The 128,434-nt window shown below is 38.0% G+C and overlaps 2 protein-coding genes across 2 annotated transcripts; both read right to left on the bottom strand.

The window, feature by feature from the left end:
• Positions 1 to 18,314: 18,314 nt before the first annotated feature.
• Positions 18,315 to 35,420, bottom strand: LOC139726288 (uncharacterized). The gene is made up of 4 exons (XM_071637356.1): positions 35,402 to 35,420; positions 31,068 to 31,279; positions 29,042 to 29,117; positions 18,315 to 20,002 (listed from the first exon to the last, which is right to left on the bottom strand). Exons 1-4 carry the CDS (start codon positions 35,418 to 35,420, stop codon positions 18,516 to 18,518), a joined length of 1,794 nt encoding a protein of 597 aa, XP_071493457.1. The 3' UTR covers positions 18,315 to 18,515.
• A 23,209-nt stretch (positions 35,421 to 58,629) lies between these two features.
• LOC139726269 (uncharacterized) lies at positions 58,630 to 118,297 on the bottom strand. Its single transcript, XM_071637336.1, has 3 exons — positions 118,158 to 118,297; positions 65,580 to 65,927; positions 58,630 to 58,766 (listed from the first exon to the last, which is right to left on the bottom strand). The coding sequence occupies exons 1-3, from the start codon at positions 118,212 to 118,214 to the stop codon at positions 58,635 to 58,637; spliced, it is 537 nt and encodes a 178-aa protein (XP_071493437.1). The 5' UTR covers positions 118,215 to 118,297; the 3' UTR covers positions 58,630 to 58,634.
• Positions 118,298 to 128,434: the final 10,137 nt, after the last annotated feature.

Genomic DNA, 128,434 nt, shown 5'->3' on the forward strand with positions numbered 1-128,434 from the left:
TTGCTGCTGCTGCTGTTATTGTTATTACTATTATCATTATTATTTTTTTTTTATTATTTTTATAATAATAATAATAATAATAATAATAATAATAATAATAATAATAATAATAATAATAATAATTATTATTATTATTATTATTATTATTATTATTATTATTATTATTATTATTATTATTATTATTATTATTATTATTATTATTATTATTATTATTATTATTATTATTATTACCATCATCATCAGTACTATCATTATCAAACCAGCAACACGAATATAAGAAATGCATACAACATACAACAAAAAGTATAAATAACGAAGACAATAAGGATTAAAAGCACATTCATATTCGGCTAACTCCCATGATAAGATTTGTACTTTTAGCTTTTTATAGGATTGTTGTTCTTTTTATCAAACCTTTTGCAATTAGTTATGTTTTGTTTTATTCTTTTAAGGTGGAGAGCCAAAAAAAAGATCTGAAAAAAAAAAATGTGTGTGTCATCCATCCAGAGGCAGGACTTGAATAGAATTGTTGTCTGCTTCTGACAATCATTAGGTTTCTGCCTCAGACTTGACAGAAAAGAAACCCAGCAGCTTGCACTGAAATTGTTTAGTTTTGTTTCGTTTACTTCATTATCAACAAAGAGTGACAATGTACAAACGTAGCACAAGAAAAGAACAAATACGATAAAAACAAAAATTGTCGAAATTGTTCTGCAATAAACCTTGCATGACTATAATATAGAAAACACCCTTTTGTTTCAATTACTTCTGACCAAATGGCACAAACAACTCCAATTGTTTCGCTATAATCATAGCCACAATTTCTGCATTTGATATTTTTTTTAATTTTCCACATTTGTGTTTTTCTATGGCCGCCTATCAAACATGTGTAACATGGAAGAATTGTACTTTTGTGCTATTCCCAGTAGAGACAGTGCTGGAGACGCAAACATCCTTTTGACGAGGAGACGGAGAAATTTAATAGGATGTGGCCAAGTGTCAACTGCAGATTGGAGAATGCAGACCTTCCTGTCATACACTGACAGAAAAATATAACGTTTCCCAAGAAACGCTCGTGTCAACAACTTCTCCACACACACACAAAAAAAGAGAGAAATACGTCACTTTGTGGCAACTTGTGTGGGAGATCACTTCATATTTTCCCCCCAAAGGAAGTGTTTTTCTTTGATTCATGTGTATTGCTAATCCCACGTAAGGCATGAAATATGCGATCGGACTTGACAATAAAAGAACGGTAAAAGGTCACTCGAAGTGCACTGGCATGCGATTGGCTGTTTGGCTCACTAAACTGACCAGAAATGAAACATTTGTTTACATCCAAATACTAACAAAAAAATGCCCTCCTTCTTCTTTGCTTTTGTTTTTGTTTTCCTATTTTCCACGTAGAGTTTCTCCAGAGACATACAAACCCTTTAATTCCATGATCATATTTCTGTATGCACATAGAAAATTAATTAATTGAGAAAAGTAATCAATTGAGAAAATTAATGTCTTTTTGGAGAAATATATAGATTTTTTGATGAAAATGCACTTTTGATGAATCAATGTCACATTAAAACTAAAGTGCTTGAGAAAGGAAAAATGGAAAAAGGAAATAAAAGAGAGCTTAATCAGAAAGGTTACCAAACGAATACATAATCACAACCCTACCTCATCCACTTGACGTTTTTCCATTCAGATGTTTTCACATATTTTTTCACATACAAAAAAGAAATAAAAAGTCATAATTACTCAAAGTGAACATCAATCTCACAAATTTGACAAAGTCATTCCCCCCAAAATGTTTGTTTAGTTTGCCTACTTCCTGAGTACAATTTTCTGGTTGCCTAGTGCTTTGGATGAAAGCCAATGAAAAGCCACTTCTAAGCATAACCGATTTCTCAGCCGCTACAGAGAATTATGTGTTAACTGAACATCATTCAGCACTGCAATCTGGAGAAAATCAAACTCTAAGGATATTTTTCATATTGCATGGTTTCTTAATCAATGCCTCATCAGGGGAATTTATTTTTCTTGTTAATGGAATGACAAGCTGGCTTTTATCTGGATTTGCGGATATCAGCTGTTTCGTAGCAAAATCTGTCATATAGTCTGTTTACCACTAAACATTTCATTCATGTCTCGACAATAGATGATAAGGAATTTGTGGGAACTGCAGATATGTGCAAAATATCAACATAATGCAAAAAAAAAAATCTTTGTGGGAGTGCAAAGCTGGTTTTCAGAAGTGTCCTTGATCCTGGAGCAGCTATTTCACTTAAAAATAGATACTGCTGTGTCAGTGCGTGACAAATCTAGTACACACACATATTGCCTTTTTCGTCCAGAAAACAAAATGGTTCTCACTCGTACAATGGAGTCATACAATATGCAGTTAACATTTTAATGACTAAAGCCTCCATGATGAGTCTAATGAATCAAATGCTGAAAGAAACAACAAAGGTTCCCATCCTTCAGCTGCAGTCAACTTTGTTTTTGTTTCTTCTGCTGAGAAGTTGAACAAGATCTGCCTTTCACTCTGGATCTCGGCCAGAGACTGGATAAGAAAGATGTTTTATACTAATCCCAGATATGTCAAAAAGAGCCGCTTATCAGCTTGTTATGATGGGTGTGGTATGCACGAAGGGGATGAGACAAGCCGATACAAATGCCCGATTTACCCTTCCCTCTCCCCCACCCCACCTCCTCGTCAGGTGATGCTCGGCCTAACAGCTTGCCCGTGGGATTGGACCCTGTACTTAACGCTGTTCCACATAGTCTGCGGAATGAGAGCACCAATCTGGGATTAAGCCTGGGCAGTGGCTGGCTTCCAAAACCAGATTAAGGAGCTGGTTTTACCCTAATTTAGACATCTGACCTTTTAGCGCGGGAGAACCCTAGAGTCTGCATGCTCTATCTTTCTAATGCGCCGTCATCGCTACATGGGATATTGTCATTACACTGCTAGTCGCAGGTAATAGTTCTAGAGTGCTTGCACTGATGACAACAGGGATGATGAAGCTTAAGATGATAACAGTGATGTTGCTGCATCTGATGATGATGATGATGATAATGAAACAGGTGTTGATGATAAAGAGCTTGGTGTTGCTGATGCTCTTGGCATATCATGTAGTGATGTAGAGGGGTAAATTTGAAAGTCATGGCATCAACAAAAGTATCAATAAGGATGACTGAGTAGGAGGGATGTTATGATGACGATGATGATGATGATGATGATGATGGTAATGGTATATAAATGGTGTATAAAACAAAACAATAATGATTTTGTTTGAGATGACAGTGATAATGAAGGTGGGTGTAAGTAAGATATGATGACAATAATTAAAATGACAGGACAACGATGATGATAATGAAACAACAAACATGATGACCGCATCAATGATATGACATCTAACCACTGGGTTGCTTTAATAGTTTTTCATGCACCCTCTTCCTATAATTGACACCACAAGATGAGTATGCATTCACACTGTGAGAGAGAAAGAATTGATTCTCTATATACCATACTTACTGGCATATAGACTGCAAGATATTTTACACAAGCAAAAAAAAAAAGTATGTAGATTATCTGGGTGCAACCCATGCATGGCAATCTAGCCCTAAGTGTGACCAATTCAAAGTTACTTTTAAGTATGTCCATTTTCATTGTGTCCATTGATTTTCCTACTCAGATGTAAGATAAGACATTATGGTAAGCATTCTCCTTTAAGCCTTTGCTCACAGAAACCTAGTAGGTAAATAGAGAAGTCTATGGCAATTTTAGAATTAGATAGTAATGGGTAAGGTCTATGTCATGAATGGACTTTTTTACCGTTATATTCCTTCATGATGCCTTACCACTATCAGACAACATACAGGAGATTCAAATTAAAATTGACAATATTCTTTATGAAGGGTGTCTCATACAATATACTTGTCACATTTTATGATCTATTCGCTGTGAGATTATCGGTTATATCCTGTGTTCCAGAAAGCAGCCCTGCGTGGGTTAGATTTTCCAAGAAAAGAGAGCCACTAAATGGATATTTTCACCAGAGTTCTGAATACTGTTTTTCTCTCATCAAATTCATGTGATACTAAAGTTACTCTGTTAATTATCTTCAGACAAGCTTTGAAAGGCCTAGTCACTGACTGCCCAAATATTTTCTTTTTAAATCTGTCTCTGCTATTCTCCTTTGGATTTCCCCCACATTCTCTCAAAATATTCATCTCTCTCCCTCTGCAATTATTTCTTTTTTAGTACATCCCCCAGTTTTCTGCAAAAGTTTTATGACATTCTAAGAAAATTTGGTTCTCGAGCAGGGAGATTTGTGAGGTGATGACAGTATTACGTCATTTCATTTTCACATGCTGTTCTGATAGGAAAAACTATGTGAAACTTACGAATGCTGTGTAACTCTTTCATTTTTGGTACCTTCATCAAAAAAATTTCACACCTCTGATTGCCTGAGTTGCACCTTTAAAGGTACTCCCGTTGTGACACTGGTCTGAAAGGTGCAAAGGTACACCTGTAAAGGTGTTCCCGGAGTAACATTGGTATAGGTGCAAAGTTGAACCAATTTTTTTCTGTATAGCACAGAGTAAAAACAAAATGAGCCTTTTTGTCATTCTTCATATGTTAGATTATTGCGTGTACAGTTGCTGAATTTTCAAAAGCATATAAATTCACTGGATGTATAACAGATTCTCAAATTGGCAACACATACTTTGGGGATTAAAGCTCTTACTTCTCTCACACGTTGGCAAATATGTGTATCGACTTTCAATTAACAAATTTCATCTCATCTTTCTCCAGTTTGAAATACACAATAAAAATCAGAGTTGCCAATTTTACGAGGACAAAGATGACAATATCAGCAGCCCATTCCTCTAAGACCTCACCGGCTAAGATTAAGCTTTGATGTCCTCTAAATGAAGGCAAATATATGCAAACAGGAACACAACCTCCTTCAGCATCTGATTTCCCCACCTCCTCAGGGGGGAAGTAAGTCATTGTCACAAGTGATTTCCTCTCGCCTCTATTTTACTGGACGATGGACACTATGGGGGTGATGTGATCACCCACTTCTGAAGGGCATTGGATCATCAGGAAAGAAGAGTCTCTGATTTTAAGCTTTACTTTGACCTGACTTTTACGAGAACTTTAAAATAGACTGTGCAGTATGAGACACACTGACACTGCCAGAGATAGTCTCAAAGTAAATGTGACTTAGATGACGTTGTACATATTTAATATTTTCCTTTCATGAATACATATCTACAGGAGATCAGTACTTAGAAATGAAGATATCACCATCTAAATAAGAAAAGATAACCTGCAAATGACTGATAACCACCCTATCTTATAAATGTCAAAGGGGTGACAAACAGCTTTTAGAACCAAATCGTATCAGCTCTTAATCTAAACAAGATATTTCGAACTTCCATCAGATATCATCCTGTGGAATCTCATTCCAGTCATTTGTGCAACTTCTTTTTTTTATTATAGAAATGAAGTACAACAAATATGAAAGTGATGATAACTGAATCAATAAAAAAAGAATTACTATAAGATTTGCTGGATACAATCAGGCTTTAGATATCGCAGTCATACGAAATATTTTGCAGTCGTGGTTTAGAAAATTAATACAGGAAAAGAAGTCCAGAATAACAACAGTTATACCTGAAGACAATGATAAATACAGCAAGTAAACAAATGAACAAATAGCTGACTACAGTTGCATTCAAATGACCAAGCTGTTGGCTCACACTGATTAACAAACCCTTAACCAAGTATTTGCTCTTGTTTTTATCTGAAGTACCAAACAGTGGAAGGTTTGGAATCCTTAAATGGTGATAAAAACCCAGAGGAACAAAAACAATTCAGACACTCCTTGAGCTAAAATAGGCCATTTAAAGAGTTGCGAGTGTATAAGGATTGGGGCGTGATGAGCTGAAGAACAAACAACTAAAAACTCTGAGACAGAAGAGATGGTTCTTGATTCGATTTTTGAGTCACAGTCTCACAGGAGACGTTACGTGCCTCTGTGTTTCCTAATAAAAGCAAGTGACTTCGAGTCATCTTACAAAATCCTCTGGCAACTCTTTCACCCCTCTCATCCTTATTTAGACTTGCACCATCCCTTCTAGATCCCTATTCTCACACTTTAACTCTTTTCTTGGACCATATTCCACTCTATTCATTATCTCTTTTCTTATAACACTTTTTATACAAAAGTCAGTACAAACGACAAAGTGAATTTGGGAAATAAACAGGTATTCAAAGAGTGGAACAAGTTTTCTGTGGTCTTTGATCTTGTCTGTCATAATATAGGCTCGACATTAGCTGTGTTGGGGGGAGGGGGCACTAAAGATAAATTTCCAGCCACCAAGTGTCCAAAAAGGATAACTTTAATTGGCCTGATTGGGCAATGAAGATTTAAAACAGATTGTTATGTTATTATTGTTGTTGTTGTTTTTTTATTTCAGGCTAGTTGGTACCAATGACAGGGCAAGGTGGAAAATGCATGAAAACTTACTGGTTTAATGCTTGACTCAAAGCTGCTGGTTGCCACAAGTCCACGGCTGTTGTTGCTATTGGTGTTGCTGCTATTGTTGTTGTAGCTTGGAGAGTTGTTGGGTCTTGCACCTACAAGAAAAAAATATGTAACTTCTTACAGGGGAATTCCAGGGCAATTAAAAATCATTCTGAAAAGAAGGAGGAAAATTTTCTTAGTACAACAATGAAAATTTGATCAAAATTTGATTAAAAATGTGTTAGTTATGACATTTTGAAGTTTCACTAATTTTCAGGAAACAGTTCTTGAACAGTCAATATGAATATACATGCAAACATGGAAGTAATGATGCCATCCCTTCACAACTTGCTTTACAGTTTGTACATAAAATTGTGAAATTTCCAGTTTTGCATTTAAAGGTACAGTTTACCCTTGGGAGCAGTGATTTAGAAAATGTTACATTTGATACATATGTGTAGATCAGTTGTATCACAAAACATCCTACCATATAAGATTTTTGCAATAAAGCCTAAAATATAAGAAGATATCAGTATTTTCCTCAATAAACCATAACTGTCGACAGTTTAGTCTAGAAACACTTTTATAATAATTGTTGTTAACATTTTGTATATTTAACAATACTTAACATCATTTAGTATACTGTTCAAATTTTTACATTGGTTGTTTCTCTCCTTAAATCACATTTAGAACTATTTTGAAGCGCTAAAGCTGGGTTTTTGTTTCATCTGCAAGTGGTAAATTATGCCTTTAACCCCAATTACACTCCAGTCTCAAATCCCTAGCTACCTAACTGATCACTATTCTGAATTGATGCAAACAGGAATAACATCCTGTTTGCACTTTAATAACAAAAACACTGAATTTTTGTCATCTTTTTATACAGGGTCAATGGAAAGTCATGAAAAGGTAATGACATCATCAATTCACTCATTGCATATTCATATGATATGAATATGTATCAACTGTGCAAGAACTGTTCCACAAAAATTAGCGAAACTCCACACTTCTATAACTTCCCTAATTTTTATCCTCTTTTGATCAAATTTGCACTGTTGTCCTAGTAAGATTTTACCTTTACTTATAAATCTAACTTATGACTGGACTGGAATTCCTCTTTAACTGACTCTCTCAAGTTATGGTGGGTCACCTTTTCGACACACTCTGGCATGTAGGAACTTTGTCATTTGTCATTCCCATTATCATTTATGGGGGGGGGGAATAGTGTGGTTACATAACTTCACAGAGCACTTTTACAATGCAGGATGTTAACGAGTTCATGCAGAATATACAATCTTGTATTATCTTTGATTATTCTTGCCAAGAACATTTTCCCATGGACAGATTACAATTGGTGCCGGATGGGAAAGTGGAAGGGAAGTTTGTGGCATGATCACGAAACTGTTTACGTGAAAATTATTTCTGGCCAACCTTCAGATAGGATATGATAGTGAAAAGATTGGATTGCAAAAAGGGCTTTGACTGGCTAACACTCTGACAGAAAAGTTCCATACTCGTAATAAAAACTTCTCATGTTAAGTGTATTTTCATAATCTAGAAGCCACTGACATTATCACGTCTATACTTAAAATGTTTGTGTGTGTGTGTGTGTGTGTGTGCGTGTGTGGGTGCGTGTTGGTGAATGTTGTTGCTGTTGTTGTTGTTTTAAAACTTGGGAGAACAAATGTACAAAATGTTAAGTAGACTATCTCAACATCTTTGTTTTCTGGAGTGTTTTCAGGCAAGGACATTTCAAGTATTCGTGACTCATTATCACATCTTTCTGTGTTTTTCCCCCCACAGAAAATATGGTTGGCTTACAGTTCAGTAGCTTATAAGATAGCTGGCTTAGTATATTGGCAGAGGGTATAGATTCATCACTGAATAGCATCAAGCCATCATTAACTGCATCATTACCACTGGTAACACTTCTGCATAGGATAGTAATGATATCTTAAAACTGTGGTATTGAGAGACTTAATGAGAGTAAGCACTGGGTCTGAAATATAGGCTATATATTTTTTTCACATTGATGCAAGTGTTACATCATCTATCACTTTCATCCTGTGCTTTAACACACAGAGCTAAAAAAGCCTTCTTCTTCATGATTGTTTTCGTATATCTCTTTTCTCTCTATGAAAAATTTAAGCACTCTTTCCCAGTACCATAATTTGTGCATGTATTCTCTTACCTTTTTTTTTCAGTCCAATGAATAATAATCAATGATTACATTAATACAAGCACAACATGCAATCAAGTGCTATTTTAGTTACAATGCAACCTACGAAAGCATGCATGATTCCTCCAAACTCATTCACAAAAGGGCATGCATATTTTTTTTTCCATCCACATAAGAGTATTTTTATCTACTCCAAATCTAATTCTGGAAGGTAGGGAGAACCACTGGTCCCATCCATTCAAGCTTTGGAGTGTTGGCTTGGCAATTCAGGTTTGCATTCACTGAAGGGACAGGTAATGACGTCCCTATGATCAAAAAAGAAACCCACAGTCCTCAAGATATCATCTTCTTCGGTGTGTAAATATGCTTGGCAATTAAGTCAAGGGCTACTGCATACCATTAACCTACAGAAGGCACACACTTGAGAGGATTCTTTTTTTCAAAGTTGCAATTTGAGTCAATATAATTTCTTTAAACTTCAATCCATCAAGCCAATATGCCACAGGGATTGTGTACATTACATGTAGGCTCTGTGGGTTTAGAAAATTTCACTCACTGCTTTGCATTGCATAGGCCCTATTGGTATTTCACTCTTCTTGTACGTATAGTATATCAAAATACTCTCCATAAATACCACAGTAGATATGGATATATTCAGTTTAAATTTTGTGTCATGGCTGCTGTCGTACACAGGATATGTTCTCATATATATGAGAGTTCATTTGTACTTCAGAAATTATTCACTTGCACTGGCAACTATATTATGACCATGACAACATATCATCACATGGCAACAATGCTATACATCTGCAAAATCTTCTTATTTGTGTGACTATCTCTACACTGTATGTCCAGCTATCGCCATTTTTTTGTTCAGTTCAGCTATCACTCGCTCTTTCTTCCCCCCCACCCCCCCCCCCCCCCCCCCCCGACACTTGTGTTGTAGTTAGTAATGTTTGTTTGTGAGAATGCACCTGTGTCTATTCTACCACCTGTCTCTCTCTCTGTCATAATATCCATCTCTTTCTATTTGATATCTTTCTCTCTTGATATAAGTCACACTGTAACAGTTTTTTGTTTGTACAGCTTATCATTCTTACCACAAAATGTCAGTACCCTTTGCTGGTCTCCTTCGCCTTCTTTCTCGATCTATCTTTTTTTTTCTCTCTCTCTTTCTTTATTTCTTCATACCTGTATTTCTTAACATATCGATTAATCTCTTGCTAAAATATTCATTTGTCTCACCTTGTTAATCAGTCTGAATATCTATTTACCTTTTTAGCTCACTCTCTCACACTCTCTGTCTCTGTCTCTCTCTCTGAGTCCACTGTCTCTTTATGTTTCTCTTTCTTAATATACCAATGATTTCTTACCCTTTTTTAGCTATCTCTGCATGCTGTGTCTCCATCTTCCTAATGAAAGTTATTTGGTGTGGGTTTTTTTTTTTCTCGTAACACTGATGTTGTTTTTTCTCCATGATATCTTTTAATTTCTTCACATCGACTCTCCTCTCTTAAAGGGATGGTACAGTATTGGTGGGGATGAAAATTGGGCTTTAACTTTTTGCGAGATACCAAGAAAACACTTATGAAATAGTACAGAGCACACCATTTTAAGAGGAATTCAAAGTTTATTTGATGAAAATCAGATTTGGAATAGCTGAAACATCCAAAAGTAAAGTAAAACAAAATGATCATAATAAAATGTGGGTCTCACACTTTATTAGGATCACTCTGTTTTGGATATCTCAGCCATTTCCAAATCAATTTTCATCAAATAAACGTTGAAATCCTCATGGAATTACATGTTCTTTCATATTTCATAAGAGGTTTCTCACTATCTTGTTATAGGTACATGTGCATTGTACTATCATCTCTGGGCACTTTAATGTTCCGTGTAGGAATATGTAAATAAAGAGTTCGACAAGATGACCGACATCGACCAAACACCTTGTTTGAGAGTCTGGGTATTTTTGGTGGTCATGATGGTTCGTTAGGCCAAGTTAACCTCTGTAACAATCTGACCAAAAAATGATGAAAACCTGAAGTTAAGTCTCAACCAAAACTATATAATCTCTCTGCCATTTCCTCTATCTCTCTACATGCTTCTATCTATCTATATGGTTGGTTTTCCTCCATATTTCTCTTTCTCAATATGTTTTTTTTTTTGTCATATCTATTCCTCTCTCACAAAACTGCCCTACTTACTTTTACCAGATTATTTTCTTTTTTCATTTGAATTTTCAATCTCTGTTCCAACTTACTCTGGCTTAATCTCCACCCTCCTGACACAGGAATGTCTGTTTTCTGAACTTTTTGACCCAGTTTTTGCCTCCAAGAACCCTGCAAATATCAACGGGTCAAGAGACCAATTTCACAATGCCATTCGGCGACACAAAATTAATTTCTTAGGATCATGTGGCAGCTGTTTGTTCACACACCAACTTATCCAGGGGTGTCCATTTCACATATCAATTCAATTTACAGAGATGTGGGGTCAAAGCATTTGTGACTTTTCAAACAATATCCCACAGTGAATGAATTTAGTTTTCTCTCACAGCATGACTGCCACATACACTGATTTGGTTTCCTGTCCCCAATTTCTTTTTTTCTCTTGCCTTTCCATCTCTCCCGAACATAGTGAGCAAGGGAAATTATTGCAGAGACTTCTTCACTCAAGCTTGTTCACTCTCCCATTGGTGTTTTCAATGAAGGTAACTCGCAGAATCTTCCCTACACATGTCAATGGACTACTCTACATTCACCGATCACTTCAAATATGACACATGGCAATAACTACGTGCCCAAAGTAACTCCTTTCCTTCTCTCGCTGCCATGGTGAGCAAAAGAAATTATTGCAGTGACTTCTTCACTCAAGCTTGTTCACTCTCCCATTGGTGTCTTTAATGAGGGTAACTCGCAGAATCTTCCCTACACATGTCAGTGGATTGCACTTCTACTCTACATTCACCGATCACTTCAAATATGACACATGGCAATAACTAGTCTACGTGCCCAAAGTAACTCCTTTATTCCACATTATCGGATATCGTTTGACATTGACTGGGTTACATGCTATAATGCGCATGTGTTTTTATTGACATCTCAAAGGACTGACTCACTAACTAGTAATTGCAAACATCTGTGACATGGGAAAGGCATGATCTTCCCAAACCACTTTATTTTATTCCCGTTGGATACTATGAAAGCTCAAATGTGTAATGACAAGGCGACTCCTCTTTTGCCTATGTAGGCCTACCTCCTTAACCCTCTGAGGATGGGCTGATTCTGCTACAACACGCATTTTCCATAGATACTTGCTGGATATACTCAGGACTCATCCTCAACGGGTTAAGGATAAGAAGGTACATGTAATTTGTTTAAATTCACCAGGGCATGATTGAAAGCAAAGATGACAACTTCTACAGCTCACTATAGCAATTAAATTTTGACAGTCATCAACCTGTCACTATGCACTAAATAAGGCACTTTTTGGTGAGTTTTGATAAGTTGCTTTCATAGCAAACATCCAAAGGAGAAAGCAAATCACCCAAAGAGGCCTCAGATGGGAACCCATGTGCCTCAATCATGGCCTCCTCCGTGCCTATGACCAAACTGATCTCAAAGTACTTGGTACCATCTGACAATACCACAGACATTTCTTACCATACACTCACAAGGGCTGTCTCCTCCCATTTCTTGCAGAAAAAAACAAAAACAAACTCCAGACAAATAAGTGACTAATATGCTTAAAGGGCCACATTAGATCTTAAAGTGTACACAACATTTTCAAGTGAAAAATCCACATTGGAGGAGATGCTCCTATCACGTTGCAACTCAACAAGAGTTGTGGCATTTTTTGATGCAGTGAAAACTAAAATGTAGTGTTAAAAAAAAATTGGAGCTATATAGGAAGACATTTTCATCAAGGCATGAAACTTTAAAAAGGTAAAATTAAATGCAACTCTAACACATTGTCCATATATAATCCAATTATATTATATTTATGCAATGCAGGTTCTAGTTCACTTTTTTTTTTCTAAATCATGAACATTCTAAAATTATTTTACAATTTTAAAGTATTAGAGTTTTAATCATCTTATTATATTAGAATTGAAAAAAAAAACTTCTAAAAACATAATAGCTATAAAGCAAGCTCATGATAAACAATAGTACTGCGGCTGCAAAACTTTCATCAATTATTTCCCATGAAAGAGGCAGGCAATAGCCCACATGCTTACAGCTGAAAGGTGGTTGTTTCTGCCTGCTGCTATATGGTAACTGAAGCAGTTTTTGAGATTGGAGTGTTGTAACACTTTTTCTGAAACTGGCCATATAAATTCCGTCTCTTTAATCTCGCCACAAGCCAGCAAGATTGTATCAGAGTATTCAAACAACGGCTTTGGATATCTCTGGGGATGTTCAGATATACATTGGTAAGTATGTACGAGTTGACGACAAAATTCAAACGATAAAAATGCCTGAAACTAGTACGTCTGACTGAATGTAAGCTTGAGATATGATATCCTGCAATAAAACAGGATTACCTGAGGTAGCTACTGAAGATATATGACAGTTGTATCAACATGATAGACAAGGAGACACGGGACAGGACAACTTTATATCAATGATATAAGAAGGAAAATCATATGCAGAAGCTTATAAAAGTGATTCCTATTTCATTTCTTTTAATTCCATCCAAGGAAATATCAGCCGATTCCCTTCAAGTTTCTAAAACCCCCCACAGACATTGTACATGACACACACGGTTTTCTTTAGGCACCGTGTTACAGCAATTCAGAAGATGTCCATGTCAATATCCACATTCTCATTCATGTAATATACAGTTTTCCATTAAATATGACATGAATTCGCTCTCTAAATGTGACGAGGTGAGATATCTCGATGAAGAATGACACGTTTGATTACAACTTACGAGATTACAAACAACCAGAGTTGACATATCAATATACCTGTGTTTAAAACATACACGACAGTGATATGATACGAGTACACACAACAAGCAGTGATGAATAATGCATAGTAACAAATGTTTACGTAGGGAAACAATTATGACAGAGGCTGGAGCATTTACATATTAAGGATAAATTAATCAAAATACCATTGTGTACATTTGTTTCAATATCACACATAAAAATTTGACTCACAACATTTTTACTGTTAATGTACCTCTTGCATCTCTTCAAGATGCCTAGTTGGTATACTTTAGGATTTATAAATTTAAAAAATTTAGAATGTCAGTCACTCTGATACATAGCAAGGATAAACAAAATAGTAACCATGTGAAAAGTAGGGCCTATATATTTGATTTTGATCTTTCCTGGTATATAGCTATATGAAGTAGAAAGTATATTTCCCTATTTCCAAAACCATGTCTGTAGAAGAAACAAAGGCTTAAAGGCTTGCTATGCATCTTAACTTTTGAGCTTTCTCAAATTACTCACGCTCAATTCCAGAGAGTATTCCTCCTGACATAAATTCAAAGGAAATATTCATTTCCTGAGTGATATACATTCAGGGGTGTGAAAAACCTGTGCGACAATCAGTCAAGCAACCAAGGGGACCTTGGAACTCTTACAGACATTTGCAGGTGAGCCAGTATACATTCAATTTTTTTTTTCATTTGTGTCATTGATTCATTCTTCCTTTAAGAAGGTCCCCTGGAACACACCGAACTGCTGCGAATTCAATTTTGAAAAGCATCATATATATATATATATATATATATATATATAAATATATATGGGCTTTAGTCTATCACACATAATGATTAAGCATGTTACTCTTATCTCAATGACAGCTATTAAATGTTGATGCAGTGACAAAAACATTTTGTATGTAAATCAGCAAATATTCATATGGATAAATAGATGTAGATACATGTAATATGGATAAGAACATATGCATACATTACGTACATGCACACATAACAGATACATTTGCTGTCGTGTTTATGAAATGCATGCTACAAGTCTACAGAGTCAAATGACAAAACAAAACAAAGTACATATTTTCATATTGAGAAAAGTCTCAATATCCAATGTATTTGGAAATTAGGCTTATGTCAAGTTGTTTACTTATAATCAAAAGCATCATCACATGACAACAACCTACTGAATCCCAGCATACCTCAAGCGTGTATTGCAACCTGATTTAAAACACAGAGATAACAATGCCATGAAGTCTACTGTCTGATGCAGATTGAAACCTACCAGCCAACCATCAAAGTTATACATGGTGTATGTGCATACGATCATCCCTCACAGTGTCCATTAGGCCTACTTGCCCTTGAATGGTCAAAGTAAAAATACATTTCCAATTTCTCAACAGACATTCATTCAGGACAAAATTTGTTCATGTAAATCTAAGTAGATTGTTATTCCCCCTTGGATCGTTGGCACTGTTTGTTTTACTTCTTGTTGTTGGTTTTGTTTTGTTTTTTTGTTTATTTGTTTTGGATTTCATATAGCTCAGCTATCTTGGGACCAACAGCTTTACGTCTCCTCTCACTCTGACCGACAGCACAACCACTACTGTCAGTAGGCTTGAACCATGGACCTCACAATTGAGAGTCTGTGGTCTCAAACCACTGAGCCACTAAGGCTTTAATAGTTAGCCCTTGGCCTAAATGTATGACCTGACAAGTTCCAGAATATTAAACCATGCTACCTCCCAAGCTAACCAACAGTGTCTAGCTTCCACGACCAATTAATTCATTAAATGCCATCCAAACGGGCAAGTCTATCAAATAACGACACTCACATTCACACCTTTGAACCCAGGTGATCGTCAAAGGCGAGAGCTATTTGCAAAGAGATCAAGCGGTAATTAACTCCTGCTTGAATGACTTCCTACCCTTGGAAGTCACAAGGCCAATTAGAGTGGTTGGAGCCACGCCTATAGTGGCGCGCATGAGGATTTGCCACAATGTCTTCCAAACCGGTAGTAGAGTCTCATATCAAATGGCGCGCTCAACATTGGACTAAGTATACTTTCTAACTGTCTTTTTATCAAAACAATAGACAACTGCTTGTTATGTATTTTATGCACAAATCTTCACATTCAAGACATAAGATATCTCTAATATCATGAATTGAGAATGAGATGGATTTTTATGTTCCAAAAATATCTACAGATCTACAGCCCTAATTAACAATTCATTGTGGACCCCTATGGAAACCAACTTTGCTGATCAGGGTTTTCCACCCCATAATGTGGAAATAAATTCAATTCAATTCAGTTCAATTCAAAAGTTTTCACACACTGTGCTGAAAAAAGATGACATATTTTTGTTTATATTTGGTGTCTGTCTCACTATAGCGCATATCATGGGTTTGACGTGAATGGTTCAGGCTGCTATTAGAGCCATTAGCTGTTTCATGACAGACATCCGAGCCATGTGCTTAACGTGTCAAAGTAAACTAGTTCCATCTATTCCTCTCACAAATAAAAAAACAGAACATTTTTTTTTTTTTTGGGGGGGGGGAGTGGGGGGGAGTTGCCATCCAAATAGCACAATTCTGGATAAATGCCAATAGATTATTATAGAATGAATGATGACTGTGTAACTTTGATGACCAACAAAGTTCACATTATGTGCTGCTCATGAGGATTGAGATAGAAATAGAGCGACAAACACATAAGAGGGTCAAACAGCAAGTTTTTGTCTTTTGGTATAACTAACTGAAAGAGACGAATTATTGCGTGGATGTGCCGTTTTATTGCTACTGATGCTCCTTATGATGGCCAAGAAGTTAAAGAACGAAAGGTGGTTTTGCATCCATATATCAGTTCATAATTCACTACACATTCACTGTTCTTAAAACATAAAAGAAACAAAGTGGAAGAAGTTGATGACTTCAACTCTGTATAAAACTTTTAACCTTCTTCACTCTGGCTATACTTAATGAATCAGGAGTCGGGACCTATGTTGTGCAGCACCAAAATCAAGATAATTTAGGAATATGATTTTGACTTACAGATAATTTGATTGGATTAGTTAAATGACTTTCCTCATGTATCATTTCTTAGAATAAGACTATTCGTATCTTGCCATAGTAGAGTCCCTTTAGAAATACCATTACTCTGAAAGCAAGTTAGCAGAGCACTGTACACAAATAACGACAGAATATATGAAAACACATTGTGCTGATGAAAGCAGAGATATACAAGTTCTCATCTGAGTTTGCTGCGCCATGCTTGAGTAGTATGACAGGGTATTCTAGCTACAATGATACAGTCACCATCCTATTGAATTTGAAAGCATACTGTTCTATTCACTGGACTTGAGATTTCTATTAGGACTAACACTTCACAATGCTGAAAATCATTTGGTATTAACACTCGCCAACCCAGCCTCATAATTGACAAAAACAATGGAGAGGTTTTCTTCCCATAACTAACTACAGGGGATTGTCACTTTTAAATGATTGCAAAATGCATGAAAGGCTCTGAAGTCTTTTAATGCACCATCCAAATGACATAGCACCATTATTTGCGCCTATATGTGCTGTTTTCAGCATCAATGGCCAGAGTTTGAGTAATACATTAAGAGCATAAATATAACAAAAGTTTTATACTGGACAATGGCAATGTTATAAGTTGTGCCATGTCATAAATTCCATGCTTACTTCTACTTTCACGTAGTAAATGTGATTGCAATGTATATGTGGATGTAACATTTACATAAATTTAAAAATAATGCTTAGTAAATGAATAATGACATACATGAAATACAAAGTGAAAACATAAATTGTGAAGGACATACATCACATACAATGAGAGACCTATATGTTCATAATTCATTCATTCCTCAATATTCTGTTCCCTAAACTGAAAGGTCCTTATCAGTAACTTTAACTGCAGACATCTTGTACAGGCATGCTAGGAGTAGGAGCATCTTTCATGCCTCACATTCCGTAAATGATTGCTGAACAATAAAAAGATGACCTCATATTTTCATTATTGGAAATGAATATTATGTTTAGTATCTCTGACACCTGTCATGCTCATATCTATTCAATATTTGACAGGCAAGGTTTTTTTTTTTTTTTTCTTAGCCGTGACTTTGATCGGTCTTGTGAAAAAACAACAACAACAATCTTTTGAAATAAAAAAATCCTGAAAATAATGGGCCATTGGTAAAAGCATTCCTATGATGTTTCATTCTTAACTATCATTTATCACACATGTTACATACTACCCCTATTATCATTACGAAAAGTATAAAAAAAATAGCAAGCACACTTGAAAAAATGGTATGTGCGCAAGCTATTGACCACATAATCACCTAAAATCATGATAAATATCCATTACTCAGCAAGTTATGCAATTCATTCCACGCACGACCACATTTGAACAACAATTTTAGCTAATCATCAGACAAAATGCAAGGAAACTAGATCATGCATAAAGGATGCAGTCTTCAAATTCCAACAAGGCAATCCTTATTTCTTTCTTTAAAATGATCTCCTGCACAGGACTAATTTCTTAACTTATAACATCATTTGTGTCTTAGAGCTGAAGACATTCCTTTTATGGTACTACCAAGGTATCAAAATCAAAGATGTCATGCTGAAAAGGTCACAATGGACTTGAAATCAACTCGTACAGGCTTGTGTTGATATACCTTCCATTCATTGAGGTGTTCAATCAGAAATTGCATTCAGTTTGCTATCAGATGCCATGCTTAAAAAAAAGATGGTCCTCTAATCTAGTATACCTAGTCATGGAACATTCAACATCAAATGAGTGATCATTTGATATGCAGGCATATTCAGTTCACTTGCCTTTAAGCCCAGGTTGGTGTCCTAGCTTGTTCATGAATAATCGACGATTATCTTCTTTCAGTGAGATCGCAATGTCATTCTCCTTCACCTCTGCGCTGTATGTCATTTTACCACCAGGCTTCTTAAGTCCTTTGGGAAATGTCGATGCTTTGTTTCCATTGCTGTGGTAGGTAGACAGGCCCTGTTTTGGGCCCGATGAGGCACTGTCACCAAACTTTGTCATTATCTTGGCAATACCTTGTGATGGCCCTGATCCTACTTTTCCAGGCTTTGTCTGTTTGATCGGAGCTGGGATGGCAAGGTGAGAGGGCCGCTCAGGTTTCACTGATGGGTCGGCAGCCGGTGTTGAAGAAGGGGCAGTTGTAGCAACAGCCAGAGGATTAACTCCCATTGCCTGCAGGAGTTGCATGTTGATCATTTCTTCCAGCATATTATCCGAGCCACGAAGTCCTCCCCCAGCTCCACTTATACCCTTTGTACCAGCCCCTTTTAGCTTCTCAAGCATCCCAAGGTTCGGGGCTGTGATTTGGACCGGTTTCCCATCTGCGCCTGTCTTGACTCCCTCCTTCTTGATCCTCTCAAGTTCGAGGTAGCTGCGAATAATCCTCGCCCGCCTAGATCCCTCAGGTCTCTTGACAACCTCCAGGACAGGGTTTGCTGGAGCAGCAGCAGGAGGAATCTTTGGCGTGGTAGCATCTGCTGCTCCGATCCGACCTGCCAAGTCTGGTCGAATGCTCCTCAGCCCACCGCCCTTCTGTTTCTTCTTGATGTTACTGGGCAGCATGTTTGTGGCCGTCTCAGTCTTCTCCTCTTTCTGCTGATTGTCTGCACACGTTTCACCTTTTGGCTGAGTTGCACTCCTTGCTTTTGGCTTTAAAGGCACTGCTGGCAGGGATTTCTTGGCAACTGGGGGTGGAAGCTTTTCATCATTTCCTAGGACATTTTTCTCACCATTCTCTAACAATGGAGTCTGCGTTGCATCAGAGTTACCTGTTGACAATTTGTCGGCATTTGAGATCTCATTTTCCGGAAGACTGCAACCACAACCTGCACTATCAGCCGGTGCACTTTGATCACTTACGTCAACACTACCAGCAAGTTCTTTGGCACTGCTGTCACTTAAGTCCGGTAAATCTACCATGATATCTGTTTCAAAACTTCCCACATTATTGCTTCCTTCCTTGGCAACAACGCCATTCTCTAGTAGCTGTGTGTTTTCACAATCAAGCCCATCATTGGCCGGCAGAGGTGGGCTCAATCCGCTATCAACTTCCCCATCAACAGCTTGCTTCTCATTATCAGCAAGCATATAATCCTCCCCCACAGCAGGAGAGGAGTTTTTGGCCGGATTTACGACCCCATCATCAGAGCCCCCACCGACATTGACCTCTGACCCCATCTGGTGTTCCTTGCCATTTTCCAAGATTTGGCCATCCTGTTCCACATCTGGACCGGTTGCCTTTGCATCGTCATTCAAACCTGTTGAGAAATTTGTTGCAGTTTTATTGTCATTGTCTGCCTTACAGACAACAGTCTCTTTTTCATCAGCTTTCTGAAAGCTGGAATTCAGAGAATTGTTGGGGGATGAACCGGAAGACACAGATTTGATCACATTGCTTGCTCTCCCAAGGTGGGTCTCAACTGAAGAGAGTTTCCTCTTCAGTTCAGACCTTTTGACATTCACCTGATGAGTTCTCTCTTCAAATGTTTTCAAAGCCTCAAAGATTGTTAGCACACTATCTGAAACCACTGATTCAGTATTATCATTCATATTCTTCCTATTCTTCTCCACTGCTTGCTGCTTCTTGATTGACCTTCTCAGTTTCCTCACAAATGAACGTTCTCTAGAGTTAAACAAAGGAGTCCGAGAGGTTTCTGCAAAGGGGGCATTGAAACTATTTATCTTATCTGCAATAGATCTGGGCTTTTGCTCATTATCTGAATCTACATCCTTGCTAGCAGTTGTAATATTAGTACTATGATTCCCTGCATTTTGAGTTTTTGTTTCCTCTGACTTAGTCTCACCATTGTGAATGTCCAAAGGAGTGGTCTCCTCACTGACATTGTTCGTTGAATAAGCATCACTGGCACCAATATTAAAGGGATTAGGTGGTGGCACATATGGAATGGATTCTTCTGCCACAAGTGGCAGTGGAACAACATCTCCATCAACCTGAAGACTATCACAGCCACCAGAAGGTAAACCGCTTTGACCCAAGTTACCAAATGAATGCGCAGAGGCATCCCTCGAGCTCCCATTCTCACACACTTGATCAGCTTGAGGCTGTGGACCTATCTGACCCACACTATGCAAAGGGTGACTCTTGCCATCCTTGCTGTCACAATCACTATCGCAATCATCATCCCAACTATCTTCACTGCTCTTTTGGTCTCCACTTACACTTGGCATCCTCATAATCTGTTCTTGCTCTTCAAGACTTGGAAGAGGCACAGCATTGCTTGGTGTACTCATGTTTCTTTCGCTGTCATTTGTATCTATTCCTTGATTTAAACCAGATGACATCATTTGAAACTCCTCAATATTATAGTAGTCTACATCAGTAGTCTGTGGGGCATGCCGTAACTTTGTAGCAATATCCTCAAGGTTTGCGACATCTGTTGCATCAGCAACAGATCTTGGCATCTCAAGCTCATCAACATCCTTGTCATCGTCACTGTCCAATGTTCCATTGATATCTGGAAGGCACACATTCTCAAGACTTTGTCCCAGGGCGAATGTCTGCCCCTGTGGGTTGCCTCCAGTAAATTCCCCATCCTCACTGGAATCTTCTTCATCTTCTTCTTCACCATCATCATCATCATCCTCCTCATAGTCACCATCATTATTGTCATAGGTTGATGTTTCACCAAGTTCCTCTTGTAACCTTGAAATTTGTTCCAGTAGCCCCATACTAGTTCTCTGGATGTTACTCATCCCATCAGCACCAGCTTGCTCATTTGGGCAAATCCTCCAGTAGTCATCCTCGCTATCTTGATCATCAACTTCATCATCGTCATCATCACAAAAATCTGCAGAATCCATATCATTTTCATCGATTTCAGAGGTATCTTTGATTGATGCCCCTCTGATGGTGAAATCATCGTGATCATTGCTTCCTGAAATCTCAGATAAATTCGGGTAGAACTCTGAAGGGGCACCCATGGGGCTAACAATGTCATACGTTTCAGAGAATGGAGTTGAAGATGTATCCAATCGATCTGAACTGCTTGGATAGTCTACAAGGTACATACCTTCAACAGACTTTTGATCAGGACTGTTGTCAGCGCCATGAAGATTGGTGCAAAGACCATCTCCCATTTCCTCCTCCATAAAGAAAAGCTCTGGCTCAATGTCATCCTTACTATCTTCAGAATTTACAAGAGTGTCTTTCTCCAGTGTAACAGTCTCACCTGGATCTTCATCTGAGCTGCTGTCATCATTATCTTCATCATCACTGTCATCGTCCCCATCCAAACCATCTGCTGAAAAGTCGGGCAGATTGGGAATGATGTCCTGAATGACCTCTTTGGTGCGCATCAATTCCTCCTTGAGCTTTTCGGTGCTGGGTTTGAGCTCATGAGAGAAGTCATGAGCGTGCTGCTCCAAGTGATCAAGTCTCTTCAGAGCACAGTCCACCTTTTGCTCGATCTTGTCCAGTGTCGTGAGCTTCTGCCATATCTTGTGCAGCATTTGAGAGTCTGAGGATAGATTGACCGCAGCAAGCGCAGCCACTTCGGCCATCACTGGGTCCTTCTGCTGCTCAAAGAAGTTGCTGAACGTTGGCTCGGTGCAGAAGCTGGAGTCACTTTGAGTGCACGTCTTTGCGCGCAGCTTGCGCCTGGACAGCCCGAAAACTTTCTTCACGTCCTTATTCTTTGCCATGACTGAGAATTCGTACACACTATCTACGCACAAGTGTCGCAATTCCTTTCATCCATACCAGTCTCAATCTCGAATCAAGATTGCAGTGTAAGTGATGTACTCATCAGCTGACAATTTCCAATGAGAGATATTTCCTATGCTTTGGTTGAATAAGTTATTTTCTTCTAGACACTCACTATTGTTGAACTGATTCTTGAGCTAAGGGAGCTAGAGGCAAGCCAATCAATCTTAATGATGATGCATCAGTGGGTGCCAAAGAAATTCACTCTACGTACACTGATTAACAAGATATCTGCAAAACTTCATCCCAGTTATTCAGGGTCTAGAATTGTTCATTTGTCAATGCTGGCAGGTCTCTGAAATATCACATTCAATTTCCCTAATTCACACGGTGAAAAATTAGATTTCCTCTCTCAAAACCTGAATTACAACTCAACGCCTGCATCAGCCACTCGACTTCAGGTCCAGTCAATTATTGTAAATTCACCAACTAGTGTCCGAGTGCCATTGTTAACTCCACGCAGTAGATCTAGTGGGCCAATTGGTAGATGGCTGTGCAGGAGCAAACTGTCTCAACAGATAACCTCCTTGGGGAATGACTGGCTAGAGGAGTGGCTGGTTGAGTAGGGCCCCTTTAACGTGTTGTCTGCGGGTGGATCGTTGGGTCTCGTGAGATGTGCATTTCCTGTTTGATCAGTGCGGCAGCGGGTGATGGCAATTCATGTGTCCATCCTTGTGATCAGCTGGAACCGGTGAGGACAATCAGGGGTGGGGTGCAAAGTGAGGTTACAGTGGTTACCCCCTCCCCCTAGCAGACCAACTGGTCTTTGACAGGAACACCTGCCCTGTATGTTACTCCATTCGGTTCTCCAGCAATCTTCTTTGTGCAGCATATTTCCAACTCTCTCCAATACGCAGTTACTATCCACACGTACACAATTCACAAAATCAATTTCAGATCTCTCTTCGAAAACAAAAGATAGAAAGGACAGTTACAACATCGTTGTCATCGATGAAATGTCTCCCAGCTTAAATTAATTGAACATTGTAACACAGTGATATCTATGTCGGGTACACCCAGACTCATCAGGTCAGTTAGATGAAACACTGAGCAGTGTTGTCCCATAGATATATCTGCTGCTTTCTTCTTAGAGGTTTGAAAACAAAGTCAGAGAATGCGCCAGTCCAAATCTGTGAAAGTAAATCAGAATTGGTCGCTCATGGATTTACACTGTTTAGTCATACTCTCTACCAGCAACAGCAGCAGCACCATAATATAAATCCTCAAGCATGGACTTCGCACATGATAGTGTTGTCTTGTGCATGTGCTGGGCACTTCTCAAGCTGACATCACGTTACATGTTTATTTATCTGCAATACAACAGGTGGTTAACCATGAACCACACATGTGACTGCAATACTACTAAGTGCGGATCCATCCATCACTGCTATAAATGTGCCGCACCACAATCCCAGGATCCAGTCCACAGGTTTTGCAAGGTTGCGTCGTAACGGGTACAGGCTAAAATCATACTATCGGGTGCAAGCCTGCTGGCAATTGGCCACTGACCTCTATTTATATACCAGAGGAAGGGGACATATAAATGGAGGGGGAGAAAATACCTAAGGCCTCAAAGAGAGTGGGGTACAAAACTAATGCATCACACAGGGTTATTACATAATCATTTCCTTTCAAAGTTATAATCACTTCTTCAAGTCATGAACATCATAACTATTTTTTATATAGTCATAAACACTATAATCATAATTTTCCTGTTGTATAAATCTAGAAAATTACAACTGTAATTTTCCACGAAAACCTTGGAAACTTTAACTGTGATTTTCCTGTAGTAAAATCTTGCACACTATAACTATAATTACTATTTTCTGTCTCCTTGGAATATTCTTGTCTCCTCTCAGGTACGTACCAGATAAGTTAAATTTCATTTAATCCTGACGTGCATTCAACTACGGTTGAACATCTTTTAAAGTTTGTGATGCATTTTTTTTTTCAAGTTGCAGCAACAGCTGATATCTGTAGTGATCATTATACTAGTAACATACAAAAAAATTAATGATAACGATATCAATGCAACAAAGGTGAACAATAATCTATTGCTATTGCCTAGTAGTTCCGTGGTGACAAACAAGAAGGGAACAACATAATCCAAGTCATATTCTTAGCATGAAGGCAGTTTCCTCCGTCAATGCACGAGCCCTTGGTCATCCCCCATAAACAGTGCAAAGCCTGCGGTAAGTCAGGAGCCCATGTTATGTTCAAGGAAAAAAAATCCACAGCTGAGTCATTTCACTGTCACTTTCACCACTGACTAGAATCCCCTCGAAAAGTGATAAAGCGAACACAAGCAAGAACTCTCACATGATCCCACAAAAGTGACTGCCAGCCATGAATATTGCAGAGGAAAACAAAAAGCGATAGAACCAAGACACACTAAGCCTCAATATGCTCAGTGAGATGCTATCCATCAAAACGCAATCATCTCACTCCCAAGTCACTTCCAAGCTCCAATAGTCGTGGATAAAAACAATCAAAATCCATAGAATTGCCCCTTTTTTAATGCCGGCGCAGATCATGGGGAGCTATTTTCGGCGACAAATGAGCTCACTCTCGATCTACGAGAGCAACCGCGATCCTCTTGCGGTGCAGAAAAATCATAAGACTGGGGGTATATCACCATGAGACATTTCCCCCCAAACTCCGGTAGCAGACTTGTTGAAACGGGTGTGTTTCCTTTACCCTCTCTCAATCCCTGAACGACTGACGTGTGATGTGCTCGCTACACGTATGGGCCAGACTTTGTTACCCACCACCACCGGGCAGGGGGTAAGCACAGGGAAGGGGTGGGGCAGGGAAGGGGTGGGGCAAGCCAAGCAGGTGATCGTGACCTTTATAGGCAGACAAGTGTCCCCACCCCCTCCCTAGAATCATGGAAAAACTAGTCATGTTTTCCCCTCTATTTCACCCACTTTCAAGTGCGAACTCTTGACCACCATGTACGACAGAAGGGTGAAAATCAAGAAGAAGCCACTAAACTGCTAAGAGTTAAGTCACTGATCATTAAGTCACTGATCACAAATACTTAAAATGTGTATAGTGTCAAATTATCAAGCTTATTGATGGGCATATGAAATACAGACAGTGCTGTGAAGAAAAAACACACACACACAAAAAAAAAATGAGCAAGACTACCTTGGATCCAGGCACTAAATTGGAACATACTTCCTTCACATTGTGAGAGGACAATTTCTGTCCATTACAAAAGTATGGGAAATGATTGGATTTCCATCTTGTGGTCTAGGGATGCTGCTGAAGTATATTACTCTGAGACTAAACCTTATGAAATCTGTATATCTCTCACCAAAGAGTTTGACCAATCAAGAGAAGCATGTCTTGCATAAGTCTTGTCATTTTCTTTCTTAAAGCAAGTCTACAGTGAAGTGTGAGATCTATCATATTGAAATATTGTGTGCATGTCTTCTGCAAAATATATTTTACTACCAGCAACATGTTCAGGGTACAAAGAGTTTGTTATATCAAAAAGCCATGGTTAGACTGAGCAGACAAGTACATGAAAAAAAAAACTATACACAAGACAGAGAGAAGGAGAGAGCAAGCAATGTGGATATATGTGATTACAAGGACATTACATTATTTCTTTAAATCAGGCTAGAGAATATTATCTTTGGCATAAATAACATGATATGATACAAGACAGAACATGCAAATGCACAAGGTTAGGAAAATAAATATCCCAGTGTAATGCACACATGAAGAAAACAAACAAACAAATGCTATAAAAGCAACAAATAACTCAAGACTTTTTAAATGGTGGACATTTTATGATCTTTACAATGCCTAAGCTGTTTTTTTTTCCGTTTTTCGTATTTGAACATTACACACATAATATTATACAAATACTTATGATGAATCTAGATGAGCATACAATATATACTTTAAAGAATTAAGACAAAGTCAATTTGGAGCAAACGAAATTTGGCAGACAGTCACGATCTTTGCTTTGCCAGTTAATGATTGGCTCATTTGCTAAGCACTGATCATTCAATTTATTTAATTGATTATGACAAACTCAGTGAGAATGACCCATGAGGGTAATTTGGGCATCATTACCAAGTTGTCCAAGGCCATTCAAACAGTTACTAATAACTTGACCATCAACCACCAATGGTGAAGATGGGTGAATGAGTGAGCAATGCCTTCGGAATAAAACTTCAAATAGCATTTAGACTTCATTTCATGTGATTTTTTCTAAATTTCTATACAGGAACATCTCCGCAAACATAAAATGGAAATGAAAAAACAGTATTTGACTCCGAAGCTGTCACTAATGAATGAAGCTATTATTATCTCGGCCGGAGCTATATTTAACCGCTCAGTGATTAATCGGCAAGCTACGTCTGTTCTCTGCGGCGGAGATCGTATGATTGTCAGGGCCAGTAATCATCCCTTAATGAGTCCATCCATTGCGGGCTGGGCGGGGCATCTTGGAGAATGTGCTCAGAACTAACAGGAAGTTCTTGATCAAACTCCATCTTCCTGATACAGCCATACAAGCAAACAGGCACATTTCCTCTCATAAAGTCTTTCTTGTCCTTGGCTTCAAATAATGAAGCAATCATATATTCCGAGGGCCAATCTAAACATTGTCAAATGGTTCACTGGATTGATATCAATCAATGACATTTTGGAGGGGGCGGGACGGGGGTCACATCTTTGCTGAAAAGGAGGAGTAGGGTAAAATCATTTCAATTTGTTGCATTACTTTTGACAACCAGTCTGCCATTCTCCCAGCATTCATTATAAGCAATCAGCAGTAATAGGCACAAATTAAGCCAGAAATGAATGGACACCTTGTCGCCTGCCTATTCAAGTATGACCTCACTCGAATCATCCCTTTGAACTACTAAATGAACAAGCATCAATCAATCGAGTTGCTGTGACAGACAAGATGTCAAATGACATAATCTTGACAGCTTCAGGTGATTACAATAAATCATGTAGGACTTGCTGCAATGAATCAGATCATTGAACATGTGTGGAGACCAAATGGCCACAATACTGATAATCGTAATATCATATAAATACATTAAAAGACCTGCCTTTCTGCCATAGCAAGTTGCTTTGATCTGGATGAAAATTCCCCTAATCAAATTTAGATCACTGCTAAAAGAGCATTAGATAGATTATTAATGAACTTCTCTTCATTCAAAACTTTCTAAACAAAATATATTCATTTTTCTCCTATGAATTCTATATATTTGTAAATTTTGATACCAAGAACAAAACTTGATTCTCCCCCCCCCCCCCCGAAAAAAATTGAGATCAAGCTGTAGGTGATCAAAAAGGCATTTGGTGGAAATGACCAATTAAAGCCATAGCTTGGCCAACCTAGGGCTCTGCCTGTCCATTGGCAGACAGCTGACTTGGAATTTCTAGCAGATGCGAGAAACCAATCCTGAGAAAATTCGAGCTCAGACAGTAGGATTAGCAGTGGCACGGAAACCATCTTCCTGAATTTGTTCAAGGGATTCCATATCCATACGGCAATTTAGCGATGAGCAATTGTCCCAATCCGGTGCTCAGAGAGAAAGGCTTCATTTGCTTTCCATTTTAAGTAAAGAGACACATTTAAAGAACATGATAAAAACATACTTGAAGAAAACTTGAAACCTAATGAAATATGACAAAATACTTAAAGAAAATATTCCTATGAAGTAAAAAAACAAGAAAATGTTTCCCAAACTTTTAATACCACACACGACTGTGTTCTTTCATTTTTTGGCCCTATAGTCTTTGACCTACTGGGCGGGCGTCATCATAGGTAATTCAGGTAATTTTATTTAAAACTGCAGTGTAGACTTGCAGATGTTATAAGGAGTAGTTCTGTGAGATCTACTGTAGAACGAGAAATTTTCGCGTGCATTTTAATTTCGCGAATTTCGCGAGCGCCAAAATTCGCAAAATTAAAATGCACGCGAAAGTTTTTGTCTACACTACATGCATTGAACACCGGTGGCAATTCGCGAAAATTTCATGCCGCGAAAAGGGCTGTCGGCTCCAATTCGCGAAAATTTCATGCCGCGAATATATCATGTTTTACAGTATATCACTGATTCATGATGTGACTCTTTAACTGTGACAGAAGTGAGGCCAGGCTGATCAATTTGATGCAAAATGTATCCATATCCTGGTGTTTTTTTTTTATTTAAATCCTCCTTTTGTATTTGTTGTCAATTTCCCATTTGCTGGTCATATTTCTGCTGCTACACATGATGCATTGACTGTGTATTTACACTTCTTTTACTTCAGAGACATTTTTCTCTGCATGCTCACATACTGGTCCTTTGGTCTTTTCTCTCTCTCTCTTCTTTCAGCAGAGACAGACTTTAAGAGAAGCACAGGACTCAGTGACAGTGCTGAAGCGTGCGATAGGATGTCACAGGAAACAAAGATTTGCTTTCTACGCTGTGCATTTAAGATTTACGTGAAGTTTTAGTGACTGTCTGCCCCAAGTTTGCTCCAAAATGACCAAAAGTCAGCCTAGATGACATTGTAATATGCAAGAGAGAGAGGCACAAATGTTTGCTTGTCTTACCATTTTTCTTCTGCCGCAGCTCTCTGATTTCTCCTCGGAGAGCTCGCCTTTCTTCAAAGGTCTCTGCGATGCTGAGCTGTGGAGGAAAAATTTGAGAGAGGAAGGGGAGAGATAGGGAGTGATAGAAGAAAAGCACAAACAAGATGGAGAGAAGAATGAGTGGGAGAGGGATAGAAGGATGGAGCAAAAAGAACATAGTGAAAGAGATAGAGACAGTTAGAATGGGAGAAGAAGGAAACAAGAGAGAAAGATAGAGAAAAAAACCAAGGAAAAGATAGAGAGAAAAAGCAAGAAAATGATAGAGAGAAGAACATGCAGAAGAGAAGAAAGGGGAAGGGGGATAGAAGGATGGAGTAAAAGGAACAGAGTAAAAGAGATAGAGATGGTGAAAATGGGTAAAGGAAAACAGAAAGAGAGACAGATGGAGAAAAAACATGGAAAGGAAGGAGGGAAGAATGAGCACAAGAGAAGAAAATGGAACGGAAATAGAAGGAGAGGGCAAAAGGGACAGAATGAAAAAAAAAAGATAGTGGAAGTTGGAATGGGAGAAAGAAGACAGTCAGGGAGGGAGAGATGGAAAGAGCAAAGAAAAGATGGAAAGAAGAACGAGTGGAAGATAGGAAAAGGGAGAGGGGATACAAGGAGGAAGCAAAATGGACAGAGTAAAAAAGATAGAGACAGTTGGAATGGGAGGAAAAGGACAGTCAGAAAGAGAGAGAGAGGGAGAGATTGACAGATATGGGGTAAGAGATGGGTTGAGATTGAGTGTCGGATGGTAAGCAAATTAAGGTAATTGCCAAAATTGTCTCCATTTCCTCTCTCACAGCTATGTCTTCCTGATGCAACAATTAACCAATTTATATTTTATTCATAGGAATTCACCTTTGTACCATAAGCCACCTTAAGGTTGGCCTAGTTCTTTAGAAATATATTATGCATCCATGGCATAACATTTATAAAATACAATGCCATATAATTATAAAGAGTTGTATTGGAGGCATTTATGTCAATTCAATCATTCATGTAATATGATTCTAATGTTTGTAGAAAAAAAAAATCACAGAAATGAACAAAGAAAAAAATACTTTGGACTAATCAGCTGAACTGATTCCTTCAAACATATCCTAAATTTCTCATCACATTTACAATATACATCAGTCCTTTCAAAAAGCAACAACTATGACCAAATTGAAACTATGGGCACTCTCCTGTAGTACAGGTGAAATATATATTTGGAAAACCTCAAAAAAAAACACCAACAACAACAATCTGACCCCTTTCCACAAGCAACCATCCCTAATGAAAGATATTAAGAGCATGTGATTTACAAAATGAAACTTGAATGATTAAGTTACTTGGCGGAGCTACTTTAAAAATTGGAGTAATTCACACATATATGAATATCTTTTCACTCTTTCTAAATTAATAAAATCATTCCAACACAATTGCTGGGGAGAGTTGCTTATATCATGTTTAACATATCGCGGGGATTCAATATCAATGTCGCTGGCAGCAGTCATTATCACTTCACAGTTGCATGGGTAAAAACTAAAAGGAAGTGCAATATATTCAAATCTTTCAAATATTGACAGGGATTAGCCTTTGAAAGGCCACTACGGCCTATTGTGATTCCCCCACATTTTATATATTTATCACATCTTGCATGATGAAGTTGTGCTCATTGAAAAGTTGGTATTTTTTTATTTACCCTGAGGAAATAAATGAATTGAATTGAATTGGTCATTACCTGAATTCTTTGAAACCACAGGTACAAAAGTATTTCAGGACACTGAGGAGGAATTAAGGTAAAAGTTGCATTTCTTTAAATTCATTAACTTCTGGAAAAGGATTGCACTAGCAAGATCAAAGACTCTAACCCCTCCCCCTTGAAAAGATGAATTCACTGTCAACTTTTTTTAAGATGTGACACACAATATTCTGGAGGTATGCTTCCACTATCAAAATTTTGCCGAAAGGCTTCAGTCATCGCATCGCAACTTCACTACTCCCAGCTGTGAACTCTGACCTGTTTCTGTAGGGCGGCAATCTTGTCGTCCAGGTCGGAGGCAATCACTTTGACTTGCTCCTGGTGGGCCTGGGGGTCATCCAAGTTTGACCTCTGACCTCCAGCTGCCCTGGACAGGACCAGGTTGGTGTGATTTTCCTGCTGTATGCTAACAGAGGGAGGCTCCGCCTTCTCACGGGAGGGTTGACCTTGCATGGCCGCGTCCAGCTCATCTGAGAGAACAACAACAAGTGTGAAGATGGGAGCGTAATAATCACTTATTATTCATTACTACAAATTGCCCAAATCAGAATCATGATTACGCTTTGAAATATTTCATTGTCATCTTACTTTGCTGTTCTACTTTTCAAGTGTCCTCTTTCATGTCTGGCAACCAAGTAAGCATTGTGATGAATTAGATTTGATCATGTTTCAAGAAGGAAAGCACTAAGCCATTCAACAACAACAACAACACAGGGGATTACAGCCACCTGTTACGACTTCCACACACTACATGATGAAATAATGTTCATGCACCTTGAGTATCTTGGCTGTTCTTGTAGGTGAAAGTCACATGATGTGACATACTGACATTTTGGCAGAATATCAAGCTTCTCTCGTTCCCCCTTTTACTCGGTGAGCGAGAATATCTCATCCTGCATGTAGTTGAAGGCAATCTACTGCCCTCTACCGTTAATCGTACGTCCCTCCCTCGATCCCTATCGCTCTCTCACTCGGATTGACACATTGACGGTGAATCACGGAGATTAGCCGGGCGCTTTTGGTTCCGAAGAGTCACCTCGCTAATGAGCCAAACGATTGACAAGTCATCCACAAGACACAGGGAATCACTGTCGTTTTGTTGTTTCAAGATTTGCTGGGGGGGGGGGGGGGGGGGGCTGTTTGTTTTCCACAATGGGTCTGGATTAAAAAAGCAATCCATGTTTTTGCTATGTTCTGATCTGAGCATTAGATTACCTCAAGCAGTAAAGATGTCACAGAAGCATGATGGTCAATTCTAATTTGTCAAGTACTATTGCTAATGAAATTTATCTATTGTTGCTGCTTTTATTTTTCTTATTGCATCATCACTACAATCTACATTTGTATGACAGTGATAGTGCTGTTGCTATTATAATGACATTAAATCATAACCATCATCACCAACAGCATCAACAATAATTACCTCTGAGATGCAAAACTAGCAAAACTGCCATGAAAAATGAATGAGATTTCAGCTAATAACTGATGGAAAATGAGTGCAAGGGATTTACCATCTAGGATGAGACTGGAACTTATTGGACATGTTTCAAATAAGAGAGGTACCATATGCAGAATTTCACAGACCTTAGTAATTTCACACATAATGTGCTCCTGTAGTTCAGATTCAAGTGCACAGAATGATATATTGTGTACATCAAGCAGTCTCCCCTGCTCAATTGGGCCACAATTATTTTGACTGAATGATAAGATCATGAAATGATCATATTATCTGTCGTTTTATTTCATCTATCACATAATTTTCAAGATAGCTAACTTGCTAGTGCATCTATAGACGGTACTTAACTACGAGCTTATCATCAAAGTTTAAAACTTTGAGCTAAACTTCCAGTTCAGAAATGTCTTGCGAACACAACTATTATGTAGGTGTGTATGTCCAGTAACCTGTCATTCAACATCTCTCCGACTGAATTTCATTTCTGTTCCCTTCAAGCTGTAGAAATCAACCTCAGGTCCAGTGTTTTCAGTTGCTAACCTGACCTAGTTTCTAGGGGGATATTTGGCACAGGCTGAAACTCCCCATCTCATCCTGGCTCACACGGAGGAAGGAAAAAACATGTCCTAGGACCCAAACTGGGACTGATAAGCAGCATTTTTTGCTTGACAGCAATATCAAAGAGAGAATTCTGTCACCTATTTATTGTTTTATATATATATATATATATATATATATATATTTTTTTTTTTTTTTTTTTGTATCTGAATCAGGAGATTTAGTTTCAACAGTAAATGTATGTGTAGGTTTGGATTACTTGACACTATAGTGAAAGCTCAGTGAATCAGTGAGTAAAATACAAAATGGTGACCCTTCTTGAAAAACAAAATAAAACAATATTTAGTAGCTTTCATCTGTATATTTGAATCAGATATCTAACAAAAAATAAAAATAAAAAGAAATGGCAAAATGATGAAATAAAAGGGAAACAAAAGGTAGGGGATAGAGTAAAAGAGGGAAACTGAGTCCATGAATTGGGGTATTCATATAAAGATTGACAAGTTGTGACATTGGGTGATAAAGTGCTGATACATTACAGCCAAAGAGATGTGCAGAAGATGAACCATCTCATTGTCCATGTTATGGTAGCTTACACTCTTATGCTTTCCTCTACTGCTATGATGACATGATTTTTGTTCCAGTGCGAATAGAAAGCCCAAACTTCATCATCTGTGATATTTATGTATCTCCTTGTGAGAATGGGCAATGGGAAACCTTACATAAAGACAACAACAAATGTTATAAAAAGATGATCAAAAAGAGTGACAAAAGATGACAGGAAACACAAAAGAAATGCTACATCTTTTTGTTGTAAAATGTGCTTCCTAATGTAAGCTGGTGTTTTTGTTTGTTTGTTTTATCGTTATTGTTGGGTTTTTTTTGGGGGGGGTTCTGTCGTATTTTGCCCTTTTTTTTTGAGGGGTGGTGCTTTTTTTTTTTGGGGGGGGGTTATATATTGAGACATAACCGTCATTTAATGGGCAGTCACTTTCTAGCAGTAATATCTTTCTCCATTTGAATTGATGATAATTTCACTGCACTGGGCTTCACTGAAAATCTATGTATTTCCTGTTTCACTGACCATTGCTGAGATTTCTATGGTTGTCCTTTCCTATTCAGGTATCTAGGTTTTGTTTTCTTTTTCCTTTTTCTCCTGGACCATTATGACCCCTCTTTTGCACTTTCCTGTACTTTCACTAAAACATCAAAAGAAAACAAGCCAAAAAAGAGAGAAGAATATTAAAGAGTTCCATCATAACAGCCATACACAAACATGATCTTTTTATCAGCAGCTTCCCCAAAGCCTTTCCGTACTAATCAAAACAGTAGGATATTTTCTCTCTTCAAACTAGAGACTCGCTTGAGAGCTCGCAGGTAGCAGCGGGACTATTTGCTGTGCGATAACGAACCCTCGTCTCGATAGTTTGGTACTTCAGGCGTGATCACATTTCAGAAATGAACCCTTTTGGATATATATGCCCTTTAACCCGTTGTCTACGGGAACTGGGTGTCCCCTGTCTTGAAGCAATGGAAATTTGAGTAATCTCGGAAGCAATGGGTTAATATCATCAGTCATGTGAAATCTACCGCTGCCATTGTGATCAGGAATTCTAACAGTCTTTTCAGACTAGGGGATAACAACACAGACATAGGCTTCTTCTCCCCTACCTCAAACTCCAATGAAACCTCTACATTTATGTACATAAACCAGCACTGAATTCACACTAGTGTGCAAAATTATCAAGGGCAGATGAAATAGCACATAAATGTATACACATTATTGATACAAGGAATCATAATGAGTAGATTTACATATATTGAGATACTGTTCTATACTCACATATAACTCACTTTTTCTATTTTTCAACATGACACTGCTGAGCATGTTATATTGCAAATGATTCCCCAAGAGTTTATGATCTTCAACCACCAATTAACTCGCAATGAACCATAATCTCCAAATAGAATGAGCCATTACTACATGCTTTCTATCACGTACACAAGTACTTTACTGAAGTGCCCATTTGTTCCAAAGAATGACATGGCACTTACCATAATGGGGGTAAGCCAGGACATTAAAGGGGAAGTGTCTATCAAATATTGATTATCTTATGAATCCTGAATTTAGTCAAAGCAGAAAGATTACTGGAATATTCAATGAATGTAGATTGTATTAGGAAAATCAGGGGGGTGTTTCATCAACATTTGTCGGCGCTGACAACTTGAATCACCATAGTAACAGTCAGTGACCAGAGCATCTCAGCCAATCAAAACCAAGGATTTTGCTGAAATTGGTCAGTGCCGACAGTTGCCGGCGCTGACAAGCGTTGATGAAACACCCCCTGAAGTCCTATCTGTTAGCAAGGTATGAATTCCAAATGCTATGTGTGATTTTACTTGCCACCTTCTCTAGAGGTAAATATGTGAACAGAATTTCAGAATAATTAACTTTGAACACTTCTCTCCGCTGTTGAGATTATAGCTCTTTTTTCAACTTCTTCCTTTTTCTCCATTATTTCTTGTTTGCAATCTCAAATATTCTACAATTTCTTCCTGTAAGCTCTTAAAGTCTTCTTACAGTCACTGTAGTTAGCCATGTTCCTACTTTTACTACCGTACATCTCAAAGATCATGTAGCAACACTTTAGTAAATAGTTTCTATAGGCTTACATACAAATATGTAAGTTTTATCTTATCTCAAATTGGAAACTTGCAAAATGTTGGTTAGATTGTCCATCCTGCTGATTCTAAAACCAATATTTCATCAAAGAGTGATATCTCATGCACTAAATCATTAACAAGCTGAGTGGTGGTCCTTTATCGAGATTATCAGAAAGGTCACACTCATACTTGGCTGTGACCATATATCACCCATCTTGTACTGAAGCAAAGACTTACCCCCTATTCAGACCCATGCCATTTTATACCAAAACTCGATAATGAAACGATGCATAAAGAATCATCGTATAGCCTACAGACCGTTCAGACGCTAATTTCGACCGTTCTGGGAAACGTCGTGTAGATGTGCAGTTTCCCACTGCGCATGCTTTTATACTCATAGTCATGAGTGACAGCTGTGGGGTCACCTTTCATGCACGCTCCCATTAAGTCCCACCCAGTTATACCGTTCTATGGTCGTCATACATTCAGACGCACATGGAATGCTGATTCGTTATCGAGTTTTAGTTCGAAACGATGCTCTGACCGTCATTTCGTTATACGTCGTTTCGTAAGTCAGCATTCAGACGTATAAATTCATCGCATAGCCAAACCGTTTTTGTATAGCTATACCATTTTAGTATAAATTTTTTGCGTCTGAATGCCCTGTTGAATTTTAGTTGATATTATCTGATACCACAAAAGCCACAAAGTGGTGGTGGTGGGGGGGGGGGGGTGGAGTGTATACCTGCAATCAATCTCAAAGTTATTAGAGCAAGAAGAAAACAACCATATGCCAGAAATAACCTTAAATGTGATGTGAAGCTGATGCGTACCACCATCTCATGAAAGATCCTAATTGATTGTAAGATTGATCTCAATTATGATACACTGCTCAACCATAAATGGACCATTCTGGAAAATAGCATCTTTGAGAAATTTACATAGTACCTAGCTTGAAAAGGTTCAGTCTCAACACAATGATGTCAGAAGTCAGGACTCTTTTTTACGTTAGCAAAATATGTTCCAATATTCTTGAAATTCAGTAGCCTAACTAGTAACAAATCTGACTTGTTTAAGTAACTAGCTAAATACCAACAAAAGCTTTAATCTCTATGTATATGCCATGACTTGACATAAGAACTCAATTGTTTTAAAAAAATCAATTTATAAGAAACAAAACAGACAGGGCACTGTAATGAACATTTCAAAGGCTGACCTTGCAAACCAGGCTACAAGGAAGATGGGGTATGGTAATTGGTCATGTGGAGACACTTCATTTTTTATTCATAGATGTTGATGCAAAACCTCTTTGTAAGGTTTTATTCAGAATCTCAAATTATGAACAATGCTTGCTAACACTATTCACTGGCTTCTTTTGCTACAAAAAAAAAAATTCTTTGAAATTCACAAAGTATTCTGTTTGCTTGGATTTTGTAGAATCACTGAACGATACAATTTCCCTTCAAATACCATTTCATTGAAGTGACTGTCAAGTGTTAATACGCAATTACCACTATGAAATAACCTATTCTACTGCTTCGTTCAGTTTTCTAGATATTGTGCTTGAAATCTGATCTCATTAAAAAAAAAAAAATGCTGAAAATGGACCAGCTATTGTAAACAGCACTGTTCTGTGAAATGAAATTCAGATAGTTAGGATGCAAACGCTTTATGACAATAAAACATTTTTAAAAGTCTCACCTAAATGAAAGTTTCCTACTGTCAAAATACATAATCAATCAGGATTATTAAAGCAGTCTGGAAAGAAGGCTAATTCAAACACAATCATAACTTTCTTTGCAAGACATGATTCAGATGTTGGCACAAAATGTGTAATTTGATATAGATTAGCATGGTTTTCTTTACTTCAGAAACACCTCGATCATAATATTTATTCCCTGCAATACGAGAATATCTTGTTTATCCAGGCACAAAATTTGGCCTTATGTCATTTCGTAAGTCACTGAGGAAGAACTTTCATATCAAATTTTATGGCATGTACAACGTGACTGCATCCACCTTGCATGCTATTGTGGGTCCTCATTAGCTGGAGGGAGGTAAGATACAATTTGAAGCTAATTTTTTTTTTCTGCTGGTCCACCTAAAAATCACTACTTCTTTTTTTTTTGCCTGAATAATCTGAACTGATATATGCTTGGTTTAAATTTGTAAAAAACAACAACAATGTAATATAAAGCTAAAGAAGAAATACGAAAAGAATCAGCACACTAATTCCATATTAGGTAGGCATTTTGGAAAAATTTGATGACAAAATAGTGCAACATCAACACAGAAGATGATTGATGTGCTTGCTTGAGTGTTTTTTTTTTTTTCTTTACGTTCACTTGACCTTATTCACTGATCAGGAAAAAAAAATGGTCACAAAAGAAGACCTTTTCCTATATCATGCTGGAAAAAAAAAGAACCACCTACTTCATGACAAGTCATTTGATTTCATTTTTTTAAATTTCCTTCTGTATTTTGAAACAACATGCAGAAAAAATACTAATTCTTATGAGTGACAACTAGCTGAACTCAAAAAGGGAATTGTTAGCTGAAAACAGGGACCAACATTCTTGTAAAAAAAGAGCAAAAGAAAAGACAACATACTAAGTACATATCAATTTCATTAGATTATCTCTAATTTAAGAAACTGCAGGAAATACTGAAGAGACAGACATTTCAAGGCTGACTCAAACTGACAACTTGACAAGCAAATATATCACATTACACTCAGGAAAGAGCATCCTTTTCACGACTGATGTGATATGAAGAATTTGAAAGACAAGATAGGACAATTGTTAAGTGTAAAAAAAAGAAAAAATATATACATATTTCGTTTTGACAAAACAATGACAAAACCAAGGGGTGCAATGCTGTGTCTGTTTGAATTAAATCAGGCCAGTAACTGGGAATTTTGTAGGGGGGGGGGGGGGTCAGAATTAGAAAAAGTGTACCTTTTTAGTTCAAGTTTGTGTTCATTTGTTATTCTCCACATACTGAGCAATACTAAGGAGCAAACGGGGGGTTCTGCAGAACCCCCTGAACCCTTCCTAGTTACGGGCCTGTAAAGCTCTTATCAGTAAAATTATTATTTCAGATAACATCGACAACAACAAAATATGGCTGGCAATCAGAATTGTTTAATACCACAGAGATATTACAAGCTCCTAATCTGGCAGGTACAAATTAATGTTCATTGACAAGTAATATCAGTTGAGTGGGCAGGCGAGTACATTTTGTTTGAAAATTGGCATGAGCAAAGATGGATGATGAATGAAATCTAAATCTACAAACTCAGATCAACCACAAAAACAGTCTCTGACTTGATAACGTGAACTGGTTTTCCATGGATATTACAGACTTTTTTCCTCTGGGGTCTATATGCATGTCTTCCTGAATAAGAGATGATACATCATCTTTTAAATCAAGAGGAATTGTTTTTGTTTGTTTTGTTTTTTAATCATGTCACACAGTTACTGAGAAATCTTCATAAGATTATTCTCCAAGGAGAGCCTGTATATAACTCATTTTACCTCTAATAGAACATGCTGCGTTGAATAGGAAATGTAAATTTTAATAAAAGATGAAGGGTTTCTTGGAATCAAAATTTGTGGTGAACGAAAGTCTCTGAAGTTGCCTGATAATGTAAAAGCATAATATCCTGTTAACTTTTTCTGTGGGGAAGGGGGGGGGGGAGGGGATGGGGGATTGACAGTGCTTGAAAGATATTCCCCTCTGTTTCTGTGGATAAAGTTGTCAAAAGGTAAAATATGATTAATAAAAACCTATGCCTCTTGACATCATGATTCATGTTTAAGTTTCATAACAAGTGAAGCTGTACTCCTTTAACTTTAATGCATGTACATTCACTACAAAGTTTTCAGAAATGGAAAATTGGATTAAAATGCTTTACAAAATAAAAATGCAACCAATGACAGGCATTTAGGACAGCAATCAGACAAAAACACAGATTTCTGAATTTGGAATGTTGGGAGGCCAGGGTTAAAATGTCTTAATGTCTTGCAGCTGGTATCATCTGTGGATGATATGCTTAAAGGTCTGAGGTATATGACACATGAGTATCATGCAGACCTAACTGGACCATTCAAATATTTCTTGAATCCAGTGATATTTGTAAAAGACAAGCAAAAACAACAACAAAAAAACTTTGGCAGAGACGAGCTTGACATCTCATCTCACCCACTGAGATGGAGAGATGTGTTTTTGGAAAGGATTATTATTGCATTACATTGATAGCATTTGCCTCTTTGAATTCTTGTGACAACAAAGACCAAGTTCAGTCCTCAGTTCCATTAATTAATCCATGGACTTTTACGCACTGCAACTCTAATACTGTAAATCAGGATATTTTCGTGGCATGAATTTTTCGCAAATGGGAGCCGACGGCCTTATTTGCAGCATGAAATTTTTGCGAGTTGCCTCAAACATTCAATGCATATAGTGCAGACAAGATCTTTAGCATGCATTTTAATTTCGTGAAACTCGGCTTTAGCGAAATTTGCCAAATTAAAATGCACACGAACATTCCTCGTTTTACAGTATTTGGTATTTCCCATCAGTTACAGTAATCTTGGTCACTAGGTGAACTAGAACTATCACTGGTGATGAGTACCCCCCGCTCCAGCAGCTCAGACTCTTGCATATCTACATCTATAGATCATACACACTAACTTTGACCTTAAATTGCTTAAATGCTGTGGAAGTAATACAATTCACAAGGATTTGGTAAAAATGCGGTTACCATGGCAACGCTTTGTCTGGCAAACAGCAAAATCAGGTCTCCACATCTATACCTCAATGCCCTAATGGCCACCAAATTTGACTTCAATTGCTTCTCAATTGTGGCACTTGATGTACTCCAAACTGTCAAAAATGACTCCATCTCCCCTTGGGCACACCTTCATTTGGACACAAAAGTCCCAACCTTTGAGCAACACATTACTTTCAGTTCAAGTGATTTTATTTCCACATAAAGTGACACAAATCAATATGCATAACGCTTACATGAGTGCATATTTTTAAAAAAACTTTGAATCACATAAGTTTCAACAAAACATGGACACAATTATAATAATACCTTTAACTTTGTTCTTAGATAAATAAACAAGTAAGCAATACAACTTTATTTTGTAACTCTGTATGGAAAAGAGGAATTCACAAGGGAAGCATAACTTGTAAATTTTGTGAATTACTCTAGAAGATGAGGGCATCTCAAGATCCATCAAGGACTCCATTATATGAAAATTTTGATATCATGACGTTAGGCGAAACAAACAGAAAGAAAGGACTATGTCAAGGACAAGAATGAAAGCAGGGACGGAACAGGAAGGAAAACAAACTAATTCAAAAAAAAATATATATAAAAAACTTTGAAGGAAGTTTCATGCAGAAACATGGCCAATTCTACATCACAGATAGGCAAACACAATACCTGTATTCAATTTCTCTAAAAATCATATGACATACTGAAAACAAGTCCATATAACTTATTGCTTTGTTTTATAACCCTGCAGACTCTATGCCATATACAGAGTTCAATGGGCTCCACAGGCATCTACACTTCATGTATAATGTACCTTGCAATATAAAGATGAGCAGGTAGGAAAGCATATCAATTCCTAGCACAAGGTGGAATCTAAACATATCAAATTCAAACATATCAACAAGTGTTTTATCCTTCTTGCTCTAGATAGAGTAAAACTCTACAACGGAACCTCAGTTAGTATTCCAGAACCATTTCTCTCAAGGCAGCAACTGCTTTCTTTCACAATGTTTCATCTCTGATAGAGCTAAGTTTCCTGAATATCTTGTAAAACAAGAAACATTCACAGCGTAAAAACTTTTGTGGATTGGAGCCAACAGCCTTGCTTTGTAGAATAAGCATTTTTTAGTGCAGTTTACTTTCGCAAATCTTGGCTCCTCATGAAAGTTTCATGTAGGCGAAAGTTTCATGTAGGGGAAAAATTTCTGATTTTACACTCGTTATCAATATGTCACTCTGACAATCTGGCATGTGTTCTCTTTCTCTCTCTTATTCAAATATCTCTATTCCCATTCCCAAAAAGTTCACTGCACAATTGCAGTTTTACCTCTTGGAGGCACATGATGGGAGCTTATTGAACAAAAAGGGTCAAATAGGTATTGGTTCTTGTGCCTCCGTAATCCTTGTGTTAATATTAGCGAGAGTGCTAAACGGAAGTTATAGGGGCACTCCCACTATACTCAGATGTCTTGAATTAAGAGTGACTTTTGCAAACACAAATATAACCAGAAGGATGACATCTTAGAGGGTTCTTTTTTTTAATTGGTTTGTTTCGTATTCCTATGTGTCATCCATAGTCCATTTTCATCTTTTTCCCTTTTCTTTCTTTTTTTTTCTTTTGGGCTGGGATGCAAATTGCGAGAGCATAATGACCCAAACAGCATACAAGATTGACACTTAAATGCACACATTCACACACACACACACACACAACAAACATACACACGAGCATACACATATTTAATTTCTCTTTTCTTCTCTCTCTCTCTCTCCATAACTAGCCTCTGCATTCCAGACCGATTTTTAAAGATTCCTCTCTTGTGGATGCATTCTTTCTTGAATATGATTCAATAAACCAAATGACAATGGCAGACTACACATTGGGAAAAAATACTTTGATTTCAGCCTTTGGAATGAAGTGGATGAAATATGCTGAAATGAAAAGGCAAAAGAGTAGAATCGACATTTTGAAAAACTTTCCTTTCATCATCTCGTGATTTTGACATTTCAGTCTGAAAGTAGAGTCATTTAAAAGTTCAACTCACTTGTGTTGAAAGGTTGCGAGGCCACAAGAAAACTTGTGTGCATAAGCAGCTCCTAGAGGGCTTTAAGTGGATCTAATCCATAAATACACAACTTACATGTACTCTTACCCAGCTGACGTAGCTCAAATTGGCTTTCGGCTGGCCCGCCGAGCTCAATATGGCATTAGCAAATTGGAAGAGGTTAAATGATATGTAGCTTTCCTCACTCGTGTCCTCTAATTGCAATTTGCAAGATGCAAAAATTTTCAGGATAGACATGAATGATTATTGGATACATGGAAGCTTTGCTTCTGGGTTTTTCTTGCCACAAGGTGGGGGGGGGGGGGGGGGGGGGGGTGGGACTGCTGTACCAGTTCTCACTTACAGCAGTCAATACAACTACAATGAAATCAACAAAGAGAAACTGCAGAATTTGACCTGACCCTATTAGTCCAGTCAATCTAGCGCTTTTTAGGGGGTAACCCACCACTAATTGCAACAGTAGGAATTTCACTGCAGTGCAAGTCGTTGAGGCCTCATGAACACCATACTAAAAGTCCCAAAAAAATCCAGTGGGGCAAAAAGTAAAATTTGCATAATATGCAAATTAGCACCTGTAATGAGAGAAAATTGACAGATCTCAGCTTCCCGTTATACAATTTTAAAGATTTAAATGTATAAACTTATATTTTGTAGGTCAAGGAACACGATGGATGCTTTTTCGAATTGGTCATATGAAAATAATTTACATAAAATGCAAATTAGCGGTAACTGTAAGAGTACATTCATAACAACAGTACTCACGTTGGCATAATGTACGTTTTGCATATGGGAACGCGGGGTTGAGGGGGTAACTTTGGGCGCCTCCCAAGGGGCCGCTTTAAATGTGCACCCCTTTTTACTATCATAAGTATTGTAAAGCAATGTCTCCTGTAGTGATTACATTGCATTTCTTGGAAACAAAAATACCCTTGCTATAAGGCCCGATCGAATTTTGACAGCATGTACGTTTGGAACATATATATTCGCGTTATATGATATTATATGTTTTCTACATTGCCAAGATGATAAAGGGCATTTTAGGGGCACACGCCACAGGATCGCCCTTCAATAAGCACCCTCTTTATTGTGTAGATCTTGTAAAGCAAATCTTCTTCTATCATTTTCATGACTTTTCATTTATATAAGAGTGTATTTGCTGTATTGCCGGACCTACTTTTAAAACCATTCTCGCTAGAACAACTGTATTTGCGTTGCTAATATCCATATTTTGTAATAAAGGGCGTGAGCGTAGGTGTGTATTTAGACACCTCCCCAGAAATTACCTTTGAATGTTCACCTTTTTGACAATTTAGTTATTGTAGAGCATTGTTTCCTCTGTCAATTAGTTGCATTTTTTTTTTGGAAACAAAAGTGCCTTTGCTATTCGGCATGATGGAATATCGAAAACTTGTAGGTTTGGAACATATTATATTCGCGTTATATTATATCATATGTTTTCTATATTGCCTTGAGGGTGGAATATCTTTTGCCACATCCCACAGGGTTGCCATTTAATGTACATCCTCTTCACTGTGTAGATCTTGTAAAGTTAAGTCTCTTCTATCATTTCCATGACTTTTCATCGATAAAAAGAGTATTTGCTGTATTGCCGGGACTACTTTTAAAGGGATAGTACAGTATTGGTGGAGATGAGAATTGGGTTTTTAACTTTTTGCGAGATACCAAGAAAACACTTATGATATAGTACAGAACATACCATTTTAAGAGGAATTCAAAGTTTATTTGATGAAAATCGGGTTTGGAATGACTGAAACATCCAAAAACAAAGTAAAACAAAGCAATCGTAATAAAGTGTGGGTCCCACACTTTACTAGAATCGCTCTTTTTTGGATATCTCAGCCATTTCAAAACCAATTTTCATCAAATAAAGGTTGAATTCCTCATAGAATTACATGCTTATTCATATTTCATAAGAGGTTTCTCATTATCTTACCAAAAAATGTTAGAAACTTGAAATTAGGTCTCAATCAAAACTGTATGATTTCTTTAAAACCACCCACGCTAGAACTTACAACGGTGTTTGCGTTGCTAATTTCTGTGTTTTGTCTTAAGGGGGCGTGAGCATAGGTGTGACTTTGGACCATTCCCCATCAGGGATTGTCTTTTAATGTTCACCCTTTTGGCAATATGGATATTGTAGAGCGATGTCTCCTCTATTAACTACAATGTATTTTTGAAAACAAAACTGCCCTTGATGTACGGCACGATCGAAGTTTGAAAACCTGTACGTTTGGAACATATAGTATATTCGCGTTAATGATATTCAATGTTTTCTATATTGCCATGAGGGTGGTGTACTTTGGAGCACATCCCACAGGATTGGCATTAAATGTGCATCCTCTCACTGAATAGATATTGTCATTGTGAAGCAATGCTTCTTCTATCATTTCCATGACATTCATTGATATAAAAATGTGTAGCTGTATTGCAGGAACTACTTCTAAAACCACACACGAAAGAACGTCGGTATTTGCGTTCATAGTATCCAAGTGTTGTAATTACGGGGCTTGAGCGGAGGTGTAATTTTTGACACTTCCCAAGGGATTGCTTTTGAATGTTCACCCTTCTAACAATATAGTTAGTGTAGAGCAATTTTTCTTCTTGTGATTATATTCCATTTCTTGAAAACAAAAGGGCAATTGCTGTACAACCGTAACGACTATGTGAAGGCATGGAAAATTGGAACATATTCGTGCTATATGGTAGTGCATGTTTCCTATATTGCCCTGGGGGTTGGATGATTTTGAACACATCCCACTTGGTTGCCTTTGAATGTGCACCCCTTTGACTATATGATTATTATAAAGCTGTGTCTGTACCATTTAAAAATCATGAAAAGTAAAGTGTCTTTATTTACCACCCGGCAAAACGACTTTCTGCATGCATATACAACTGAGCTTGCCCTGGCATATAATGCATGTTTTGTTAACCTGTTTTGGGACCACGACGGTCAGGGTAGGGGTGATCTGGGCACTTCCCAAGGGCTTGTCTTTGAATGTCCGCCTTTTTGACAAAATAGATATTGTAAAGCAACGTCTCCTATATTACCTTAATTGCATTTTACGAAAATAAAAGCGTATGTGCTAGACAGGCGGAAGAACTTTTCAGAGGCATGTACCCATGGAACATTTTTCGCGGTTGTATACACTGCATGTTTTTCCATTGCCTTTAGGATGCATGGGGTTACTTTGAGCACCTCCCACAAGGTGGTCTCTGCAAGTGAACCCTTTGGACTGTATAGATATTGTATAGATCAATTTTGTTATTTTATCGTTACCCCGGCAATTTTTATGGAAATAAAAGTATCTTGATATGGCAGGAATTCAATTCAATACAATAAAATACAATTCAATTCAATTTTTATTTCATTTTCGACAAGAACATATAGACATCACTTTTTTGTAACAGAAAATGAGGTGCTTAAACTATGAGGATGAAAAGAATGTACAATGATTGTAGCACCTTACATTAATTATACATAGTCATAAAACTCAAGGAACGACCTTTTTTGAGACATGCACTTTTGGAACGACTGTAATTGCGTTGTTATTTGCCTTTAAGGGCCATGGTTTGTAGATGGAGGCAATTAATGTGGGCACTTCCAATATGTAGTAGGCTCCCTTCGAATGATCACCACTTTAACTATGTCAGTGTAAGTCAAAATTGCAGAGCAATATAACCTTCTGCTAACCCCATTGAATTAATTTCATTAAATAAAAGTTGCTTTGCTAGAGGACCAGAAGGACTGTTTAAAGACATGTACCCATAGAACATAATTATGTATTTGCGTTGGTACATGATTATTGCATTTCTCAGACTGCCTTTGGGTGGGGTACTTTTGGGCACCGACCCTCCACGTGGTTGCCTTCGTATGTGAACCATTTTCACCTTATAGATATTGTAGAACAATAATTCTTTTTTAACTTCCATTGATTTTTAATGGAAATGAAACGAAAAAGACGTTAGAGAGGTTTTTCCGCTTCAAACAGCTGTATTCACGTGTGTATAATTATGTTTTGTACCTGGCCGTGAGGCTGTAGGTATGAATTCGGGTACCTCCCTGCGAGTGACTTTCACACTGCACCACCTTTTAAAGATATACACATTGTAGAAAAATGTATCCGCTTTCAATGCCAATTCTATTTCATGGAAATCAATGAGTCTTTGTTAGACGGCCAAACGACTCTCAAAAAAAAAAAATTAAAAAAATCTTGTACGCTTAGAACAACGGAAATCGCCCGCGTTGGTTGACGCATGTTTTGTAAATGGTCGTGGGGATAACATGATCGATAGGGGTAACTTTGGGCACTACCCACAGGGTTTCCTTTGACTGTGCCATCTTCAATATCTTAAAACCCTCAAGGATGCAAGAGCTGAATCATCAAGATTCGAATAAACCACCCTCCAAATAGAGTTCATTAATTACAAAATTGGGCAAGTTATAGATGTTGACACTTGTTTAATTTCGTACATTGATTCTACGTAATTAATGGATAAGCTATCATTATCTGTCTGATAACAAACTCTAATTCGCATAATATCATTCATGCTATGTTACTAATGCTGTAAAGTTTGTTTTTGGTGAAGAGAAACTGAAATATCATATTTGAACACTCTTGAAATGCTCATATCGGGAACTTTTATGCATTTGAATATTCTGTTGGCCCGGTACCCTTTGCATATTATGCAAATGAGGCCCAGATTATGTACATGGAAATCTTTGCATCGCACTAACTGACATTGTAAACATAGGTTTCAACACTTTCGGTGTTCCAATCTGAAACCTGGAAGCATAGTCTTCATGGAAACACTGTATTTTTCTCATTATGGGAGCTAATTTGCATATTATGCAAATGAGGCCGAGATTATATACCTGGAATATTTGCATCGCACTAACTGACATTGTAAACATAGTTTTCAACACTTTCGGAGTTCCAATCTGAAATCTAGAAACATAGTTTTCCTGGAAACACTGAATAAAACATAGTGGGAGTTAATTTGCATATTATGCAAATGAGGCCCAGATTGCGTGCATGGAAATGTTTGCATCACACTAGCTGACACTGTAAACATAGGTTTCAACACTTCCGGTGTTCCAATATGAAACCTAGAAGCATAGTTTTACAGGAAAGACTGTATTTCTATCATTATTTGAGCTAATTTGCATGTATGCAAATGAGGCCTAGATTATGTACATAGAAATGTTTGCGTCGCACTAACTGACATTGCAAACGTAGGTTTCAACACTTTCGGTGTTCCAATCTGAAACCTAGAAGCCTAGTTTATATTGAAACGCTGTATTTTTATCATTATGGGAGCTAATTTGCATATTATGCAAATTAAGCCACTTTGCCCCACTGGATTTCTTGGGACTTTTAGTATGGTGTTTAGGAGCCCATAACAAGTTGCACTGCAGTGGAATTCCTACTGTTGCAATTAGTGGTGGGTGAAACCCTATTTTGACTGGACTATATGGACCATGCATTCATTATACCTTGCTTAATTTCAAATCAGGCATTTGTCCTGCTTAAAGGACAAGTCCACCTTCGTACATGTGGATTGAGAGAATGCAGCAATATTAGTAGAACACATCAGTGAAAGTTTGAGGAAAATTGGACAATCCGTTCAAAAGTTACGAATATTTTAAGTATCTGCGCAGTCACTGCTGGAAGAGAAGACTACTACAGTGTATGATGTCATATGCGTACAACTATATAAGGGAAAATAAAAAGAGAATTTCACAAAACTTTACTTTTTGAATAAAGTGCACATTTCTTCGACTTGCTACTGATGTATGTTAAGGGTAATATTATTCCTCCTGCCTTCTGAAAGAGAGAAGTCGAGTGTTCTTTTGTTATGCAAGAAAAATGGAAATATGTTGAATTTTCTTTATTCTTTCTTTATATCGTTGTACTCATATGACATCACAAGCTATAGTAGTCTTTTCATCCAGCTGTGACTGAGCAGAAACTGCAAAAATCCATAACTTTTTAACGGATTTTCCGATTTTGCTCAAACTCTCACTGATGTGTTCTACTAATATTGCTGCATTCACTCAACCCACATGTCTATGAAGGTGAACTTGTCCTTTTAAGTGTCCACAGAGATGCATCAGTAGAATCATCCTTCAAATGATGCACTCTACATATGTGTGAAATGGTCTTTGAGATGTACAAATCATAAAGTTTCCAACAAGTTTACTTTAATAGTCATTTACACATCCATGGTGGTTTCCCATTGAAATACTGCATGGAAGGAAGGCACCACAGAAGTTAACACCTGTGGACCAGACAAAGTCCTGCCCTCTCACCATTTATACAAAGTTAGTCCTATAACAATCAAGAGAATCATCAGAGGCTCAAGAAAGTGAGTCACAGTCTAGGCCGCTAGTTTGGTAAAGTCCCTCAGGGGCTCTTGATTGTTTCCTATTCCACCTGCTTGCCCCCCTTTTTGAAACAGTTTCCCTTCCACCTGCTACCCTTTCAACCTGTCCCTATACCTAATACACCAATGAGGGATTTCACACTTGCCAAAGAACTTGTTTGTAATCGCACTGCAGAAATGCATTTCCAGACACGTTCAGAGTTGCAGAGTGTTCAGATACTGAGTATGCATCTCGCTCATGGAAGCTATGTGAAAATCGCATTCCGTGAAACAGCTCAGTCAGTCACAAATTCAACAACCCTTCCACTAAATATGCAACTTATCAACACACTGATGAACAAGAGTGTGCAATTACACGCAGAAATCTCAGCAGAAGTAAAAAAAACCCAAACAAACAAACAAACGAACAAACAAACAGTCAAATGAAGTTTCATCTCCTCTACTAAAAATGTGCATGGCCAAAGTAGGTTGGTCCACGAGGGGTTCCAGCATGTCGCTACAGCATGCTCGAATTCTTGTGCAACATCCTCAACTCTTGTGCAACATCCTATTATAGCCAGCAACATGCTATGCAACATCCTCAAAAATTTGCGACAAGCCCAAAATAAAATGTATTCAAAGTATGTGAAAACATGTGCAAAACATAAGAAACATCGAACTACCCGGTACTTAAGATATTTGTGTGCAAAACATGAGAGAGAACATTGAATGTAAGCAGCACAAAGAGAGAAAAACTGCGAGATATTGCAAACTACGTGCTCGTGATGTGTGCTCCGAGCACATACAATTTCTACAACATTCTCGGATTCTGAGCTTGCAACATGCTCAAATTTCAAGTAGTGGACCACCCTGCAATGTGCTCCAGAATCATGCAAAATGCAATGGAAAAAACCTCGAAACCACGATATCGTTTGGCAAATGTGATTTGGGGGAATGTGATATGAAGAAATGTGATTTAAGTTGGCCCCCAAAAATAACCTGATTTGCAGAAAACATGTTGACAAACGAGTTCTTCATAAAGTGTGGACGCCCTGTACACCATGCCCTCCACAATTAATTGGGTCCCTGATATTACTCAGAGAAACCATAAAATTAAAGTATTCAGTATTCTAACATTTCATGATACGTATCACATGGTATCCATCTCAAACCAAGACGCACTGGCATAAGGAAGTAAGTCTGTCCATTCCGATGAAATTTGATAGCTAGCTTCCTGATGATGTAAAAAGGACATAAGATGTTATGCTGGTAATGCTTTCAAGTGCCTGGCTATGCAAATACATGCCTTCTGTCATTAACTGGACCTCAGGCAAACTAATAAAATCAAAGTAGGTATTCTACTATTTAATGATAAGTATCACATGCTATCCATCTAGAGCTGGGGCACACTGGCATAAGGAAGTAAGTCTATCCCTTCCAATAAAACGTGATAGCTTGCTAACTTGATAGCTCGCTAGCTTGCTAGCTAGCTAGCTATCAAGGTTTATCGGAATTTAGCTTCCTGTCAATGTAAGACTAACATCAATTTTATGGTGGTATTGCTCCCAAGTGCCCATCAGTTGTGCAAGAATGATTACGACAATGGGGCATGGGACATAAATGCGTTTAGGAAAAATGCAAATTTACATGTTAAAAAAAGTACTGTCAGCAAACATCAATCAGTCTCAATCACCGATCCACAGAAAGCAAAAAGTAAACCTTACTAGTATACACAGAAATGTTCATAGAAAAAAACTGTATTTGAACATATCTTTCATGAAATATGAATGAAGATATGAAGAGTTTGTTTGCAAAAACCGATAAGTCCATATTTGCCAAATGGAGATATTTGCGATTAAAGGTCAAGAAAAATAAAGAGAATAATATGGAAATTTTTGCTTCTTTTGACCATAACTTCAAAAATGTACCTTTATATGTCGTGACCAATATATCATTTAAAAGGTATTATTTTGTACTTTATGACAGAGACCGTACTTCAAAATCTTCAAAAATGGACTTATCGGTTTTTGCGAACAAACTCTTCATATGTGACCCTGCACCTCAAAACAAACAAAAAGTCGCCAGACATGAATTTTTAGTTAAGACCATATTCTGAAAGAGCAGACTCTAAGCTTTAAAATGATGTATAACTCAAATCAAATGGACTCTTCTAACCTATCTAAATATTGGAAAGAAAGCGCAAACTCAGGAAAAGTGTGAACTGAGAAAAGAGGCTCTGAAGTACAGTGTCTATTCAAGCGCTCAATCTTTACCAAACCGTGCTGGCTGTGCGATGAATGGGACAAAAAACAGGAAGTAAACCACCAGAGTAATAACAATGAAGGGATTATCAGATTAAACTGAAATTAAGCATGCCTCATTAACACATTCTGTCCATAATTAACGCCAACTTTCAAAGCAGTAGCACTATCTTTTTAAAAGTTATTAGAGTTGAAAGTGAAGAGTGTGGACAAGGTTTTTCAGAAATGAAAAAGGGATTCTAAAGACATACCTAATCACACTATGCTACCAAAAATGTTCGAGATAAACTGCTAAAAAACACACTTTCCTGCCCGTTTTATGATACCAAATTTTAGCATAATGTAAAAGAAGACCCGTTCTTTCAGAAAATATGAAAAAGTCAAGTTCGGCTAGGTTGACCCATTTCACTTATTTTCAGTCCTCACGCAAAATCAGTGTGTGCGACTTTATGTTCGTTTTGAGGTGCACGGTCACATATATACTAAGCCTCCATTATACACACAAAAAGAAATCTAACTGAAAGTAGGTATTCTATTTCATTTGATGCATCAGACTCTCTTTGGCAAGACACCCTACTCAGTCAATAATCTACCTCTTTGGGTCATATTTGGCAATTGTAACAAATCTGGGTATTCTTTGAGACTATTTCCAACGTTGACCAATCAATGTGGTTCATTGCTGCTAAGCAGAGTACACTGAAAATGATTGACTTGGCTTGTGAGTAAAAAAAAAATATGAAAAATTCTTACATTCAGAAGGCAGAACACAGCAATAACAACAACAACAACAAAAATAATACTCTTTTTCTTCATTGGACAGAAAGGGAATAAAAAACACGCTACAGAATTGAAGGATTAATACTTGGTTGAGAGCCATCAAGTTCAATGGGAAAAAAAGAACTGACAACTTGATACTCATTATATGCAATAATATGTCAATTTTGGACTAAAACTACACTGGTGGTAAGTTCCCAAGATTCCTAGAATTCTTTTCTAGTCTAAAAATGGCAACTATCAACAGACATGAAGGGATATGACTTATTAAATCAAAGTGGCTGCATGACCATAAATCTTATGTCTGGAAGTCAAATTGAAAATGCATTTTTACATTTGTGCTCATTTGAGATATGCGCAATCAAAGCTGCTACAGAACAGAAAATGGTAAGAAAATTTAGGTCATTTTACATAACTTCAAGAATATCCCTTGTCCTGTAACAACTGAGGTATCAAGTGAAAGGTTTTATTTTGCTCTATCTGATGATGGACTTCTATGAAAATGTTTACAAATGACACCTAATCCATTTTTTCATCAAACTCTTTACTTGCAGAGAAGGGTATCTTAATTTTTGGTTCTCAAGACAGCTTCAAGAATGACCTATCAACATGGAAATTGCACACATTCAAAGTAATTCTTTTTCTTAATCTTGGGGCCACATTTCCTACCAGTGCTTGTTGTCACATACAATGTTTGGCCTTCATCCAGAAAGGTTTAATTGTATCAAGCCTGCACACATTATGGCTTTTGCAGGGTTAGAGAGCTGGCGCTAAAATTGGGGGGTGATGATCTGATCACATTGGGGGCGGAAGGTACGTGCAAGAAAAGAATCAAAGGGGAAACTTCCTCACAAGAGTGGTAAAATCTCTTCCAACAATGGCAATCATAACACCTCTAGGTTAGTGACCCTGATATAGACGAATGAAAAAGAGAGAAGAGGAAAAAGTGACGGAGCTATACAGAGGAGATGCAGAAAAAAAGGAGACTGTGTGTGTGCACCTGCATGTGGACAGCTAAGCCTGCCAGAGTCTGTACAAACATTTGCAAAGGAATATAACAGATGAGTTTTTTTCCCCTCTCGCTCTCTCCTTCATATTACATTCACTTTCACTGAACTTAGATTTGAACCGGCACGCTTTCTCTCTCTCTCTCAGTGCGACTGAGCACACATTTCTGCGGTTAAATGTGACAATTTATAAAACTACGCTCCCCCACCCCCCTCATATGATTGCAGCTGACAAAGCTACATGTAGGAGTGTTACAAGCTAAAGGCATTACACTTTGATGGTGAAATTTGTAGACAATTTAATAACAGTGCATTTCTGGATTTGTTTTGCTTTGTATTCTTATTCTTCTGCGGCTGTCATTGAATCAGTAGACAAAACCTTGTTTAGTGGAGAACTTTAATGGAGAGCCTGAATATTTGAGTAAAGACAGGTACAAGCATTAAACTAAAATGTAATCTATGAAACTTTGGGAAACATCAGAAAAAAAAAAATCGTTAAAATCTATTACTGCACTAGTTAAACATCATCTACCGTGATACTTCTTAGACACCAGAATATACCTATGTCTGAGGGTTGGTGTTTTTTTTTTCTTTCAAACTAAGGCCTTCCACAATCCTTGTTCGTCTTTTTTTCTTAAGATATACATATATCCTCATTATACATCTGTTTATTAATTCCATACTGAATGTCTGGTCACCAAACGTACATTCTTCTTGCTTTGTTTTGTTCCTATGCAGAAGGATAAATACATCAAACACATAAAATGAGAAGAAAAAAAAAAGGAGAAAAAAGTTAACCAGATACAGGTACTAATGCACCAGCACGAACTGTGTAAGATGATATATTTCCATACACTTGTGAGGGTATGTAAGGGCTAATAATGTAATGTGAAGGTCAACTTGGAAGGGGGGAGGGGAGGGGGGGGGGTGGTCAAGCAACTGTCATACCAGATAGCTGAAAGCTTAAAACTCTACGACACCAAACTACAGGTATGGATTGTTGTGAGCCAAGCAAATCTTTTTATACAGTCATGTGCCAAAACTAAGGGTCTCGTGTGATGCCAACACTGTGGATTAATAATACCCTTTTCCTTGGCACAGGATAAGGCATATTTCGTTCCCCTTTTTTTTTTCGTCATTTGTGAAGATAAAGGAGAGATGTATGTAAGGAGAGTCAACTGACAAGATTCCATAAAATGTTATGTGCCCATTAAATACAGTATGTCACATACACGTGAGCTTTTCTTCTTTTCTTCTTCTTTCCAATTATTACTCTTTAACCTTTTCACTTTTGTCTGTTTTTTTTTTCCTAATTCTGTGGATTTTTCCTCCTTTAACATTATCTATTCTTTTCCTTTCTCTTCCCTTTTCCTATTCTTTTTCTTCTTGAATTTTTATTTGCCCGTATTGTTGTCCTTTTTGGTGTTTTCCTGTGGCCTGCCATTCCACAGTATCTCAGTGAGTTATTTCATGGATTTTGTGTTTCTTGCACCAAAGAGATTTTGGGGGAATTTTTCTGAATGTAATTGGTTGAGTATGGAACACCACAGATTTTTGGGATAAGCAGTTGCTTCATGGAAACATTATATTCAGGTTTGTGGACTTTCTCATTGGATGACATATCATTAAATAAAAGCTAATCATGCTTGATATTACAAAAAAAAAATGTAATGTATACTTCTCTCCTCTAAAGCGCACAGACATTGATTAACACTACAACAGAAAACAGCCACTCTGCATTTGAAACAATTTCCTGTAAAGATAGTCTACAAGATCCAAATTCCAAGCTGATGTAATCTTGCTCCTCTTTTATTTTTGGTGCACTCAGAGGATAGTTTCTGTATGATGTATTTTCATTTTAACAGGTACATATTCAGTGGGTACACTAATTAAATGACAGAGAAGGAATGTCACTGATTGGTTGTCATGGAGACTTAGTTCCTTGTTGTAGTCTGCTTCAACACACCCTACACTTTATGCCCAGGCTAGACCTCAAATTGCATGCAGTGATACGAAGCAATCTTTATTAGGGTGAAAAGGGGAGCAGGTCTATCTCACAATAATTTCTAACATGTGTACAAGATATTACTATGAATTATATGATGCTTAGAAAAGAGATGAGAACAGAACCCCATTACATACAATTTCAGGAAATTTCTTTACATTCACACATTGTTTCCATATGAACACATCTATGACCACTGTACAGAGAGATTCTTCTTTAACCCATTGAGGACGGACTGATTTTGCTACAACATGCATTTCCCATAGACACCTGCCCGAGTGTACTCGGGACTCGTCCTCAATGGGTTAATTACTTGATTTCTGAATATTCATTGATTTGCAAACATCCTTGAATCATTAAGAATATGTCAACAATCATTACCCCAGGCTCAAAAAGAACCTACTTTGTGAAAAGCTCCAATTTCATGCTAATAAGAGACACATGTCCAGTTCTTTCACTGGTCCTATATTATGGTGTCAGCAAGTTCTAGAGGAAAGAAGAAAAAAAAAACCTGCTGACTCCTTGGTCTTGCTGCTAATCAAAATGGCCCACCTATGCTGTGTCGCAAGTGCCATTCACACTAACACTGAAAAAAAAAAATGATTTTAGAAAACTTACAACTTTACGATAAAAATTGTTCAGCTCGTGCATTGAAAACCATCAAAACCACTGCCAAATTTTTCTGACTGTGCGTGAATAATTTTGCTCTTGTGATTTGCAGTGAGAACCACTCAAGGCAAAAACCATATAATTCCTTTAATTTGAGTTCCACGTCTCTTGTCAGATTACTATAAGATGGTAATTATAATTCTAGTAATTACATCATTATGACAGCAACTACACTCAAAATACAAAATTGGAGCTACCCAATTAGATGGCCAAGGTATAGTGAAGTTCACTGCCAAGGTAAATTATGGCCTATTACTGTGTACGCCATATATTTAGCGAGTCTAAATTTTTGCGAATCGGGACTTCCCAACGATTTCGCGAGTGGTTAAATTCGCTATCGTGGAGTACTGTACTGAGCGAGAGAAATGTGTATGTGTGTGTCACATTCATATCAGGATCAGTCATAATTTTCATGTGTCTTTAATTTCACGAATAGCACCTGACTCGTGAAATTCACGAAAATAAAAACCTCATAAAATATTTGGCGTGTACAGTAGTTCAGAAGATTCCTTGAGTGCAGTATCATCACAATTTTTCATGGCAGCAAAAACACACACCAAGAATTTATGCCCTTTTTTCATACGGCATGATTTTCTACCAGTGAGAATGGGATGAGCGGCTGCCTGTCACATTTTAACCCCACACCTTGCAGTCACAGTGAGTCAGATTGAAGCGTAAGAATATCTATCATGTCATGTTCCATTAGGCAGCCCACCACTGGGTCGACCTGCTGCCAGACACATGATCGATGTAACGGGCACGCAGAGGAAAACCCGTAGAAAGGCACCTTGAGTATTTGACTGCCTACGACATGCTCACAACATGGGTTTACGATTATGCCGGATTTCCTTCCGCCAATCGAACAAAAAGTTGCTACGTTCATGTCCTGAAGCAAGGGTAATGATCCTTTTGAAAAGTCATAAGTTTGCTGTGAGATTGCATAAATATGTTCTTATCAAATACCGGTAACTGTTTCACTGTAAACTATAAACAATCAATATTGCAATCTCATCATCACATGTATTAAACCATGTCTGTTTTACAGTGCTCTCTTTCTAACCAATGTGGCAATAACAGGGTTGAAGAAACCCTTTAAAAATAAATGGCCTCCAAAAATGAGAAACTTGTGAAAAAAAAACACCCAAACCTAAACACTATCTCTACCAAAACTACAATTTTGTTCCTGAATCATGCCCATGTTGAACAGGAGACTTTTAGAGACTGAAGAAAGTCAGCAAGCTCATTTAGGTCTGAAAGGGGACAAGCTCACTTGGATCCATGGACTTAAGATTGCTCAGTCTGAAAGGTGACAGGATCACTCTGGTCTAATGACTGAAGATTGCTCAGTCTGAAAGGGGACAAGCTCACTAGGGTCCAATGGCAAAAGATTGCTCAATCTGAAAGGTGACAGGGTCACTCTGGTCTAATGACTGAAGATTGCTCAATCTGAAAGGGGGCAGGCTCACTCGGGTCCAATAACTGAAAATTGCTCAGTCTAAAAGGGTATCAGCTCACACGGGTCTAATGACTGAAGACTGCTCAGTCTGAAAGGGGGCAAACCTACTCAGGTCTAATGACTGAAAATTACTCAGTGCGAAAGGGGTATTAATCTCACATGGGAGGAGAAAACTGGTTTCCTCTGTGTGCCTTCCTTCTGAAAGCCACCCCTGGCGGCATTTCTCCTACCCTTTCCAAACCTTCCTGGCATGATGTTTTGGGTCTGAATGTATCTCAAATTAAATCCCTAACCTGCAGCTGAATGTTCTCTTATCACATCAGCCAAAATTGTGTCTGAACCTTGTAAACAAGGGTGTGTGGTCACATTCTACCATGCCCCAATTTTCCATACAATGTATAACAAACAACACAACCAATGGTATGATTAATTGTCTTTTAACTAACACACACACACACAAAAGAACTGAAAAAACTGCAGTGGACAGAATACTTCTGTAGGTCTATACACATAACCAAGTTATTCTTCAATAATCTTTTTTTCTTGTGAGTTGAAAACATGACATTCACATATGAGAAAAAAATCCTAACATTTTTTGGTATTCAAGCAACACTTGATTTTTGCTGTACCTTATCAAGTATTACACTGGAGATACTGAGTATATTCAATTTGTAACAAAACAGTTGCAAAAGTGCACAAAATTTCTGTTTTAATGATGAGCTGGGTTTTGTTTCCCGAAATCATTATATTGGGGTGTCAGTCTTCCTGCCATATGTAGAATAATCCAGATGAAAATACTTTTGCAACATATCCTGTGAAGAAGTTTTTATGCACAATGTTTATCATCATAAGATGTACACAGCGCTACGACATTTCTGTGAAAGCTAATTGATATCATGCCACAAGAATTTGGGCTAAATAATTCTGCTAGAATCTGTATGCTAAGCACTCTTTTTCATTTCCCATGACACATTTATAAGTTGTTTGTGTCAAGTATTAAATCCTACAATGATATTCTTTCACTTTCCATGCTTCCATTCTCTTTGTGATCAATTAAAGAGTTTAATTGCAAAACGAGTTAACTCCATTCCTGTGAATTTGAGATATTTGGGATTAACACTTTGGAGAAAAAAAAACAGAGCTGATAAGAAAATGTGAAATAGTTTTGATAACTTCAAGAATATTCCTTGTTATGGAACAAGTGAGGAATCATTGGAAAGATTCTTTTTTGTTCCATCTGTTGATGAGCTAACTTTAAAATATATAAAACTGGCACTTATCAGGTTTTGCTATTAAATCTTCAATGGTAGGCCACTGACTATAGGCCCCTACCATTTGCAGATGAAACAAAAACCCAGCTTTAGTGCTTCAAAACAGTTGTAAAATGTGAGTTAGGGATAGATACAACCAATGTAAGAATGTTAATCAGTATAACCAGTGTGAAGTACTGTTAAATATACAAAATGTGAACAATAGTTATAATAAGAATGTTTCTAGATTAAACCATCTACAGTTATGGTTTAACGAGAAAGATAGTGATATCTCCTTATATTTTAGGTTTTATTGCAAAAAATTTTAAATGGTAGGATGTTTTGTGATACAACTGACGTACACATACGCATCAAGTGATATCCTGAACATTTTTTAAATCACTGCTCCCGAAGGTAAACAGGACCTTCAAAATATATAAAACTGGTCTAGGTTTTGCTATCAAATCTTCAATTGTAGACCCTACAATCCATTCACATATGAAGCAAGTACAACAGTTCAAAATAATCATGATTGAGAAGCTCACCTTGTCTATTCTTCCTCTTCACCTCCCTGATCGCAGATCGAACCTTCCTCCGGTCGTTGAAGTCTCTGGTCTCAGAAAGCTGCCAACGAATCAAGAGAGATTGGAAGTTGAGTGGCTGCTCTTCTTCCATGATAACCATGGTGGTTTAAAAAGTAGGGGGGAAAAAACACAGGCAGGTGGGAGAGATCTTCTATGATTCCATCCACCACACTAGAAACCAAACTGACATAAAGAGCTGGAGTTCTTTCTAGTATAGGGCCTTTCCTCAGCAGTATGAAGAAATTGACAGGTGCATTCTATATGACGGACTGGATTGTTAGATTGTCAGTGGAGTGACACGCCATCAAGTGCCGGGGGGTCCAAGATACGATGAATGGAATTGATGAATCAATCATTGCTGATCATTGCCACGACTGACCGGATCTGCCCCAGTTTGGTGAATGTTTCACGCAACGAAGACCCTTCAAGAATTTACAGGCTATTCAGTATAGTGGCAAGACTTCTTGTCAAAACGATCCCGAGCACCAGCCTGGTTGATTCCTCCACTCTGACGGATACCAGCACTTTTCTGCTTCAATAAACATCCGAAGTACCACACATGGGCATAAAATGATCTCCTTAAAAGTCAGCAGAGCGTTTTAAAGAGATGCTTGAGGTAATATATATGTTTGTCGATGGCAAAGTGCAACATAGTTTATTGCCAAAACAAACTTAGACTCTACAAGTTTGTGCTCCGGCATTAGACATATCCGTGGAACAGTGCTGTAAGTCCAGACAGTTTCACCAAGTGCTTGGTTTATGTCGCGTTGTTGTTCTGCCCATCGGACAAAGAGAAACAAATTGATCCGAACTTGCTGGTGGGGGGTGGGGAAGAAACACCTGTGAGTAATCCGTTCTCATCAAAGTCTCACTGACGTAACAGCAAACAACAGCAAAGTGATGGATAGCACTAATTACCCAGGAAATACACTACAGGGGAAGACCTCCGTTAGACAGAACAGCACAATCGCTTATAGATGTAACGGCCCGTTTGACTCAATCGCTTGCTAGAAATGCGGTCACAGAACCAGTCGCATTCCAGGTGTTATGAAGACATGTTGTTTGTCCATAAATCGAACCACTGCAGCATCCTGCGTGGGGTCATCAGTTGTTCTCAAAGACTGGTGGTCAAAAGTCAGAAACCACATTCAAACCGACTTTTACGATTCGGCACAGATGTCATCAGTCACTGAAATTCTCCAAACACAGATGCAAACAAAAAAACAAGATGAAGAGTTTAGTATACTTGCAAGGATGTTCAGGACAAACAGGGGCAATTAGTTATGATAAGGATTGTTCAAAGTGATGAAAGTGCCTGCACAAGCCAGGTCAGCTATAGCAGAACTGATGATGGGGAACTTATCGATCAAATTCCTCGCGAGACACGAACCTCCCGATGATTCGACAGGGAACGAGAGTTCTGACACATATTTGGACTTAAGTCATCTTAGGGAGTGTAAGGTCTCCTGTTCCTTTCATGAATATTACACCTAAGTCTGTTTGGCATGGTCAAACCCTGAAAATAGTTCTGTCCAAAGCTGCGAAAAATCCTCGCTTTACGATGGCATAACAGGGTAAGGCAGGCTCAGCCATTAGGCCCCCTATCCCCACGCAGGCTTTCTGGAAAGTTTTGCAATGTGAGGAAATCAAACCTGTGATGTTCTTGGAGGTGCCTTATCTGCCTAAAGATATGAGTGGGCCACAGCTGTGAGGTAGATCCAAGTTTGAACTCTTGATGAAGAAATTTCACGTCACAAGTTTAATGAGGGGAAATGCCAAGGTCATTTTTCCATTTCAGAAAAAAAATGAAAAAGAAATACATTGAAGGCATGCAAGTCTGACAGGAAATGGCAAGGGCTGGCATTCACATGTCTCAATACCAACTAATCATATTTCAAGAATTTTTGATATCTTGCATGAGATTTCTGCGGTGGTCACGTTGGCTATATCAGCTTCAAAGACTGGATCGTAATCAGTTATATGAGTCACAAATACTCAACACTCGATATCCGTGGGCCGCAAAGTTGTCATTTCATGCAGAGAGGGAGAATAAAAATCATAGGATCTGTCCAAGGATTAGTCTGCTCTGAAGTGAAATTCTAATTAAAGAGTATCAACTAGACACTGGTGCACTTCCTTTCAAATGGACAAAATAAAAAAAAATCAATATTTGGCGCTGATTCCACCTTCTTCACACGCATCTTGGCAGTCAAGGATATCACAAGATAAGAAAAGGATTAGGTGTTTCCTGTGGCAAACAAGCGATGGCAAACCCCAATGAGGGTATTCGCTAGACCTTTAACGTCACTCTTGGTATTGTGATGGAAAGCTGTCGTCAACGAAAGACAGCAAACCGTTCATCCCGTACACCTGTAATCTGGAAGGAATGTGAATTACGCGATTCCTGAGATATTAGAGTTTAACCCGTTGAAGACGAGTCCCCAGTATACTCAGGCAGGTGTCTATGGGAAATGTGTGTTGTAGCAAAATCAGTCCATCCTCAACGGCTTAAAGTTTTGCAGGTGGTCACGACATGATCAAACTCCAGTGATCCTAGTTTCTCCCTCACTACATTTACGCCTTTTCTGCTGAAACTCTATGTAACCAAAGATTCCATTACAGGTTAGAGGTGGAGTATTTTAGCTCTCCATCACCTAAAGCATAAATGCAGTCCCTCCCTCTCTCTTTCTTTCTTTCCCTTTCATGTGCTTATCAGTCCTCCATACCTGATCTGAAGAATTTTATGGGATGTTGGGCGCGAACGAAGGTTTGAGCGGTATTTCCTCCCAGGCACCCCGTTAGAGTGTTTTCGCACCTAATCTCTAAAACATGACAGGGGAGGAAACGTTTCATAAGGGTGGGCTAGGTACTATCAGATGACAGATGTATTTATTGCATAGGGTTGAATACAGTCTTGATGTAATAGACCCCTTAAAAATATCTCACTAAAAAAAAAAAGAGAAAGAGGAAAAAAAATTGAGTCTCATAAGTACACAAGTGTACATTGCAAGAGTTAAAAGAAAAGTGTTTTTTTCCAGTCAATACTACTGTCAGAGAAAATTAAGCAACAAACTGTACTTCACAGTGGGCAATTACTCTGCTAAAAAGCTTTAAAAAGCTGGTGTACATCCATACCATGCTGGATGACAGTCTGTATTATGAATTTTGCACTTTTGTTGCATTATATGAATATTTACTAACACACAGAAAAACACCGTTTGGAAATAAACAAGTTGCTGAAAGCTAAACAAATTTATTTTGAATCTGGAAATTTAAGGTCTTCTCCACCCCCCCCCCCCCCCAAAAAAAAGAAAAAAGAAAAAAAAATGAAGTACAAACATGCACTTACATAATAATTGTACTATAGTAGGTAACAGCACAGACAAAATGACAGTGATCATTTTAAGCAAATAGCATTAAATGAATGTATCTTGGCTTCACAAATATTAAACCTACGAATAAGCATGATATGCAAAATAAGTGAGCAAAATATTTACCACTCTTTCAACTATGACATCATAACAACTTTCTAAATCTTACATTGGCTGTGAATCTTAATCACTCTGGTTTCATATGCAACCATTTTTTTATTTTGTATGTATACATATGCTTGTCTTTATCTTGAATTGTTAGACATGTCATGGTCAATAGGGACTATGTGTTGTTGAAATGTACAGAGTACTGCATAATGAAAACTGTAAAACAAGAAATTTTTGGCTCCCAAATTTCAGGTACCACAGCATCCATTCTGAATACTGTTACATCAATATCTTCCTCAAATAGTCCTGTGCTTTTACTGATAGGTCTGAGATAAAATGTGTTTTAATGGGACATGGAAGACTTTCAGCTCATGAAAGATGTATCATTTAAGATTCTTTAAAGTCACTACATTCATACTACTATAAATGTTGGTTTTTAAAGGGTGCATATACTCTTTCAACATATACACTCTGAATAGGTTTTTAATACAAGTACATAGCTGCACTAATATCAAAATAAAACCAAAGGTGCAATCATGTTAAAATGGTAAACTCTTCATTCATTGTAAGGCTAGACTTTGCTTTTTTTCTTTTCATTTGAATATATTTGTTTGGAGTTTGCAGATATTCCGAAGGTTACTCTAAATTTAGAAATAAAAATGAAAAACACACTTTTTTGGTATTAATGCTCATTCATTAAATTAACAAGACACCAAATTCTTGTGTCACTTTTATTGGATCCATCCAATGGTGACCTCTCAGAGCGAGACAGTAATAGAACAAGACACAGACAATCAATTACTGTGTCAATTTGCACCCAGACACTCTTTACGTCTCTACGCTAAAGTTGCCATTGCATGTGCACTGGCCTTGCCTCTTTAACCTGCCCTACTCAATTACACTAGTCCCATTCCCCCCCCCCCCCCCACCCACCCGTCATAAACAAGATTCATTCCGACAATCAATTAGGAGTGATTTCCCAGTCTGGATTGGACGCGGGTAAGGCAGTGTGACAGAACTATGAACGGAGACAAATAAAGGCCGCAAATAGCTTCCCCCCATTCACAAAACTCTCTTGTTTTTCCCTTGATGAAATATTTGACCCGCTTTTTTATATCCCTACAGAATATTCGTCTTGTACATCCACATCATAATTTGGAAACAGAAGTAAATATCAAATCCATAATTACCTTATAAAAAGACTTGCTACCAATGGGAAGTACTAATAAATGATACCCTCATATCAGACGCCACGACAGATTTGCTGAAATGGGAAACACTTTGCTTTTCCATCAAGCTACCCCTTTCATACGGGCCGCCCACTGTCAGTGGAATAGTTTATTCCCATCTACAACAACAGAACAAACTAACTTCAAAAAAAGAAGAAGAGGAAAAGAAGCTTGTCTTGCTTTATAGTTCTATCAATTCAGAAGCAGAAACTTGCAGGGTTGCATGTCTCAGAAGTTTTGATCCAACGTCTCAACACTTCTTCATTTATTACCGGAATTTTATCCTCAGCATGAACAGAGAATAAGAGACGGAGAAAGAACGACTCGATCGAATACCAGCGGAATACACTTTCACTATCCCTATGCTATGACATCTACGTCTAGCGCACTGTCATTTTCCCCCAAACTGTGTTTCTGAACATCCACATCCCTGCCCCCACTTCACAGAGGCTAAAAGTCAAAATTCAAATTTCTTAACATTCTTCACCACAATGCTGCATTTTCCTCTAACAAATACAATCACAGGGATACATATGGCTGGATTCTCATTAATTTGAATTAACTTTTTCAAAGAAAAATAATAAATCAAAATCATGGCCTTATCCATGGGCTGTTTAATCACATACATGCAAGTCATATCATTTACAACATTGTGAATCATGTGAAACACCAAAAAATTAGTAGACCTTAAAAATAACCATCAATACTCAATAGATTATTGCTTTACTTTTCCAACTCATAAAAAGCATTTTCATTCTAAAACATCTGAGAAATTGAACAGGGCGGTAAGGTTTACATTCTGTCTCCAGTCCAGTCAACTGCATGGGGAGGATTTCTCCACAAATCAATTTTAAACTGTCGCCTAACAAGTTGTGACAGTGGACCAAATACATCGTTCTATATATCAACAACTTAATCCCTTGCGATGAAGATCGAGAGATGCACTTCACTGGGCATTCACCTTACTGGGAGCATTGCGATGTTTCTTGCGAGATGGAAGTCAAGCTCTCTTATGTCAATGATCTTTTCATGTGTAGACAGCATTAACGTGGCACTCCGGGAGTTTGCCTGTCACACTACTTAACAGCTAGACAGGGTGAAAACGACAGCATTTCCTAGGGACTCTCTCTCTCGTCTTCCCGCATAGTTAGTTCTCAGAGATATCTCCCCAACGATGCTTTGTCAGAAAACGTATACACCCACAGAGTGGCAATTATCAGAAATGTCATGTTGCTGCAGCACGTACGTAAACTGTCGTGAAATGTTAACTTGATTAGCCGGGGTGCTGAACCCGGAAGTCAGAGACTCCTCAGAGGGTTTCGTCTCTATACTGGTGTCCTGCAAACGGAGCTGAGAGCATTTCCCAACATTAATGATTTCACTTGAGATCATATAATCACATGATGATGACGATGATGCCAGACGACCTCCCCCCAGGTAAATGGAGAACAGACTTAGGAACCTCTGGAAAAAAAAAAAAATGTTTCCAAGGTTTTCTTTGTTCTCTTGCAAAAAGCAATAAATGATTTAATATTGATAATCCATTACCTGAAAATGATTCTTTTTTTCCCCAAAAATATAAACTAAAATATCATAGTCCTACATACCAATCCACATTAGTGCATGTCAGAAAAGAGAGAACCGGTACCTTGTTTTACTCATTTTCACACTTCCAGTCTGTGCCATTAAAGACAAAATTAAACCTAATGCTATATTAAACCATTCTCAATCACATGACATCATTTTCTCTCTAAATTAGAAATCATTGCAAATGGTTATACTGCAGGTTTTAAAGTCCTGTCCCTCATCTAGCATATTATACGTGAAAAATATCTCAAATTTCCTAATTGATTGAAAGCAGCAGACCTTAGTTATTTCGAATATGAAAACTTGTCAGGAGGGCTGCACAGCAAGTGCAGTGTCATTTCTATGAATTTATGTAAAATTTAAAAGGATTAAAGAGTAAGATTTGATATCAGGAATTTGCATTTTTCAAACTTTTGTCATTCACACAAGAATCTTATTCCATGCAATCACAATAACTTATATTTTGATGCTCGTATAATGATGATACACAAGCCAATCAATTAAATCTAATCAACCCAAATCACTTCAAATCAAAGTCTGGGATTACAGGATACTGACCAGTTTGGTGAGTTTCTGTTCATCGCTGCCTGCCTCGCTGATTTTAGCATTAATATCTATCTTGTCCTCGTTTTCATTATCCTCTCCTCCTCCCCCTCCATCCGTCTCCCGTTTCCTGCGAGACCGGTACAGGATATCATCATCCTGACTCTGCTTCTTCGTCTGCTCGTCGTTCTCTGGCCGGCGGCGGCGCTCGTAGCGGAACGACTGGTGGTGGGAGACTTTACTCCCCGGCGAGACCGGGTTGTGGTAGTGGGGGTGGGCCACATTGTTGTTGTTGTTGGCCCTAAGCTCGCGGAGAGCCGCTCGGATCTTTCGTCTCTCGGTGATGTCGGAGCTGGTATCGAGCTAGAAGCCAAGCAAAGGTGAGATGGATGAATTATTGTCGCAAATGAGATTGTCTCAAAACAAAATGCCTGATGATGTATATCAGTCTATATCGACTGGTCTATAAAATAAAATCAACTGTATCCTATTTCTTGTCAATGACTGCCCATACTACATGTCAATGTAATTTTATGTTCCTGTCTTGCAGGGTTGTTTTTTCAATTATTTTTGTGCCTCACATCCTTCTGCAATAAATGAATATGAATCTATCATGAGTCCCCCTCCCTATCCTCATGACACAATGAACAGATTAAATGGCAAGTGTATCTCCTTGATATACAGCTATTTAGCTCTGAAGAGCATATGCAACCAACTTGTTGTCAGGATATCACAGTCAAACATATTTTGATGAATAAAAGATTGACATAATCATCTCAGGCCCAATCTTTTTAAGTGTGTATGATTGAGAACAAAATCCAACAAACGGTGAAAATTTTAACCAAGGTTGTAGCACATCTTAAGCCATATATTCATATATTTTCCTCAACTCTGAGAGCAGTACATAACACTATTCCACAGCATGCTGCATAATCTGAACTCTCTTGGTCCCATGGGCAAAATGTTACTAAACAATATAAGCCTGTGTAGTCTTGGGAGGGTTAAATCTGCCAATAGTACATTGAACCTCCAGGGTATCATGATACCCCAGGATGCACACTACCAAGCAAGCAACCAATTAAAGATACTAGTATTGTTTCCCTGCAGGATGTGCACAGGTATTTTGCATTTCAACCCTGCAGGTGTCTTTCCTCTGTAGGCTTTCTTCAAGACTGCTCTGCATTCCTGTGATGAGCACATCAGTCTTGAAGAAAGACTATCCCCTCTGGGTATTCCATGCAGCCAACAAAAAAAGTCTTCTCTCCCAAGAGCTGTTGTACTAGGAAGGTTGATTGTTAACCCTTTTTGTGCCAGGGACTTTGGACAGTGTGTACAATTTTATGGGGTTTTATGAGTCAGTCAGCACTCAAAGCAGGTAAATGGTCAAGACAAGGATATTTGTTGGGCAACAATGAACGTGAGAGATAAAAATACCTCTCCTAATGATTGGAAACAGTCAGTATTTGCAATACTTTCCTTTGATTTAGAAATGGATCTTTAAATATGAGAGAAGAGAAAGATGAATATCAATTGGTCAATTATGTAAGAGCAAAGCATTAGACAAACAACATTTCAGTTATCAATTAACCAATCTGTTTTTGATTTGGCAAATATAGAAGTGTCATTAATTATATAGCTCCATATAAGTAGAGTAGTGAATCACCAGATATGCAAGAAGAGATACAAGATCCTCCATATTTTTTTTACTCCATATAGCATGCATATAGTCTTATATCAGTAATGGATGGTTGATCATATGATTATATAAAGATTTTTTTTTTCTTTTTTTGCAGCATATTCAATGCTTTCGAAGAATTATTTATTTTGTTACAAAGAAAGGCTGGGGAAAAAACATACTTATTGAGTGGTAAAATATAACTAGGGCATTTAGCCTGACAGCCAGGTCAAAAACAAAGCAGCAGAGGATTTACTCGACTTGCAGAAAATACTGCAGGCTCTGTTTGAGCTGTAGCTGAGAGCACGAGCTGGATACAAGCGAAAGCGCGAACACCACTATCAGAGAATATTCCGTAGGAACAGCTGGTGGGAAAAATGCATTAAACGCTGGCTACAAACTAGGTGGGTCTTTTCCCTTCATTCCATTGCACAGAAGAATGCATGACTTTAGAGGAAAAAATACATGGTAGCCCCATCAGAAAAGATTAATGTCCTATACATCCTGCTAGCTTGCCTGTCAATATTAGCACTGGGAAACTATGGTGCGTTGACTTAAGCTGGGTAACCATGGCAACATTGAGCTAGTCAAAAGATCAAACATTTATGGTTATATAAACTCAATTTGCCCCGAAACCAGATGCCCATCATTCACGTCCAGTGTCAGGCAGAAGGGGGAAAACTGGAGATGGGATGGTTGTCATGGCAACTGGGTCAACATTTGATTTACATGTTGTCCATAAATGTCTGCTACTGGTACAGAAACTGCGTACCCAAATACCTCTAAACTCTCATCAGCGACTGCTATAGTGTAAGTGCTGCACAATGCACTTTGCAGCAGGCTTTACCGACTCCTGTCTTCTTTCATCATGTACTTCCCCTTTTTTAACTTGTTCTATTTTCATCTCTGTCTCTCTCCCTCTTTCTGTCTGTCTGCCTATCTATCTATCTATCTATCTATCTATCTATCTATCTATCTATCTATCTATCTCTCTCTCTGTATGCATAAAATTATCTATGTATGCATCTATTCACCTGTCTGTATTTATCTACCTTTATTTGACTATCCCTATTATATCTATTCATCTGTATTTTTATTGGTAGCTGTGTATCCATTTCTAATTCACCTTTTAAATCCATTTGTCTCTCTCCAAAATGTGTATATCACAGTTTGAATGGATATAAATATGTACAGACTTTCTTTTTCTACCCAACCTTGGTTGCAAAGCTTGTGGAAGACAAAGGTCAAATACACATATATCAATGTCATCATTAACCTGTGCATGATCTGTTCCAGCCCTGGATAGGTCAAGGGTCACTTTGCAAAAGTTAGCTTCACTGGGTTTTTGTCATTATTGTTGTTATTTTCATTTTTGAAGATTGCAGAGGGCAGAGCTTAAATATCGCTTTTTTTTTTATTCATTCATTTTAATTATTCACAGTACTAACATCAGCCAGGGCTGTTCTTCAGCTAGTTCTTCATTTAGTCCAGGTGCCTCAGTTAATTTAGTGCTGAAGGGGTAACGTTTAAAATGCAGTAATTGATGATAATCATTAGACACTTTAAATCTTCAGATGTAGGAAATTGTAAGAAAATAATAAAGAACCTAATCCTAATACTAGCCTAATCTATTCTAATCTAATCTGATCTGATCTATCTAATGAATTCAACACCTCCATCACTCAGGCGAGCAAAAATTGATTCTCTGTACCATTGCCTCGTTTCTGTTGACATAGGCAAAATGTGTGGGTATGTGGGTATGTGCTTATTGGGGTATATTGACACCCCCTATAATCAACATCCACCTCCAAACATCTCAATCCACTTCTATGCAATACTAAGGATCCTGAGTGGTAGGCACCAGCACAAGTGATGCAATCCGTGGCATCACTGGCAGGCAGGCAAGCAGGAGCATGAATGTGAGATTCTCTTCTGGGCAAGACATACAGTGTCACTGCACTTTTTCTGATGATGATGATGATGAGGATGATGCTTTTTCTGCTCACCCCGGTAGACGATGGCAGACGAGACAAACGGGGACACCTGTTTAAAGAGTTTGGTGCCGGCGGTATTCATGGGGCGCAAACATGGGATTTGACATCTGTGAGGAATGGTTTTAATCCTCAGCCTCAGCATCTTAGTCGTGGAGCAGCATCCCACTTTTCTTCCAGCTGCCTGGCATGATGCTATGAAGACCAGAGGCCAAGTCTCGTCGCCATGGTTGCCAAAATTGGTAGCTGGGCTACAACAGTGATTCTGCACGTACCCCCCATCTAAAAAGGGGAACTTACACTGCCCCCATGTCACATCCTCACTCAGAGAAACTTGAGAGATGCTGGCATCAGTTACAGAACAGAACGGATAAACATCTCTCCATTTTCTAATGAGGTCATCATCTTCAAAGTTTGCTCACAGCATCCTGCAGATCATGTTCTTGGGTGTCTTTCAAGATAAAACTTGCAAGGAGATTGCAGTGAACACTGCCAAGAGATTTTACAACCTTATATACATGATATTCTTTACACTGTACTCATCGCTCTTCAACTCAAGGAACAGTTTTTTACCAAAGACAGGGTGACATTAATGTTGGCAGAATTTGGTGCTGGTGGTACATATTAATGGGTATTTTGTTGCTAATTCCAGACTGCAAAGTGGAATTCCATGGAAAATGAATCTTGATCATATATTCAGAGAATTTTTGTTCACTTTGTTTTCGGTAAATCAAGTATACCACAGCCAAAACAACTTGGTGTATTGATGAAACATGTGTGTTAAAAACAACTGATTTCACAAACTGCCCAGGAGCCGCTGATCCAATGATATCAGTAATTTCTTCCAGACTCGAGACTATGCTGTAATGAAGAGCAGAAGGATGAGTTCATGCTTCAATCCCCTGACCTACTACACTACTGGGACTACACCTTACACATGCGGGGAGTGGTTTCACACATACGAAAGTCATCGTTTGCAATCACATTTCTGTACATTATGCTAATTTCTACATGTTCATGGTCGTGCCATGTTCAGTCTCCTCATGGACCACTAATCGTACACCATGACATATACACCAGCTTTGTCATGTACTGTAAAACCAGAAATACATGTGTATTCATGACATGAAACTTTCGCAAAATGGAGCCGATGGACTTTTTTGTAGCATGAAATTCGCACAAATTGCCACTGACATTCCATGCTGATTGTTCACGTGTCAGGTGAAACCTTTCAATATTTTACTTCTGCGAATCCTGGCTCCTCGTGAAATTCACAAAGTTTCTCATGCTCGCACAAATTTCTGGTTTTACACTATTTCACGGCTTGTCAATCAGTGATATGAACACCCCTTGAATATTCCATGGAAAGCGCCTTCATACCATAAATAGGCCCATTCTCACTTGTGTATGGTGTTTTACCACAATATTTCATAATAAAAGATGGATGATCAACGGTTGACACCTTGTTGGCAATTTACATCTCTGGACCATGATTGGCCAAACGTCATTTGAAAAGCATGCTTGAGAAAAATTTGTATGAAGTTCTTCTGTAAGTATGAAAGCCCTTTGAGAAGTTCAAGTCAACATAAACAAATGTGAGGAACATCTTGTCCACGATGCCCTTGAGATGAAAAAAAAAAAGAGGCAGTAATCCTTGCCGACCTTCATCAGCGAACCCTTCTTTTGCCAGGGATGGAGATTGGGTGCAGATTCTGAGGATGGCGGAAAGGCCTGGATAAAGGCTAGAAAATTTGGGAGTGAGGTGAGGTGTTAAATGGGATCTGTCCTCGTGAGTAGCAACCCGTTCAGTGGTTAACACATCGCCAGTGCACCCACGCAGGTGGTGCGAAGTAATAATGGAGGGTACTGAAGCAGCAGGGATTTTAATACAGCATCAGAAAAGAGGGGATATCTTTCCAAGCAGGACATCATGAACATGAATCAGGCTGCATGAAAGTGCACAAAATGTAACCATTATCCTCAGCAATCGCTCTCCAGTGATGAATACCCTTGCAATAATTGAGAAAGGGAAATCTGCCTTCCAGCCTGAGAAGTAAAGAAGGGATGGAATCAGTTCGTCGACCACATGGCTTTCTAGGCCAAGGTCTGAATGCCCTTGTTTTCCAAGTCGGGCACTACCATGATTCTTCTATTTCAATTACTGGTATCAATTTAACTGAACATGGCTCATTTGGTTACAATATTCCTTTTCAATCTCTTTCTAATGGGCATTATGTGTGAGATTTATCCTTAATCGTTATTTTGTTCTTCCTTAATGAAACCTTCATATCCCATATCATTGTCTACTACACAATGTGTAAATGACAATCCTGTATCATATCTGATAAATTCCTTATCACCTTTCTCCAACCTATCTGTCAATTTCTTTATTTAGGGACAATGAAACACCAGCACTTCATATGAACTGCCTCATAACACCTAGCCATCATACCGCCTCCGCTAAGTGCAGATCTCCATGCGGCTTTAGCCTTACCCAGTTTTCCAGGTCACACGGGAGGGGTTAATTTTGCAGATTTTTTTCCCCCTCTGTCTCGTTCTCCCTCTCTTTCGCTTCCACAGCTGGCCACCTGCCCAGATTTTTTTTTAAATGCTTTTCGTATGATTGCGCTTTACAGGTAAGTTGCTTATCACATTAACACACTACAAACAGGAAAGTGGGCATGTAGGAGTGTGCAGTAGGCCTAAAACCTGGCTCAGTACAATAATTACAGGCTTAACTTCAATTTGATATGTTTATGTATAACATACATACATACATAATTATGTAAAAAACATATATTTATAGCTATTTATTTATCTATTTATCTATTCACTTAAATATTTATTTATCTATTCATTTACTTATTTAGTTAGTTAGGTAGTTACAATATAGTTAGTTGATAAATGGATAGGTAACAAAAGGTCTTTGAAAAACTAGTTTGGTTTAAAGTTATTGTTTACCATTGGGGACAGATATACAAAAAATATTTGAGTTATCACATTTGATGCATATGTGTAGGTTAGTTGTATTACAAAACATCCTACCATATACAGATAAAGCCTAAACTAGAAATATCACTGAAGGTGATTAATACCCCCGCCCCGTGACGACAGTCTTACCCAAGGAATGATCTTTCCTTGATCTTCTGCCATTTAAATGCCGCTACCATGGCAACGCAGCTTCCGACACATCCGAAAAATATGTCTTGCACATCTTCCCACCAAGATTATTGTGTGTGCCACATTTCATAAGCTTTTGTCAAAAACTGAGGAAGTAGTTCAATCCACAAGATCTTTCCTTGATCTTCCGCCATTAATATGCCGTTACTATGGCAACGCAGCTTCCGACACGTCCAAAAAATATGTCTTGCACATCTTCCCACCAAGACCAATGTGTGTGCCACATTTCATGAGCTTCAGTCGAATACAGAGGAAGTAGTTCAATCCGTAAGATCTTTCCTTGATCTTCTGCCATTTATATGCCGTTACCATGGCAACGCAGCTTCCGACACGTCCGAAAAATGTCTTCCACATCTTCCCACCAAGATCAAGGTGTGTGCCACATTTCATAAGCTTTGGTTCAAAAACTGAGGAAGTAGTTAAATCCGCAAGATCTTTCCTTGATCTTCTGCCATTAATATGCCGTTACCATGGCAACGTACTTTCGGATACTGTCAAAAAATGCGTCTTGCACATCTACAACCAAAGGCACACATCTGTACCAAGTTTCATGGAAATTGGGCAAAAACTGAGGAAGTAGTTTGCAACACAAAATTTTCCATCATTTTGGCTCATAATATGTGAGCTGTTACCATGGCAACATACTTTTTGTCACTGTCAAGAAATGTGTCATGCTGACCTATATCCTGAGACAAACATTCAATATGAATTCCATGAGAATTGGAAGAACACTGATGAAGCAGTTTTGCCATGAAGCATTTTGCCCTATATTTTACCAATAACATGCCGTTACCATGGCAACGCACTTTTTGCCACTGCGGAAATATGTGTCTTGCACATTAACATATTCAGATGAACATCTGTACCTAATTTCATAAAAATTGATCAAAAACTGTGGGAGGAGTTCGCGACGCAAGATTTGTACCCATTTTTGCCCATAATATGCCGTTACCATGGCAACGTACTTTTGGGTACTGTCAAAAAATATGTCTTGCACATCTACAACCCAAGGCACACATCTGTGCCAAGTTTTATGGGAATTGGTTGAAAACTGAGGAAGTAGTTCGCGACGCAAGATTTGCAACGGACCGACCGCCCGACCGACCGCCCGACCGCCCGACCGTCCGCTGATTCCTATATACCCCCTTCAAACTTCGTTTGGCGGGGGTATAAATATTACGAGATATCACTATTTTTCTCAATAAACCATAACTGTAGATGGTTTATTCTAGAAACAATTTTATTACAACTATCTTTCCCAATTTGTATACTTAACAATACTTAACATTCATTACACTGATTAACATTTTTAAATTAGTTGTTTCTATCCCTAACTCACATTTTAGAACTATTTTGAAGCACTTTAGCTGAACTTTTGTTTCACCTGCTAATGGTACAATTGTAATTAATGCCTTTAAAGAAATGTCACTAAGTGGGGAAATCCCCCCATTAATCCCATTAATCACTTCCATGTTTGCAAGGTCTTTTAGGATGGTGTGCCAATTTTATTTGTTCTTTTGTTATTCAGGAAAGCAATTAAATTGTCTGTCCATGCCCCATGCTGAGCATTGGGTGGTTACGCCCTCCACATTTACGCTCCAGCTGAACCAACACTACATGGAAACATTAACAAAGGGATGTCACCTCCTGCAACATAACATAGTGGAACACGAAGCAAGATCAACCTCTCTCCAAGTCGTTTGCAAAGGCCCTCCTGCTCTTGTTAGCACTTACATTGTACAGTCACTAGCATACTATATAAACCATGAAGCCGAACACTCATTCGTCATAAGAATCTGTTGAGATCTTCAAATGTGCTCGTCATTAATGAGCTGAAGAAAACATACTTCATGCACTATTCCAATACTGAATAATCAAGTTGTCACTCCAACCAATGGAATTCCTAGATTCATTCAAGGGCCGTCAGTGCAAAATGTATAAGCATTTTGAGGTTCTTGAGAGTTATAAACCGCCTGGCTGATTTTCACTACAAAACACTGGTAGCAAATATGGACAATTCAATTCATACTGTGTGAATGCACCTTCACCTATTGAAAAAAAAAAGATGGTACAGTTTCGGTGGAGATGGGGTTTCAGGTTTCCATTGTTGGTGTTGTTGTTTTTTATGACTTTTTTGAGATAACGAGAAACCTCTTATGAAATATAAAAGGGCATATAATTTTTAGCAGAATTCAAAGTTTATTTGATGAAAATTGGTTTTGAAATGGCAGAGATACCCAAAACAAAGCGATCCTAATAAAAGGTGGGACTCGGCCATTTCAAAACAGATTTTCAACGAACAAGCTTTGAATACCTCTTAAAAATTGTATGCTCTTTCATATTTCATAAAGTCATTTCTAAGTATCTCACAAAAAGTTAAAAGCTGAATTCTCACCTCAACCAGTACTATACCATCCCTTTAACTAGAAATGTCGCTAAGGCGACTGCTATGCCTCCGCCATAATGCATGATTCTCCTAATAGGTCTATAGTACATGTGGACAATGTATAATTACATTTTCACAATATTGGCAAAATATTGAAATTACATGTTTGTCACAAATGTGTTGAATGTTCACCTTCCTTTACCTAGGTTTAATTAGATGAATAGGAGAGCATGTATTTGGGGATTCAAGGACTTTAACTTGACTTTGACCCATTCATAAGTGTATGCATACTGTAATTTTCAAGGTATGGAGAAAAAGTGTAATTTCTGTATTGAAAAGTACACTGTTACCATTTTCTTTTGGCCTTTGACCCTAAAATTCATAGGATAATCACTGTCAGGCAGAACATGCATAAATATGTAGTAAGTTTCAAGATAACTTGAGCAACTTCTGAGATATGGAGGAAAAAGTTAGTTCAGCACTTTCCCTTGATCTTTGACCTTTTGACCTTTGAGGCAAATCCCCCCCCCCCCAAAAAAAAAAAAGAGAAAAAGAAAATTTCCACATAATCTAGGTTATACATGCATACACCAAGTGCAAAGAAGAAAAAAATTGCTGGCATTACATAAATACATGTATGAGGGAAATAGTAAAAATTTGAAGTGTTGCACTTGACCTTTGACCCCTGACCTTTGACCCTATGAACCCTAGCTTCTCTAGATAATAACTGCCAGTCAGTACATGTATATATACTATGTTCCATGAAGATACCTTGAACAATTTCCAAGGTACAGAGAAAAAAGCGAAGTTTTAATATTTTAACTTGACCTTTTGACCTTTGACCTTTGACCTCATGACCCAAAACTTTCACCAGAGAATTTTAATTGGGTAATACATGTATACACTAAGTTTCAAGAAAATATCTTCAGGCATTGCATAGATATGGAGGAAATAGTGAAATTTTATGTATTTGACCTTGACCTTTTGACCTTTGACCTTGACCATGTGCACCCAAAAGTTGATAGGCACAACTTCACCCCCTAATACACATACATGCCAAGTTTCATTAGGATACCTTAAAAGGTTTTGATAGTTACCCTGTCCACAAAATTTATTACGGACGGACGGAAGGACGGACGGACAGACGGAAGGACGGACGGACGGACGGACGGACGGACGGACGGACAATCCGAAAACATAATGCCTCCGGCACCACTTCGTGGCGGAGGCATAAAAATGGTCATTTCCACCTGTCATGTTGGAGCAGGATCACTATAATTACAATTCATGCTATGTTGCCAATAGTGTTATAATCGCCTGGACAGTGGAATGATAAGTTTTTGTTTGATTTTTTTTTTCTAACTGTACAAACCTGACTGACAGTGACCCCATCTCATCAAAGGAACTTCCATGAAAATCATTTCATTTTCCTTCCCCCCCCCCTCCCCCTCCCCTTGCTCTCTCTTTCTTTCTGGTCATAATAACGACTTGACCCAAGTACCGAAGAGTGCGTGGAGCTAGTGAGGCGTGTACATGTTGTGGATGGGGGTAATCAAGCTTAGAATCCTGAGAGACACGCTGACCCCAGATACTGGTTTTAATTAATTTGGTGAATACCCCCTACCCCAAGTCCAGGCCATCTAGACTTCCTGAAGCTTGGGATCAAATGCGGGCAGAGTTCTACTTCAGGGCACCCTAAAAAAATTATACGATACCCGTGACAGTTATCATATTGGACTTGCATGTACATGTATATATACAGCCTGTAATATGTGAAACACTTTTTCCAACTGATGTCTTCATTTGCCGGCTAAATTCTTGCCTTCATCAAGTCGTAGCACAGTGTAATATATTGACATGTATGTATGCACAAACATGACCCCCTATAATTTTCAGTTTCAGAACAAAATGACACTTGTATGCACATATTACTTATCATTACTGAAAATATTCAAATCATAAAATTGGGTTTTGGGGTCAATAATTTAGTTTTGGGGACCCTTTCACACCAAATGTTATCATTACAAGGCTATTACAACACAACAATAATTGGACATAAAGGACAAAATTTAATTATATTTTTCAGTTTATTTCAAAGAAGGCAAAGTATTTAATGGTAGTTCAGGTAAATGGAGAATTGTGAGGCAATAACATCATCATTTCAACTAATTTGCATAACCAATACCATTCAGAAATTTCTAAGCCACTAAATCTTTTTATTTCATATTCAATTTCATTCATGAATATTAAAATCAACTTTGGAGAGGAAATGCATGTTACTTTGCAAAGTTGTCCTTACTTTGACATTTCTATTGCAGACAAGAGAAATGCATGAGCTCCTAAACAATCAAACATACGGGGGCCTGCAAACGATAGGTATGCACAATATTACACATTGTACCTGCCATTCCAAATATAGCTCTTTCAGTATAGGGCTGAAACTCATTCTGGTAGAGTAACCTTTACCAACAAATGAACACCCAAATCCACCACTCTTTTTTTTTCTGTCTCTCCCTATCTCTCTTTTCAAAGTGTCAATAATTATAATCCATCCTGGATCAGCCCACGTCCCTCTCTAAGTATTGATATCAACCCTCACCATTTCAACTGCTGGAGGTCAGTACCACCGTCGTATTCATTCTACACACACACACACACCCGGCAAGTGTGCCCAGCTTGGCTGGCCGGGCGAACCTCGCCCTCGAAATTGAGTTTGCGCGCCGATCAATCACCCGTATCTCCCCTAACTTTACCATCTCTCTCCCCAGGTAACATTAACCAGCCGCAGTCGTCATCGTTGGTGGTGATCATGAGTGGGCAGAGGTGCAACTCATTCCTGGCCAGGGTCAGAGTACTACTGTAAAACCTTTTTTCCCATTCTTCAACCTCACCTTCCCAATTCAGCTCCCTCACCCCCTTACCCCCTCACCTCCCCCCCCCCCCACCCCCACCCAACCCTCTCTTGAGATTCTGTGACAATACAAACCATGGTCAATCGTCTTGGCAAGTGTGTGAAATAAAGAGTGATAAAATATATCTTGTTATATCCATATTGCACACATGATAATCATTTCTTATTGAATATTGTCCATTTTATACACACTGGTTCTCAAACTGCACTGTAAAATTGTTCAAATATTACAGCAACTGGCAAATAACATATCACATTTTAACATATCAAAATAAAAATGTGCACTTCAAGAGCTTAAATGTAAACATTGCTACATCCTTTTTCATCACTTTCAGACATTTCAGATTAGATCTCCTGAAAAATAAAGAGAATGATTGAAACATATGTGACAATTTTGTCAATGTTCTTCTATTTGATGATGATTTCACTTTTTAAAAATGGCTCATATTCATGTTTGCTTCATTTGTTGAAACTGCAAATCTCCCTTTGAAATATCATCCATTTTTCATACAATATAAATGTATTTGAGTCAGAATTGCAGTTGGGTACCATGTATACTTTCCATTGCAGCAGACATAGACCAGTGGTGGAGTAATCCTATACTGAATCTCCACATGGCAGACAGAAGGGGTATCCCCAGACTCTAAGGTTAATTCTTACTATAAAAACTAAAATGACTAACAAGGCGATAACGCTCTGGTGGTGTGCCGGCGCACAGCACCAACTCTATTTGAACATACATGAAGAACACAGAGTAGGGGCCTACTATATCTCAAAACAACAATAGTTTTGTAGGTTTTCTTTAATAGGAACTGTGACCTGTTGGGGGAAAAAAATATCAACTGTAAGCTCTGAAAATGCATTTTTTTTTGGTGTGTGAAGTGAGTATATTTTCCTATTTTTAGTAATGATAAAAAGGGGAAAATTAGATATGATTAACGAAAATGCACTCTGCCCATGCCTCCTGCACAGTAAATTTGTATTACTAGATTTGCACGAGAGAACCGTGAAAGTGTGACTCCCCGTGTTACGCATGGTTGCATGAGATAACATACGTAGCATACGGCCAGTGGATGGAACTGACCACTAGTGACTGATTGTGTATATTTATATGTGATCCATCGAATTACAAAGGGTTGTTAGAGTAGACTCTACCAAATCAGAGTGCCTGATTAATGGGTGAACAATTCTATATACATGCATGGGAATGTACTCATTTGAACTCAACCCAATTAACGAGAGCACTTCCCAACATTACCTGGTACCGTACTGTAAAAGTGGGAATTTTCGTGGTGTGGAAATTTTCACGCATTTCACGCAAACAGACGCTCGCACGAAAATAAGAGTACGCAAATATTTTTGCATGCCATATGTTCCAGTAGTTAATGTCCTGATTACACGGAATTAAAAACACACAAAATCCATCTTACCCGGTCAAACGTGAAAAATTACTCACGCGAAAATATCCACTCTTACAGTAACCCCATTACCAAGTATTTTTTCCTACATCCATACTTGGTATCATAGGCCCTTACCCCTTTCTGTGCCAGGGACTTCAGACAGTGTACAATGCTATGGGGTTTTCTGTGCCAATCAGCACTCAAAGCCCTAGCACACAAAAGGTTAAAGCTATTTTCAGTGTAAAGGTATTACCCTCATGCCCACCCACCCTAACACACGTACACACATCAATGTGTAGGATCTCACAGGTTTTCAATCTACGTAACGCAGCTCAAATTTCTTCGCAAAAAAAAAACAGGTCCCTGTCTCCGTCAAGCCCGACGCAACAAAAGTGTGACAGCTCCAGCCATGGGGGCCCCCTAGTTCCTCTTTCCAACAAAAGACAGGGGGATGCATAATGGTGAACTGAAGTAAAAACAGGTCTCATCAAATTAATAAGTTTCCTGTGCAACTCTCTCCATGGAAATTTTCAGGTCACTAGAATGAAGTCAGTGTATAGGACTAAACCTACTGGCCTACTCCTGATGAATTGTTGCTTTAAATGCCCAACACCTAGCCAGATATCTACAAAATGACTTAACTGCACTGCTCAATGTGGAGATTTACAGCAGTACATGTTATCATTTTTGTTGGGGGGGGGGGGGTCGGAATCAAAGAGAGGTGATATGGAGGGTAATCATTTATGCCTGGTTTCAATAACAACAACAACAAAACTCACACAACATCCAAGAATATGCAAGTTTAATTTTGCATTATGTAATAACAGTGACTTTCTCCTTTAGATCTCAAAAAAGAGTACAGCACTTTGCCAAGCTGTTTCATACCAGAAATATTATAATCCCCATATGAAAATTTCAATGACTCAAGCAAGTTAAGTCAATGAAATAATTGAACAAATGATAACTCTGCCACTTGATTTAGTATTTCACTTGCTTTTTGCCTTCACAGGAATTTGATGGAATGCCAGAAACGGTTTGCATTCTTCAGAGTTCTTCAAGATGCTTCATTGCAATCTAATCAACAAACCTGGGTTAGCGCACTCTGAATATAACTGTCCTCCTTTTTTACCTCTGAATAGAGGAAGTGGAGTGGACAGTGGTTGAAAAGTTCACCAGTCCAGTTTTGCCTTCTGTAGTTTATACAGAGGGGACAGCTGGGGATGTCCTCATAGCATTTTAGGAAGACCTGGCTGCCTGCTGGTGGTGGGGGATGCCTGGGAAGGGATGATCCCCTATTATTGAAGGGATTAGTCCAACGAGGTGTGTAAATACTCCCAGTTAGTTTGTGAGTGGACAAACGTCCTGGCAATGTGGGGGGAAATTGAGGTTTAGGCAGATTGCTCTCCTCGCACCTATTGCAGTCTTGGTCTTGGCCTCATTCCCTACAACCTGCCCAGGACAAGCCAAGTTTTCTGGGTAAACTTGAGTCAAGGATGCATGGAAGGGACTTCTATAGTTCTGTGATCCGATCCTTCTCTCTGGAATTTTGTTGAATGAGATGTCACATTAGTCATCATGAAGCAGTATCCATGATCACCGTTATTATCACAGTATTATTGTTGTTATTATCATTTTGATCATGGTATCATTACTATTACTGTTATCATTATCATAGTCTTTATTAAAGTTATCATGGACATCATTATAAGTTATCATTACCATCATTATCATCATATTACAGTGGACTCCCGTTATAACAAAGACCTCGGGACTGGCAGTTCTCTTTTGTTATATCGAAATTTCGTTATAACCAAACAATTAAACAATAAAAATACATAGAGTGGATAATTTTGCGACCTGAAGTTTTACTTCGTTGTAACCTGTATTTCGTTATAACCGTATTCATTATAACAGGAGTGCACTGTATCATGTCATGACCCAGATGTCACAGCTATTTAAAGTAAATATGCAATTTTGTTTTTCATAATATGCTGTGATGATATGATTACTATCCAAAAATGAGAAATCATAACTATCTAATTATGAGAAGAACATTATGCGAAGGGTGAAAAAAGCAAACTGTTATTCTGCTAACATGTTACCTCAAAAGAAAAAAAATAATAGGTAGACAACTACCACAATAAATCACAAGTGTCAATTGAAGTGAATTGCATTTAATGTCATGGAAAGGAGGCACTTCCAGCTAAACCCATGATTACCAGAATTTGAAAAGTCAGGCTTATCGCATGCACGGATCAATGTTCTGCCCGTGGCGTAGCTTCCCTCCCAAATAGACCATCCCAAACAGTTCCCATCAGACAATTATTGACTGAGTGGTCATTTACTCTGTCCACTCATTTGGGACAAGTTGACCAGTGAGACTTAGGGAAACCTAATCTTAAGTCCCGTAAAGAAAGAGTCTGATTTGTATACTATTAGCACTGGTCAACTCAAACAGCAAAAAGTCAGGGGGAATACACTTAAATTGAATTACCTCCCCGCTGTTAAGGATTGTATTTTGACTTGCAAAGAATTCCCTAGCGATCCATATTCACAATTGTTTCTCATTACAATGATGTGCTGACTGCCAGCAGAACATATATCACAGTTGACTTAAACATGAAGGGCTTTCATTCATACACTTGCAACCCATTAATCCATTGAGGATGAGTCCCGAGTATACTCGGGCAGGTGTCTATGGGAAATGCGTGTTATAGCGAAATCAGTCCGTCCTCAATGGGTTAAAAGTCTTTTGGCTGGCTTTGTGTACATATCTACAAATTGAACAAACCAACTGAAGAGCCCACTAGTCACTACCCTACACATCAGCAATATCTCCACTTCCTGGGACATTTCCGGAATGAAATCCTGTTCAATGCTCGCATTCAAAATAATATTTCATCATAAAAGACGTTGGGCACAATATTCCTTGGCAAAAACATGATGCAATTAATAAACAGCTGGGTGCAATAAACATTGATGAATGTTTTACATTTTGAGAATTAATATAAACTTTTGTCAGAGTGAAATGAACATTGTCATCTGATTTCATTTGGCTTTATTTAAGGAAATAGCAATAGGTTAGATAGGAAAGTGCAAGGTCAACATTCATCAAATATTGTAGGACCATAAAAAAAAAGGTTTCTCTTGGATCCATTAATTTGATCACATTAACATTCCAGTACAACCTAACAAAACTATGTACAACTGAATGAATGAGTGGAAAAATAAATCATATAAATTCATTCAAATGTACGTGTACTCACTCATTACTTATTCCAGCATACATTCATTATTCAATTCATTGATTTATTGATCTACCTTCCTACCCATCTATCTATCTTTCTACCTATCTATCTATCTACCTATCTATCTATCTAAATTTTATAAAATGAACCCACTCATACTATTTTGGTGATGGTAGATGGGTTCGCTAGCAGATAATATGTACATAATGTAAGGCACAAAAGTTTGGAAACAGCTGTATTTTCTGACTGTGGAATACTCAAGGGCTTTTTACACTGTGTTTCTTAACCCCGGACTTTCTCTGACCCAGGACTATCGTTAGTCCCGTACCAATTTTTTCAGCTTATTACACTCGCCAATTAGTCCCGTACTATCTCTTGTCCGGGGCTAAGGAGAAAACTGACCTTTTTACACTCGTATTTCTTAGCCCCGGACTTTCCAAACCACATGAATATTCATAATTACGCTGTGTACTGTACACGTACACGTACACGTACATGCACCGGTAGCACTTGATTACCTCGTTTCTGATTGGTCAGTGAGGGTCGGACTTCGTCTCCGTCGCTTAGCCCAGGATTATTTTTTCGTTCTGTTTACACTCACTTGCTTGGCACCGCAATTGCGGTGCTAACCCCTGCTATTTTGCAGGGCCAGATAGTACTGTACTATCGGTGGGGCTAGCCCACTTTGGCAAAAACGAGTGTAAACAGAAAGTGGGCTAAGGATAGTCCCGTACCAACGGTGGGGCTAAGGCCCCCCCTTAGCCCCACCGTTGGTCCAGGGCTAAGCAAAAATTTACAAGTGTAAAAAGCCCTTTAGAGAATGGTCAATGTGTCATCTGGTGATGTGATGGTTGTTATGTAAGATATTTAACTGGTGGCTCCTTGTCTAGAGTGCTCCTGACTCATCATGCAAACAGCTGGTAGAGTTTTATGTGTTGTCCCGATCAGCGCTCTCTTACTCTTCTGTCATCAAATTTAGGTATTGCTGAAACAGCTTTAGAGTGAAACTGCACTAAATTAGGTACAATTTCACAAAGATAGGCATAGAAAAGTCAAACAATATTGGAACAGTGTAATTTTCATTAAAATCAGACATAATTTGATATAGCTAAGAAATATCAAAGTTTTCCATGCTTTTTTTTACATACCGTAAAGTTCCGTGTATAAGACGCACTATTTTTTCGTCGGAAACCGTTGAAAATCGGGGGTGCGTCGTATACACGGGTACAGTCGAATCGAGGAAAAAAATCCGTCATGTACACCCAATTTTATAAGGCCAACTTGGGGCCATGTATGCCCATCGACGTTTGGAAGGTAAGCAATCACTAGAACTTACGGATAAAAGAGCGATCTTTCAATCTGGACACCCACAAAAGCTGCAAATACGAGATACACTTACATCGGCCTTGTGCAGTAACGATGTATCAATCTGGCCATAGACAACAGCTGTAACAGCACTGCTGTATGCTACCGATGTCAGTCTACCAAGCTACCAACAGCCAACCTAGTAGCTGGAATACGCGATGTACAGGTATCATTACTAAATTACCGATACTGTAAAACTTATCAATGTACTAGTATCAATATGACCATAGACAAAAGCTGTAAAATACGGAGTAGGATCGACACTATGTCACCGTAAATATGAACGATGTGTGAAGCATGCATGCATATCCATGCCGTTCGTTTGCTCTTCATTTCACGAGTGCGAGACCAGCTAGCTAGATAGCATATAGCTACACTGTGCTGTAGCTAGCTAGTAGCAAGCCTTTGGCAAAGGCAGCAGCTGCAGAGAGGCTTTTGCAATGGACTCGCGTGCACACAGCGATCGGATCGAAGCGCGCTAACCCGTTGCGCGCTGTGTGTGCAAGTCCATTGCTCTCTGTGTGCGTGTGCTGAAATTATAGCGAGCTGCCTTTTGCAAAAGGCCAGCACTGTGCATACAAGCATGGTACAATAGACACACATGTTACTGGTAACAGTGCATGAGTGTAATTACCGTACGCACCGTACGTCTTGCCGTATGATCCCTCTGCTACACTTGTTGATGTTTTTCTTATTTTTCGTGATGAACCTTCCAGTCTGACATGCGTCAATATGCAAGACACCCTCTGCTATGTATGACAGCAAAGATCGTACTGTATACACATGAGTACGATATGCATGACACATGTACCACGATTGAAAGGCGAAACAATAGCAAGTGAGTACCGAGACAAGTCTCGCATTTTGCGTCTTCCATATTTTGTTGATACCCGATGAATACCGTTAAAAGAAAATATAAAAGGAAACGAAAAATAGAGCAAATACATGCTGCATTCTAGGGAAATATTGAGCTGAAATAATATGTATGACACACGCAATATTTGCGTGGACATTTTCGTGTGTTTTTTTTTTTTTAAATTTTAGGTCCGAAATTAGGGGTGCGTCTTATATACGGGTGCGTCTTATACACGGAACTTTACGGTATGTGTCACATCAATCACAAACATGTAAGTAGGATGAGGTGATAATGATGCTTTAAAGGGACGGTACAGTTTCGGTTGAGATGGGGCTTCAGGTTTCAAACATTTCTTCTGATGATATTTCGAGATAATGAGAAGCCTTTTGTGAAATATGGAAGAGCATATAGTTCTAGGAGGAACTCAACATTTATTTGATGAAAATCGGTTTTGAAATGGCTGAGATATTCCACACACAACAATCCTAATAAAAGGTGGGACCAACCTTTTATCAAAATTACTTTGTTTTACTTTGTTTTTGGATAGCTCAGCCATTTCAAAACCGATTTTCATCAAATAAACTTTGAATTCCTCGTAGAATTGTGTGCTCTTTTACATTTCGTACAGCGGTTTCTAAGTGTTAAAAGCTGAATCCTCATATCAACCAATACTATACCATTCCTTTAAGATGCCACAACCTATTCAATCTCACGTCCAATTACTATGAAACGATCACCCTTTGTCGGTGTGATTTCATCCCATTTGTCTTAATTTAACTCGCATGGAGAGTGGTTTTTCACTTCAAAGTTTCAGCTCTTGTTAAATGGTCTATTAATCTCTCAATCTCTGCTCTCTTTTGCCTTTATATTACGTTATATCACTGGAAAATCCACAAGGCATAAATAGATTCTGATGATCCACTAGTATCCATTAAGCAGTAATGCAATCTTCATTAAAAATCTCTGCATTACGGTAAGACTCTGTGCATCTAATTAGATTTTTTATTCCTCATTTCTTATCCACTCTAGGGCTTTTTACACTTGTAAATTTTTGCTTAGTCCCGTACCAACGGTGGGGCTAAGGGGGGGGGGGGGGGGGGGCCTTAGCCCCACCGTTGGTACGGGGACTATCCTTAGCCCACTTTCTGTTTACACTCGTTTTTGCCAAAGTGGGCTAGCCCCACCGATAGTCCGGTACTATCTGGCCCTGCAAAATAGCAGGGTTAGCACCGCAATTGCGGTGCCAAGCAAGTGAGTGAAAACGGAACGAAAAAATAATCCTGGGCTAAGCAACGGAGACGAAGTCCGACCCTCACTGACCAATCAGAAACGAGGTAATCAAGTGCTGCCGGTGCGTGCGTGTACGTGTACAGTACACAGCGTAATCATGAATATTCATGTGGTTTGGAAAGTCCGGGGCTAAGAAATACGAGTGTAAAAAGGTCAGTTTTCTCCTTAGCCCCGGACAAGAGATAGTATGGGACTAATTGGCCAGTGTAAAAAGCTGAAAAAATTGGTACGGGACTAACGATAGTCCTGGGTTAGAGAAAGTCCTGGGTTAAGAAACACAAGTGTAAAAAGCTCTTCTGTTTCCACTTTTTTCTCTGCCTGTGACTGTACACATCACTCAGTAAGCCACTGCATTTGAATTATTCATCATTAAGAACAACCCTTCCTTCTAGCTAGTCTTATTGTCATCAAACTTTGACTCTCAGCATCTGATTTGCATTGCTCTTCTCTTCAGGATGCAGACTTAATAGCCCTGTGTGAAAGCTGATCTATCTTCAATCCTGATTAGCATCTTAGTTCTCTCCAGCAATCTGACTAATTAGCACAGTGTGAAAGCCAATCTTTCTGCCCAATCCCCAAAACAAAGCAGAGTTCTATGACCTGGCAATAACCTCGACCAGCCCTCCCCCAGAAAAGAAAAGGAGAAAAAAAAAGTACTTCTGGTCATATTGCTGGTGTTGACAGGTTGCTGAGAGCACACCCCTTTGTTAAGTCAGACAACCCTACAATTCAAATCAAATTCACTGGGGGAACCTCTGGCTCTCTTTTCTTCTATATTTTCGTCCTTCCTTTTCTTTGGTGCTGTTCAGTGGGGACAAGCATTTGCATGGATTGACTGCAGTGACATCAATTATGTGCTGTTCATCCCCTCATCAATCTTGCCAGCATCCCCATAATAGCCAGCCTCTGCACTAGGCCCACGTAAATCACCAAAATGCCCTTAGGGTCTCTTCAGCACATAGAAATATCTTCATCCCACTCTTCTCTTACTTCTTTGCCTTTCTCCTGTAGTGGGGCATTTTTGGAAACTTTGATGTACACAAGTATATTCTCCCTTCATACCGTGTTAAAGTACAGGCATTCTGAGCGTCATCATCATTCATGGTAGCCGTCATATGATGTGAATGGTGAAAGACACAAGGGCGCCGTAAGACGTTCCAGTCGAGCACTCTCTGGGTCCATCTCCACAAGACTGTCTTGCAGTTCAATATGTTAGCAGTTCTGTGCTTATACCTCCACTGGTGACAGGCAGGCAATACCAAAACATATTATCTTGAACTGGAGAGTAAATCCTCCTTGCGCTAGAAAAGACAATTAAACGATCTGGTTTTTTGCTGATCCAAGGGGTCTCAAAGGCTCAAACATTACAGATCATTCACTGGAATGTTCCTGCATGTAATTCTCGATCAATGAGATCAGTCTTATCATGTGAATGTGAACAGGGCCTCACAATCCAGTGAACTTGAAGAGAGAGCTTATAGGCACAAGAGAGTTGTATGTGCCCTCAAATCCCACTAGCAATAAGTTGGACATTGAGAAGGTCTGCCAGGGAGGCAGAGCTAACAAAAAATCTCTCTTCTAATAGCAAATACGAAATTAAAAAAAATGATAATAATGGCACAACTACAAAATAGGATGTCAGCCATGACATGCATAGTTCAGTTTAAAAGATGACTCAGGAGTAAAATCAGAGTTTTGTGAACACATGTTTTTCTTTTTTTCTTTCTGACCCCAGGTGATGTCACACTCAAAAGTTCAGCAAAAGGTGAACTGCTGGTCACAGAGCAAGATGGATGTCTGCTACAACAGAATGAGATTATCAAGTTACCAACAGATACCACAAAACAGGGATGGTAGTTCCACATTCTGTTATCATCAGTATTTACTATTTTGTTCAAGTCTGTCACAACCATAGGTGACCTGTTCATTCAAATTTTCAACAGCATTCTGGGATGTAGTTTCTTTGTAAGATATTGTTTTTGAACCCCAACATAACAAATCTCTTCTATGGGGTCTACCAAGGTGATGAAACTGGTCTGACAGAGTTTGTTCAAATGAGCTTGTGAAAACTGTAGCATCCATATAGTGAGCCATTTTATATGCCATTAAAATCCACACAAACAACAGGACAAAACTTGGTCAGGGGGTTAAATTTGAAGCAAGTTGTGCAAAATTTTAATTACTGCCTCCTAAGCTCTACTGAGACCATAAAAGGCACCTGGGACTGGGTTATTTATGCATGGCAAAACAGAAATATACCCTGCGCGTGATTCATGTTACGATGACTCAAGGTTACAGTGGTGTGCAGTTTGTTTTTAGTTGGCTCGATTCTGGTAGAATAATCATCAGCTTTGGTGGTCTGGGGCTGCTTTTAAACTTGAACTCATGCAGTGCTCTATACAGGCATGTTCTCTGGTATGTCAATTAGATAACAATACTTTATCACTTCAGCTTTTAAGAACTAAGAACACACAAGAAATACACTAACAAATATTATACATACATGAATCTCCACATTTAATATTGTGTAATACTTGCAAAAAAGTCCTTCTCCAAATCCACACTACTCAATCAAGTAGTTTCATCATTGTGCCATATAAGAAGATCTCTCATCATACACTTGATCCTCTAATTCCAGGATGCGTGATATCATAGATTCATATGAGCAAATAATAATGTGAAATCAGAAAAGATCCTGTCTGTCACTTATATTTCTCTCAATTTCTACAATCTTGCATGAGAAGCTTGAAATTGAATGTTTGTCCGATTTTCAAAAGATTGGGCTAGTCAATAATAATCTTCTGAAACTTTTCTTTGTTTATTGTAGGAAACATCCACCTCTGATTCTGCAATTGCAACTATCTGTGATCTCAACTTTTCTTACTGAGATGGCCTGCTGAAAGGTATTAACGCTTTCATGCCCATTAGTAATTTGTCTACATGTATACGATGTCAGTTAGTATTATGGGGTGTTAGTACCGAGCTGGTTGACAGACTGTGCATTACAGTGTAAGAATTTCTGCACAAACTGTGTGATCATTGATTGGTGCAATTAATACATTAGATGATGCTGCTTTATTCTTTGGAGCTTTGACTGAAATAGTATACAAACTGACAAAATATCAAGCATGTGAAGACTGTGTACAGTAAATGAACAGGTGGCTATTGTATTCTAAAAGACAATGAGGCACAAAAAGCCTTATGTACAACTGTTCCTCTTCATATAGGTACCGCCTATCTCAGCAGTTTTCAGCTCAAGTCTAGACAGACTGATTCTTTAATTCACTGGAAAAGATATATTGTCATCATGATTCTGCAGAATTACATGTCCTGGTTTGTAACAATTCTTATTTATTTTTGGAAAAATGGGATGAAATATACAGACATAACACATAGGCCAATATATCTACCTACATAACATGTAGGTCTACATATGTACAAGGTTATTTAACTCTTCATTATTCATTTCATCAGTGTTACAGCAGTACAACAATTGTACGCTTCTCTCTACTGTTAAAACACAGATCTATAATTGCTTACATGCGCTGCTCAACAAGCTCAATATCAGCCCATTAGCGGCCTGCAACTCGGACAATGGACATTGCAGAGACATTTGATGGCAAATCCAACTTCCGTGCTTCCCCCGTTGCTTGCAATACTGTCTGGCACGGAATGGTAATTCAGTGGCAGGTGAAATGAAATGGTATGTGAGCTTTTTTTTTTTTCAATATTGTTCTAGCAGGCATTACTTTAGATTAACACAGATTCATTCGCCAATGTCAACAGCCATGGGGGGGGGGGTGGGGGGGTGGGGGGGGGGTAAAGACAATGAATGGAATAACAGCAGTCAAAATGATGACAAAGAAATGCTAACCAAATGTTTTATCAGTTGACTGAGTTATTAATAACCAAGGAACACAACCGAAAAGAGATATATGAGTGTGTAATCTAATATGCATTCATGTACTGATACATGAAATGCATGTCCCTATGTTTGATACTAAAAGTAAAACACTGTTTTCATTTACATTTTGTTGTTTAAAGGGAAGTTATGTGGACCCTTTGGACTTGAGGTCCTGTGACAATATTAATACTATTTTGGTACAAAACCATGAAATTTTGAAGAACTTTTTTCATTTCTCATAGCTTTAATAAGAACAGAAGTTTTGAACCAAAACTAAACTAAAAAGCTTATATATTTTGGCACCAAATACCATCCAAAGAAAACTTGACCTGGTAATTGGAAAGGCTTGATTTTAAGAGTCTTACCAACCTGAAAAAAAAAAAAACACCTCAAAAACAGAATCCTTACACATAAGAAATGTGCTTATCCACAGAGGTACCACAGAACCAATAATACTGGCTGGAATTCCTCAGCATTTGATAAAGGTACTGGTGGGTATTTAAAGGGGGAAAAAAGAGACACTGGTGTTTGCGGAGATGGGGCCTTTTTGTTTGCACATGGGATCAACGCTGTTGACAAGGGGGCATAAATGTGACAATCGGAAGCAGAGTCATCAGTAACAAAGCATCGTCACTGGCCAGCATACTTTGATAGGTCCTTTTGTCCGATTAAAACATCCTGCGGTCGATCAGTGACCCTTCGCCACACTGAGTTTTCTTCAGGAAAGTGATATTTTAGCTAAATTCTATCTGGAAGGAACCTCTCTTACTCGCCTTTATAACCTATGACAGAGCAATTGTACTTCATTATGCCACCCATAGGACCTAGTTTGTAACGAAGGAGTAGCATGAGAAAACAAGATCGGTAAATATATAAGTTTATATTACACTGAAACATGAGTATCATGACACCTTGCTTGCTTGCTTGTATGTCTTTATCCTTCATTGAAACCAAACATATACACCCTGTAGTGCTCTGTAATTGTAATCTAGAGAGGAAATGTCTATCAGAGTATGGGGCTTTCCCCTCTCTGTAGGTGCCTAACTTCATCCCAAAATCCCATTGCTAAAATACAAATGAAGTCTTCGACTGCAAAATGAGTTCACTCCATACTTATTCGTTTTAGAGATTAGAAAGCAAAGCTGCTAAAAAAACAGAGAAAATAAAATGAAAATATGGGATATTTTCAATCATAACTTCAAGAATATTCCTTGTTATGCAACAAGTGAGGTATCGTTGGAGAGAGCTTAATTTTGCTCCATCTGATGATAAGCATACTTTAAAGGGTGTGTACAGTTCTGGTTGAGGTGAGGATTTAGCTTTTAATGTTTTACGAGATCAGAAACCACTCTATGAGATGTCAAAGAGCATGCAATTCTAAGGGGTATCAAAAGTTTATTTGATGAAAATTGGTTTTGAAATGGCTGAGATATCCAAAAACAAGGTGAAACAAAGAGATCCTAATAAAAGGCGTGGCCTGTTGCCTTTTATTATTATCACTTTTTTGGATATCTCAGCCATTTGAAAACCAATTTTCATCAAATAAACATTGAATCTTTCTTAAAATTACATGCTATTTCATATTTCGTAAGATGTTTCTCATTATCTCACCTTGGAATGTTATAAACCGGAATCCCCACCTCACCCAGTACTGTACAGGCCCTTTAAAATGTTTAATAATGGTGCTTAAAGGGACTGTACAGTACTGGTTGAGGTAGGGATTCATGTTTTGAACATTCCTAAGTGAGATAATGAAAAGCCTCTTCTGAAATATAAAAGAGCATGTAATTCTAAGAAGGATTCAACATTTATTGGATGAAAATTGGTTTTCAAATGGCTGAGATATCCAGAAAAGTGCTAATAATAAAAGGCAACATGCCCCAACTTTATTAGTATCTCTTTGTTTCACCTTGTTTTTGGATATCTCGGCAATTTCAAAACCGATTTTCATCGAATAAACTTTTGATACCCCTTAGAACTGCATGCTCTTTGACATCTCATAGACTGGTTTCTGAATATCTCACAAAACGTTGAAAGCTAAATCTTCACCTCGACCAGAACTGTACACACCCTTTAACCTGTTTTGAAAGTAAACTCTAAATATATAGCAGCCTTTGCCTATGGTACAGTTATAGTGTATTCCATGCTTTAGTAATCTTTCCACAGAGGAGATGATTCCTGCACATGAATGGTTCCTTCCTCAAGCTTTCCGGGGGCAACGCAGTCATCATATCTTCCTGAATCCATTCGGGGGGACAACCCCCTTTTTTAGATAGACCCTACTGACATCTATCATCAAGATGAACGACAATTCAAGCCACTGGGATCTATTCAGGAAGGACTTCAAAGGATCTCCAGCCCTCTTTTAAAATTCACAGGATATTATGGACGGTGCACAACCCAGCTCTTTCTTCTCCTTCTTTTTCCTTGGCGGCTTTCGCTTTCTCCTAGCCCCTTTGCAATGTTTCCTCAAGTGATCCCCATCTCCATCCCCCCCCCCCAATACCTCTCTCCCATATTCCCTCTACCCTCTCCCACCAAAAGGGTCCAATATAATGCATAAGTATCAGAGCATGAAAATGGCACATAATTTGTGGTTGTGGCTGGATGCTTCTGCGAAATTGTTGAGGAAAAATGTGGCTGCATTACTTTCATTACAAATTCTTTCTAGAGGCTACAAGTTAAAATCATTGCCTTAGGTTTTTAAGGTGGTAGTACTAGTAGTAGTGGTTACACTTAGGATAGCAGTTGCAGTATACAGTATCAACGGTCAGAAATGTACCACTTATGGAATTCAATGCTCAGTGATTTATTAGAGTGGTTGAAAACATTAACTCTCATTCCGCTGCATCATTTTCAGAGGACAAATAACATAACATACAAAAGGTAAGCCTTCAGAATGATGGACTTAAGGGAAACTTTCCAAATGAAGCTCATCAGGGAACCTTGAAAACAGAAAAGAGCCAATTACCAACAAATCACAGGTAGGCCAATTCACTCTATGAAGGCAGAGCTCAACTTTGCTGTCCAAACTAAAGACTTCCTACCTATTAAATGGTTAAGTGGTTCTGTCTGCCCAATGGTCACTTTATTTGACACCTGTCTGAAAGGACTGGCCTACTACGATTAACAAAAAACATTCCCCCCCCCCCCCCCCATTGGTATGAAATTTACATGAATAGAGAGATAGGGCACATACCTTAAAGACAAACAGGATGCAAATTAATATTTCATGCTTGTAAAGAATTACTGATAATAGAAATAGCTTAGACTATGGATTATGTGAACAGAAAACGCGTCAGGCTTCATATTTCATTAGCAAAGGAATATTGGAACATCTTGATTTGATCCACTGCGACAACGGCAATCCTTATCAGCATCTGATATGACAGGTGAGAATTTTTTTGACAGCTCCTCCCCCCCCCCTCTCTCTCTCTCTCTCTCTCTCTTTCTCCCGAATGTGGGTCACTCCAACCTTGGTCATTCACATTCCTAGCCCTGGTCATGACGAGGTCAAAGGCCAAGTCCTCAGTCTGACCTTAGCAGCTTGAGGTCAAAGTTATAAGTATACATGTGAAACATCTCCACACCAGACACCTTCCCAACGAAACTTGAGTAGTAATAGTATGTGGCAATATCCTTCAGCTCTCCCCGGCTTGTGTGTAGTGGCCATCTCAGAATCATCTATCCTTTTTCAAGGGGGGGGGGGGGGGAGGGAGGGGATCCTGTTCTCTGAAGAAGTCGTCCTTGTTATTGAATCAAGTTTCTATCAGTTCCCTTACATCACCTATGAAGCATGCTTCTGGAAAAGCAAATGACCGTGTCAGCATTGGCTTTATTCTACCCAAAGAGATCTTGTACAAAGAGAAAGGAATAACACTTGAATGATGTGACGTCAACTTTAAAAGGAGTGAACAGTTTAGTAAATGGTCAACTCCGCAGTCTTTTAAAGGGTTTCCAATCAAAACAGTCTATCAATTACAGGTCAGCATATGAAGGATGAATCATTGACTGTATTCAATTATATATTGACACAGTCAAAGATGTACATCCACTTTTTTGGCTTCGATTGGGATCTCACATTAGAAATGTTTATAGAGTCATTGTGGAGTTTCAAAGGAAAACAGCACTGCATGTTACCATTCTGCTGGCAGTGCAATAAAGTACAAACTATCCTGAGGAACCAAAATTCAACTTTACAAAATTATCGACAAGGCATCGAGTTTAAATCCGATATCATATGAGTAACCAAACATGACTCTGTAGCTGCTATGTCAGTTTGTTGTGTTGTTGAGGATGTTAATTGAAAGTCACTTATGCCACTTGTGTCATATGTGAAATCACTCCTTTAAAACTGCGCCTTGTGGCTGCTAGATATTATCGTTGGTACTGCTTAACCAAAGCATCTAAATGAAAGCCACTTATACTGCTTGTTTCATTTTGACCTGTGTGTTATCACTTATCAATTGATTGATTCCACTGAAAAAAGTGAACGGTTATCAGTCAAAGACATGTTCATCATGTCACCTTGTAGCTAACATTGAGAAATGAAGGAATACTGTCTCAGCAACCTGTTTTGGCAGTCACAATATCAATCTACAGGCCAAATTCAAGGCATTCATTCAGTATCCAAAAACAGTGCACTGTCATGATCTGTCTTATGTACTCTTTTTCTTTTACTACAATCTGTCGCTTTCAATTCATCTGTCCCTTCTTTCATTTGCTTCAGCATCAGGTAAGTAAGTTCATGGTACTGGTCTGTAGGAATTATGGCAAACCTCCAAAAGTCTTCTTGCACATTTTCATTCCATCCACCTTTGACAGACAATCACTGACTGTTAATTGCACACTGACAGTGTTCCCCTCGACACCTCTTACGAACCAATGGTCAGAATTGGTTTTTAAACAAATTGTTAACTGTAATGACATCATCAAAACTAAACAGCCCCAGAGTCCTTTCGAGCTAATCTTTTCTTCAAACATCCCATCCACTCCAAAGGAGCCCGCCCATTTAAGTCGGGTAAAAAAACGTGGACCGATTTGCTACCCATTCTTGGATTGTTTAACCCTAGGGATGTCTCACTAAATACTTCCCCCTAGAAAATGGTAATCACTGCTATTAAAACAATTAATGATGGCTGCCCTATCAAACATGAGAAAACTGCCATTTCTGTAAATATGTCTCAAAGCACAAATTTATCCTTTCATGCTTAATCTAAAATTGGGCCTCCTTAATTTGAGGCTGATGCTTAGATATGATTGTGACATTTGTTCTAAAAACTACATCTATACTTTTTCATATGATCTGAAAGTGAACAAAATACCAACCTCCTCACAGATGCTCATAAAAAAAATCTCATTCTTTTATAAATGTAGCTAAATCATAAGAACAATGCTGCTCCCTCGCAGGGGTCCTTCAGAGTAATTTTTATTTCTTACAATTAGATCTAGTCTAATCAATACCATCCATTTACAAACATAACACCCCCCCCACCCACCCACACGCACACACAAGAACCATCACATATGAACATCAAAACCACCACCACCACCACCACCAACACAGCCAACGCTCTGAGCAGGTGGATTACTAAGTCATAACTCATTCTTTTTTTAATCTCCTTCCAACTCTTTATGTGCCACGTTTGCACCTCCAACTCAGTCGACGGCGTGCCAACTTCGCATATTCTGCTCAAAAGCACAAAGCCGCCCAAACGGACCGATAAATCGCCAAATGCCACAGAACAATGAAAGCGTTTCTCATGATTCCATTCCTGCCACAGGTAGCTTGATTTTATGTGGTGATTGGCTATCAAGTGGTGTTCCCTACTGGATTGGCGAGTAAATTCTAAGTTTCTGGCACTGTTTTGCGTGCGAAAGTAATGCCTCTACAATAATATGGCTACTGGTCATTTGAAAGAAAAACGATTGTAGATTTGTCATACAATTTACATCAAAGCAAAGTTTGGCATTTTCTCGACAACTTTGCTCATTACATTTCCAGGGTAACAAAGATCTACTTTAACTTAAAGAGGTTTGAAAAGCGGATTGTTTCTCCAAAGCATGGCTACATTGGTGTCTCAGAATAATGTGGCACACAGGGGGTTTACACCATGGCGCATAAAGAGTTAATATAATGATCTGCCTGCTAACTAGGGCCCTGAAGAGATTAGCTTTCCGCATGGAAGATGAAGCATCCCATTACACGCTCACCTGCTTTCAGAATGAATAAAGGCAACACACAAAAAAAGAAACAAAGGATCGGGCCCTAAAGTTTCACACACTATCCTCTGAGGAAATGTGTCGATAATGACACAGCTGATGAAAATGACTGCCATGCTGCTTGTCTGAAGAATCTTGGCCGCATCATATCCAACGATCCATGGAGCGATTCGATTCCACACACTCATGTTCTGGTTTTTCTCTTTCCTGATTAGGTGACGCGCACATAATAATTCTGCAAAGTAGGCCTACTCATTCTTTGTGTTCGTGTCTGTGTGTGTGTGTGTGTTTTTTTTTTTTGGGGGGGGGAGGGGAGGGGATTTACTTTTTTTTACCCTATTCTAACTGGGGGGGGGGGGGTCAAATTGACCCCCCCCCTTGACGTTTCGCGCCACGATTCCGCAACGCGCAAAGATTTTGCCGCGTCGTTTCATGACATTTTTCATTGAAGTCTCCCGCATATTTTGAGACCAAATTTGCGACGTCCGGCTACTTCGTTCTGATGTTACGTAATGTTTTGCATATGCATGTCAACCCGACAACGGCTCTAATTCATGATATCGTGTGCAAATCCACTGCAAATTGTGTGTTTTTTTTTTTAATTGACATAAATTAGATTATTTCAACTTTAAATCATTGAAATTAATAAATTCTAATGTAGATAAGCTTGAGAGGGTGCCTGCAATAAATTTTGGGGAAAAAAACAATAGAAAACAAAGGGTTGAAAAAACAATGAAATACATAAGAAATTAACAAAACAATAAAAAACAACAGAAATTGATTTTTCTTTACAAGAAAATTGTTTAATGTGTCTTGAGGAATTCTGAAACAAAAATTTAGAAATCCTTGAGTCTTTTTAATGGAGTTACAGGGGAGAATATAATTTCATGCATAAATTTGCATAATTAATTTACTAAAAATAGAAAATCAATATTTTTGGATTGTATGACTGTGTAATCTTGTAGTTGACATCCGGCTCTATGTTCAGGCAAAATTTTGCGGCAATCGCGCCATCAGCGGCCGAGATCTTAAAGGGGGGGGGGGTCAAATTGACCCCCCCTCAGTAAAAACTTGGTCTCAAATAGCCCAGTTAGAATAGGGTTAAGGTAAACTCAATCAAGTCATGATAGTGATTGTCACAAACATACTCTGTCTTTGACTGACGAAGGGTTTAAAATACATTCTCTAGACTCTACCATAAAAGAGCTGCATTACTCACTACACCCCACATTCAAAGACCAGTGGTGGGTGCATTCACCAAATTTGCGATCATGGTTGGTCAATAGAAAGTAAGATCTTCCATGGTATCTGCCCTTTTTTTTTACTTGAGGGTTGTAAAAATGATTGAGTTGATCCAAACTTCTAATCTACACAATAGGATCGCACAAATTAGTAAATTTTGTGACAGCAAATATGCTGGAAAATAGAGTTAGTGATTTCTAATTGTGAGACGGAGTTTTGAATCAATTGTTACTCATTCTTTTACTAGTTCCCCTTCCATGTTTTAAGGCAATGTTTTCCATATTTCTAACAATTGTGCCAGTATTGATGAACTAACATTTATAGGGTCTTTGTTTTTCATTCTAATATCCAAATAAGTTAGCTTCACTATCTCGCTATCTCTTTAATCTTGTGATCTTTATAAAGTGGAGACCAGTTTCCACTCAAAATTTCATTGAGGATTAATGGCACATTACACAGAAATAGACAAATCATATTCACAGGCTGTTTGGGATTTTTCACTCAAGTCTGTATGTGGCTAGAATACAGGCATGTCAAGTTAGTGAAGTCTTGACAGGGATATATAGATGGTATGCACAAGCATATTAAATATGTCTTTAAAGTGAAAAAAAAAATTGTAACAATGTTTCCTTGTTCTCTTTATAATGCCCTATAATGCATCTAAATGTATAGAAAGCTTTCAAAAACTGCAACTGAAAAAAAAAAAGGACAGGAAGAATTCAGCACAGCATTTTAGCTACATGTATGTAATTCAGACATGTACACTTTATAACTGTAAGAGTGTCATACTTAAAGGGAAGGTAAACCCTAAGAGCAATGTGGATTGAGTGAAAGCAGCAGCATTAGTAGAACACATCAGTGAAAGTTTGAGGAAAATCGAACAATCGATGCAAAAGTTATGAATTTTTTAAGTTTTGGTGTTGGAGCCGCTGGATGAGGAGACTACTAGAGGTTATGACATATGAGAGGACAACAATACAAAGAAAATATAAAGGAAATTCAACAAAAATTCATTTTTCTAGCATTATGAAAGAGCACTTGACTAACCGCTTTCAGAAAGCAGGGGGAATAATTGCTACCCTTAACATATGTCAGTATCAAGTTGACGAAATTTGTCATTTTCATGAAAAATGGATTTTTGTAGAATTTTCTTTATATTTTCTTTGTATTGTTGTCCACTCATACGTCATAACTTCTAGTAGTCTCCTCATCCAGCGGTACCAACACCAAAACTTTAAAAATTCATAACTTTTGCATCGATTGTCCGATTTTCTTCAAACTTTCACTGATGCATTCTACTAATGTTGCTGCTTTCACTCAATCCACATTGCTCTTGGGGTTTATCTTCCCTTTAAGGCTATGTGGGGGAAAAACCTCAACATATTATAATCATTTGTGTGTGTGTGTGTGTGTGTGTGTGTGTGTGAAGGTAAATCCATCAGGGGGGACAAGAAAGTCAACAACCCAGAAAGCAGCTGATATGACAGTGGAGGGTACATTTACACATGATTGATGTAAGAGGTTTGGGTGTCGGTGATAAAAGGGAGTATGATTGATCTTGGTAATCTCACGTCAGACACATCTGTACACTCTGGGTGATTATACGCTTGTCTCTTGGGGGTCACAATGCAAGAATACATTCTACCTCAATGTAATTATGTACCATAGAAATGTACATGCAGTACTTTAACATATAATAACTTAAATTGATTGTATTATACCATCTAATGACATGATTTGGCTGCAGTCACAAGAATTAAATAACAATTATTTACTATTTTAATTTCTGTGAATGAATATATGTACAAGAAATGAAAAATACAAAGAGAAGTCCACCAGTGTGGATTCTATTCATTTATTTTACTGCTGTTGCTTTAAAACTCCATACTTGTTCATCTAGAAGGACATAACTCCATTGACTTTCATGTTGGGTTTGACTGCCTGATTTCCAATACATACATTGTAGAATGCATCTAGAGTAATCCACACAGGCCTATTTACAGTAGATGCTGCTACTTCAAAAGCCTAAGGATATATTATAAAAGAATTATGGTTGCAGATATCTGTCAAAATTTATGTAAATGAGAATGCCCTATGGCAATCATGGATTTGAATTAACATACTCTGTGGGGCTGGCAATTTTTCATCATGAAAATCATCGCTTTTAATCACCTCAAAATCTACTGTGAGGGTGGAGTCAACCACATGGCTAAAACCATGTTCGTTGAAGAGGGGAATTTCCATTTTGGAGGCATATGGGAGTCTGAATGCAAAAAAAAAAATAATAATAACAGAGACTCCAACCCAAAGCACCTTCTGATCTGGAGATTCTCCCGCCTGAACCCCTAGCAAACGGGAGATTCCAAGTGGATGTGTGCGAAGCGCGAAATTCCCAGGGTTCTAGATGCTTGCTGGTGCTATCTAAGGCTTATTTTTTCAACATACAATAGAAATAAGTAAGAAATCCTTTCCAACGGGAGACAAAGAGCCAGGGTGGGAGAAATTAAATCATAATCGGGAGAACGGGAGATTTTGCAAAAATGGATTTTCGGCGGGAGATCTCCCGTCGACAACGGGAGAGTTGGAGTCTCTGTAATAACAATGAAATATCTCACTATTCATGACTGAACAGCCTGTAAATGCAAACATTTCAAATATTCACGCCTATTTGCCCAATGTCTGTCACTGATGTAAAGAGTCAATATCATGACAATTCAAGCCCTACATGTAGATCTCACTGCATAACTATGTACATAGTAGGCAGGGTTTCATCACTTGAACACCCTTTACAAGTGCATTTATCAACTTCTTTACAGCACAGAAAAGTTTTGCTGGACAAAGAAAAATAAAATTAATAGGGGACTAGAATTTTGAAACACAATGGTCACCTGTATAGAATCAGTAAGAGCTGGCTTTATCTATCTAAATATACCTACTGTAGGTATATAATATGAAGAGGTTTCACAAAGGAATCTTATTTGGGATCAGTGAAATTTCTGTGTTATACTGGGTATGTCATTATATCAGGGATGAAACTGTGAGTGTGAAATTATAAATATGAAAGCTTTTCTTAGAATATAGGCCTATATGATGACAAAGGTATAACAATAATTTCTTTACATTTATCCTGCATTATGAATGGGATATTCAAATCCTATTATTCAATAACAGTAAATTCATGCCATGTACTAGTAATACATTCATACCAGAGAGCACTACATGTATGCAAATTATGTGGGTCAGCATTAAAGCAACGCATTAAATAGAGGTTTAATACTGTATGTTTGAATGAGTGTTGTGATGGTGTATTGAGTGTATGGTGGACAGGGGTCATTCTGAAGTCATAAAAGTTTGTTCAGATCATCGATGTGCACGCTAACAGGATGAATGGTCATTGAAACAGGATGTAATATCAAGGAAATGTCAACAAAATGGCAGTGAATTCAATGCTTGATTAGAGTTTGCAAACAAACATTATCTTCTAGTCAAATAACGCTGTTTTCCTTCAAACATCTTCAAGACCTTCGAAGAGAGCAACAAAACTTTGTTTTTCTCCAAAATGATCCCATTTTCTCTTAATTTTTTTTTTTTTTTTTTTTTTTTTTTTTTGGGGGGGGGGGGGGGGTTATCTTTTATGTTTGAATGATTCTAAAACAATTCATGATCCAGAAATGCAAATTTCAGAGCAGAACTGCGATGATCGTGTTAAGAATACCAGAATAAATGGACACTTGGGCACAAATAAAACATCTGTCATTTTATGATAATTTTAAAACAAATAATTGCTATCTACATTGATATGAAGAGATATTTACTGGTGTACAAAATGCACTGTAGTTGCTAAAAATTACTACTATATGAACAGTGAGTGTTGAATAAACAATGTTATCTATCACTTTGAATATGGGGAAAACATCACTTCTGCAGTTATCTTGACTTTAATAAACTGAGCTTACAATGTGTGGTACAATACTGTGGGTGATATCAAGTTTTGCTAGAACAAGTGACATTAAAAATTTCATATATCTTTCATATTTTCCATCTGATTTCATTGAACATTCTATCCTTCTTTCTTCCAAAGATCAAGAAGTTTGGCTGCCACTGTGAACGGACGACCACACATCACAAAGACTTCGCTATCTTAAATTTCACGATCTTTTTTGCAAGTGTGATTGCGGCTATACATGTATCACATCCCACGCATATCGGTAATGGTGTAATCATGAGAATGACTGGGGAAAAAACAACAACAAAATATTGATATGATGCTCAAGACAGTATCCCATTTCTGTAATATGCACTCAAGAGAAATTTTATTGCAACAAATATTTCATCTCAAACTCACTGCTAGACCCCCCCCCCCCAAAAAAAAAAAAAAAAAAAAAAAAAAAAAACAGATGAAAAGAAAAACTTTCATCATGACCATGTCAGTCGTTTTCCTGGTGTCGGGAGTTCATCTTGGGGCAAATTGCGGGCCGAATGTCTCCAAGGACTTCCAATGTCATCCTCGAATTTCAAACGTATCTCTCACACATCCCTACATATTTCTCCAAACTTCATTTGGTGGCACATTTCTGACACTGCCCTGAACTCCACGTCCCTGTTTGGCATGAGATGCAAGAAAAAATTCTTGGGAGCAACCAATTCTATCTGGCAGATGTTGACAGCGATGTCAATTTACATTCCGCTATCGGGAGCGAGTTTGATAAGTTTCATTTCCAAACACCACGGCATCAATTTCACAAGACCGATTGGATATCTTAGGTTTTTTCCAATTCGTCAGGATTTCCGCTTTATCGCAGAGATGACTGTTTGAAAATGAATCACTAATCAGCTCAGGCTTTTAAATTTGTTAATTCATAAATTCTGGCATTTAGAACAAATCCAACAACATTTTATAGAGTATAGGTCCTACATTATAAATCCTATTAATAGATCTTTGGGGGATGCAGAATTGACAAGAGTGTAATGTTACAATCTGACATCAAATGTCAGTACAAACACAAACAGTCATTACATACTTTTTGCTTTAATACATGTACCAAAATGTCATTACGAGCTTATTTATGCGGTTGTTAACAAGTGATGTCTACACCACAGCATCATCCTCTTTTCAAAGTGAACTTGTAATCATGATATCTTCTTATTTGCAAAAATTGAGAAAACTTTGCCAGCTTTACATCAATTGACACAATTCATGATTGCCATCATGGGCAAGTGCGCTATCCTAATGATTACCATCATCTTTTCAACACATGTATTTATCACTCAGTCACGCTGTCATAAATCCTGTATGACTGAACCCGAAGCCTTGGAAATCAATGAGCCATTTAATGATCTCCCATCATATACCCTGGATCTGTTCAGAGTCAAAGCCTGTTCTCCCGCAGACAAAAACAGAGAGTTGGGGATGGGGGGGGGGGGGGGGGGGGGGGGGGGGGGGCGAGAGAAAATGAGCTCTTGCAGACTGGAAAGAGCCTACTTGTAAATGTGTTTGAAAAGGGTTTCTATCCGGTAATCTATTGTGAGTGTGAAACCAAACTTGTATCACATTTCTCCCAAACACCTTCCTAGCATTGGCAAATCATGGTACCCATGTCTCTTCCAAGTCGTGATTTGCTTGATTTTGGGTTTGCATCAGATGTACGATAATCCTGGAGAGTGTGAATCCCGAAACAGGGTCGAGGTGGTGGGGCTTTGATTGACCTTGTATCTCATTTTGTGTGATGCACTCTTCCATGTAAGAGTTGCATGTTTGATTGACAAGTCACTGGCACATATTCAAAAAAAAATGGCTTACTGGTTCAGTGGTTTAGATTTAGTCCATGGACTAAAATAAGCATAAAATAGGCATACCCTTCATACGCGAGTATCAACGTGCAGTTATTATTGGATGTATGTTGGCCTATGCAATCTGTCACGTGTTTATGCAGAAGAAATTTATATAAACCATGGACTAAACTTAAACCACCTCGTGAACACAGGTCAATGAATTTGTGACATAGATGTTGCATGAAATGTCATTCAGAGAACACTACCTATCAGTGAGGAGACTCATTCCCAATGTGAACACACCCTGACAGCTCTGGTTAAATATGCTTCGAAATGCATTATTACAGAAATATCATCATAAGCCACTTTTATACATCACAAGTGTGAAATCTTTCACCTTCAGTTGTTGGATTTCACTTTTCATCTTATCTTGACAGATAGGAGACATATCTCCTTGACAGATTTTGTTCTAGAGCCAAGCCATCCCTGACCCACCGACAATCCCCAGGCAACTGATCCGGATATTGGTTGGTTTTTCATGGAAATTTTTGTCAAACAACAAGAATTTCTTGGAATGACAAATTTTGATCTGTGAACTATCTCTTACTGATACAAGTCTTTAGCTTCAGTCCTGAGTTTTGTCAGGCATCTGGTAGTCTGTTAGAGTTGAACATGGTAGTTTGATATCTTGCTATTTGGTTTAATAGCCTTCGTATAAAAGCTTGTGCCGAGTTTTGGCACATTCAGTCTGAATTCCACACAATCAGGCTAACTTTCTTCAAATTGGTTTACAATGCATATATTCTATCTTGGGAAATGGCAGAGTGGCAAACTAAGTACTAAATCTGCTATGTATATGAATAATGTAGGGAAACTTTGATTGGTCTGTGACAAACAAGATAATAACTGTGACCACTGCTGAGGAGAGTGGGGGGTCCTTGGAGTTGGGTGGGGATTTAAAGGGAAAATCCCATCTCAATATCACACTGCTTTGTATTATAAGATAAAACAGAAAAATTAGAGGTTTTGGAAATAAGTTGGATAGATACAAAAAAGAAAAACAGGTGGGTTCTATGTAAACTAAACATGGTATCAGGATGCAAGGATGGAATTTTTCCTTGAACTAGCTTTCCAAAATGGTGTGTTTTACAATTACCAAAAATTCATATCATGTGGTCTGTGACCATTTTTCCTTCAGGAATATATTTCAACAATTGACATCATATATATGCTTGCGTGAGTGGACCATTATGTTTCTCTCGCTTTAGCATGCCTTACATTCGATATCGGCATGTTACAGTTCTGAAATCGTGTTCGTGTTTTTTCTTTTCTGCTTTCGTATTTTGTTTTGAGAAATATGAGAGACAATATAAACGCAAAGTGAAACTAAATTTAAAATTGTCAAATTCCTTTTTTCTCAACAACACTAAAGCATTCCTCTTTTGATGCTTGCACCAAAGATTGGAATCATTTTGTAAACAATCAAGTTGCCATATGAAGTGTCTGGTGTGAATTATTTCTTCTCACCCTGCCTAGTATGACATGAAAAAGAAAAAAGAAGAAAAAATCTGCCCACAGCTTGAAATTGTTGGCCATTACGCCAGGCACCCTTCTTCTATAAATCTGTTGTTCTGCCGCAACCTTTAACTCTCCATCTTATTAGCAGACTTATTCACCCGCTGCTTGTCGGCTTTCATTGCACACCTCATTTCGTGAAACCTCTGCCCAGCGAGGGGCCTGCTTCGTTCATTCCGCACCCAGTGTGAGGCACGATTGCTGTTTTCTTCACGAACATGTTTTGTTTTTTTGTCCATCAGACCTGGTTGGTTGAATATTTTTGCATGGCCAAAAGTACAGGTGTAATTTGCAGGTGTAGTATGGCAATCATCATCCGGCAAGAGCAAAATCTTTGGCCCATAGAACACAGACTGTTGATATCTTCTTTCACAATAATACTACAATTTCCCATCATTGTGTTCATACAGGGTTCTAGTCATTAGTTCTGTCCAATATCAATCAATGGGTGTATGAATTTAATAGTTTTGCATGTTTTCATTGAAGAGTAATTGCAATCAAAATCATGTGCAAATTAAATGAGATAATGATGTACACATGTAAGTGCCTCACAGCTCTCCAATTGATTCACGCACAAAGAAAAAAAAAATGTTCTGTGTTCATAGTTTGGGTCATTTATTTAGCAACTTCAAACCCCTCCATACAGAAACATGAAATTGCTGACTTCTTACAATTCTAAATCTATTTACAATTTTCATTTTTCTCCAATCCGAAGAAAAACATTTTGCAGAACTGTTTATATAACTGTTCAGAACTGTATGAGATAAGAGTGATAATATGTTTTTGTGTGTCCTGTCTCATCAGCAAAGTTCTGTCTGTGCCCAAATATTTGAGATAAATTTTGAATGAATTTCTGTGTATCATTCAGCAACTTCGTCACACACAGTTGCTAATTTGTCTTGCTCTTTCAATCGTAACAGTTCATAACCTGCTTTTTGCATCTGTTCTTTAATCAAATTTTTTGCTTCAATTTTTTGCTTTAATTATTGTTTCCATACAAGCAACACAATATCAAGTTGGAATTTCCCTTTAACCACTTTCAAAAGTGTTTTCAAAGTCCTAAATCACAAAATACATTTTGCTTGCAAAATCTGGTACATGCAGTCATGAATTTTATCATTAAATCATGTTTGAATATAAGAATGTCAGTAATCTCAAACCATTTTAACTAAAGCACTCATAAAAACTCTGATGTACACATCATCTGAAATCTACACATATTAAGCCTTAGATTCTGCTTTGATAACAGCTGTCAATCTTTCGGCTAAACTTCACCAGCCATAGTGAAATTCACATCACAGCAGTAATTAGAGGATTAGTTTCAATTACCTACTACACTGCCCTCACTGTTGAAAGGCAACTATGATGGGAGAACAAAAGCATTCCGATCCCCACATTTGCACACAATTCATATATGTAGGTCATTATCTAGTCATAGCGCTCTTCAACAAGAGTTTCAAACAATTGCACACTACAAGAAAAACTATGTCTATTGCGGGGTATCGTGTGACCCTTGATGAAAAAAAAAAATCTATTTAGTACCTTTCACAGAATTTTCCATAAACATGTACATTGTACATGAGTCTTGCCTTGTTAAGAGAATGTCAATTGAACTCACGATATCATCTCAGTAATGGACTTTGGACTGGGTCTCACATACTGGGGGAGCTCATTAATCTAATTTAAATGATGCGAGTAGAAAGTATACGTGCTCCAGTCAACGCATTGAAACATAACTCTGATAAAGTGATTTGAGGTCCATGTAGAACATGCTACATCACTTGACGAGGTTAATAGCCAACCCTTATAGCATTTAATACCCTTTTTAGGATGTTTTTAAACTGAAGGAGTGAGTTGATGCAGGTTTCTTTTTTTGACAAGAACACTCTCTGGTACGCTTTGCACTAAAATCTCACCTGCCAGACTTTCAAAAAGAAGATCCAGACTTTGTTTTAATTGTAACAGTAGTATCATTCTCATTGAACTCAAAATAATGTGTTTTGGGGGGTCACAATTCCTGATCACGGCTTAAATTTCTAAATTTGTACAATGAGAACAGAAAAAAAACATGTTTTTTTTTACAAGATTTGGGTCACGATCCAAATCGCACTAATTCGTGCAATTTTTTGCAAAAAGATATTAAAGGACAAGTTCATCTTCATAAACATTGGGATTGAGAGAATGTAGCAATATTAGTAGAACACATCATTGAAAGTTTGAGGAAAATCAGATAATCCGTTCAAAAGTTATGAATTTTTGAAGTTTTTGTGCAGTACCCGCTGGATGAGAAGACTACTGCAGTGTATGAATAACTTAGATGTCACATGCGTACAACAACATAAGGAAAATATAAAGAGAATTTCACAAAATTCCATCTTTTGAAAAAAGTACACATTCCCCTGACTCGTTACCGACAAATGTCATGGGTAATATTATTCCCCCTGCCTTTAGAAAGAGGCAAGTCAAGTGCTCTTTTATTATGCGAAAAAAGTGAAAATATGTTGAATTTTCTTTTACATTTTCTTTATACTGTTGTACGCATATGACTCACAAGCTGTAGTAGTCTCCTCATCCAGCGGTTCCAACACAAAAATTTAAAAAATTCATAACTTTTGCATCGATTGTCCAATTTTCATCAAACTTTCACTGATGTGTTCTACTAATATTGTTGCATTTTCTCAATCCTTATGTTTATGAAGGTGAACTTGTCCTTTAAGTTGTGCAGCGAGAAAAATGACCCCCCCCAAAAAAAAGAAAATATCAAAATTTTATATCCCATAATGCACCATGTGTGTCGCTCCGTGCTATTTTTACTATGCTGTGGCGCACCACGGTATATATTGAATTGGCCTTGAGACACACACTAGTAAGTACACCATTCATAACATGTGCAATTCAGCTCTCTTCTAATAATCGTGACCCAAAAAGTTTACGATTTTTACAGTAAGAACGCTGAATAAAAAAGACAACACCCTCATCATGACCCAAATTTCACAATTTTTAAATGAAAACAGCACTAGTGAGCACAATTTGCAAATGGGAAGCATGTTACAGTTGCAATTTTGATCACCAAATTTGCTTTTTTTTTAATAGTGACTTAAAAGAAATAAATGTTGAAGGAATGTGGAATCCAACTTAATACTTTTGAGTAAATGACCGCGAATCTAAATGGTACAAGGTTCAGGCAAAGTGTCATCTGCAGCTGACTACCAAAGGAATCATATCTTTTGCTCATAAATGAATAGCCCCTATATATCACATAAAATCTGATATTGTGATACCATAATTTCTTTGACAGATGCATACACTGATCATAATGCATTTTGCTCATTCTAATACAATGCACTTACAAGGGCTGTTGCATAAGGCCACTAGAAAAACTTTAAGGGACATCATTTTCACATAATTTGGATCATAAGTATTAAAAAAAAACCTTTAAACTCTATACCTAGTTAAATAAGTCAAGCAAAAGATATAGACTAAAACGACAAAGACATAACGAAAGGGAACTGCTGGTCGTGCCAAGCCACTCCAGCGACACCCTCTTTAACCTACAGCAGACTAATAAATCACATTTTGTCAACACCGGGCTCAGACTATGTAAATTAATCATTCTTACCTATACAGCCCATGCATTGTAAGAGTACAATCGAGACATGTGTCTCAATGACCTACTTTTGTGGGTAGAATAAAGATGTATTCTCTCTTTCTTTATCATGACGTGAATACAGGGAGAATTCAAATGTGAGGGAAATACATGGGCAGATAGGAATGAATGGGGGGGGGGGGGGAGAGACAAATCCTAAACCACCCAGCTACAGCTGTATTTGTAAATCTCAAAGCTCCTGCTTTGATTTCTCACTTCATGAATGGTAAGGCATAGTCACAGATGTGCCATATATCTACCAAAACATATTTGGCTACAAGGTTTGACCATGTAATTGCCAGGCGAGACACGTATGAGAAGTTGGACACATAATGATGCAAAATGCCACATTACAATAATAAAAGTTGCCTAAAAATCTGTGCGGAATATGGACAGAGAAAGTCTAGATATTGAGAACTTGTAATACCATAGCCAAGGAATCTTTTGGGAGCATACAATACAGGACACAGGTTTTCACTGTAATTATTTGGTACTTTTTAGATACTTTACTTCCCTGAAGTACTGTTCCTACTTGTCATATGAGATCAAATGGATTTCTCTAACGAAGCTCTTCTTTACTTGAAGCATGTAAAATTTAGTCCACAGGGGTGGTATAGTTTTGTTTGTGATGTGAGGTTCAAATTTTAACTTTTTGCGAGATACTGAAAAACCACTTATGAAATATTAAAGAGCTTACGATTCTAAGGGGAATTCAAAGTATATTTGACTGAAAATTTATTTTTAAATGGCAGAGATAGCACACACAAAAAACCATTTGAAGTAAAACAATAAATCCTAATAAAAGGTCCTAATAAAAGGTCGATCTCACTTTTTATTCTTACCTCTTTATTTTTCAGATATCTCAGCCATTTCAAAACCATTTTTTTTTTAAATAAGATAAACTTTGAATTCTTCTTAGAATCATACGGTCTTTGATATTACTAATTCATAAATGGTTTTACATTATCACGCAAAACAGTTCAAATCTGAATCCCTCATCTCAACCAAAACTGTACCATCCCTTTAAAGCACCTAGAAAGCAGGAAGTTTTTAACTATGCTAGTTGTTGGCATCACACACTGTGCACTCACACACGCTTACCACGCTAACATAAGGGTGGAAAAAAAAAACCAGAAGTCATGCAAAAGCGGAATATCAAATATGTTTGAGTCAGTATTTGATTTATGTGGAGCCAAATGTTTCTGTCAAAGTTAAATCTTCTCTATTTGAATTACTGTTACACTGAATTCAGTTTGGTTCATCTGAAGAGTTCAGTGTCTCTGTCCCTGTGCTGTCATCTTTGGCATTGTTACCATGGAGACCTAAGAGATCAGCCTTACAAACTAATAATGGGAAGATGATCTCTCCTAGAGTCCTAGCTGAAGTTAATTTGTCCGATCTCCCACAGATAGGATGCCATGCCGGTGCGAGACTTTATTCCTGACCTACTGTGCTCTAAGATAGCACTGGTGTGCAAATATGCACTTCTTTCACTGGACATGAACCTGACCACTAGCAAATCTCGAATATCATCAACTCTCTGAGATTTTTGCTACAAGATGGCAACTTAGTGAATCAGGTGATAACTGAGAGAATGATTTGTTGGGGTCTGTTCATGTAAGACTAACATCATTCCTGTTCCCAACACCTGACAGTGTTTTTTGCCAAAAGATGATCCACTGAACTTTCCACTGCTGTCTGACAGAATCACACAAGGTGACTGATCTTAACACAATCATAATGAAGTCTGTAAACATTGATATATAATGCTATATAGAGGAAAGTGAAAACTTAAAGTGTGGTTCTCACTCTCTCTCTCTCTTTGCAGCAGAAAAAAAGCTCACTAACAAAAGGAAATAATGTTCCAAAAATCCTACACATAATCTTTCAAAATGTAAAGCAGAATGAATAAAGACATCATCATAGCATATTACTGACAATACTTCAAAGTAGGATTCTTCCGTTGAATTACTATAAAACACACCAAAAAAAAAAAAACACCACCATTTTACAAGATAAGTGCAGTCTGCAAGTTATAGATGTACAGTCCAGCAACACATAAAATCAGTTAAAAAGTAGACAGCCATGTATGCCATGCAATAATAAAGGAGTTCACACACTTTTGCTTTTCGAAAAGGAAATTGGCAGATTCTGTCTGACTCTCCTGCCTGTATAGCAACTATCTGCACTTTATGGAGAAAGGCCTCAAGGGTTGGCACAGAAAAGATTTTTTTCTTTTCTTTTCATCAATTCTTTTCATCAACTGTTCTGTTTTTCCACGCCACACGTATGCAGAAATCAATTTCAGCAGCTCCTCCACAATGGGGCACCGAAATTTGTGACGGATCGCATTTTTCTCCGCCATGGATTCTCTTGTCTTTTATTTGCTCGCCATGTGTGGAAGAAAGTTGACTTGAACTTGAATGAACTGCTTTGGGCGACAGTGACACAATGGGCTCCATTGTGTAGTCTTTTCTGTTCACCCACAGTGTACTGTCACTAGATGAATTAGTGGTGGAGGTCCACTTTACAAGAAGATAATTTGTAAAATCATGTTAGAGGATGAAAACTCACCGTGAAAAATAAGCCATCTGTTATCTGTTCGACATCAAATCCGAGGTATGCGTTTAAAAGGCAAACTACACCATGCAATGGCAGAAAATGACTGATTTGAATGTAAGATAACGATAACTCACAAAGGGCAAATGTATTACCAACGAAAGTGATTATTTATGGACAGCATGTGCTATGGTTGGGCTTTCAATGATGATACCATATGATATCTACTATGATTATAGAGAAAGTAAGCTTTTTTACGTTTATCTTTTGAATCTCTTCAATAGAAGGATCCATTCATTAAAGGTTCTGATATTTTCATCAGCTAATAATACGTGGATCTCAAAAAGACAGCTTCCTATGGCCTTCAAACTTCTTACACATTTTTTTTTTTCATTTCATTCAGTTACATTTGAATTTGATGCAAAGAAAAGGCCCTCCTATATGATATGTCTTTTATACCTGGCAGAATAATTTCCAGTTCTCGTAATGAAATGAGAATAGGAAGAGAGAGAGTGGCTGATCAACAGACACAAAGCCTAGAAATATAGAACTTCACAGATAATGCTCTGGGTTGGTTCTCTTCCCTCTTCAACTGCACTCCCCCCCCCCCCCCCCCCACCACCACCCATCCCATGAAAGCATTTACAGCAATGCCAACTTCAGCTTTAGTGACGCTCTTTGTGTAAATAAGATTTTCTTTCACAAGAAATAATTTCCTGGTGATTCCGCTCAATCCAAGTCATCATTTATAACACAATTATGATAATAACCACACGATTCATTTATTTAGGATCTCTCATACCCCTCCCCCCCCCCCCCAAAAAAAAGGGGGGGAATTAGCAAAAAGTGCAAGCTTACTTCGATTGTGGAAGTGTGGGATGCAGCTATAGTTTACATCAATGCTGACTACTTTCTTTGATCCTAAAACCACCAGAAATCTTTAATCAGTGAGAGTGCAGATAATGTTTGTTATCATGAAGAGTTATAAAAACAAAGGAAGCATCCACCCAGCACACAACTTCCTCTTTACCCATGACATAACAAACAATGCATTTAATAGGTGACTGAAATGTATTATGAATCAAACTCTGTAGGGATTGATTTGAACTTTAAAGGCATAATTTACCATTTGCAGATAAAACAAAAAACCCAGCATTAGTGCTTTAAAATAGTTCTAAAATAGGAGTTAGGGATAGAAACAACGCTGTAAGGATTTGAATCAGTAAAATCGATGCTAAGTATTGTTAAATATACAAAATGTGAACAATAATTATTATACATGTTTCGAGACTAAACTGTCTACAGTTACGGTTTATTGATAAAAATATTGATATCTCCTTAAATTTTAGGCTTTATCGCAAAAATGTTATACGGTAGGATATTTTATGGTACAACAGACCTATGCATATATGCATTAGATGTAATATCTTGAACATTTTTAAATCACTGTTCCCAAAGGTAAACAGGACCTTTAAACACCTGCAGAGAGATCCACATGATATTATTGGACATTGTCAATTATCATAAAAAATTAAGCATTTTTATAGAGTGTGATTATCACTTATAATCAGGTGGAATAGGTCACTATCTTTGTCAGTGTCAAGACCCCACAGTTATTTGCAAGAGGAGGCATTTTCAAAATACAAGTTCATCTCAGAGAGTTCAGACAGCAAAATCACTGAACTTGAATATTTGACACAAATTAGTTCAGGACAATTTGTAACATTATTCATATTGGGGAAAAGACAAGGATAGTACCAAGTCATTTAGTATCAGAATAATGGTCTCTCAGTAACTTCTGTCAATTTCCTTCAAATTCTATTGTAATAGATGCATGTTTCTGTCATGGTATTTTGTAACACGGATGAGAAATTCAGGAACATTTTCTACAAAGTTTCCTTACAACTTGCAATTTGTTTGACTGGTCAACACTGAAAAAATCAAATAAATCCCCCCCCCCCCTCACCTACCCTAACCCCACTCCCTGCTCTCTCTTTTCATATCTTCCTGTCCTCACTGTATAACAAATGATATCAGGAAAGTATAGTTTTCAGAGCAAAATAAACATTATGCTTCCATTTCTTCTCAATGACTGGAGACTGTTCATCCAATTTCTTCACAGGGTGCACACATTGCCTACTTCAATCGTTATTCAGATATTTCATACATCAAAATGATATCGCATCATCCCATTTCTGGTTGATGATATGATGATACCCCTCCATTTGTTCTTGAGATGAAGTCATGCACTTTGTCACAGAAGTGTTTCATGGTCATGAACTGGCTGTTGAGGGTATGCTTGCTGTTCTGGGTTCATCAGTTTGAGGCAGACCAACTTTTCTGTAAAGTTCCTTTGACATATATGGTAAAGGGTGCTATACCATCAATATTAGTGGAGGGTGTTTTTTTTTTTTTTTTTTTTTTAATTCATCAAGTGAAATCTATTTGATAGTTTCTCCAGGGGGTTAACATTATGAACAAAAACAGGAAGCTGTCCTTTCACTATCTTTTCATATCTCTCTCAATCTCTCACAGTCCGGTAAAATCATTCTAAGCATATCGTGGATATCTTCTCCTTCTACATACCGGGAGGACACATTAGGACTTTTCTATCAGTTTCGCTGATAATCATGAGCAGGCCTTGAATTCTACTGTTAAACAGACAGTATAGTACACATTTTTTGTTCATTCATTTTCCAACAGTCTCTTCACTTCAGGACCAAGTTTACTGCCATTAAGTTTTGGACTCTATGCATGTCTAACACATACGATGGTAGAATTCTCTTCTTCATGCCTTATCACAATCATGTTTATTCATATAACTTCAAAATTTAATTTTATCAAGCAAAGAGTTCAATTTATATCTTAAAAAGTTATTTCTAACTATTGGGACCCCTTTTTGATGTATTTTTGTATATGTTCTGTTGAAAAAAGTGAAAATAAAGTTTGAACTGAGTTCAGTTTAATAATTAAAGACCAATCTACATGTGTACCACTAAGCATACAAAACAACTGCAGTCGGCACACAAAGATCTGGTACAGTGCAATGCACTACTAATCTATCAGTAGTATACAACATCAGTTTGGCCATGGAACTACTTGGGATCACAACAATCAATGTGATCAGTCTTTCACAAATTTAAATTTTAAAGGACAAGTTTACCATTGGGAGTAGTGATTTAAAAAATTTTCAAGATATCACATTTGATGCATATGTATAGGTCAGTTGTATCACAAAACATCCTGCCATGTAAAAATTTTGCAATAAAGTCTAAAATACTTAAAGGAGATATCACCATTTTTTCAATAAACCATAACTGTAGACAGTTTCATCAAGACATTCTTATTATAAATATTGTTTACATTTTGTATAATATCTAACAATACTTAACATTAACTATACTGATTCAAAATTTTACATTGGTTGTTTCTATTCCTAACTCACGTGTTAGAACTATTTTGAAGCACTAAAGCTGGATTTTCGTTTCATCCACAAAAGGTAATTAATGCCTTTAAAGTCCTGGAGAACAAAAAAAAAAAGAAATTGTGACCGCAAGTCCTGTCAACCTGTCACTTTCACCAGAGGAGATGCATCACAAACCACAGACGCAGCTGATGGCTGACTGACTGTGTCGTATGCTTCATTACCGGACATCAATGCAGGAGTTGACTTCCTTCTTTTCTCCACAAAGTGTACTTCCTGTTCATATATTTTCCTCGGTTTTGTAAGAAAAAAAATCCATTCATAACTATGTACTGATTTCAAATGTATTTGAGCACCTGGGCATTGCATTAAAGGGAAATTTAATGTCACCTTCCACACTGAACCATTGTGACAGAATTTGTGAAGAAATTTTCTTACTGGACATGACGGGGGGAGGGGGTATTCAGAGGTGGGACAGATGCCTTGTTTTAGCATCTGAGCATATAACAACACTCCATACAGTAGTTCAGAAAAAATTCACCCTTGCCATGGATGATGGTAATGCTCAACACGGCTACTTAGATTGCAAAGTTACCAAAATAAAATGCTACTCTCATATTGTCATTTCAAAATTGATACTTCCTGAAAATTGTTTAGAGCCTGGTAAATAAAAAAAGAGAGGTGTACACCTCACTCTACTAGTTGGGGGTAAAGGGGAGGGGGAGGAGAAGGGAAAGGGGGGAGGAGGGGAGGGGTGGGAAGAAGGGGAGGGGTGCTCCTTTGTCATGACACTGTTGTGGAAAACCACTTTGAATGAGCCAACCCGCAACAGCAATGACTTCCATACTCTGACATATTGGAGGGCTGCCTATTATTATCCACTCGTCTCTTATAGTGAAAGGATCTATCCTCCATTTCCCTCTCTCGCTCTCTCCCTTCCATGCATACCAGTCTTATTCCCACTGCCACTTTTGATCTGCTGGAATCTAATCTAGAACCAGTCTTGCCGCCTTGCTGTAATATGCCATCATCATCATTCACAATGGCTGTATAAACATAAGCAAAGTAAAAAAAATAAATAAATAAAATGCCCACCCTTCCATAATATAGGCCTACTGCAGTTGAGGAATGTGCAGTAAAGCTGTTTTCACCCGTTGAAGACGAGTCCCGAGAATACTCGGGCAGGTGTCTATGTGAAATGCGTGTTTTTTAGCAAAAATCAGTCCATCCTCAACGGGTTAAAATTGAATCAAGCATGGGGGGGGGGCAAATAGATTTAAAGGCATCTTGTGACGAGACTACTTTATAGTCACATGTATTGTAATTTACATATAATGAGTCTGCTGATAGCATTAATGGGGTTTTAGTTTCAGATGATGGACTCTGAACACATTGCCTCTTGAATCTCAAGCAGCTTAATCCATCTTCTGAATGCTATTAATAGTAAAATGAAATATTCCAGCATATCAGGATGCACTGAACCATACAAACAACAACATGTCCTGTTCTTTATTTTTTTATGATAACCTCAGACAGAAATAATTCACAGAATACACAAAGCTACAGCATCCAGGACACCTAGTAGTTAGTCTTTACTTCTTTCTTTTCATTAGATATTTCAGCGGGCATGACATCAGTTAGTCTTCTTATTGTATCATCCTGAAAGGCATGTGCTTTGTTTGTTGTTGTTTTTTCAAACACAAAGTGTGAAATGTTAAACCTTGATCCAGTGACACAAAGCATACAAAATACAGAAATAAATCAATACAGAGGTCTCATACTAAATGATACAAAAGCCATATATTCATGTCCAAAGATTGCTTAACATTAAATTAGTCATCTTTGAATAAAAATAACAAGGTACTGATGACAGCAAACGGTAAGCTTTCACTATAATTAAACTATTTTCCTCTCATAGCAATATATTCATCTTTTGCCTTACATGGACAGAGAGCATCTATGTTGCTTTACAATGCAAGTTATTTTTGTCCTTTTATGTTTGTGTATAACATTCATACAATTCTTTTTGTAGCCTTTTCAGAAAATATACTGGTTTGATTAGTCTATTTGATCACAAACCTCATACCGAGTTCCTTGTATTTGGTGTACAAGTGACTTCAATAACCAGCACAATTCTATGTGCACCCAGGGTGTGGAAAACAAAATCAGCATTGAGATATATACGCACTGCATGGGCACTTAAAAACAATCTCTGTTCATTCTATGAGGTTTACATTGGTCTATAATGAGATGTTTGCATGTTGCTAGTGTGGGTATCTTTTTTACAGACTAACTAGTACAGTGGGGTGGTTGCTGAGCTATTTTGAGTTGTCTGCCCCCCTTGTGAACTCCTAACGCTGCTCCTAACATCAACCAAGGGACCTGTCATTGGGACTCCGGAGCCATTTATGAGCTCACCACCTCGGAGGAGATACATAGAACATGGGATTATTTATAGTGTCACTTCTTTTTCACTGGTTCTTTGCCTACACGAAGGAAACATGACATGTTCTGCCTTACACCAAAGTAGCATGCACATCATAGATCTGCATACGTTGTAGCTTTCGGAAGTTTACACGTACATGGTAAGCAGACGGGTCTTTGTGGCATATAGCCTATCAGCACAAAATTGTGCTGCAATTTGAACACGGTCTGGTATTTCAACAAAATAATGGCATTGCAAAATTGTTCTGGGTTATATTGGTAATGATCAGTGACAATGATGATGATGATGATGCTGCTGATGATGATGAAACTGGTACTGCTGATGGTACCCCTTGGGGTGCTGGTAGCCTTGTGGTAGTCTGCAGATTGTATTGGTTAGAGGTGTGGTGATGACTTCAGATTGAGGGGAAGATGTAAGGAGCTTGTATCTATGGCAACAGCTCTGTGGTAGTTTAAAAAAAAATAATCTTGAGAAGTGACATTCATGGTATATTAAAAAAAAAAATGTCAGAGCTTTAGAAAGACCTTTTGTTATAAATTCATACCAGAGGTCACTACTGGTTTCTTGCTTGGTATAAACTTTTCCCCATGGCTGGCAATGAGGATGATTTTAATAATGATAATATTCCTGATTCTAAAACACAATGGGAAGTCAGTTAGCACCTATGCACAAGGTCAAAATTGGCCCTTGTGGTTTTGGAGATGTATCGATGAAAATAAATATGCTGATGAGTGATGTGGCATTGGAAGTGGTGGTGGTGATAGTAGTAGTGGTCATGGTAGTGGTAGTGGTGGTGATTGTGGTGATAGCAGTGGTAGGGTGGTGTATGGTGGTGCAGGAGCTGGACGACAAATTGTAGAGAAGAACACAAGGACCAATGACGGTGATGGCTGTTGCCATAGCAACAATGATAGTCTGCATGTTGTTTGTCTTTGTTGTTCTTCTGTTCAATAGAGCTGTTCTCGTCTAGACCACACATACCACACCTCACAGCAATATAGAGTCATCATTTGCGGAAGATAAGGGGATTAAACTATACCCACGTCCACGATGCGGTTCACAACGCAAGGAGCCTGAATGACAAAACCACTTGTACGGCGCGAAAAACCTGTCACCGTATTGGGCCTGACAAGGTTCACCTTGCATTCCACATAACTTAGCAGCTCGTTGACAGGTATTTGATTATTACTGGTTAAACATTGTCGAATTAGTCTACACTGGGTAACACTAGTCCTACGTAGAATGATTTTTAGGTACAAAATACAAACATCACCATCACAAAACAAGAGAACAAAAGCCATCGCGATATCCAAAGAAAATCATATGCTGCTCCACCATGCACAAATCATAATAGTGGGTGAACAACATCTGCCCCCGGAGCTTCGGGAGCGCGAGTCACGATTCTGCCCTCATCAATAAGAACAGCAGTGACGGTGAGTGGGCTAGCTATGAGTTGAGAATGTCATTCAGATCTAAAAATAAGATTATGGATTTTACTTACCAGCTTCCTCAGCCCCTGTTCATCTAATCCTGCGTAGGAAGACATGGTGATACGCATGTAAGGCAAATTCCACGTGAGACTGATAATTCACCGAGCGAAACAAACTGACTGATGAATAAACTTCGTTCCACTGTTTTCTCCCCGATCCATCCGGCTCTTTCAGTACATTTTCGACGATTTCCCAACACGCTCACAAAGTCAACACACACTCTACAAAGTGTGCATTGGATTAAGTTTTGTGTGTCGCGCCGCGTGCCCTTTCTTATTCAAATCAGCCGCATGGGCGAGTCGATTACAAGTGTCGTTGCATTGTTGTGCACCTTATCGAATGCATAAGACTGTTTTCATCGTCAATATATTGATATTGGAGAGCTTTCTGGTAATGATTTTAATGCAATACAAATGAGAGTTTTTGATAGCAGAGTAAAGTAGTACTGAAACATAGAGTTTGTAAATAGATCGATAAGAACACTATCATCTGGGTAAAAATTCCAACAATCCCTGCGGGCATTATCCCTCTTCCAAAATGAACGAAGCAAAAAGTGGGCGTGACCTAGCGCGGCAATAGATAGCGGGAAAGTAAACATTTAAAGAACAGTATCATTGAAACATGACAGAAATCACAGATTTCATGTCAAACTTATCAATGGTCCGTGTAAATCCACGAGCCACATTGTCAGAGCGCTACACTGCCCCAGTTAGCAGACGGCTTTGTGAGGTTGACGCTGACGTCAAAATATGTGGGCTGACCTTCCCGCGCTCACGGAGATGAAAAAGGGTGACATATGGCTCAATCAGTAAAAAATAGCTAGAAAATACCTGACAACGTGCGACGCATTTTCCCCATTTTTTGTTGTTGTTGTATTCATTGCATTAAAGGAATTTCAAGCAGTCCATCAAAAAAGGAATTCCTCTACAAAGTCTTGCATTTTACAAATAAGTTTCTGTTTCTATCCAATCTTTTTCCACGTTCTCCTCTTTCTAACAGTATGTTTTCTTCTTATTTTATCTCACTCTTCCTTTCTTCCCATCTTTCCTTCAGTCATTCCTTCTTGTTCATGCTTTCATCTTTCCTCCATTCATTTACATCATTCTAATGATAAAACTTCGAATTCGGATTGTTCTGCAATTCTCTTTATCGGTATTCCTTATGATGGCTTGGTTTTGTGTGGTATTCACGTGGCGGCTGCTGGTATGAACTTCCGTTGGTGTGGTTGAAGACTTAGCCGCGGTGGCCTCGGAGGCAGGTGTCATATCAGAAGGCCTCATTCTGTTAGATACCGATAGTTGCGGCGACTGGTAAGGACAAGTCCACCTTCATAGACATGTGGATTGAGGAAATGCAACAAAATTAGTAGAGCACATCAGTGAGAGCTTGTGGAAAATCGGACAGTCCATTCAAAAGTTATGGATTTTTGAAGTTTCTGCTCAGTCACTGCTGGATGAGAAGACTACTACAGTTAGTGATGTCACATGTGTAGAACGATATAGAGAAAATATAAAGAAAATTCAACATATTTTCACTTTTCTCGCACAATAAAAGACTTGCCTCTTTCAGAAAGCAGGGGGAATAATATTATCCTTAACATACGTCAGTGACAAGTCGGGGTATGTACACCTTTTTCAAAAGATAAAACTTGTGAAATTCTCTTTATACTGACTGTATTTTCCTTATGGTTCTACCGAATCTACGCGTGCATGACATCTTACACTGTAGTAGTCTTCTCCTCCACCAGTGTCTGTGCAGTTACTTTAAAAATTCATAACTAATATTGCTGTATTCACTCAATCCACATTTAAATGAAGGTGGACTTTTCCTTTCGGGCCTTCGCACCATCGCTGTGGACTGAAGATGGTGGTGGCGCTAATCCTGGTGGTAAGGGAGATTTTGGATGGTGGTGGTGGTGTTGGTCTAGTCTTCTGGAACAGTGCGAATGACAGCGGATGTGGGCAGTTGTGACGGTGTGTTGTCGATGTAGGGAAAAGCATAGGCGTGTTGGGAAATATTATTATATCAAGGAGATGGGCGTTGTTTGTAATATATGATATTAGGTGTTGGTACAGTGGTGATAATAGGTATGGGAAGTGTAAACAGATGGTCTCGGTGGTGGTCACATTGTGGATTCGTGAAAATCTGGGGGCTTATAGAATCCTAGCTGAAACAAGGATGTTGTCCGAACACAGTCGAGTAAAAATCAATGCTTGTAGATCAGATTATGCATTCTTTTATATTTTTTCTATTATTACCCCTTTTTGGTACCATTGTTCGGGATGCTGACATGCCCTTCTTCTGTGTTGTTGATTCTGGTATTATATGGTACATGCAAGTTGTCATTGATGCTGTTGATGTTTTGTGGTACAGTGGTGACGTGCGGTACGTGGTGTCAAAAATATACCTGTCTTATTACCGTATTGGTGGACGAAAAAAAAAATCCAATGCTGGGTAGTTTATGGCGAGCGCTTCTCTATTGGCCTATATGATATGGATACTGTGTCAGTCGTTGTTACATATAAACAGAAATTAACAGAAGCGAGATTTAGTCAATGTCATGTACAGGTAGATATGTATATCTTAAGGTGTGGATAGATAGACACACAAACATATATTGCTGTTTTTCTGTTTGTACTCCCTTAGATCAACTTTGGAGAAATGATTTGTGATTTCATTGCTTGTATTTTTATTAATGTATTTCCATTCAATTGTCTTTTTATCATACACGCCGGCGAAACTTTACGGCCAAACCAGACTTTACACATTTTAGTTGAAGCCGTGTCGGGAATGGACCACTGGTTCATTAGGCCCTACTCTCTTTATGGTCTGTGCATAGGTATATCAACTCTATTACGACTTTCTTTGAAGTCTTTGTTCCCTGCCGACCTTAAGAGATCTCTTATAATTTCTTATGAGTTTTTATGGATACATATGTGTCAACTGACTTGTTCAGGGGTAACCCTCTCTGCATATAGGCCTATGATCCCCTCTCTCTCTTTCTAACACACAAGCACACACATACACACACACACAGACACAAAGAATACTACATACACACATATATTTCAATTTATATATATATATATATATATATATATATATATATATATATATATATATATATATATATATACATATATATATATATACATACATACATACATACATACATGTATAATTGCGACAGAAAGGAGTAGGCAGAGGGGACGAAACGTAATTGTTCACTCTTGCCTTTATTAGTCGAGCTTTCGACAGCTTTACCGGTCTTCGTTGCAGGGCTGTTGAAATGCATCATAACAAAAACCAACCATGATTGCAACGAAATTTAAAGAAAATCATGGTACATTGTTGCCATACGATACTTTCTATTCACAAATGTGTGACGGGTGTTAGAAAAATGTTTTTAATCTTACTTTTGCTTCCACTAGTTTTGATGATTTGAGCTCATTAATCTACCAATAAATCAAATATTTTCTTGCTGTTTTATTTTGTTGTTTTAATAGGCATTTGACGGATGTTGTCTTCAGATATTTTTCTGCCTTTACTAACCGACGGAAGCCAATTTTTTTCCCCTTTCGTTATGTCATTCTTTGATTCTCCCAGTCTCTCTATCGGTCTATCTATCTACCTATTCTCTGCACTGACTACTTATTGTCATAATATGCATATAACTTGATATCACATATTCTGTTGATATACTTAACGTTGTGTTGGCCCACTTAGTGTGTTCCAAAAACTTCATTGCTATTCAGTCTAAATTCTGATTGTGGAAAGGAGCTGTTTTTGCATTCTCTTTGATTTAAGTATACCAACATGATGTCAATTGATCGAATCAAGCATTTTCATTATGAATCTTAATTTTTAACAAGAAAAACAACATTGCAGTCGTATATCAGTTCCTGGTCATTTTTTAACGGAGCTATGATCATTGAATTCATTTTAATGAAGTATACAAAAAAATAACTGATATTAAGATTTCACTGCAGAGGAATGCAAATGTGTGATTGATATATGAAAATTCCTTTAGCTTATATACTTACGACATATGACGCAAAGGTGTGATATTTGATGTTTGATCGGTATAATGGCAAACTCAAAGATTTGCACTTTAGATTATATTGTATTCCGTTTCACGAGGTATATCAATGGAGTCCATTAAAGTATATTTTATTGTACATTGTTTTCACTGCATGTGTTTAAACGTTTTGTCTATATATAGTTCATTTCGTGAGGTCAAGGTACTTTGCCAATGTTCCCTTTCCGAGAACATACGATACAAATCTGCAGACGGTTCATTCGTATTTCTTATTTGCTTTATCAGTTTGAATACAAGGATTTTATACAATAAAATCATTTTTACTATGTTCAAAGTAACATCCCTATACTAATATGTACTTTTATATTTTATTTTTCTAGAAGACGACTCAATGATAGCACATATGAATGACCTAGAATTGATAAGTAGGCCTAGTCCTTTCGAAAGCGTGCGCATGAATTCTTTGTGATTTTTGTATGTCATTTCAGGTATATCATTTTCTTCAGTATTCTCCAATCAATCTCTCTCCCTCTCTCTCTCTCTCTCTCTCTCTCTCTCTCTCTCTCTCTTTCCGTCCATTTCTACATGTTTGATCACTAAATGTTTTGTGGATTCAAACATTCATTTGATATTGATTTATTTAAATTATTTAGGATAGTGTAGCAATAGCACTAAGGAGCTCTTGCAGGACAAAATATAAAGATAGGCTGCGATAGTTTCTGCGCTGAACAATAATTTATTTATTATTTATTATTATCATTATCATTATTATTATCATCAGCGTCATCATCATTATCATTATTATTTTATTATCATTATCATTATAATAATTATTATTATTGCCACTAAAACGGGGTATATTGACAATATCAAGACCAAAACAAACAAACAAACAAACTATCCCTGTACAACTATTATCTACATGTGCTCAGAAAAATGATAGGATTTCAAATAAATGGCAGGATCTTCCTCATCAATTAACGTTCTTCAGATTAAAGATTTCACGTCTAACTTACTTCCAGGCGGCGGAGACCTTCAATCCATAAATGTTAATCAATTTATCATTTTTTTTTGTGTGTGTCCTGTGGCCGTAGGCTGTATACCATATTTATCTTGTTCCATTTCTCTCAAATCATATCGGGCTTCTCTCTCTTGCCAAGAGCGGAATGTCTGTGCAGTTCATCGGCCGATTAACCACGGGGTAATCCATCCCTCTCTTCCTCTTTTCTCACATCATCCTAGGCAAAAGGTTTCTTATTTTTAGTCACCCGCATGCTCGACGAACCGTTCTCCTTCCAAAATGTCACGAAGAATAAGACGAAAAATATAGAGGGGGGGGGGGGGGGGGGGGGGGTTGGCTGCGGGTTCCCGAGTACATTGTACTACCATCCACACAGTCTGTGAACTGACGTGTGATTTAATCGGTGGAAGATGGAGGTGTTGTGTTGTTGTTGTTGCTTTTTTTTCAGCAGCGTGTTACGGTATGGCAGAAAATGTATGAGAAATATTTTGAAATACATCAAATGCACACTTGTATGAATTAAACGTCCGACATTGGCGACATGTTAAGTCTGTGTGAAAATGCACAGATATACGAAAAGTGAATGTGATAATGTGAAATAATGAGAGAGAGAGGGAGAGAGAGAGAGAGAAAAGAAAAACTGAAATAGGTGAACAGACGCCCATGGGCACGGACACTTGCACACACATGCAAAAACACGCAGAATACAAACAGATCATAGCTAGCAGTGGCGGATCCAGAGGGGGGCGCAACTGGCGCATGCCCCCCCCCCCCTTATTTTTCGTTAAAAACAAAAGAAATAAAAATAAGAAAATGAAATGAAACCCGGAAGTGGCACCAGAAATATTAGTTGCGCCCTCCCTTTACAGAATTCCTGGATCCGCCCCTGGCTAGGGCCTGCACTCACGACCATTCCTTAATCTCTTCCCTGTGCCATAGACTCTGCACAGTGTGTGCAACGCTGTGGGCTTTTTCTGTGCCGATCACCACTCACAGCACACAAAGGGTTAAATCTCAGAAAGTCACTCCTGGTTTGATTAACATCACATGGTGAGTATCTCGTCTGCCTAATCACATCTTATTAAATAGATTACATTATCTCACCATAAGTTGACGGAATTCTCCCGAAAATGAGGTCAATCTCTTAAATGTTGTTTACACTAACGCCGTACAAACTGACACATACAACGTGGCATTCCCATAAATGAACACATTTACAAGGATCTATGCACTCCTAGAGTGGTATAGGTTTTTGGCAGAATCTGACCTTAAATAAGAAAAAAAAAATGGAATTTGAAAGTGTCATCTTTAACATGTTTTCATAAATCAAGAGATATTAGTGGTTACCACTTGCATAAATTGTATGAAGTGATGATGTCACGCCCCTTTCAGATCTCCCATTGGTCTAGTACACTCTAGGCACCCTCTTTTTTCACTACATCTCTGTCCTTCTTTTTTTCTTTTGAATGAGATCACTAACATTTGTTAAGATTTTCCATTTATTACAGGGTCAACAATACAGTGTATTACCATGATTTACATCTGAAGCATAATTGATCTTTGAATGTTGCTTTCTTATGCTTGTCCTCCTCTTCCTGTATCTCTGTATCTCGGTATCCATCATCACACCTATATCTCAAACATGTCCCCCTCTCCTTCTTCTTTTTTTCAAGTCTTCTTCTCTCTCCTCTCACTACATGTAGTTTCAAAATACAATGTAAGTGCAGTATACATGTTTCTTTTCTTCCTCTTCATCTGTCTCTGCATCAATCATATTCTTATCCCAAACATGCTCTCTCTCCCTCCCTCTCTCTCTCGCTCTCTCTATTTATCTATCTCATCTATCTATTTATCTATAGATCTATCCATCTATCTCATCTATTTATCTATTTATCTATCTATCTATCTATCTATCTATCTATCTATCTATCTATCTATTTATCTATCTATCCATCTATCCATCTCATCTATCTATCTATTTATCTATCTATCCATCTATCCATCTCATCTATCTATCTATTCATCTATTTATCTATCTATCCATCTATCTATCTCATCTATCTATCTATTCATCTATCTATCTCATCTATCTATCTATTCATCTATCTATCTCATCTATCTATCTATTCATCTATCTATCTATCTATCTATCTATCTATCTATCTATCCATCTATCAATCTATCTATCTATTTATCCATCTCTATCCATCTCACTAATTTCATAACTTCAAATACAATCAATAAATACACAGAAATACAATTGAAGACATCAATAACACTTTCAATCCTTTTGCAATAATATATTTCATTGTATACACTGTATCTACTTATCCATACTGTATCTCGTTGTCAGGCAGTATTACAACACATAGTCAAAACAAAAAAATGACACAAAATACATATAATTATATCACAACAGAATACAATTCAGTTTGATAGCAGTTGCACAAATCATACATATATATATATTCCCTTGTTACCCCTGCTCAGATCCCTACCTTATGGAGCTGACTTTTAGTCAATATAGCATCATGAAACCTCAATGGTGAGATATTACTTTTAGTGCATCACTGCATGTACACTGGAACCTTGCTATACAGAGATCAGGATCCCGTTTTATCAAAAGATACAATCAATTATAAATTTCCTTTATGCCACACAGGCTGCAATAGACTTGCCATAGAAATCAACTATATAATCAATTATAACTCTTCATAAAACAGGGCCCTGGGCCCTGTTTTATGAAGAGTTAAAATTGATTATATAGTTGATTTCAACTGTAAGTCTATGGCAGCTTGTGTGGTATAAAGGAAATTTATAAATGATTATATCTTTTGATAAAACGGGGCCCAGATATAACAAACCCTCTGGAAATAATGTGATTTTGCAGCTCTTTTATTTCTTTGCTTTTGAACCCCAATAAAATGAGAAACCTGACATAACAAGGTAATCGTCATGGGTTTTTTAGGCGTTTGTTATAACATGGTTCCTCTGTAGTTTATATTCTTGCTGCTATCAACTGGGGAAATCAAACAAAAGCGCTTAGAGCCACAGCCACTAAATCTCTCTGTCACAAAGCAGGGTGCTGAGCCAGTATTTTTTTTCTCTCTCTATTTCAGAGACCAGTGTAGTACACTTAATTCTCTTACATGCTAAAGTTTGCCAATACTGCCAAACTGAGTCACACACCCCACATTAGGCACATCAGTTTTAAAGGGATCGTACAGTTTTGGTTGAGACCTAATTTCAGGTTTCTAACATTTTTTGGTGAGATAATGAGAAACCTCTTATGAAATACGAAAGGGCATGTCATTCTATGACTTCAACGTTTATTTGATGAAAATTGGTTTTGACATGGCTGAGATATCCAAAAAAGAGCAATTCTAATAAAGTGTGGGACCCACACTTTATTACGATTGCTTTGTTTTACTTTGTTTTTGGATGTTTCAGTCATTCCAAACCCGATTTTCATCAAATAAACTTTGAATTCCTCTCAAAATGGTATGCTCTGTACTATATCATAAGTGTGTTCTTGGTATCTCGCAAAAAGTTAAAAGCCCAATTCTCATCTCCACCAATACTGTACTATCCCTTTCAACTGGTACCGACAACTGCCGTACACAATGCTACAGCTGGCATGGGGCTGCCAAGTTTATTTGCATGTGAACACATCCAACCTCTGTGATACAGCTGGTGTGAACAGAGCTCATCACTTCTTCTTTCTTTCTTTCTTTCTTTCTATTGTTGTGTTCTTTTTCACAGCCCATTAAAGGCAGTACACATCCAACTCTATTGTGGAAAGTTGTATTAGTAATATAATTTTGCACTGTTTAGACTGAAACATAATCAGGTTGAATTTTATAGATTAGTGACTACAATAATGTATTCAAACAGGGTCATTGATCAAGAGTCAGGTATAAAAGAAAAATGCATCTCTTTGAATATATAAAATGATAAATAGAAGAGTTGACTAAGAAACTAACAGAATAATTTTGACATGTGACTAATTTTGAATTCACACTGACATGTCTGCTTGCATACCGATCTAGTATGCCTGTAGCTGGAGCTGTTATGCTTACCCAATACCAGTGGTCATGAGACCAACAAGATAAGGATTATTCATTGATTAGAAGATTTGTTAATCACCCCTTTCACCAATACTTATCAAAAACCCTACACCTACAATGGCAGCACAACACGTGTTTCATATGTTAACGTTTCATGCTTTAAGGGCAGCTAAGAAGTCATTTGTACTGACCTCCCACATAACAATATGGTATAAAAGTGACCTGGGATTGTACACCAGTTTGTATTACAGGCCTGAACAAAGGAAGGGGGGGGGGGGGGGGGGGGTAGTGGGAATAAATGTCAATTTCTGACCAACAGACGCAACACACAGGACACCATTTATCTATGGCATGCTATATACCCATAGTACATCATTCACTTGCAAGACTTTAGGCTGTTTTATATGGATGATGCTTTTCGGAGACTTTGTCTCAATCAAATATCATAATTTTTCACAAAATCATACAAAATAGATTATGACATAGTGGATGACTGTGACCACTTCAATGCTGATAACATTCATACATACATACAACTGTACATACATACATTTTTTTCTTCACGTAGGTATAGTACTTTGGTGATAATTAAAAAAAAAAAATTACACATTCTAAGCCAAGTTCTAGAAAGTTGTTGACAAATGGACTATATACAGCATTAACAACTTTCCGGCTTTGTGTTGGCCTTGAGCAGTCTCATGTTGCACATTGCCCAAGTGGAATAATTCAGATATTTTCAAACATTTTTTCAGATATTTAATGCAGCAAAGTCCTGCATGAAAATACTGCTTACATATGTGTGAAAGCTACAAAATACAAAAAAAAAAAGAAAGAAAAAAGCTCACATGGACATGTCACTTTTCAATCTTTCAGGCATGACCTGTCACCACGAAACCCTAATGAAACCACTGAATGTCTGTTTGGTTTATTTGTTTGTTCGTAAGTTTGGTGTTGTTGTATTTTCCAGAATTGGAACTTTCAACTGACATTGTATTTGTACCACATCCTCTCCCAAAACTGACGACAGACATAAGAAAGAAAGCCAGCCATCAGACAAAAATCAGTTTTTTTTGGAAAAGATCATCTCTGAAGTTTAGATGCAGCTTAGTGTGAAGGAGATGTTACACATAAACACAATGAACCAAAATTCGCAAAAGTAGT

Source organism: Diadema antillarum, unplaced genomic scaffold, assembly GCF_040938485.1.
Source record: "Diadema antillarum isolate AM-2024a unplaced genomic scaffold, OU_Dant_1.0 seq00000082_RagTag, whole genome shotgun sequence".
Lineage (NCBI taxonomy): Eukaryota > Metazoa > Echinodermata > Echinoidea > Diadematoida > Diadematidae > Diadema > Diadema antillarum.

What these genes read in the sequence shown, in the direction of transcription:
- LOC139726269 (XM_071637336.1), bottom strand. Translation starts at nt 118,214, where the DNA reads ATGCGTATCACCATGTCTTCCTACGCAGGATTAGATGAACAGGGGCTG. An exon ending in AACAGGGGCTGAGGAAGCTG is followed by an intron (nt 65,928 to 118,157) that starts GTAAGTAAAATC and finishes CTTGGCTTCTAG; the next exon opens with CTCGATACCAGCTCCGACAT. An exon ending in AACAGAAACTCACCAAACTG is followed by an intron (nt 58,767 to 65,579) that starts GTCAGTATCCTG and finishes ATTCGTTGGCAG; the next exon opens with CTTTCTGAGACCAGAGACTT.
- LOC139726288 (XM_071637356.1), bottom strand. An exon ending in TTGCCGCCCTACAGAAACAG is followed by an intron (nt 29,118 to 31,067) that starts GTCAGAGTTCAC and finishes TTTCCTCCACAG; the next exon opens with CTCAGCATCGCAGAGACCTT. An exon ending in GCTGCGGCAGAAGAAAAATG is followed by an intron (nt 20,003 to 29,041) that starts GTAAGACAAGCA and finishes ATTTCTCAACAG; the next exon opens with GTTTGAATGACGATGCAAAG.